The 144,179-nt window shown below is 39.1% G+C and overlaps 1 protein-coding gene and 1 pseudogene across 2 annotated transcripts; both read right to left on the bottom strand.

Moving 5' to 3' along the window:
* Nucleotides 1-465: 465 nt before the first annotated feature.
* DNAJC27 (DnaJ heat shock protein family (Hsp40) member C27) lies at nucleotides 466-88,811 on the bottom strand. 2 transcript variants are annotated; one of them, XM_049902759.1, is made up of 7 exons: nucleotides 88,568-88,738; nucleotides 53,717-53,799; nucleotides 40,662-40,731; nucleotides 14,227-14,391; nucleotides 13,480-13,602; nucleotides 7,691-7,851; nucleotides 467-4,334 (listed from the first exon to the last, which is right to left on the bottom strand). In XM_049902759.1, the coding sequence occupies exons 1-7, from the start codon at nucleotides 88,652-88,654 to the stop codon at nucleotides 4,202-4,204; spliced, it is 822 nt and encodes a 273-aa protein (XP_049758716.1). In that variant the 5' UTR covers nucleotides 88,655-88,738; the 3' UTR covers nucleotides 467-4,201. The 2 variants fall into 2 exon arrangements, with proteins under 2 accessions (XP_049758717.1, XP_049758716.1); XM_049902760.1 differs by lacking the exon at nucleotides 53,717-53,799 and having other exon boundaries at nucleotides 466-4,334; nucleotides 88,568-88,811.
* Nucleotides 66,684-70,894, bottom strand: LOC126086952 (RWD domain-containing protein 2B-like; annotated as a pseudogene).
* Nucleotides 88,812-144,179: the final 55,368 nt, after the last annotated feature.

The raw sequence follows: 144,179 nt of genomic DNA on the forward strand, positions 1-144,179 counted from the left end.
GGCAAATGGATTCTCCCCTACAGCCTCCACAGGGAGTGGGGCCCTGCTGACTTCTGGCCCCTAGAACCGTGAGAGAATAAATTTCTGTTGTTGTAAGCCACCAGGTTTGTGGTAATTTGTTATGGCAGTCACAAGAAACCAATGGAATGATTTAACAACAGTTTCACCTGAATTAAAAAGACAAAAATAATATTAGTATCTTTCTTTAAAAGAGATCAAAACAATTTCATCATAACTTAATAAAGTTAGAATAGTCTGATGGACTACTGAATAGCATTTCCTCCACTTCATAGATGGGAAATTAAAGCAAGATATCTACGGACACAATTGGTGAGGAGCTAGATTGGGTTCTAACCTAGTATGTTTTACATCAAAGATCAGTGTCTCAACATGTAAATACATCTCACAGACAGTGTTTGATATTTGGCGTTATTTTATAAAAATACACAACTTAAATACATATGACACTCTCTATACAAGACATAAACAGTTCGTAGATTTAACATTTTCAGTTATTTCAACAGAAAGCAAATATGTAAATTATAAGAGCAAAGGGTTTCGTTATAGACTCTTCATTCACAGTCAGGGGAAGACTGCCTGGAGAGCAATCGATGCAGGAGGCTTACAAAACCATCCAACTTTTCAACAAACGTCAGTTCACCAGTAGGCCTTTATTGCACAGCTCCATATTGCACTGCTTGTTAGACACAATCTAACTCTCCCACATCACAAGTTTATGTTTTTTCTCCTCTACAAAAGCTTAATGGAAAAACCAATGGACAAACAGCATTAACTGCGTTTCACAATTGTGCTAAATACCACTTATGAGAAGTACGAATCTCTCTTCACTTCGCAAAACTTGCAATGGAAGGTGCTTGGCTATATTTTGCAGCCAAATTCGTATTCACAAGTTTTGCAAAGACGTTGGCAGACTCAGAGTGAACTAAAATGTGTGCAGCAGAGAAGGAGATGACATTGCAGTGCCCACTGAGTTACTAGTAAGAAGAACACTGTCAGAGACAATGTGCACACGGCTAGGGCTCTTTCCTTTTTAACTTGAGACGGAAATACCTCCCTCCCTCTCTTGATTTAGTCATTGTTCTCTGAGCAACAGCGGCTTCATTACTGATTCAGAGTTTACAGGGGCTGCTTTCTTACTCTGGCTTTCTTTAGGAAGTTTACCTGCCTTATCTATGGCTCATTTAACTAACAGTGAATTAGGTGCTAGTTTATAGGTATAAAGAAACATTGACTAGTTAAGAATTAAATAAATGAGAACTCACTACAGTAAATTTCCTGAGGTAAATGTAAGCCTTAACAAATGATGCGGAGTTCATAGAATTGTATTTATCTTGGGTATCGGTACAATGACCCCAAGTCTGAACTTTCAAATGAACAGGTTAACAAAACCGAGGACTTATGTGAAGAAATAAAACAACAATGCTGAAGTAAAAGAAACACTGACAGTTAAATTGCAATGAGAATATTAATTCAAAAGCAGGCATAAAAGGGAGAACAGAGGAACAAAAGGAAGGTGTATTTTAAAGTGCTTAAGTAGGTTTGGACGATTAATTTGAAATGCCTCCAGGGATTTCTAACAAGTTTAACAAGGGTTACTTCTTGGTGATTCAGATGTGAAAGAAATGGCTTTTCTTGAATAATAGCTGTTCAAACTCTTTATTCTCTTTTGGAAAAACAATATTCCCTAAAAAAAAAAAAAAACTTGACCACTGAGATTATTCTGCTAATTGTTCCTCTTAGTGATATACTCTGAAACCCTAACTGGCTGAAGAATTTTAATAAGCTTGAACTACAGGGTACACGTCTGCATCAAGAATTTAAATTAATACACAGCAGTCTATAAAGTTTTACATGAAGTTAGTACCCAAAAAACTTTTCATTGCAAATCATGCTTTATTATTTCAATTATCTGCTCAAGGATTGTTGAAATCAGAAAAATTCTAGGGCCGTATAGCTTAGCTTTCTTATTGCCTTCCTTTTACATAAATGAAGTAGTTTATGGCCACCCTTACTGTGAATAATGAAGACATTGGAAGCTGAGCCCCAAGGCCTGAGAATAAAGATCTGGATTTTAACAAGTCACATCCTCATGATACAAGGATGTGAACGGATGCACTAAGGAGCTCTGCTATGACTGCTCATCTGCACACTGTTAACTCGGATGAGGAGACGAATCTAGTGTAGCAGTGGTGAGAACTGCACAGCTTTCTGCACAGGGCCACCTACTCAGTGAGCTGCCAGTCCCTCCTGGGCTGACACTCCATCTCCTCATTCATAAAACTTTTAAGTTCTGTTGCAAGAGTCAGAGCTATGTTTGACTGCTTTAGCCATAGTGAGAGCCTCGAGCAAAAGTCAGGTCCAGAAGGACTTTATTACAAGTAGTTTGGAGTTCTGCAGTCCCAGAAGCTAGCTCAAAGGCCAGAGGAAAATCCCACAATAAATCATGTATCAGATCCCAATTCATAAACAAAAGTATTTTCAGTATCACCAAGATGAAAACTCAGGCTTCACTCACAATGTTCTGGTTTACTGAAAACCAGTAACGGTGACGCAGCCTGAGTACGGCCACACAAAGTAAAGCTGCGCCGGAGAGGGGCAAAGTCCAGAAGACTGCATGGGCTTGGATTATGTGAAAGTGGCTTTCCTTCTTAGGTGGTAAGGAAGATGCTATTTGGTGACCAACATGGGATAGCTGTTTATAATTCACAGGACAGTAACGTTTCACACATATGTTAAAGCCCCAATTAATGTAACTACAAATATGAGTAATATGAGCGATGATGTAATAAGTAGTGAGACTGGTTCAATAAACGGTGTAAAAAAATTCAGTCCTAATACCTGATATTCACCCCTCTCTTATATATCAAAGAGGAAACTATTGCAAAAGAATGTTACTTCTCTAAGTGAAATTAGTTTTCATAATCTGTAGTTTAAAAATATTACTACCCAGAAAAACTATGGAGATTCCTCCCTGCCCATGCCTTCAGCTCTCCCTCCACCACCACCCAAAGGGTCTATACTTGTCTCTGGTTAACCAGGCCCAGGTCAAGGTTTGCAAGGGATGACCAAAGAGGCAGTGGCTGGAAGCCAGGGATTCAAGAAGAGAGAAAATGATGGCAGATCTGGGGTATAAAACCAACACACAAACACAAGCAAGAGGGGAAAGGAAGAAGAGGGGAAAAAAGAGAGAACCACCACTGATGAAGAAGCAAGGAGAGAAGCCCAGTTTGCTGAGGGGCAGCCCTGCCTTTCCCCCCTATCTTTGGCAACTGATGCAGAAATAAGAGAAAGTATAAGCCTTGTATGGTGACTTGCCCAGTGGCTCAAATAGGCCTCAGATGAGGCTGGCCTTTCCCTCTGAGGACGTGTGCATAATCCCTAGGTGTGCCTGCAGTACTTCTGTCTTGGGGTCTGAGTCCTGCTTCCTAGTGCAGAGTGCTCCCTACTGCTACCAGCAGCCACTTCCATGGGGAGAAGAATGGCTCATATCCAGGGCCATGACTAGCAGTAGCCAGCCTACCCAGAATCTGTAGCTGCCACTGCGTTTTCTCTCCTGGTGGTGGCCTGGCCTGTCTCTCCCCCTGGTGGTTGGAGAAGGGAACAGAGTAGATGTCATAACAGGGCGGTTCACTTCAGAGCTGAATAGCCTCATTTCACAAACTTCCAAAGGGCTGCCAAGGGTTCAATAACTATAGATCAGTGGTTAGAGCACCACCTAAGGAATTCACTGTAAAAGAAACAATTTGCTTGTAAGGTCACACCACAAATTTGCAGGAGGTTTGATACTGTCTGCTTCCATTTTTGTTGTCTTCTTTTCTGATAATTAAAAAAATAAATGGTGAAAGTTTTTCCCCTCCAGAAACCTCCTGAACTTTCTTGAGCAAAGTGCCTAATTACAGAGCTGACAAATGAATGAGGAAAAACATGTAGATTATCGAGAAGTATTAAATGAATAAGTACAGTGAAGCTTGGTTCTCTTCACTTCACACAAATGTAGATCATCTCTCTGTAAAATATCTAGGAAATGGTAACGGACATCTGAATTATTGATCTGCAAATGACAACACATGAGTAAAAACAGCGGTAAGAATTTTGTGAAGGCAAAATCCATGCTGGTTATTTCACCTCTGGGGATGGTCTGTTTACACTTGAGTCTCACACTTGTCTTTTTCTCTATTTCCTATTTGATGTTTTTCAGGAGGGCTGTCCGGGCATTCACAACGGCTTTGAAGGCATCTTCACTACCAGGTGCAACGCATTTGTCTGGGTGAAGAAGCACAGCCAGCTTCCGGTATGCTTTGTTGACTTCATCCCTAGGAAAAGGAGCAAAATTCTAAGTCAGGAACACCGTCAATCCCAACCCATTTTAGCTGCTTGGATACATGGAACATCTGTTTCAATAAGTATATCACAGATAATCAGTACCCTTTCTCAAAGGTGGGACCAAAGGACTAGGAATCAAACAAAAAACAAATAATAATGCTAAGGAAAAATTAAAAAAAAGACCAGGTAAACACAGACATGCTTGGCACCAGGGGCCATTTTCATCACTGTTTTGAAGTACTAGATTGGTCTCCTCATCCAAGCTACATTGTGCAAACTCTTTGCTGACTGAAACATGGGCAAACGGGGCAATCAGGGAAGGCCCTTGGAATAGGGTTCTGAAAGAAGACAGGACTCAGGATTAACACAGTGATGGGGAAATACAGGCCACCAGGCCACCTGGGGAAACAGAACTGACAGGAGCTGTTCACAGAGCACAGAGACGGCATGTAGCCCCATGAGGAAACGGGCAGCGAAGTAACAAGAAACAGTGTTGGCCAGGGAGCAGGGGTCAGTAAGTGAAGTGCCTTGAGGGCGAAACAACAACCACAAAAAATGGATTTGACAATAATAGTAGGAGTTTCATGACACAATGGCTGTTGGCAAAGCTGTTTCTTGAAGTTAGGAGACAGGAGGTTGCAATAACATTAAGGGATGAAGTACAAGAGTTTAGATGAGTTGTATATACAGGTGGAGAGCTATAACAGAAAGGGACTGAAATGAGTTCCAACATCATGAGATCTGAGGCCCAAGGAAGACAGAGAGCCCACTGGCCAGGAGAGGGACACCGAGACCAAAATAGGATCAGGGGAGAGAATGCTGCTGAGAGAGGAAGGAGCAGTAACGATGTTTCTCCAAGCTCAGCAGGCGCTGACTGGAAACCAGCAGATCTCCACAAGAGATCTTCAGCCTTCTACCTGAGCAGGAAACTCATCAGGAACGGGTCTGGAGACTGTACCCTTCCCTCTCCTAGCTCTCACTCATCCTTGTTGTCAGGTCTTCTTCCTGACCCAAACTGGAGAGGGTTCTAAGTACCCCAGGTCAGACTGAGCTCCGTCTCTACCAGCTCATTTTATTTCCCATTTTCCATTTGTAATTCAGGGTTCCAGTTATTCTATGAGCATGGGTATGGTACTTCCCAAATTCCTAACCTTTCTCCTTTTTTTTTTTGAATCAGAAGGATTTCTGATTTGATCTCTCCACATTAGAGAGATGGTCTTTGATACTTCGGATGTGACAAAGTCTTAAAAAGTGGCTACTTGGAGAGAGTTCATAGGGCCAGGTTAACAGATCTCCATGTTTAGGGCGTAAAAGTCCCTGTGCTTATCAATATACCAAAGAACTTGTTTCCAACCAGCTAGCAGCAGACTGTTTCCTTCTGTTAAAGAAAGCTAGGGCTTCTGCTTTCTGATTTTAGAATTGTCCTTCTGAATTTTCTTGCTTTAACCTTGCTTGCAGTTTTCTACATAGATAATTTTGATATTAGCTGACAAGTCACATTCTCCCTCTTTGAAGAAATTTGAATGCCAGAGTTCTTATTTTTCCAAAAGAGCCTTTGTCCTTAAGCCAGATACAGCTTCCTCTCTTCCCAGTGAGAAAGTCTTGGGCAGGGTCCCTCTAATAGCTCTGCTTCCTGAGTGAGCAAGCCCAGATGGGTTAGTCATCAGGCCTTGTCCACTGCACTAAAAGTGCCTTTCAAGAGTTCTAGGTAGCACGAGAGACCCTCATGGAAAAGTTCTTGGAGAAAGAAGACTGATGGAGGTATGTAATGAATATTATCAATTCTGTTAAAGATGAAGATTTTCTGAAAATTCAAGAACAGTAAACACAGCACTGAATGAACATTAAAATTCTCTATAACTTAAGAAAAAAAATGTTTTTACACTTTGCCCACATGAGCTCAATACTATAAAAAATTAGTTTGACAGACCCAGTGGACAAAGGGTAGAGAAGTACAAGCTTCTATCAGTTAAGAATATGGAACTTATGGAGGTTCTGTAAGTTTTGTTGGATTCCAATAAATCACAGGGAATAATAAGGAACTAAAAGTTTTCTTTCCTTAATGAGTACTGTTCTAAGTTAATTTTTAAGTACACAAAGTAATAGTTTCTTAATTTTAGAGTGAATATCCATTGGAGACGCAAGGGGGGAGTATAGGATGAGACTATGGAGGTCTAAAAAGATATTTAAAAGATGTTTAAAGCACCCCCAATAAAGCCTGGCAAGTCGAGGGTGACTAATTGCCTTCTTCTTCCCTTCCCTTCTTTCCTTTAGGACTTTAAGATATGCTATGAGACTAATATAGAAAAGAGATACTTAATATTTTGGTGCTTACAATGCAATTTAAGATGCTTTTTTGTTTTGTGAACATTGACATGAAAAAGTAGAAAGAGAGAAGTATGAGGAGGAAAGCAATAATGCAAAATAAAAAATGAGAACTCTTATACCTCATAATATACATGTTGTTCTTGTTGTGCACCCTTAAGTCGACTCCAACTCATAGCGACCCTATAGGACAGAGTAGGACTGCCCCACAGGGTTCTCAAGGAGTGGCTGGTGGACTCAAACTGTCGACTTTTGGTTAGCAGCCTGAGCTCTTAATCACTTCACCACCAGGGCTCTATATAATATGCATAATAACAGTATTACTGTATCTTTAAAAGCTATATAACTATACTGAATAATAATGTATTTTGTATAAGCAACAAAGAATAGTGGCTATATTTCTTTTCTTCCTGAATAATTATTTTGGGAGAAAAATAACTGGCTAAAATAATCTAACACAAATACATACAGAGACAGAGGAACTAACAGGATGTGTGAGAGAGACAGACAGAAAGAGAGAGGCAGGCAGACACGTAAGTGTTCAAATGTTTCAAGGTCAAGGGCCAATTCTATCACTAACGCTGCAGTCCCTGAAAGTGTGTTCAATCTCACTGAGTTCCAGTTTTCTCACCCACAAAATGAACTGTTTGGACAAGCTGATTGCTAGCACTCTTCCCTTCTCTAAAATTCCATGGTTTAAGGATTCTTTTTTTGGCCAGGCTTTTTTTTTTTTTTAAGATTACATTAGCTTCAAGGCTCTTGTTCAACACAAATAAAAGCAGAGCATAAGGTATTTATGCATATATACTACATAGTTCCCTTATTAGACAACTGTGCTCTCTATTTTATTTCTTTGGTATTCAATTAATTCAGTGAAGCAGAGTTATTAAGTAATCTTGATATATTTCCACACATCTTCATATTTCTAGCCAATTACAAGATCTATCGCATCTACAATTTTGACTACGGGTCTTTTTTCTATAATAGAGCTCAGCACTAAGTATCCTAGAGTATTGCTTACCTTGAGGCCCCAGGTTTGACTCCCAGCATGTCCCAACTATCTTTGCTACTTCGAATTCTGCGAATGGTGTCTGCTTGTTCTTTGGTGAAACTAGCGCTGCTATTTGTGATAGGACGTTTCCCGCCATTTTCACATAAATCAACTATGGATACATAAAAGGTCTGCAAAAAGAGAAAACATCCCATAGTAGAGCTAATTTTGTGAAAACAGGAATACAGGAATTCCTGTTAAGTATCAACTCAGAGACTTTTAATATATTCCAATAGCTCTTAAAAGTTATAAATAAGGCAAATATGTACTTTGGAAGATTTTTTTTTTCTTATTTTAAATACAGAAAAAGTATAAAGAATAAAATTTAAGTGGCTCATAATTGTACACTCAGATAATGTCACTTAAGGTTAAAAAGTAGTAGATGAACATTACTAGAAAAACTCAAATGGCCTCAAAAAGTTAAACACAGAATGACCATATGACCCAGTGAGTCTACTCTTAAACATATATTCAAAAGAATTGAAAACAAGTATTCAAACAAATACTTGTATATAAATGTTCATAGAAGCACTATTAACAATAGCCATAAGGTGGAAACAACCCAAATGTCCATCAACAATGGATGAATAAACAAAATACGGTATATTCACATAACTGCATAATATTCAGCCATAAAAAGGAATGAAGTACTCATACTATTCTACAATGTGGATGGACTTTGAAAACATTATGCTAAAGTGAAAGAGGCCAGACACAAAAGGTCACATATTGTATGATTCCACGTATTATATGAAATATCCAGAATAGGCAAATACATAGAGACAGAAAGAAACTGATGGTTGCCTTGAGCTGTGGGGACGGGGTAACAGGAGTGAGTGCTTAATGGGTATAGCAATTCCTTTTGGGTCCAGGAAAATGTTTTCAAACTAGATAGAGGTGGTGGTTGCACAGCACTGTGAATGTACTAAATGTCACTGAATTGTTCACTTTAAAATGGTTAATTCTGTGTTATGTGAATTTTACCTCAATAAAAATTCAAATGGTAAAGAAAAATGCAAAATGAAAACTGTCTCCCTACCCTTCAAGTTCCTTTCTTCAAGGCAATCTTTGTTAATATTTTTTGAGTATCTTTTCAGAAAAATTTTCTATCAGTATGCCAGTACATATACACATCCACACCCTTTAAACATTTACATAAGAAAGATCAATTAAACACATGCTTTTTTTTCACATAATAACGGACTCTTTCTATAGCTGCAGATACAGCCCTTCCTGGTTCCTTTTAATGACTGCTCTGTATTTTGCTGTGTGGCTGTATCACAATTCATTTAACCAATTTTCTATTCTTGGACTAGTCAGTTGTTTCCAATTTTTTGCTACTGCAAACAGTGCTTTAGTGAATATTTTTTTGTGTCTACAGCTCTGCACATTTGTAGGGATACTGCTTTAGGATAAATTCCTAAAAGCAGAACTGCTGAGTATTTCTGCATTTTAATTTTTAATTTAACAACTGTCCTCCAAAAAGGCTGCACCAGTCTATGCTCCCATCACAGCAGATGAGACAGCCTATTTCCCCATACTCTCGTCAACACTGGATATTATCATACATCTTAATTTTTACCAATTTGATATGTATCTTGAAGTTTTGATTTACATTTCTTTAATTACAAGTAAGACTGAGTATCTCTTCATCTGTTTATGGGCCTTTTCTCTTTTTGAATGTTGGCCTGTCATATTCTTTGTCCACTTTTATGATGGTTTGTAAGTGAAAACTATTTTTTGATTCTGTTCATGTCTTATGCTCTGTGCACTATTATTGCTGAATGACTCCACTCCAAATATTAATTTAATACACTAGTGCTGCTTTTAAATTTACATATCTCCTCTTCCCTTGATTTCCTTTTTAATCTCTTCCTCTTCTATTTTTTCAGATACTTCTATAGGTCCTATTATCTTCTAAAAAATTTATCTTTCTCTTAAACTTCTCTTATCTCCAATAATAGCTGATCAACTTGGCAACATAACAAGGAGTCCTTGTTATGAGAAGGCATGTCAAAGGAAAAGCCATTAGATACCAAAACAAAAGAAGTATTATCTTGGTTTCAGTCTATCTTAATATTATTCTTTTTGTTAACAATGTGAGTAAGACAAAACCAAGTTCCTTCCTGACATAAAATGTCTACTAGCTAAGCAAAGAAAATACTTATTAAATAGAACAAACAGGAAAGCACTACTTTTAAGTGTTTACTTACAGAATAGTTTGATTATACTCTTGTTAGCCTTTTTTTTTTTTTAACAGACTAGTTTATCCATTAGTTCTACCCAAGATTTATGTAAAAGGATAAAAGCCACCTAAAAAGGATCATGGTTCACAAATGTCTGTTAGTAGTATCAGTGTGAGAAATTCATCAGTAAGTTTTTCTTCTAGTTTATTAACTAACCTGAAATATAAAAGCTCTCAGATTTCTGAGGACACAAGTATTCATTCACAACCCACAAGGTTAGAGAATATTAGGTGTGGTGAGGTTTACAGAACACTAGAATGGAAGTCAAAAGTCTCCATTTAAATTTCATGTCTGAGTTACAGCCTCAATGGAGTAATGGGTACTGGACTAGACCTGCTGCCATAAACTATAGAACTGGAAGAAATATATGAGGCACTATGTTCAAGTGAAGCCCTGGTGGCACAGTGGTTAAGAGCTTGCCTGCTAACCAAAAGGTCGGCAGTTTGAATCCACCAGCCGCTCCTCGGAAATCCTACGGGGCAGTTCTGCTCTGTCCTATAGGGTCGCTATTAGTCGGAATTGACTCTATGGCAGTGGGTTTTTTGGTACGTTCAGGCAGTGGATGACAGCTTGTGCAAGACTTTGATCCTTGAGAGGTAAGCCCCACAATCACCTGGTTCTCTGCCTGGAGTTTTCTGACCATGCCACAGAGAGGTGGAGTCTGAGCAGACACAAAGTCCCATTGAGCTATAGAGGCAGAGGTCAGAGTTGGAGGCTGCTGAAGTGGCTAGAATCTTCAGAGCAGCACATTGGAGACAGCTTGGCAGAGCTGTGGCCCCCAAAATCCATGTGGGTCCTCCCCACTAGTTTGTACTGAGGGCTAGGCTATACATGCACAGGGTGAGATCACTTGAGACTTACCAGATAGCAGATGCAATGGGGTTGAGAAAAGAACCAATATACTAGAGGTTAAGTGGTGCTAGGTTAAGAGTTTTGCCTTGCCAGAGTGGAGGGATTGCCCTAACACCTTATTATTACTCTTAGCATCTAGCTGAGATACCAGAAAGGCTATACCTTAGGAATTGGGCTTATCCTTACGAAACCTAAAACTAAGCGCTGACAGGGTCTGCAAGAGAGACAGAATTCAGAGGCTGAGTCCTGCCAAATTATAAGAACTTAGGGAAAAAGATAGGCTTCCTTCAGATTCTTGCTATTAAAGTAGAAAACAAAGCCTACACAAGTTCAGTGTAATCTGCCAGTAATTTAACTGCCTGCTAAAGCAAGAATAAACAATCTTCAGAAGAAGATAACTGAACTTAAAATCTCTACAATGTATTATCTAAAATCCAGGTGTCCACTTGAAAATAACTACTCATACAAAGAAACAAGAAAATGTGATCCATAATCAAGAAAAACAGAAGTCAGTAGAAGCTGACCCTGAGATAGTTCAGATGTTGGATCTGGCAGACAAATACTTTACAACAACTATTAAAGATATATTCAAAGAATTAAAGAAAAAATATTATATCAATGAGTGAGAACTAGAAACTACACAAAAGAAACAAATGCAAATTCTAGAACTGAGAAGTACTGAAATGAAAACTTCACTTAGTAGGTTTAACAGCAGATTGAAAATGAACTTTTAATCAGATCAATAGAGACCATCCAATCTGAAAAATGGAGAGAATAAATGGAAGGAAATCAACAGAGCCTCAGGGACTGTGGAACAAAACCAAGTAGTCCAATATACATGTAGTTGGAGTCCTAGAAGGGGAAGAGTGTGAAAAAAGGTCAGAAAAAAATAATTGAAAAAATAGTGGTCAAAAATTTCCCAAATTTGATGAAAAACACCTGCTGCCAATCCAAGAAACTTAGCAAACAAGCAGGACAAATATAAAGAGAACCATGCCTAGGCACGTCATGGTCAAAATGCTGAAAACCAAAGATAAAGAAACTTTTGAAAGCAGCTAAAGAGAGAGATATCATATAGAGAGGCATGAGTAAGAAATAATGACAACATCTGATGAGATAATCAAGGCCAGAAGACCACGGAACAATATCTTCAAAGTGCTGAAAAATTTCACTTTCAACTGTTATTATTTATACCTGTTGGACAAGTCACTTTACTAGTCTTAGCCTCAGAGTCCTCATGTATGAAATAAAGATGATACCTGCCTTATTTTGTTGTTGGAGCCCTGGTGATACAGTGGTTAAGAGCTCGGCTGCTAACCCTAAAGGTCAGCAGTTCAATTCCACCAGCCACTCCTTGGAAACCTTATAGGGCTGTTCTACTCTGTCCTGTAGGGTTGCTATGAGTTGAAATTGACTTGACAGCAGTGGAATTTTTTTTTTTTTTTTTGGTTATATTGTTGTTATGAGCTTCAGATGGGATGAAGCATGTAAAATTCTCCAGAATTCTGAAACAGTACCCAAACCATTGTCAATTAGTGCACATATATTGGTACAAACTCAAAAAAATATGAAGTATGGAAAATTAACATCAACCTTATTTGGTCTTGAAATAGAAGTTACTGATGCCCAATTCAGCCTGTCAGCCAACAATGAAACCTGTCTTCTAGAAGAAGGGGTGACATCTTGTGAGAAGGAAATTCAGCATAAAAGATGGAATAAAATCCCACTCAATAATTAAGAACAACTCTTTATAGCATGGTTACATTATTTGAAATGCTAACAATTCCCAAAATATCAGATATATTCATAAGAAGAAAAATGCATTATTCATGCTACCACTTTCTTCCAAATATATCTGTAATTGAGAGTTGACTTTATAACTTGTTTTAAATAGCCTCCTTTCTTTAAAATTACTCAAGGTTAATACTTTTAAAAGGGGACCATCTAATCAGGTTGCAATGTGAGTATATCTTTTTCTTGTTTACTTGATTGTTGAGATCTTATTTTTTGTGTGTGACTGGCGGATTCTGCAATGATAATCTCCTATTCTCTAATTGCGCCTCTGTGGGCTACAATACAGGACTAACTAGGTGTGGCAAGAAAATTTTGTCAAAGTAATGCTTCCATTTGATTATGTATACAGACACCCTTAGCCAAAGGTGATTCTGAAGAACATCTTTGTCCCACAGTAGTGTATGATATTTGTTCTTAAACTTGATAACCATCAGAATTACCTGGAGAGCTTTTACAAACTATAGATTCCTGGGCTCCATCACAACTTTGAACCTCCTGTAGGTCTGGAGCCCAGAAATCTATTTTTGAAAAATCTCCCCAGGTAATTGTGGTGATTATCCAGGTTTGGAATCTATTGGTTTATAAAGAGACAGAAGACAGAACACACACACACAACTCATTCACTCAGCTTTCCAGTTTCGGAAAAGAAACAGTCTATTCTAAAGGGAAATGCCTATTACTTTTTTGCTTCTCATTATTCAATAACGATTGTGAGGATGGCGCAGGACCAGGCAGTGTTTCGTTCTGTTGTACATAGGGTCGCTGTGAGTTGGAAGTGACTCAACGACACCTAACAACAACAACATTGTTTAAACTAAAATTTGGTATGGTCAGCCTTGACCCTAAAATGACAAAATATTAGGTTACCTGGAACATCTCATTGATTCCTTCTCCAGTTTGTGCTGAAGTTTCAAAGTACAGGAACCCTTTGCTTTCAGCCCAAAGACGCCCTTCACTTTCATCTACACAGCGGTGCTTGGTACAATCAATCTGAAATAGAAAGTTGGGGGACAGAGAGAAGATTCCAACCTTGTTCCACCAGAATAAGCCCAGTGAGGTTTTCGTCTATCCTTTATTGATGCAAAAACTTGTTAATGAACCCCAACACTAGTGTGTAAAATTGCCAGGACCGAAAGGAACAAAAATACTGATACTGAACGTAGACTGATTTTCTGTGGCAAAAGGACTAGTGCCTGCTACTGTACTTCCTCTTTAATTTGTGGGAAAACAGCTCCTACTCATCTCTGTGAAAGTTGGCCTCATATCTGCCATACTAAGGGCCAAGGTCTGCTTTTCATACCTTTCCATAGTCCACATTTCACCTAACTAATGCCCTTTTTTCATCAGGTCAGAGAGTGATTATTAGAATCTACCTCTTCTGCTCAGTCATCAATATTCTTCCCTAAGTATGACACTAGGAAAAAAAATGGAGAAAAATCTAGGTTTGAGTTTTTTGTTGTTATTGTCTTAGGGAGACATGTTTTGAAAGACTGTTATTCCTTTTTTACAGAATAAGATATTATTCTTCCTTTTTATTAGTTCTCCAAAATGCAGAGCTGTATTCTTTCTGAAATGAATCTAGAAAGTTGATCATACCATTTCCAAACCCGTTACCTTGTTGGCACACACTACAAATACAATATTTTCCATGTTTCCATGAGGTCCAAGCTCTTGCTTCATTTCTGCCAGCCATGCATCAAGAGCGTCAAAGGAGTCTTTCTGCCCAACATCAAAAACCAGCATTGCGCCCTGTGTGTCCTTGTAAAACTCATTGCGAACCTTCATATAAAAGAACAGATACACAAAATATAGGTCTTGTGATTTTATAAAAATGCATCTCATAATCATTAACTTTACAAAGTGTGTTCTTTTGTGTATTCATAGTATTTGGTATTGTATCTCAATATCTAAACCCAAAAAAACCAAACCCGTTGCTGTCAAGTCAATTCTGACTCATAGCGACCCCATGGGACAGAATAGAACTGCGCCAAAGAGTTTCCAAGGAGCACCTGGAGGATTCGAACTGCCAACTTTTTGGTTAGCAGCCGTAGCACTTAACCACTATGCCACCAGGATTTCCATCTCAATATCTACTGATATTTAATTATCAAAGTAATATATAGACATGATTAAAAAAATCTATTGGCATAGAAGGACTTATGCAGTACAGAAGGACTTGTGGCAGAAAATAGCGGCCTCCTGCCCCACCCCCTTAATCTCCAGTTGTACTCCCCAGAGACAATTAATCTTTGTTTTTAGTAGACCTTAAAAGAACATAAATTATATAGAAAGTAAAGCTCTTTTTTAGGAAGAACTAGGAAGGTAAGTGAAAAATCAAAAAGAATTTAAGGGAAAAATGACACATATCAGCAAGGGCCACAGCCATATATATTACATCACAAAGTTGGCTTCCCCCAGAATGCTAAGCAGAGGTTCCCTAAGACTCTTGGGCCTGTATACCAACTTTGGAACTCTAAACTCAGAGCCTCACTATAGTGTAATGGGAAGGAGCACAGGCTCTGGAGTCAGACATATCTGAGTCCACACTTACTTACTAGTTGTGTGATCTTGGGCAAGCCACTTAACCTCTCTGCGTCTCAGTTTCCTCATCTGTAAAATGGGGATAATACTACTTACTTCACAGGGTTATTGTGAGGATTAAATGAGATAATGAAGGCAAAGCACCTAGCATGGTGCCTGGAAAGCAAAGTGTATCAGCACCTTCTCCCTTCTTTCCTTACATTCATTCTCTGATTGGCTTCTTCTGATGTTTATATTAGAAATGGCAACTCACCTCTAGGGCATATCTACAATTCCAGGAAGAGGCAGCATAAGTACAGGGCATATTAAAGTAGAAGAGCCAACAAGAGGTTGAGTAGGTGAGGAGCAGTATTAACAGACTGGAGGCTTTCAGGCCAAAAGGCCAGTAAGGACCTTGACAGAGGCCATGTATTATATACTGTTTTCATAAAATTCCAGTTTGTACCAAGACCCACACTGGATATGTAGTAAGAAATAAACACATATTACACACAGCAGACATGGAGTGTGTATGAGTTTCTGAGCATAGACAGACACCTGGGCCAAGGATAATAAGTGCCTATAAACTTTTAGGGAGCCCTGATGGCACAGTGGTTAAGAGCATAGCTGCTAACCAAAAGGTTGGCAGTTCAAATCCACCAGCTGCTACTTGGAAACCCTATGGGGCAGCTCTACTCTGTCCTATAGGGTCACTATGAGTCAGAATTGACTTGGCAGCAACAGTTGTTTTTTTTTTTTTTAATTAACTTTCAGAAACTATCCCCTAAAATTAAAACCAACAAAATCAGAAAGAATTTAAAATGATGAAGCCCAGCAGTCTTTTCCTCTCAGTACTCACACAGTAGTTAACAACGGGGACTCTCAATTCTTCCCTGAAACTCTTGTTGCCTTGGCTCCCTGGTCCTTAAATTACCTGTCTTTCATCAACTCTTCTCTTTACTACTCCCCATCAAAACCCCCAATCCTCTCCTAGGCCCTCTTCCTCTTTAATCCTTTCTCTCAACTTGGCAACATCAACCACTTGCACAGTTTTAACTGTGAGAACCTCCAAGGTGAACCCTTTCATCTGAGCTTTCAGACCTCCTTTTCCAATTAGCACTAGACTCTTTCACCTGGATGTCCTGTTGGAATCACAAACTCAGTATGTACAATAGAAAACCTATCAACTTCTTACTCCTTAAACTTTTCCTTCCTTTAACATCTATTGATGAAAATGGCATACCATTCTCCAAGTCATTTAGATTGAAAGCTTGGTGCTAACCGTTGTTGTTTTCCTCTCCCCTTGCTGTACAGGCTCAGAACAGTCCTATAGGGGCCACCTCTGCCATGTTTCTTGTACCTGTCACTTCCTTTCCATTTAAATTGCCAACATTATCTTTTGACAGCACCACTTCAAGAGTCTTCTAAGTAATCTCCCTAGCAACATCATAAGGTGAATATTTATCTTTTTAAAGCTCATCTTGTCATTTAATTTCCATTGCTCAAAAATTCTTGTGTTTCCAAGGTAAGTATGAGCCCAAGAGTCAGAATGGGCCACATTTATCAAAGACTACATCAGCCTGAGACCAGAAGAACTAGATGGTACCTGGCTACAACCAATGACCACCATGACAGGGAGCACAACAGAGAATCCCTGAAGGACCAGGAGAGCAGTGGGATGCAGACCCCAAATTCTAGTAAAAAGACCAGACTTAATGGTCTGACTGTGACTAGAGGGACCCCAGAGGTCATGGTCCCCAGACCTTCTCTTAGCCCAAGACAGGAAGTGTTCCCAAAGCCAACTCTTCAGACAGCGACTGGACTGGACTATAAGACAGAAAATGATACTGGTGAGGACTGGGCTTCTTGGATCAAGTAGACACATAAGACTTTGTGGGCAGCTCCTGTCTGGAGGGGAGATGTGAAGGCTGATGAGGACAGAAGCTGGCTGAATGGACGTGGAAACACAGGGTGGAGAGAAGGAATGTGCTGTCTCATTAGGGGGAGAGCAACTGAGAGTATATGGCAAGGTATACACAAGGTTTTGTATGATAGCCTGACTTGATTTGTAAACTTTCACTTAAAGTACAAAAAAATTCTTGTGTTTCTCCGCTGCCTTTAAAACTGCCTTTTAATGACATTAAAAGTTTCTGATCTGTCCTCCACAAACCTCCCCAGTCTTACCCTCCCTCTCATCCTGTTCTTTAAACCGGATAACCTCTCATTCCCCAAACCTACCTTGTGGGTTCCTAACTCCACCTAGAAATGGACACCATTTTATCTTCACTGCTGTATCTTTCAGCAAGTTTTCTCTACCCCATCTAACTCTCTGCCCTCTGTCAAACACAATCTCTCTCTCCTACAATACCACAGCATTTCATACTTCTAATGGTGCTCATATCATTTCCTGCCTAGTTTTATATTTAGCAGTATATCCAGTTGTCTTCCAACTAGACTATAAGCAATGTGAAGGCATGGCCCTTCTATCTTTGTGTCATTCACAGGGCCAAGGAGATGTAAGAATCTGAGACATATTTATTTAACTGAATGGCTGAATGTGCTACAGTAGTGAACAAACAGTTGTGAGGGACTGGACAAAGAGGACAGGAAAGAATTTCAAAATGCAAGTCATACTGACCAGTGGGAGATTTGCATGTAAAAGAAGACTTAACCAAATTCAGTGGACTTCTCTTTCAAGGGATTTATGTTGAAGTTTGGGCTCAGCAACTAGCTACCCATATAATCTCAACTAAGTTATTTTATCACACCAAGTGTTAATTTTCTCATCTGCAAAATGAAAAGGTCAAAGTAGATGTTTCAGTGGTCTGCTATAGTTCTATTATTCTAGTGTCCCCGAAAAAGCTTTCCAATGATAGTTCTGGCAGGCTTGTTGCATCCAAAGTTTAATGAAATAGAATGTTAAGGGAATTGGAATTCTTTAATTCTTCAAGAAGCAGAGATGGGAAACTGTTATGGATTGAATTGAGTCCCCCAAAGATGTGTGTCAACTTGGCTAGGTCATGATTCCCAGTATTGTGTGGGTGTCCTCCATTTTGTGAGCTGATGTAATTATCCTCCATTTTGTGATCTGTTGTAATTATCCTATGTGTTGTAACCTCTATGATGTTAATGAGGCAGAATTAGGGGCAGTTATGTTAATAAGGCAGGACTCTAGACAGGATTAGGTTGTATTTTGAGTTAATCTCTTTTGAGATATAAAAGACAGAAGCGAGTAGAGAGGGGTGGGACCTCATACCACCAAGAAAGAAGTACCAGGAGTGTGGCGCATCCTTTGGATTCAGGATTCCTATGCTGAGAAGCTCCTAGACCAGGGGAAGACTGATGATAAAAACCTTTCCCAAGAGCCAACAGAGAAAGAAAGGCTTCCCCTGGAGCTGGCTCCCTGAATTTGGACTTCAAGCCTCCTTGACTGTGAGAGAATAAATTTGTCTCTGTTAAAGCCATCCACTTGTGGTATCTCTGTTATAGTAGCACTAGATAACTAAGATGAAATTTGGTACCAGGAATAGTGGGGTGCTGCTCTAACAGATACCTACAATGTAGAAGCGGTTTTGAAACTATGAATGGATAGAGGCTGGAAACGTTTTAAAGTGCCTAATAGTAAAAGCTTAGATTGGCTTGAAGAGACTGTTGGTGGAATCATGGACACCAAAGACAATTCTGCTACGGGCTCAGAAGGAAGTGAGGAGAGTTGTAAAACCTGAGATGGTGCAGACAGTGAGAAGCAGCAGCAGAGAAATGGCAGCAGCAGAACAAGGAGACCAGTACAGAACACCATGGGAGCTGACCCATGCAGCAAGAGAGCTGACTGCCTTCAGGGAGGAGGCTTGCTGGTGGAGTACAGTGCCTCTGGGCACTTACGGGTGGGGCTAGGCTTGCCAACCCATGAAGCCAGAGAGTTGAGTGTCTTCCAGCCGAGGTTTACTGGTAGAGTAGGGTGCCTCAAGGTACTTATTGATGGAGCTAAAGATCTTTGAAACACTTGCCCGAGCAGGGCAGAGGGTTGGCCAGCCCAAGAGGTCAGGAGGGCCGAGAGGCCAAGCAACAACAAAGCAGAAGTGGAAGAGACAAGGAGCACAAGAAGCAGAGCTGTCTTAGTCTCAAAGGGTAGGGCCAAGACCTGTGGGGTCTCAAAGGGTGAAACTATTGCCTGTTGGGTCTCAAAGGGTGGGGCCATGGTCTCCTAGGCTTCAAAGAGTAAGATCTTCATCAACTCAGTTCTGGAGTGTGGGGCTGCCTTTTACGAATGCCAATGAGATGGGGCTGGATCTGCTGCCCAAAGCTGAGGGACAGGGCTGCCATGCCCAAGGGGCAGGACGGGGCCTGCCAGGGCAGAGTGAGAACAGTCACCATTCAGATGGAAGGAGAATGGAACCACCCAAACGCAAGAGGGCAGAGCTGTCATTCCAGTGGGCCTGAAAAGCACAGCTGAAGCTGAGGGCCAACCGGCCTCCACCCAGAATCAGGAGAGGATGGCTAACACCCAGTGTGGAGGGCAGGGCCACTGCCTAAATGGTCTCAGAGAACAGAGGATTATTTTCAAGCTTTGAGAGCTAATGTAATGTGTTCTGCTGACTTGCTTCGTGCCTGTTAAACATTCTTTCTGTTCAGTTTCTCCCATTTGTAATATCTACCTTGGGTTTGTTCCACCATTGTACTTTGGAAGCAGGTAACTTGTATTCTGGATTTCACAGATGAAGAGGAATGTTGTCCCAGGACAGAATTTGCAGTTGGAGTTAATACTTTTGTGATGACATGATGGGGTGAATGTGTTTTACATGCGGCAAGGACATGAATTTTTAGGGGCCAAAGAGTGGAATGTTATGGATTGAATTATGCCCTCCAAAAATGTGTTAACTTGGATAGGCCATGATTCCCAGTATTATGTGGTTGTTCTCCCTTTTGCAATCTGATGTATTTATTCTATGTGTTGTAAATCCTATCGGAAACCCTGGTGGCATAGTGGTTAAGAGCTACAGCTGCTAACCAAAAGGTCTGCAGTTTGAATCCACCAGGCGCTCCTTGGAAATTCTATGGGGCAGTTCTACTCTGTCCTATAGGGTTGCTACGAGTTGGAGTCGACTCTACGGCAATGGGTTCTTTTTTAATGATGTTAATGAGGCAGAATTAGAGGTAGTTATGTTAATGAGTCAGGACTCTATCTACAGGATTAGGTTGCATTTTGAGTCAATCTCTTTTTGAGATATAAAAGAGAGAATCAAGCAGAGAGGGGTGGGACTTCATACCACTGAGAAAAAAGCACCAGGAATGAAGTGTGTCTGTGGACCCCAGGTCCCTGCACTGAAAAGTTCCTAGACCAAGGGAAGATTGATGACAAGGACCTATGCCAGAACTGACAGAGAGAGAAAGCCTTCCCCTGGAGCTGGCATCCTGAATTTAGACTTCTAGCCTCCTCGACAGTGAGAGAACAAACGTCTGTTTGTTAAAGCCATCCACTGACAGTATTTCTCTTATAGCAACACTAGATAACTAAGACAGAATTCATCTAATTTGTGGTTAGAGCAAGTTGTTGGTTAAATATTACTCAGGCCTCAGAAGATTTCTAAAATCAAGCTTCTACGAGACCTTCTAACTCATACCAATAAACTTCACAATTCAGGCATACACATCAATGGAAGCAAGACTGGTGGTAAGATACAGGCCCCCTCGTTTCTCTTTGATACTTGTATTTTTATGAGCTGCTAAAAAAAAAAAAAAGGCGATTGTAATCTCAGGTTGCATTAATAAGATTAATAAGATTCTAGTGCCTAATGACAGAAAGTAACAGAAACATTCAGTGTTTTTCACTAGTTAGACTGTATATGGGATGCTGTATTCAGTTCTCAGCTCCGTATCAGCTACCTATTGATTATCCACAAAGGATGCTGACTAGGAAAGCAGATAGCCCTAGCTGTGGCAGGAATAAAAAATGTTTCACCTGGAGAAGAGTAGACTAAAAAATACTAGAAAGGCTCTCTTATAGAAGCACAGAATCAATTTATGTTGCTTAAAAACAAGGTTAGAATCAGTGGAGAAGGTCAAAGGAAGGCAAACTTCGTAAGGGAGAAGCTGCTAGAGGTTTTAACTCTATAAAGGATTATCTCATGAAGCAGTGAATATCTCAATCAGAGATATTCATTCACCAAACTCTTACAGTCTTCACCACTTAAAACAGTCCTGTGTATTTAATTTTCTTGGACTCCCACCAACCTGTATAACTCTTACTTATCTATCTCAGTTTAAACATTGCTTCCTCCAACAGAACGTCTCTCCCAGATAAGCTAGGTTTCGGTATTAAGTACTCTCAAGTATTTTGTCATGTGTTTAATGTGTGTCTTCTCTGATATATATATAAGTTACATGAGGACAAAGAACTGTGTATTTCCAGTGTCTAGCATAGAACCTGGCATATACCTATCCGGTGAATGAATGATGAATATCCATCAGGAATGCTGCAGAAAGAATTCTTACAATAGGCAGAGGTCTGGACCATATTAATTCTCAAGCATTTTCTAACTTTTCGTTTCCACGACTTTGGCGTAATCTAAGGTTTACACTAGCACTTAGCATCTATGTCAAACATGTGGTCAATTAGACCCTTCACGCTGTTTTCTCTGGCAATATATTTGTGAAATTGATTTAACACACTATAAGGCTTCATATTTAAAAGGAATTCCTTTTATCTATAATATTTGGGTATTTTCATAAAACAGAAGATTATGTAGCCATTAAAAGGTATGTTTCCTCTGTGAAGATGGCATGCATGTGCTTTTCTCTATTCCTCCTGTTAAGTTAACTAAAAATCATGGACATTATATATAAAACATACATAAGATGACTCTGAAAAGCGGAAAGAAGGAAGATGGACTAGGGACCTCAGGACCTGAGGAATGACAAAGTAGTGAGTTTCCTGGGTTTTGTTCTTGTCTCATATAGCCTAGACTTGGAATTGAAGAAGTCAGCAACTTAGAAATGCCAAGGGATGTAGACCAAAAAAAAAAAGAAAAAGAAAGCTTCAACAAAAGACTACTCTCTTTAGTCAAAGGACCAGGAAAGGCAGAAACTAGCAAGACAGAAAATTTTAGATATTAACTGTTCCACGCCAGCCAAATACCACTGAAAAAAACTGTCTCCCCACCACACCCACTTTGACAAAAGCTGATTGGAAATTTTAAAACAGAAAAATATAATAAGCAAAATAAATACAAAAAACAATAAAAAGTGGTTGAGCTCAACAGCAGAATGAGGAGATAGAAGAAAGAATCAGCAAACTAGAAGACAGAAGAATAAAAGTTATCTGATCTGAACAGAGAAAAAACAGACCAAAAAATAAAAAAATAAAGACTATCGCCTCAGGGGTCTCTGGGTCTACAACAAAAGATCTAACATTCGTATCACTGGAGTTTATCTTAGTTATCTAGTGCTGTAATAACAGAAATACCACAAGTGAATGGCTTTAACAAATAGAAGTTTGTTCTTTCACAGTCTAGGAGGCTAGAAGTCCAAAGTCAGGGTTCCACCTCTAGGGGAAGGCTTTCTCTCTCTGTCAGTTCCGGGGGTGGGTCCTTGTCATCAATCTTCCCTTGGTCTAGGATCTTCTAGCACAGGGAATTCAGGTCCGAAGGACGCACTCTGCTCCCGGCACTTCTTTCTTGGTGGTATAAGGCCCCTCTCCTCTCTGCCTGATTCTCTTTTTTATATTTCAAAAGAGACTGGCTTAAGACAAAATCTAATCTTGTAGATTGAGTGCTGCCTCATCAACATAACTGCTGCTAATCCCATTCCATTAATATCATAGAGATAGGATTTACAACACATAGTAAAATCACATCAGCTGACAAAATGGTAGACAATCACACAATACTGGGAATTATGGCTTAACCAAGTTGACAGGTATTTCGGGGGTACACAGTTCAATCCATGACACTTACCTATAAGAGAAAAAAATTTTTTTTAAATGGTGGTGGATTTATCATCAGAAACCATGGAGGTCAGAAGGAAGTGGCACAATATTTTTCGAGTGCTAAAGAAAAAGAATTATCAATCCAGAATCATATACCCAGCAAAAATATTCTTCAGGAAGAAAAGGGAAAGCAAGACAGTCTCAGCTGAAGGAAAACGAAAAGAATTATCTGCCAGCAGACCTGCTTCAAAAGAATGGGAATAACAGATGAGGAAGTTCTCTAAACAGAAAGGCAATGATAAAAGAAGTAACCTGGGAACCTTAGGAAGGAAGAACACAGTAAGCAAAAACATGGGTAAAGAAAATAGGCTTTCATTCTCCTCCTGAGTTTTCTAAATAATGTTTGACAGTTGAAACAAAAATTATAATACTGTCTGATATGGTTCTAAATAAATGTAGACAAAATATTGAAGACAATTATAAATATGGGAGGGTAAAGTGATATAAAAGGAGGTAAGGTTTCTATACTTCACTCAAACTCGTAAAATGATGACACCAAAAGGCTGTGATAAGTTATTGTATACATAATGTAATTCCTAGAAAACCAAACCAAACCTGTTGCCGTTGAGTCGATTCTGACTCATAGCGATCCTACAGGACAGAGTAGAGCAACCATTAAAAATGCTACACAAAGACATACTCTAAAAACACTATGGATAAATCAAAACAAAAATTAAACAATGTTTAAGTCAGGAACGCAAGAAAAAAAAAAAAAAACAGAGAAGCAAAAAACAGAACAAATGGAAAATAAAATGTCAGACTTAAGTCCTAACATATCAGTAATGACATTAAATGGAAGTGGTCTAAACATACTAACTAAAAGAAAGAAATTGACAGGGCAGATTAGAAAATGACTCAAATGTCTGCTGTCTACAAGAAACTTACATCAAATATAAAGATATGGCAGGTTGCGGTAAAAGGATGGAAAAAGATATATCATACAAACATTAATCAAAGGAAAGCAGAATATTAATACCAGATAAAGTAGACATCAGAGAAAAAGTACCAAAGACAGTGAGCAACATTATATAAGGATAAAATTATATAATGAAGACCTCTTTTTTTGTTAATTGCCATTAAGTAGATTCCGATTCATGGAGACTCCATGTGTGCACAGCAGAGCTGCTCCAGCGATTTTCAAGGCTGAAGACAAAGCAATCCTAAATATGCATGCCTGAACAACAGGTTGCAAAGTATGTAAAGCAATCACTGATAAAATTTAAAGGAGAAACAGACAAATCCACAATTATAGCTGGAAATTTCAACACTAGTATTAGTATCAGATTGTAAGGATGGCGCAGCACTGGGCAGTGTTTTGTTCTGTGGTACACGGGGTTGCTCTGAGTTGGAACTGACTCGATGGCACCTAACAACAACAAGGATTTCTGGTGGCACAGTGGTTAAGCACTTGGCTCTAACCAAAAGATCGGCAGTTTTGAACCCACCCGTCACTCTGTGGGAGAAAGATGTGGCAGTCTTCTCTCATAAAGATTTACAGCCTTGAAAACTGTTATATGGCAGTTCTACTCTGTCATATAGGGTTGCTAAGAGTTGGAATCAACTTCATGGCAATGGGTTTGGCTTATTATATCACTAGTATTACCCTGATACCAAAACCAGAAAAAAATTACCACCCCCCCCACAAAAAAATACAGATCAGTAGCCTTCATGAATACAGAAAAAATTCTTAACAAAATATCTGCAAACAGAATTCAAGAATACATAAAACAAAAATTATACACCATGGCTGTTATGGATTGAATTGTGTTCCCCCAAAATGTGTGTCAATTTGGCTAGGTCATGATTTCCAGTACTGTGTGGTTTGTCCATCATTTTGTGATCTGATGTGATTATCCTATATGTTGTAAATCCTAACTGCAAAAGACCTCTTTAAGGTGTTAAAAAGACGTCACTTTAAGGACTAAGGTGTGCCTGACCTAAGCCACGGTGTTTTCAATCGCCTCATATGTGTGCAAAAGCTACACAATGAATAGAAAACACTGAAAAAAATTACGGTGTTGGCAAAGAATACTGAATATACCATGGACTGCCTGAAGAACAAACAAATCTGTCTTGGAAGAAGTGCAGCCAGGACCAAGGATGGTGAGACTGCCTCAGGTACTTTGGACATGTTATCAGCAGGGATGAGTCCCTGGAGTAGGACATCACGCTTTGTAGAGTAGAAAGTTAGGGAAAAAGAGGAAGACCCTCAACGAGATGGACTGACACAGTGGCTGCAACAATGGGCTCAAGCATAACAACAATTTTGAGGATAGTGCAGGACCAGGCAGTGTTTTGTTCTGTTGTAGATAGGGGTGCTATGAGTCAGAACCAACTTGATGGCACCTAACAATAATAACAAGATGTTAAATAAAGCCCTGGTGGAGCAGTGGTTAACAGCTTGGCTGCTAACCAAAAGGTCAGCTGTTTGAATCCACCAGCTGCTCCGTGGAAATGCTATAGGGCAGTTCTACTCTGTCCTATAGGGTTGCTATGAGCCAGAATCGACTCAACAGCAACAGACTTGGTTTGGTTTTTACGTTAATGAGGTAAGATCAGAGGCAGTTATGTTAATGAGGCAGGACTCAATCTACAGGATTAAGTATTATCTTGAGCCAATCTCTTTTTTTTTTTTTTTTTTTCTTAATAGATTTTATTATGCTAACTGACTTAGATGTCCCCTGAAACCATGGTCCCGAAAACCCCAGCCCTGCTACACTGGCCATCGAAGCATTCAGGAAGTATTCAGGAAACTTATTTGCTTTTGGTTTAGCCAGTTGTGCTGACCTCGCCTGTATCGTGTGTTGTCTTTCCTGTCACTTAAAGCAATTCTTATCTACTATCTAACTTTTTTATCTAACTAGTGAGTACGCCTCTCTCACCCTCCCTCCCTCCCGCCTCTCGTAACCATCAAGAATATTTTCTTCTCAGTTTAAACTATTTCTTGAGTTCTTATAATACTGGTCTTATACAATATTTGTCCTTTTGCAACTGACTAATTTCACTCAGCATAATGCCTTCCAGGTTCATGTTATGAAAGGTTTCACAGATTCCTCACTGTTCTTTATCGATGCATAATATTCCATTGTGTGAATATACCATAATTTATTTATCCATTCATCTATTGATGGGCACCTTGGTTGCTTCCATCTTTTTGCTATTGTAAACAATGCTGCAATGAACATGGGTGTGCATATATCTGTTCATGTAAAGGCTCTTATTTCTCCAGGATATATTCCAAGGAGTGGGATTGCTGGATGGTATGGTAGCTCTATTTCTAGCTTTTTAAGGAAGCGCCAAATCAATTTCCAAAGTGATTGTACCATTTTGATTCCTACCAGCAGTGCATAAGTGTTCCAATCTTTCCACAGCCTCTCCATCATTTATTATTTTGTGTTTTTTGGATTAATGCCAGCCTTGTTGGAGTCACATGAAATCTCATTGTAGTTTTGATTTGAATTTCTCTAATGGCTAATGACCGTGAGCATTTCCTCATGTATCTGTTAGCTGCCTTAATGTCTTCTGTGGTGAAGTGTCCATTCATATCTTTTGCCCATTTTTTAATTGGGTTATTTGTCTTTTTGTAGTTGAGTTTTTGCAGTATCATGGAGATTTTAGAGATCAGGCGCTGATCGGAAATGTCATAGCTAAAAACTTTTTCCCAGTCTGTAGGTAATGTTTTTACCCTTTTGGTGAAGCCTTTGGATGAGCATAGGTGTTTGATTTTTAGGAGCTCCCAGTTATCTAGTTTTTCTTCTGCATTGTTAGTAATGTTTTGTACACTGTTTATGCCATGTATTAGGTATCCTAACACTGTCCCTATTTTTTCTTCCATGATCTTTATCATTTCAGATTTTATATTTAGATCTTTGATCCATTTTGAGCTCATTTTTTTTTTTTTTATAATAACTTTTATTAAGCTTCAAGTGAACGTTTACAAATCCAATCAGTCTGTCACATATAAGTTTACATACATCTCACTCCCTACTCCCACTTACTCTCCCCGTCTTGAGTCAGCCCTTTCAGTCTCTCCTTTCTTGACCATTTTGCCGGCTTCCCTCTCTCTCTATCCTCCCATCCCCCCTCCAGGCAAGAGTTGCCAACACAATCTCAAGTGTCCACCTGATATAATTAGCTCACTCTTCATCAGCATCTCTCTCCCACCCGCTGACCAGTCCCTTTCATTTCTGATGAGTTGTCTTCGGGGATGGTTCCTGTCCTGTGTCAACTGAAGGTCTGGGGAGCATGGCCGCCGGGATTCCTCCAGTCTCAGTCAGACCATTAAGTTTGGTCTTGTTATGAGAATTTGGGGTCTGCATCCCACTGATCTCCTGCTCCCTCAGGGGTCCTCTGCTGAGCTCCCTGTCAGGGCAGTCATCGATTGTGGCCGGGCACCAACTAGTTCTTCTGGTCTCAGGATGATGTAGGTCTCTGGTTCATGTGGCCCTTTCTGTCTCTTGGGCTCTTAGTTGTCATGTGGGCTTGGTGTTCTTCATTTTCCTTTGCTCCAGGTGGGTTGAGACCAATTGCTGCATCTTAGATGGCTGCTTGTTAGCATTTAAGACCCCAGACGCCACATTTCAAAGTGGGATGCAGAATGATTTCATAATAGAATTATTTTGCCAATTGACTTAGAAGTCCCCGCAAACCATGCTCCCCAGACCCCCGCGCTTGCTCCGCTGACCTTTGAAGCATTCATTTTATCCCGGAAACTTCTTTGCTTTTGGTCCAGTCCAATTGAGCTGACCTTCCATGTATTGAGTGTTGTCTTTCCCTTCACCTAAAGCAGTTCTTATCTACTGATTGATCAATAAAAAACCCTCTCCCACCCTCCCTCCCTCCCCCCCTCGTAACCACAAAAGTATGTGTTCTTCTCAGGTTTACTATTTCTCAAGATCTTATAATAGTGGTCTTATACAATATTTGTCCTTTTGCCTCTGACTAATTTCGCTCAGCATAATGCCTTCCAGGTTCCTCCATGTTATGAAATGTTTCAGAGATTCGTCACTGTTCTTTATCGATGCGTAGTATTCCATTGTGTGAATATACCACAATTTATTTACCCATTCATCCGTTGATGGACACCTTGGTTGCTTCCAACTTTTTGCTATTGTAAACAGAGCTGCAATAAACATGGGTGTGCATATATCTGTTTGTATGAAGGCTCTTGTATCTCTAGGGTATATTCCTAGGAGTGGGATTTCTGGGTTGTATGGTAGTTCTATTTCTAACTGTTTAAGATAACGCCAGATAGATTTCCAAAGTGGTTGTACCATTTTACATTCCCACCAGCAGTGTATGAGAGTTCCAATCTCTCCGCAGCCTCTCCAACATTTATTATTTTGTGTTTTTTGGATTAATGCCAGCCTTGCTGGTGTGAGATGGAATCTCATCGTAGTTTTAATTTGCATTTCTCTAATGGCTAATGATCGAGAGCATTTTCTCATGTATCTGTTGGCTGCCTGAATATCTTCTTTAGAGAAATGTGTGTTCATATCCTTTGCCCACTTCTTGATTGGGTTGTTTGTCTTTTTGTGGTTGAGTTTTGACAGAATCATGTAGATTTTAGAGATCAGGCGCTGGTCGGAGATGTCATAGCTGAAAATTCTTTCCCAATCTGTAGGTGGTCTTTTTACTCTTTTGGTGAAGTCTTTAGATGAGCATAGGTGTTTGATTTTTAGGAGCTCCCAGTTATCGGGTTTCTCTTCATCATTTTTGGTAATGTTTTGTATTCTGTTTATACCTTGTATTAGGGCTCCTAGGGTTGTCCCAATTTTTTCTTCCATGATCTTTATCGTTTTAGTCTTTATGTTTAGGTCTTTGATCCACTTGGAGTTAGTTTTTGTGCATGGTGTGAGGTATGGGTCCTGTTTCATTTTTTTGCAAATGGATATCCAGTTATGCCAGCACCATTTGTTAAAAAGGCTATCTTTTCCCCAGTTAATTGACACTGGTCCTTTGTCAAATATCAGCTGCTCATACGTGGATGGATCTATGTCTGGGTTCTCAATTCTGTTCCATTGGTCTATTTGTCTGTTGTTGTACCAATACCAGGCTGTTTTGACTACTGTGGCTGTATAATAGTTTCTGAAGTCAGGAAAGGTGAGGCCTCCCACTTTCTTCTTCTTTTTCAGTAGTGCTTTGCTCATCCGGGGCTTCTTTCCGTTCCATATGAAATTGGTGATTTGTTTCTCTATCCCCTTAAAATATGACATTGGAATTTGGATCGGAAGTGCGTTAAATGTATAGATGGCTTTTGGTAGAATAGACATTTTTACTATGTTAAGTCTTCCTATCCATGAGCAAGGTATGTTTTTCCACTTAAGTATGTCCTTTTGAATTTCTTGTAGTAGAGCTTTGTAGTTTTCTTTGTATAGGTCTTTTACATCCTTGGTAAGATTTATTCCTAAGTATCTTATCTTCTTGGGGGCTATTGTGAATGGTATTGATTTGGTTATTTCCTCTTCGGTGTTCTTTTTGTTGATGTAGAGGAATCCAAGTGATTTTTGTATGTTTATTTTATAACCTGAGACTCTGCCAAACTCTTCTATTAGTTTCAGTAGTTTTCTGGAGGATTCCTTAGGGTTTTCTGTGTATATAATCATGTCATCTGCAAATAGTGATAACTTTACTTCTTCCTTGCCAATCCGGATACCTTTTATTTCTTTGTCTAGCCTGATTGCCCTGGCTAAGACTTCCAACACGATGTTGAATAAGAGCGGTGATAAAGGGCATCCTTGTCTGGTTCCCGTTCTCAAGGGAAATGCTTTCAGGTTCTCTCCATTTAGAGTGACATTGGCTGTTGGCTTTGCATAGATGCCCTTTATTATGTTGAGGAATTTTCCTTCAATTCCTATTTTGGTAAGAGTTTTTATCATAAATGGGTGTTGGACTTTGTCAAATGCCTTTTCTGCATCAATTGATAAGATCATGTGGTTTTTGTCTTTTGTTTTATTTATGTGATGGATTACATTAATGGTTTTTCTGATATTAAACCAGCCTTGCATACCTGGTATAAATCCCACTTGATCAGGGTGAATTATTTTTTTGATGTGTTGTTGGATTCTATTGGCTAGAATTTTGTTGAGGATTTTTGCATCAATGTTCATGAGGGATATAGGTCTATAATTTTCTTTTTTTGTAATGTCTTTACCTGGTTTTGGTATCAGGGAGATGGTGGCTTCATAGAATGAGTTGGGTAGTATTCCGTCATTTTCTATGCTTTGGAATACCTTTAGTAGTAGTGGTGTTAACTCTTCTCTGAAAATTTGGTAGAACTCTGCAGTGAAGCCGTCCGGGCCGGGACTTTTTTTTGTTGGGAGTTTTTTGATTACCGTTTCAATCTCTTTTTTTGTTATGGGTCTATTTAGTTGTTCTACTTCTGAATGTGTTAGTTTAGGTAGGTAGTGTTTTTCCAGGAATTCATCCATTTCTTCTAGGTTTTCAAATTTGTTAGAGTACAATTTTTCATAATAATCTGAAATGATTCTTTTAATTTCATTTGGTTCTGTTGTGATGTGGTCCTTCTCATTTCTTATTCGGGTTATTTGTTTCCTTTCCTGTATTTCTTTAGTCAGTCTAGCCAATGGTTTATCAATTTTGTTAATTTTTTCAAAGAACCAGCTTTTGGCTTTGTTAATTCTTTCAATTGTTTTTCTGTTCTCTAATTCATTTAGTTCAGCTCTAATTTTTATTATTTGTTTTCTTCTGGTGCCTGATGGATTCTTTTGTTGCTCACTTTCTATTTGTTCAAGTTGTAGGGACAGTTCTCTGACTTTGGCTCTTTCTTCTTTTTGTATGTGTGCATTTATTGATATAAATTGGCCTCTGAGCACTGCTTTTGCTGTGTCCCAGAGGTTTTGATAGGAAGTATTTTCATTCTCGTTGCTTTCTATGAATTTCCTTATTCCCTCCTTGATGTCTTCTATAACCCAGTCTTTTTTCAGGAGGGTATTGTTCATTTTCCAAGTATTTGATTTCTTTTCCCTCGTTTTTCTGTTATTGATCTCTAGTTTTATTGCCTTGTGATCTGAGAAGATGCTTTGTAATATTTCGATGTTTTGGACTCTGCAAAGGTTTGTTTTATGACCTAATATGTGGTCTATTCTAGAGAATGTTCCATGTGCGCTGGAAAAAAAAGTATATTTTGCAGCAGTTGGGTGGAGAGTTCTGTATAAGTCAATGAGGTCAAGTTGGTTGATTGTTGTAATTAGATCTTCTGTGTCTCTGTTGAGCTTCTTACTGGATGTCCTGTCCTTCTCCGAAAGTGGTGTGTTGAAGTCTCCTACTATAATTGTGGAGGTATCTATCTCGCTTTTCAGTTCTGTTAAAATTTGATTTATGTATCTTGCAGCCCTGTCATTGGGTGCGTAAATATTTAATATGGTTATGTCTTCCTGATCAATTGTCCCTTTTATCATTATATAGTGTCCTTCTTTATCCTTTGTGGTGGATTTAAGTCTAAAGTCTATTTTGTCAGAAATTAATATTGCTACTCCTCTTCTTTTTTGCTTATTGTTTGCTTGATATACTTTTTTCCATCCTTTGAGTTTTAGTTTGTTTGAGTCTCTAAGTCTAAGGTGTGTCTCTTGTAGGCAGCATATAGATGGATCGTGTTTCTTTATCCAGTCTGTGACTCTCTGTCTCTTTATTGGTGCATTTAGTCCATTTACATTCAGGGTAATTATAGATAAATAAGTTTTTAGTGCTGTCATTTTGATGCCTTTTTATGTGTGTTGTTGACAATTTCATTTTTCCACATACTTTTTTGTGCTGAGGCGTTTTTCTTAGTAAATTGTGAGATCCTCATTTTCATAGTGTTTGACTTTATGTTAGTTGAGTCGTTACGTTTTTCTTGGTTTTTGTCTTGAGTTATAGAGTTGTTATACCTTTTTGTGGTTACCTCATTATATACCCCTATTTTTCTAAGTAAAAACCTAACTTGTATTGTTCTATATCGCCTTGTATCACTCTCCATATGGCAGTTCAATGCCTCCTGTATTTAGTCCCTCTTTTTGATTATTGTGATCTTTTACCTATTGACTTCCATGATTCCCTGTTATGTGTATTTTTTTTTTTTTTTTTAATTAACCTTAATTTGTTTGTTTTTGTGATTTCCCTGTTTGAGTTGATATCAGGACGTTCTGTTTTGTGACCTTGTGTTGTGCTGATATCTGATATTATTGGTTCTCTGACCAAACAATATCCTTTAGTATTTCTTGTAGCTTTGGTTTGGTTTTTGCAAATTCTCTAAACTTGTGTTTGTCTGTAAATATCTTAATTTCGCCTTCATATTTCAGAGAGAGTTTTGCTGGATATATGATCCTTGGCTGGCAGTTTTTCTCCTTCAGTGTTCTGTATATGTCGTCCCATTCCCTTCTTGCCTGCATGGTTTCTGCTGAGTAGTCAGAACATATTCTTATTGATTCTCCCTTGAAGGAAACCTTTCTTTTCTCCCTGGCTGCTTTTAAAATTTTCTGTTTATCTTTGGTTTTGGTGAGTTTGATGATAATATGTCTTGGTGTTTTTCTTTTTGGATCAATCTTAAATGGGGTTCGATGAGCATCTTGGATAGATATCCTTTCGTCTTTCATGATGTCAGGGAAGTTTTCTGTCAGAAGTTCTTCAACTATTTTCTCTGTGTTTTCTGTCCCCCCTCCCTGTTCTGGGACTCCAATCACCCGCAGGTTATCCTTCTTGATAGAGTCCCACATAATTCTTAGGGTTTCTTCATTTTTTTTAATTCTTTTATCTGATTTTTTTTCAGCTATGTTGGTGTTGATTCCCTGGTCCTCCAGATGTCCCAGTCTGCATTCTAATTGCTCGAGTCTGCTCCTCTGACTTCCTAGTGTGTTGTCTAATTCTGTTATTTTATTGTTAATCTTTTGGATTTCTACATGTTGTCTCTCTATGGATTCTTGCAACTTATTAATTTTTCCAGTATGTTCTTGAATAATCTTTTTGAGTTCTTCAACAGTTTTATCAGTGTGTTCCTTGGCTTTTTCTGCAGATATCCTAATTTCATTTGTGATATCATTAAGCATTCTGTAAATTAGTTTTTTATATTCTGTATCTGATAATTCCAAAATTGTATCTTCATTTGGGAAAGATTTTGATTCTTTTGTTTGGGGGGTTGGAGAAGCTGTCCCGGTCTGCTTCTTTAAGTGGTTTGATATGGATTGTTGTCTCCGAGCCATCACTGGGAAACTAGTTTTTCCAGAAAATCCGCTAAAAAAAAACTGCAGTCAGATCCCTATCAGAGTTCTCCCTTTGGCTCAGGCTATTCAGATGTTAATGAAGCCGCCTGGGAAGGGTGGGGGAGGGAACAGAGAGATAGGAGAGTAGCACCTCAGAATATAGCCAGAGTTGCTTGTCTTGCTTGGAATGACTGTTATATCTGAGATTCCCGCGGGCGCGTCGCCTATGTGTGCTGGCTGTGTGGAGATTGCCCCCAGGGGGTCTGGCCCGCTGGAGTCACGGTCAGATCCTCCGCTTCCAGCCCCACGCCCAGCGTCAAGGCTCCCCTACTGGGACGGTGCACTCTCAACTCCAAAATCAGTCGCTGCCTCCCGGGGACTTCTGGTCTCTCCAGCCGCGTGGCCGTGCCGCCCCCGTGAACTAGGTGGGCCCCCTCCCGGGGTTAGTTCAGATGGGTGGAGTAGCTCCCTGTGCTTGTGCCGCGACCGAGTGTCCTGGCTGGAACGCTGTTCTCCCCACTCCAATACCAGTCGCTGCCTCCCGGGGACTTCTCCTACCGGCTGCGTCCCACGCCGCCCGCGCGACCCGGCTGGTCCCCTTCCCGGGGTTAGTTCAGGGGGTGGAGCAACTCTCCGTGTTTATGGCGTACCTGCGTGCAGTCCAAATCCCTGCGGGACGGTTCCCCGGCTCGGATGCTGCTCTTTCTGCTCCAAGATCAGTCACTGCCTCCCGGGGACTTCTCCTACCGGCTGCGTCCCACGCCGCCCGTGGAACCGGCTGGTCCCCCTCCCGGGGTTAGTTCAGGGGGGTGGAGCAGGTCTCTGTGCTTGTGCCGTACCTGACTGGTACGCTGGCTCCAGGCTCTGGAAACAATCGCTGCTTCCCCGTATTAGTTCGTTCTCCGTCTCTAAATCTGTGTTTGTTGTTCAGGGTTCGTAGATTGTTATGTATGTGATCGATTCACTTGTTTTTCCGTGTCTTTGTTGTAAGAGGGATCCGAGGTAACGTCTGCCTAGTCCGCCATCTTGGCTCCGCCCAATCTCTTTTAAGATATAAAAGAAAGAACTGAACAGAGGAGAGGGACCTCATGCCATCAGGAGACTCGCCAGGAGTGGAGCATGTCCTTTGGACCTAGGGTTCCTGTGCTTAGAAGTTCCTAGATCAGGAGAAGGTTAATGACAAGGACCTTCCACCAGAACTAACAGAGAGTAAGCCTGTTCCCCAGGAGCTGGTGCCCTGAATTCAGACTTCTAGCCACCTAGACATTAAGAGAATAGATTTATGTTTGTTAAAGCCATCTACTTGTGGTATTTCTGTTATAGCAGTACCAGATAACTAAGACAATGACCAAGTGGAATTTATTCCAGGGATGCAAGGTTGGATCAATATTTGAAAAGTGATCAATGTAATCCACCATATTAAAACAGGCTAAAAAAAAAAAAAATCATACAACCACATCAAATGATACAGAAAAGGTATCTGACAAAATTCAACACCCATTCATGGTAAAGACTCTCAGAAACAGGAATAGAGGGGAACTTCCTCAACTTTATAAGGAGCATCTACAAAGAAACCTAGAGCGAACATTATACATAATGGTGAAAGACTGAATGCTTTCCCCTAAAATCAGGAATAAGACAAGGATGCACACTCTCACCACTCTTATTCGATATAGTACTAGACATTCCAACCAGTATAATAAAAAAAGGTATTAAAAGGTATATAGATCAGAAAGGAAGAAATAAAACTGTCTCAATTTGCTGATGACATAATTAACCAAAACTAAACCAGTTGCTGTCAAGTTGATTGTGACTCAAGGCAACCTCATGTATTTCTAGAACTGCACTCCATAGGATTTTCAATGGCTGTGAACTTTTAGAAGTAGACTGCCTAGCCTATCTTCTGAGGTGCCTACTAACCTTTTGATTAGTAGCTGAGTGCTTAACCATTTACACCACCCAGGAACTCCTGATGACATAATTAGCTACATAGAAAATCGCAAGGAATCTTCAAAAAAAATTCATACAACTAATACATGAGTTCAGAGGGCCATAGGAAATAATATGAACTTACAAAAATCAACTGGATTTCTGTATATTAACAATTAACACTGGGACACCAGAATTAAAAATTACAATAGATTCACAATTGCTCAAAAAAAAAAAAAAAAAGTGAAATTCTTAGGTGCAAATCTATCAAAATATGCACAGGACTTGTATGCTGAAAACTATACAACACAGATGAACGAAATCAAAGAACTAAATAAATGGAGAGGCACACCATGTTACTGAACTTAAGACTCAACATAGTGAAGATGTTTGGTCCTCTTAAAATTGACATACAGGTTTAGCACAATTCCTATCAAAATCCCAGCAAGATCCTTTGTAGATATAGACAAGATTATCCTAAAATTGGTATGGAAAGGCAAAGGAACTAAAATAGCTAAAACAATTTTGAAAAGGAAGAGTAAAGTGGGAGGAATCAGTTAGCCTGATTTGAGGACTTCTGTAACGAAAACTGTGATATTGGTGGAGAGGCAGATACACAGATAAATGGAACAGAACAGAAAGCCAGAAACAGACCCATACAATATGCCCAACCAATTTTTGACAAATGTTGAAAAGCAATTTGATGGAGGAAAGACTGCCTTTCAACACATGTTGCTGGAACAATTAAACATCCATAAACAAAATGCCCCGATGCATCTGTCAGTGTGTTGTACTGTGGGGGCCTGCAAGCTGCTGTGATGCTGAAAGCTATGCCACCGGTATTCAAATACCAGCGGGGTCACCCATAGCAGACAGGTTTCAGCTGAGCTTCCAGACTAACACAGACTAGGAAGAAGGATCTGGCAGTCTACTTCTGAAAAGCATTAGCCAGTGAAAAATCTTATGAATAGCAGCAGAACATTGATATAGTGCTGGAAGATGAGCCCCCAGGTTGGAAGGCACTCAAAAGACAACCGGGGAAGAGCTGCCTCCTCAAAGCAGAGTCCACCTTAATGACGTGGATGGAGTCAAGCTTTCAGGATTTTCATTTGTTGATGTGGCATGACTCAAAATGAGAAGAAACAGCTGCAAACATCCATTAATAATCAAAACCTGGAATGTACGAAGAATGAATCTAGGAAAACTGGAAGTCAAAAAAATGAAATGGAAAGCATAAACATTAATATCCCAGGCATTAGTGAGCTAAAATGGACTGGTATTGGCCATTTTGAATCAGACAATCATACAGTCTACTACACCAGGAATGACAACTTAAAAAGGAATGGTGTTGCATTCATCGTCAAAAAGAACATTTCAAGATCTATCCTGACGTAGAACACTGTCAGTGATAGGACAATATCCATAGGCCTACAAGGAAGACCAGTTAATATGACTATTATTCAAACTTACACACTAACCCCTAAGGCCAAAGTTAAAGAAACTGAAGATTTTTATGAACCTCTGCAGTCTGAAAGTGACTGAACATGTAATAGGGATGCATTGATAATTACTGGTGAGTGGAATTTGAAAGTTGGAAACAGAGAAGAAGGATGGGTAGTTGGAAAATATGGCCTTGGTGAAAGAAATGATGCTGGAGACCCCAAGATAGAATTTTGCAAGACCAACCACTTCTTCATTGCAAATACCTTCGTTCACCAACATAAACAGTGACTATACACGTGGACTTCACCAGATAGAATACCGAGGAATCAAATCAACTACATCTGTGGGAAGAGACAATGGAAAAGCTCAATATCATCAGCCAGAACAAGGCCAGGGGCTGATTGCAGAAAAGACCATCAATTGTTCATATGCAAGTTCAAGTTGAAACTGAAGAAAATTAGAACGAGTCCACGAGAGCCAAAGTACAACCTTGAGTATATCCCACCTGAATTTAGAGATCACCTCACAAGAATAGATTTGACATACTGTACACTGACTGAAGACCAGATGAGTTGTGGAATGACATCAAGAACATCATACATGAAGAAAGTAAGAGGTCATTAAAAAAAAGGGAAAGAAAGAAATGACCAAAATGGATGTCAGAAGATACTCTCAAACTGGCTCTTGAACATTGAGTAGCTAAAGCAAAAGGAAGAAATGAAGTCAGAGCTAAACAGAAGATTTCAGAGGACAGCTCAAGAAGACAAAGTAAAGTATTATAATGACATGTTCCAAGACCTGGAGACACAAAGCCAAAAGGGAAGAACATGCTTGGCATTTCTCAAGTTGAAAGAACAGAAGTAAAAATTCAAGCCTTGAATTGCAATAATGAAGGATTCTACGGGGAAACTATTAAATGACGCAGGAAGCATTAAAAGGAGATGGAAGGAATACACAGATCACTATACCAAAAACAAATTGGTCAATGTTAAACTATTTCAGGAGGTAGCATGTGATCAGGAACCAGTGGTACTGAAGGAAGAGGTTGAAGCTAAAATGAAGGCATTGACAAAAAACAAGGCTCCAGGGAATGACGGAATATCAATTGAGATGTTTCAGCAAACGGATGCAGCGCTGGAAGTGCTCACTTGTCCATGCCAAGAAACTTGGAAGACAGCTACCTGGCCAACCAAGTGGAAGAGTTCCATATTTATGCCTATTCCCAAGAAAGGCAACTGATCCAGTTGAATGCCGAAATTATTGAACAATACCATTACTATCACACACAAGTAAAATCTTGCAGTATATCACCAGGGAACTACCAGAAATTCAAGCTGGATTTAGAAGAGGACATGAAACAAGGGATATCATTGCTGATGTCAGATGGATTCTGTCTGAAAGCAGAGGATACCAGAAAGATATTTACCTGTGTTTTATTGACTATCCAAAGGCATTGGACTGTGTGGATCATAACGAATTATGGATAACATTGCAAAGAATGGGAATTCCAGAACACTTAATTATGCTTATGAGGAATCTGTACGCAGATGTAGAGGCAGTTGTTCAAAAAGAACACGGGGATACTGCATGGTTTAAAGTTAGGAAAGGTGTGTGTTAGGGTTGTATCCTTCCACCATACTCATTCAGTCTTTATGCTGAGCAAATAATCTAAGAAGCTGGACACCCTGAAGAAGAATGGGGCATCAAGATTGGGGAAAGACTCATTAACAACCTGCATCATGAAGATGACACCACCTTGGTTTCCGAAAGCGAAGAGGACTTGAAGCACTTACTGATAAAGATCAAAGACCACAGCCTTCAGTATGGATTACACCTCAACATAAAAAAAAATAATAAAACAAAAATCCTCACAACTAGACAAATAAGCAACATCATGATAAAGAAAAGATCGAGGTTGTCAAGGATTTCATTTTACTTGGATCCACAAACAACACTCATGGAAGCAGCAGTCAAGAAATCAAAAGATGCACTGTGTTGGGCAAATCTGCTGCAAAAGTGTTGAAAAGCAAAGATGTCAGCTTAAAGACTAAGGTGCACCTGACCCAAGCCATGGTGTTTTCAATTCCTCACATGCATGAATAAGGAAGACCAAAGAAGAATTTATACCTTTGAATTGTGGTGTTGGCAAAGAATGCTGAATATACCATGAACTGCCAAAAGAATGAACAAATCTGTCATGGAAGAAATACAACCAGAATGCTCTCTAGAAGCAAGGATGGTGAGACTACCTCTCACACACTTTGAGTATGTTATCAGGAGGGATCAGTCCCTGGAGAAGGACATCATGCTTGGTCAAGTGGAGGGTCAGTGAAAAAGGGGAAGACCCTCAACAAGATGGACTGACACAGTGGCTGCAACAACGGGCTCAAGCATAACAGCGATTGTGCAGATGGCACAGGACTGGGCAGTGTTTCATTCTGTTGTATGTAGGGTGGCTATGAGTTGGAACTGACTCGACAGCACCTAACAACAACAACAAGCAAAAATGAAACTCGACCTATGTTTCAGACCTTATACAAAAATTAACTCAAAATGGATCATGGACTAAATGTAAAATTTTATAAAAATTTAAAAAAAAACACAGGAGGAAATCTAACTCATAATAGCCAAAAACGGGAAACAACCCAGATGTTCTTCAATGGGTGAATGGTTAAACAAACTGTGATACTTCAATGTCATAAAATATCACTCAAAAATAAAAAGGAAAAAACTACTGATACATGCAACAAGCTGAATGAATCTCCAGAGAATTATGCTGAGTGAAAAAAAGCTAGTCCTCAAAGGTTACATACTATATGGCTCTGCTTACATAACATTGAAATGACAATATTTTACAATGAAGGACAGATTAGTGGTTGCCAAGGGTTAAGGAGACAGTGGAGGTGGAAGAGAAGTGGGTGTAGCTAAAAAAGTGCAACATAAGGGATGATCCTTGTGGTACTAGATAGATGCTGTATCTTGACTGCATCAATGTGAATATCCTGGTTGTGACACTAGGATGCTACCATTGGCAGAAACTGAATAAAGGGTACAAGGGATCTCTCTATTATTTCTGAATACTGCCTGTGAATCTACAATTATCTCAAAATAAAAAAGTTATATTTATGAAAAAAACTTTAATGATATAAAGTTCACAAAATATGCTGACTTAAAAAACGCAGAATACACAGCTGCATATTCAGTATGATCTTATTTTATGTAATAACTCTGCATTCACGGAGAAAAGACTAATGGAAATATACTCAAATGTTGCCAACACTGAAATTATAAGATGATGGGTGATTTTTGTTTTTTTCTCTGCTTTTCCATACATCCTGGGTTTTCACTAAGCTTGTAATCGGAAAGTGAAAAAGAACCCTAAAGATGATCCTCCATTAAAAAAAGAAGTACATCTACCAAAGTCCAAGTTACATAGTTAAATAGCAAAATGGCCAAATTAGAAAGAGTGAAGAGTCTCCTTCCTAAGGAGGGAAAATAGAAGAAAATGGCCGTGAGATTAATTTTGGGACTACTTAGGTTTGATAGGCAAGTGAAAGAAAACCAAGTGGGGTTGCTTTAGTTTCTTTTCAGGAGAGAACTCACAAAACTGAGGAGTGAACAGGAAAGATCACCCTAGTGAAAGCAGTCATATTACTAAGCTCTTAAGTCCAAGTATGAACATAATTATCTGGCACATTTTGGGGTGAGGTATGAAGTAAAAAGCAACAGTCCTTTGAAAGTTAAAATGTCAAGGGTTCAATATGTTAGCAATAAAATTTCTTGCCCTATTAAAGGGAATATCATAAAATACCAACATGTATCCGCTAAGTTAAGGTTCACAAGGCAAACCACAAACACCACCAAATTTACCTAGTTTTACACATGATATGAATATTGATCGTTTCAGCTAATTCAGGATCTTTTCCCAAACCTATTGGCAAAACTGGATATAGGTTTTCCCAAAAAGGTTTTCTTACCTCATAGAAGAAGGGATGTCCAGCCATATCAAAGATGTTGACTTTGACTTCTCTGTCTCTGACTTGAACCCTGAAATAAATGTTCGAATGGAAACAATCCCAAAGAAGGTCATAGTTTCGGCATTCACATTAATAGCACTTATGTCATCTGTGAATTTCAAACAGTATGTGTGTGAAATTTAAAAGAGGCTTTCTTTCTTAGTGCCTATTCTTGGTTCCAGATACCCTTAATAAGAGTCAGAAGCTTGGCAGGTGATCCTGTTCCCTTATTTTAAGAACACTGAAACCACTGGGAGTAAGCTCCTTCGTTTACTTTCCCCTCGAAATATTTCAATCCACATCCCTTAAATGATAAATGGTATTAAGAAAAATCGATCTGGGACAAGTAGGAGCAAGGTGAGAAAAAAAAAAAGTTTTATTTCACTGAGTAAAAGACATTTGAGTTACAATCGGTTATGCTTGGATACCATGCAGTAGAATAACAAAAATGTATATTATTAAGGATGTCTGCTTAATTTTCTTGTGATCTCCATTTGAGCAAAAGCAATAAAGTTAATTTCCTCACAGAAATTTGAAAATAAAGAAAAAGAAAAATGACAACCACCCATAGCAGAATTAATTACTGTTAACACCACAGCATATTTGTTTCCAATCCTTTTTTTTAAGAAAAATTGCTATTCAAAGTGAATGAATGAACATTATAAATAATTCAAGCAATAAAGAAAAAGGCAAAGATGAAAGTTTAAGTTATCTCGAACCCTATCACCCAGAAATAACCTTCATTAATATAAGATGAACATCGCTGCAGACTCTTCCTAGTCACAGAAAAGACTGATAAAAATATTTTAATGAAAATGGGATTATACTATTTTAAAATAAAAAGTATAAACCTTACTTTTTCTGGACTTCAGCAAAAAAAAAAAAAAAACAAAAAAAAAACCAGCACTGAAGGGAATTGGAAGGAATGGCTGAACTTTAAATACAAATGCTTCCTTACCACAAGAAATACTATTTCCTAAAAGATTCTTCTAAGGTTAAGAATAGATATTAACAATAGATTAACAGATTGGAGTCATTATGTTTTTAGGCTACATGTTTCAGTTTTAGCATTGACATGGCTCTCTGCTATGAAATATAGGGACATCAGTGTTTGTTCTCATTGTCCCTGTACTACCTCCTAGTTGGTTTATTATTATTCCCTTGTCCAAGTGTATAACATTTACTATCAGCTCTGAAACCATAATTCTTAGAGTTGTTTTATATTACTGTATTTTTATGCAAATAATGTGCGCCTTCTATGTTTTTCTACCAACCTCGGTCTCCCCCTTCCCCCTGTAATGTATTTTCATAAGTGCCACTATGACAATTTTTTTAACATGTTGCTGTAAAAAAAAAAAAAATGCATAGCACACGCCTCAGAGGTGGAGGCGGAGGGGGGAGGGTGCTGCTGGCAAACAAATGAGAAAGGTGCACTTTATTTACGTAAAAATATGGGACCTGTATAAACCCCACTGCCGTCGAGTCGATTCCGACTCATAGCTACCCTATAGGACAGAGTATAAATGCTCCGTAAAGTTTCCAAGGAGCGCCTGGTGGATCTGAACTGCCGACCTTTTGTATAGTTAAATCAATTCAATACAAACCACTAATCATATTATCATGATTTCTTCATTCTTGAATTCTTTACCATATTTCATCAATTTCAAAATGTACAGTTGTTTACATTTTAACATCTATAAAATGAGGACCCCATCTTATAATCAATGGCTTGTCAGAATTTAATGGTAACATTTTTGTTTGTTTCCTTTCTTTATGGCACATAAAATAATGTGCATTTGACAACTGACTGTGTCTTAGATTTAACAAAAACAGTATACCATATTATCTCTTAATTGGCTGGATCTAATTGTCAAGTAAGGTTTTCAGGAAGGGTGTTCGAACCTTTGAATTCTTTCATGTTTCAGAAGTCTGCCTAAATGCTTTTTTTTTTTAAAGCCAAGAAGAAAGATTTTATTCAGCATATGTTTCAAGAGCCAAAAGTGGGAAATGTAGAAGCATGGTGCCAGAGCCACATACGCCCAAGTCCATGGAATGTTAGAGAATAGGCCAAAGTGGGAAGCAGACAAGCACGCTGCCAGAGCTATGCCTGCCTGGGTCTGAGCAAAGTTACAGAATCATCAGTACATACTGACATTACAAATGGGTAAAAACATTAAATGCTTCACTTTTTCACAGATTGGCTAAACACTGCTGAATCACCATGAGTCTACATTTTGAATTGTCTTTATAATCACTGGTACAAGTTTCAGTAAGGACAGTCAGGAGGGTCTTCACTGGTCCAACAAATCTTAAAAAAAAAAAATCTTACTATTCACTAAATGCTAATAGAAAAAGATAAGACTGGAAAATATGTGGGGTTTTGTGCTCTAAGTATTTGTTTATGTGAAAGTTTCCCTACAGAAAGTTTTCCAAGATTATCCTGTTGCTGTTGTTAGGTGCTGTTGAGTTGATTCTGACTCATAGCAACCCTATAGAACAGACAAAACACTGTGCCATCCTCACAGTCATTGCTATGTTTGGGCCCACTGTGGCAGCCACTGTGTCAATCCATCTGGTTAAAGGTCTTCCTCTTTTTTGCTGACCCTCTACTTTTCCAACCATGATGTCTTTCTCCAGGGACTAGTCCCTCCTGATAACATGTCCAAAGTAAGTGCTTCTAAGGAGCATTCTGGTTGTACTTCTTCCAAGACAGATTTTTTCGTTCTCCTGGTATATTCAATATTCTTCATGGTATATTCAGTATTCTTCACCAATGCCATAATTCAAAGGCGTCAATTCTTCTTCTGTCTTCCTTATTCATTGTTTGACTTTCACATGCATATAAGGCGATTGAAAACACTACGGCTTGGGTCAGGCATACCTTAGTCCTTGAAGCGACATCCTTACTTTTGAACATTTTAAAGAGACCTCTTGCAGCAGATATGCCCAGTGCAATGCATTGTTTGATTTCTTGACTGCTGCTTCCATGGATGTTGATTGTGAGTCCAAGCAAAATGAAATCCTTGACAACCTCGATTTTTTCTGTTTATCATGGTTGCTTATTGGTCCAGTTGTGAGGATTTTTGTTTTTTTTGTGTGTTGAGGTTTAATCCATATTGATCTTCATCAATAAGTGCTTCAAGTCCTCGTCACTTTCAGCAAGCAAGGTTGTGTCATCTGCATATCGCAGGTTGTTAATGAGTTTTCCTCCAATCCTGATCCCCTGTTCTTCATCATATAGCTGAGCTTCTTGGATTATTTGCTCAGCATACACACTGAATAAGTATAATGAAAGGATACAACCCTGATGCACACCTTTCCTGACTTTAAACTACACAGTATCCGCTTGTTCTGTTTTAACAACTGCCTCTCGGTCTTTTCTCCGTCTAAGTACTGTTTCCTCATGACCACAACTAAGTATTCTGGAATTCCCATTCTTCACAATGTTATCCATAATTTGTTATGAGCCACACAGTCGAATGCCTTTGCATAGTCAAAAAAAACCCAGGTAAATATCTTTCTGGTATTAGCTGCTTCCGGCCACAATCCATCTGACATCAGCAGTGATATCCCTTGTTCCACGTCCTCTCGAATCCACTTGAATTTCTGGCAGTTCCCTGTCGATGTACTATCGTATCCACTTTTGAATGATCATTGACGAAATTTTACTTGTGTGTGATATTAATGATATTGTTCAATAATTTCCACATTCTGTTGGATTTCCTTTCTTTGGAATGGGTACAAATATGATCTCTTCCAGTCAGTTGGCCAGGTATCTGTCTGCAAATGTCCATTCATAATCGGAATGTAGAATGTACGAAGTATGACTCTAGGAAAATTGGAAATCATCAAAAATGAAATGGAAGACATAAACATCAATATCCTAGGCATCAGTGAGTTGAAATGGACTGGTATTGGCCCTTCTGGATCAGGCAATCATATGGTCTACCATGCCGGGAATGACAAATTGAAGAGTCAAAAAGAACATTTCAAGATCTATCCTGAAGTACAATGCTGTCAGTGATAGGACAATATCCATACACCTAGAGGGAAGACCAGTTAATATTACTATTATTGAAATTTACACACCAACCACTAATGTAAAAATGGAGAAACTGAAGATTTTTACCAACTTCTGCAGCCTGAAATTGATCAAACATGTGATCAAGATGTGTTGATAATTACTGGTGATTGGAATGCGAAAGCTGGAAACAAAGAAGGATTGGTAGTTGGAAAATATGGCCTTGGTGATAGAAATGATGCTGCAGTGTGTGACAGAATTTTTCAAAACCAACCACTTCTTCATTGCAAATACCTTTGTTCAACAACATAAACGGCAACTATACACGTGCCCTCACCAGACGGAATACATGGGAATCAAATCGACCACATCTGTGGACAGAGACGATGGAGAAGCTCAATATTATCAGTCAGAACAAGGCCAGGGGCCGACTGTGGAACAGACCATCAATTGCTCATATGCAAGTTCAAGCTGAAGTTGAAGAAAATTAGAAGAAGTCTACAAGAGCCAAAATACAACCTTGAGCATAGCCCACCTGAGTTTGGTATATTCCACCTAAATTTAGAAACCATCTCAAGAACAGATTTGACACATTGAACACTAATGACCAAAGACCACACAAATTGTGGAGTGACATCAAGGACATCATACATGAAGAAAGCAAGAGGTCATTAAAAAGACAAGATTGTCCCAGGTATTGTTTTTATATCTCAGGGCCCAAGTGATGTGTCCTTGGGAGTCTTTTTGAGTGCAGTTCCAGCTGGGTCACATCCTTTACACTCAAGGGCAGGGAATAATGACTCCAATTTTAACTCCTAAGTCACTCCCACCTTTTGATCAGAGATTGAAGATAAAACATTGGGGATCAAAAACCTGGACTTAGTTGGACTCCTAGATGGTGGCTTATAGCAGGCTTTTTAAACTCATGTCAGTTTTCTACTGGATAGCATCTGGTTCTTCACTAGGATCTGAAATAAGAGTGAGATTCTCATCAACTGCACTGCAGAAATGAGCAGAATCAATGCACATCAATATTTTAGTCCAAGCCTTTCTCTTGTCTTTTTGGTGTGTAAAAGCTTTTTTATATGTGAATGGTATCTCAGCTGGATATAATATTTTTGAGTCACATTTCTTTTCCTTTAGAATGTTAACAGTTATTGCTCCACGACGGTTTTTCCTTCCTTAGATTACTGAAAAATCCTTTCTTTACACGTGAAGCCCAGTAGCTTAACTAGAATATTAACTGTGTGTTGAGAATTCTGTTTCAAAATTTTCTGGGGCATGGTTTACTTTTTCCATATGCAGATTTGGCTCTTCCCTCTGTTTAATGTAATTTTTCTTGTTTCATATCTTTGAAAGCATCCATTACATCTGTTGACTTCTTTACTTCAGTGATGCTGTTTATCCTTATGTTAGACTACCCTTGTCTCTTCCATTTCTATTAGTTTCCCTCTAATTGCTTTAATTTCTGACTTTTTCATCTGTATTCATTTAAATTATTTCAAGTTTTACTTCATTATAGTAATTCAGCTTTCAGTGTTCTGGATTCTTTGCTCATGTTTTCTGAATTTATTTTCCTGTAATGATGGTGTATTGAGCCTGTTTGTTTCCTTAGGTTTGCAATCTCTTCATTTCATTTTGTTGTTTCATCAGCTTATTTTTGGGGTCTTATTTTACTGAATTCATGTTCTTAAGCTGTTTTGTAACTTAAACCAATTCAGAAGAATTTCTATTCCTCAAGATAGGTTTTCTTTCGGGTTAGGTACTTGCACAGCACATTCCTTTTTTTCTTCTTTCACAGCATTGTATTAGCTTTATTGAAACGTTCTTTCTTTTCATCTCTCTCGTGTTTTTGCTACAGGATAGTCTATTTGCTCTAATAATGTGTGGGTAAATTCTTGACTCTCTTTTCATGTTATCTGAGACCAGTTTATCTTCTTTAAGCCAGTTCAAGTAGTGGGTATTCAATATTCTATGTACTTTTCTGGAGCAGTGAAAACTGGAGGAAAAGGGTATGTGAGTGTGTGCACATGTTTGTGTGTATGTATATAAAAAGAGAGCTCAGCAGAGACAATATGCAGCCTTTTTTAGAATATGTGGGCTCAGGTTGTCTCTTCTGATATTTTGTTTTATGTCCTATACCAGAGTTTCCTCCATTAACTTAGCAAGGTGTAACCCTATTTCCTTGGTCTTCAGATAATTTCCTCAATTCAATATTTACCCCTAAAGCATTTATTTCTTTCAGTAAGAGTCAGCCCTGTACTTGAGTTTCCTCTACATACATTTTATCCCAGCAGCCATTTCCATTATTCTTCTAACAGAAGAAGGAAAAGACAAAGATACCCATGTAGTTTGCATCCTCCAAGCTTGAGATTATTATTGAGATTTCTCAGGGGTTTTTCAACATATCTGAATGACTTTCTGAGATGTAGGTGGGAAGGTAGAGTATGGCTGCATGGCAGGAGATGCATGATGCTGTGCTTTTCTGCTTTACTCCAGAATCTTTTGCCTTATTTTCCTTGGTCATCAGATTTTCAAGTTGATGGCATCAAGTTATGTTCCTTTCCTTATTTCCTTGGTGTAGGTACATTTAAATTTTTTTTTTCTCTAACTATTCTTTTCTCATTTTGTATATTGACCAGTGACAACACCACTCTTAAAATCCCCAAGATCAAAAATCTTTCTGGCATCTCTGATTGTTCCTCATCCTCCAAATCCAATATATTACCAAGATCTATTGTTGAACTCTGCTTTTGGCAATATAGCAGGCTAGATATTTTTTAAAAGCCCTCCGTTACAAAATGCAACAAATACTCTTTCAAATAAATAAGCAAATCTTTCAAGAAAGTAAGAAAATTCCTTAGGGACTATAATCAAAGAGGATGCAGAAAATCAGTGTGATAAGCATGAAACTTTTAATGGAGCTTCCCTGAGGGCATTTGTCAATACTAGACACTAGAATTGGGGGTTTTAACAGTCCCAAGAGTTCAAATGACAAGGCCATGGGCCAATATGAAATGAGAATTTGTAACTAAGACTCTTGCATTAACACTGTGATCCTCAAGGGAGTATATCTTAAGACTAAATGAAAGAGTGGGCTAGGAAAAACTCTACCCACTTGCTAAGGAGGCCTCTTATCTCTCTTGGCCTCAGTTCTAGGTGGTTTGGGTCCTCTTCTGAGAACGCCTAATCACAACAGTGCTCTAACATGGATTTGAGGTTTGAATTTAGTCTACCTTAGTGGTTTGGAAAGCTCAAAAACTGAGAAACTTCTTTAAAGTAGTCCTGGGTTAGTAAAATCCTGGGATGCTGGCAGGAACAAATGCAAACCCTGCCCAGAAGACTGCAGCCTCAACCCAGGCCCCAGAGTTACCTAAACAGACACTTTCAATTTAATATGACCATGGCACCGTGGATTTTTTCCCTTCTGAAATGTCTCTTGACCTCCCTCCTTCATTTCCAACACTGTCCCTACCCTAACTTCTTGCTCTCAGTGTGAACACTCTGAGTTAGGACAGAGTATAGGTACCATCAAGAAGGACAATAGAAATAAAGCAGAAAACCACATTCTACTTATAGCAAATTTAGTTGCATAAAATCTGGAAGAGCATCTGTAGCTGTGACTGCTATATCTTACAAAGAGAAAGTGAGAAAAGTAAAACAAAACAAAATAATAACACAGTTTGAGAGCACCTGGAGAAGATCTGGTATAGTAATTTATGCAAGAAAAATTTACCTTAAAAAGACAGCAACTTAGAAGGGATGGAACTTAAGTCTAAAAAGTCAGGAAGTAACACAAATATATACTGAAACTCAAAAGAGGTCAGCTTAATTTAGAAGCCAGAGAGAGGAAATTACTTTCGGACAAATGGTAATTTGTTTTTCTAAGTAGTGGTCTAAAGACCAACTGCATCACAATTACTGGATTATTAAAAATGCAGATTTCTGTGTCCCACCCCAGTTCCAGTGAATCAGAATATTAGGGGAGTGGGCTCTAGGAATCTGCATTTTTATAAACTCTGAAACCAATTCTTAAGCACACTGAAATTTGAGCTTCACTGTTTTAAAAACAGGAAGGGGATGGAACAGACATCTATTGTTTTGACTACCCTAAACAGTATAACTCTTTCTTCTCCCAGTTGTGGTTCAAATGAGTTTTGCCATCTTATTGATTACACTCTGCAGGCCACAGCTAATCGAGCTGCAGGAAAGTACCTATCACACCTGGGCCAATCAAAACCTTCCCTGAGATTTTTTTTAAAGAAGTTAAGTTAAAAAATATGAACCTGAGAGCTGTTGGCAGCTGTGTAGAGGAAGTCCACTTAAGAAACTGAAGTCAAAAAGGAGAGAGATGAAGTGAAAATGCCCTGGCTATATTCTGCCCCTGGTTGCAGCCATCTCTAAGGCCCAGGTGCATCCCTGAAGTTGGATTAGACGAAGACCCTTTTATTTGTGTGCATTGTTTCAAGTTGAATTTCTGTCAGTTCTGTTTTCCTGAGCCCTGGTGGCACAGTGGCTAAGTGATACAGCTGCTACCAAAAAGTCGGCAGTTCGAATCTACCAGCTGCTCCTTGGAAACTCTATGAGGCAGATCTACTCTGCCCTATAGGTTGCTATGAGTCGGAATCAACTCAATGGCAATGGGTTTCGTTTTTTTGGTTTCGACTCACTATGAGACAACCATCTTTTAAAAATAATTTCAGCCAGAAACAGAAAAGTTGGTTGAATAAACCATAGGTCTGTGGCATAATTTGGCAATTCTCATTTCTTGGATAAATAAACTAGCAACTTATATGGATTCAAAACAAAACTGCCTTAAATAGGATGTTCTGCAATATTATTGATGAAATCTTGTGCCCCGAAGTAGGAAAAGGAAAAGGGAGAAACTAGAAGGAGAGAAATGTGGATTGTAGATGAAGAGTTTCATACATTCCATAGCCAAAAGGTACATTTTCATTCTTTAAAGAAAACTTGCAGAAATATACTCAGCTGCTATCAGCTGAAAAACGGTGATACAAAAGCATTACACAGAGCTCTGACTTGGAAGCCAGGAATTTTATATACCATGGGATTCAAGTAGGTTGAAAGAACTATTTTAAGTACAATCATGAAGGATACACTTGACCTTGACTCTGCCCTTCACATACTCGGCATTCTCTGCTGTAGATACCTTATATATCTATCATCTTGAATCTTGCTCTCATACTTTAATCTTGCAAATTTCCTGTTTAGGTGTATAGATCTTACCTAATAACAAATATTTGTTGACTGCCTAATACATATAAACACTGTACAAAGCACCTGAAGATAATTTATATTAACAGCACCATCTTCAAGGAGCTTATAAGCAGGGGACATTAAACAACTACAAATAATAACAACACAAGACAATGTATGGTAAATATCATAAATAGCACTAAGAAGTATAAGATTTCTGTAATTTGCAACCAGAAAGAGTCCTGATGGATATGGAGGTATTTACGAGGTCTTATTTTTTTATGGTGCAGTGTTTTAACCTGTGGAGAAACTGACAGGTGGTGAGCCAATGGCCAAGGGCACTGCAGGTGGACAGAATGAATAATGGCACCATGATAGGGATGCATGACAGGAGTAGTTCAGGGTGGATGGAAACTAAAACGTGTAAAGAAATGTAACACGAGAGAAAGGGGAAGGTTAGGTTGGGGCCAGAATGGTGAGGGCCTGAAATTCCAGGCTTAGGGTGTGTGCTGCCTCAACTCTACTTCTTAGCAGTGTTATTTCCTTCTAATTTAAACCCTATCTTCCCAAGCTGAACTTACTATTGATTCACCTCCAAATAAATCCCCATTAATACCCAATTAGAAAATTAGAACAAGTCCACAAGAGCCAAAGTACGACCTTGAGTATAACCCACCTGAATTTAGAGACGATCTTAAGAATAGACTTACCCCAAATTCTCATAAAAAGACCATACTTAATGGTATGACTGCGACTAGAGGAATCCTGGAGGCAATGCTCCCCAGACCTTCTGATGGCACAGGACAGGAACCATCCCCGAAGACAACTCATCAGACATGAAAAGGACTGGTCAGCAGGGGGGAGAGAGATGCTGATGAAGAGTGAGCTAATTAAATCAGGTGGACACTGGAGAGTGTGTTGGCAACTCTTGACTGGAGGGGGGATGGGAAGATAGAGAGAGAGGGAAGACGGCAAAATTGGCACGAAACGAGAGACTGAAAGGGCTGACTCAATAGGGGGAGAGCAAGTGGGAGAAGGGAGTAAGATGTATGTAAACTTACATGTGACAGACTGATTGGAATTGTAAATGTTCACTTGAAGCTTAATAAAAATTAATTAAAAAAAAAAAAGAATAGATTTGACGTGTTGAACTCTAATGACCAGACGAGTTGTGGAATGATATCATACATGAAGAAAACAAGGGGTCATTAAAAAGACAAGAAAAGAAGAAAAGACCAAAAATGGATGTCAGAAGAGACTCTGAAACTTGCTTTTGAATGTCAAGTAGCTAAAGCAAAAGGAAAAAATGATGAAGTAAAAGAGCTGAACAGAAGATTTCAAAGGGCAGCTCAAGAAGACAAAGTATTATGATGATATGTGCAAAGATCTGGAGAGAGAAAACGAAAAATGAAGAACAAGCTCAGCATTTCTCAAGCTGAAAGAACCAAAGAAAAAACTAAAGCCTCAAGTTGCAATACTGAAGGATTCTACAGGTAAAATATTAAACAATGCAGGAAGCATCAAAAGAAGATGGAAGGAATACACAGAGTCACTATACCAAAAAGAATTGGTTGACAATAAACTACTCAAGGAGGTAACATATGATCAGGAACCCATGGTACCGAAGGAAGAAGTCCAAGCTGCACTTGAAGGTATTGGCGAAAAACAAAGCTCCAGGAGTTGACGGAATACCAATTGAGATGTTTCAACAAACTGATGCAGCACTGGAAATGCTCACTTGTCTACGCCAAGAAATTTGGAAAAGAGCTGCCTGGTCAACCGACTGAAAAGATCCATATTTATGCCTATTTCCAAGAAAGGTGATTCGAACAAATGTGGAAATTATTGAATAAAATCATTAATATCACATACAAGCAAAATTTTGCTGAAGATCATTCAAAAGTGGCTGCAGCAGTATATCAACAGGGAACTGCCAAAAATTCAAGCCAGATTTAGAAGAGGACATGGAGCCAGGGATATCATTGCTAATGTCAGAAGGATCTTGGCTGAAAGCAGAAAATATCAGAAAGATGTTTACCTGTGCTTTATTAACTATGCTAAGGCATTCAACTGTGTGGATCATAACAAATTATTGAGAACACTGCAGAGAACATGAATTCCACAACATTTAATTGTGCTCATGAGGAATCTATACATGGATCAAGAGGCAGTCGTTTGAACAGAACAAAGGGATGCTGCATGGTTTAAAGCTAGGAAAGGTGTGTGTGGGCTGTATCCTTTCACCATACCTATTCAATCTGTATGCTGAACAAATAATCTGAGATACTGGACTATATGAAAAAGAACAGAGCATCAGGATTGTATGAAGACTCATTAACAACCTGCGTTATGCAGACAACAGAACCTTGCTTGCTGAAAGTGAAGAGGACTTGAAGCACTTACTGATGAAGATCAAAGACCACCACCTTCAGTATGGATTACACCTCAACATAAAGAAAACAAAAATCCTCACAACTGGATCAATAAGCAACATCATGATAAACAGAGAAAAAGCTGAGGTTGTTGAGGATTTCACTTTGCTTGGATCCACAATCAACACCTATGGAAGCAGCAGTAAGGGAATCAAAAGACGCATTGGGCAAATTGGCCGCAAGAGATTTCTTTAAAGTGTTGAAAGCCAAAGATGTCACCTTGAGGACTAAGGTGTGCCTGACCCCAAGCCACGCGTTTTCAATAGCCTCACGTGTATGTGAAAAGTGGACAATGAATAAGGAAGACTGAAGAACTGACGCCTTTGAATTGTAGTGTTGGTGAAGAATATTGAATATACCATGGACTGCCAAAAGAACGAAGAAATCTGTCTTGGAAGAAGTACATCCAGAATGCTCCTTAGAAGCAAGGATGGTGAGACTTCGTCTTACATACTTTGGACATGGTATCAGGAAGGATCAGTCCCTGGAGAAGGACATCATGCTTGGAAAAGTAGAGGGTCAGCGAGAAACAGGAGACCCTCAAGGAGATGGACTGACCCAGTAGCTGCAACAATGGGCTCGAGCATAACAACAATTGTGAGGATGATGCAGCACTGGGCAGTGTTTCGTTCTGTTGTGCACAGGGTCGCTATGAGTCAGAACTGACTGGATAGCACCTAACAACAACAACAATACCCAATTTCAAGGCACCTTGGTAGTGCAGTGGCTAAGTGCAATTCGAACCCGCCAGGCTCTCCACAGGAGAATGATGTGACAGTCTGCTTCTGTAAATATTTACAGCCTTGGAAACCTATGGGCAGTTCTACACTGTCCTTTAAGGTCGTTATGAGTCAGAAGTGAATCTACAGCAATGGATTTGGTTTTGGTTTAATACCCAATCTCACTCTTTCCAGGTCATTTTGGCTAGATTTCAATAGGCAATAAAGGTCATATATCAAAATAAAGCAATTTCCCATATAATATTTAGACTTTTTAGACAGGACATTTTGAAATACTCTAAAAACACACCTGCTAATAAAACCTGCTTATATAGAAACGTGTTTCCTGAAAAGCTGCAACTGCCAGTGTGGCTTTGTGTTGACTTGCTCATTGCTGTAGCTCCTACACCTAACGCAAGGCCTGGCTGTGCTCAATTCCCTGGCTGGATAAACAAATGCCATGATTACTACATATTTGTAAAGGTCTCTTATTTCTACCTTTCCCAATTTATTTTTAAAGTCTCCATTTCAAGATTGCCTGTATAAGTACATAGATGAAAATATAGATCACTTGAAAAGGGTTCTTAATTTCTATGATTTACAAACCGAGATAAATAATATACTCACTTTGTGACTCCATAGTCAATTCCAATTGTTGCCAGGTATTTAGATACAAATCTTTTCTCACAGTATCGCTTTATAATACAGCTCTAAAAAAGGTAAAAATACATGCATTTAGTAAATACATACTGGCCCACACATAAAACAAACTCATTTCTTCATTATGGCTTCCCTCATTCACTACTATGAAAAAGGAAGCATTTTCAAACAAATGCTAAAAGACTTCAGAAAAAAATCCTTCCCTTAATGAAGGGCAACAGGCAATACAGGGGAAGTCAGCACAATTGGACTAAATCAAAAGCTAAGAAGTTTCCTGAACACAACCAAGCACTGCGAGGGACAGAGTAACAACGGCGGGGGTATGGGGACCATGGTTTGGGGGGACAGCTAGGTCAATCGGCAAAACAAAGTTTAGTAAGAAAATGCTCTGCATCCTACTTTGGTGAGTGGCATCTGGGGTCTTAAAAACTAGCAAGAGGCCATCTAAGATCCATCCATTGGTCCCAACCCACCTGGAGTAAAGGAGAATGAACACCAAAGACAAAAGGAAAATATCAGCCCAAGAGACAAAATGGGCCACATAAACCAGAGACTCCATCAGACTGACACCAGAAGAACTAGATGGTACCTGACTACCACCAATGACGGCCCTGACAGGGAGCACAACAGAAAGTCCATGATGGAGCAGGAGAAAAGTGGGATACAGAACTCAAATTCTAGCAAAAAGACCAGACTTAATGTTCTGACTGACACTAGAGGAACCCCAGAACACATGGCCCCAGGACTCTCTGTTAATCCAGAACTAAAACCATTCCCGAAGCCAAGTCTTCAGACAAAGATTAGAATGGACTACTAAACACAAAATAATACTTGTGAAGAGTATGCTTCTTAGCTCAAGTAGACACATGAGACACATCTGACAGTTCCTGTACAGAGGCAAGATGAGAAGGCAGAAAGGGACAGGAGCTGGTTTAACAGACACGGGAAATCTGGAGTGGAAAGAGGGAGTGTGCTGTCACACTATAAGGATAGCAACTAGGGTCACAGAATAATATATGTACAAATTTTTGTATGAGAAATAACTTGAGCTGTAAACTTTCACCTAAAGCACACATAAGCACACATACACAAAAAAAATTTAGATAGTTAAAAAAAAAAAAAATCCTTCCCTTAATAACAAACATGGGTATGTTTTCAGTTTAGTTCTCAATCCTTGTACTCCTTTCTGTGTGTGTGTGAAGACCTCTTCCAGCCTTATGCTTTCAACAGTATCACCAAAACATATGTGTCTAGCCTGGACCTCCCTCCCAAGATGATTCCCATCTCCAAGTATCTACTAGATTAGTTTCTACTTAGACGTCCCATTATATCTAAAAATGAGTATCTTATACGTGAAAACAGCTCATTCTGCTGTCATCCTAGTTTAGTTAATAATGCCATTTCTTTCCCAATCACAGAGGATCAAAATATTGAAGTCACGTTTGATTCCAGGCCTTTCTAAATCATCTTTTAAATATTTCTTCAATCCTTCCCTTCATTCCAATTCCCATCAGTAGCACTTTTGTTGAGGTCCTCATCATGTACTCTTAGACAACTACAGGAAATTCTTTTTTTGAACATTTTATTGTGGTTTGGGTGAAATAAATTAGTGTCCATTCAACAATTTAAACACGTTTTGTTTCATGACATTACTTGCAATCCCTTCAATGTGACAACACTTTACCCATAACCTCCCTGAGTTCCCTGTTTCCAATTGCCCATCTTCCTTTCCCCTTCCTGCCTTCTGAACTTTGTTTTTGGGAAAATGCTTCCCTTTTGGTCTCATATGAGTCACTGTTCCAAGCACATTCCTCACAGGTGTTACTGTTCACTTTACAGGCCTGTCTATTGTTTGGCTGAAAGGTGATCTCCGGGAGTGGGTTCAGTTCCAGGTTCGAGGAGTGCCTAATGGCCATAGTCTCAGTGGTTCTACCAGTCTATCAGACCAGTATGTGTGGTCTTTACTATGAATTTAGAATTTTTTTCTGTATTTTTTCTCCTACTCTGTCCAGGACCTTCTACTGTGATCCCAAAGAGAGCGGCCAGTAGTGGTGGATGGGCACCATCTAGTACTCCTGGTCTCAGGCCAGTGGAGGCCGTGGTTTGTGTGGTCCATTAGTCCTTTGGACTAATTATTTTCTTGAGACTTTGATTTTCCTCATTCTTCTTTGCTCTGGATGAGAAAAGACCAATAATTGTATCAAGGTGGACCCTCACAAGCTTTTAAGACCCCAGTTGCTACTCACCAAAGAATACAGGACATTGTCTTTATGGGCTATGTCATGCCAATTGACCTAGATGTCCCCCGAGACTATACTCCTAAGCCCTCAAGCCCAGTGACTCAGTCCCTCGAGGTATTTGGTTATGGCTAAGAAGTTTTCATAACTGTGCCCCCGTTTTCTCTACTGTATAGATATATTTACAGCACATACAAATACGTATGCAGAAAGATCCTCGGCCAAACCTATGTATGCTCGTGGGTGTACTTCCTCATGCCATCCCACACCTTTTCAGCTTACCTATCTACCTATGTATGTACTTGCAAATTATTGTTACTACTGTTATTGCAGGATTGTGTATGTAAGAGTATTTACCATTGGTGCCCTTTCACTCTTGTGTACCTGTCAGTGTCTTCCTTTGCCTTGGTCATGTTGTGCTGACTTCCCCCGTATGATGTATTGTCTTTCCCTTCACTCACTATATAGTGATTTTCTCTCCCTCCCCCTCATCTCTGTAACCATCAAAGAATGTTTCTTTCTGTGCGTTTTGATTTTTTACAGTAGTGGTCTCATACAGTATTTGTCCTTTTATGATTGACTTATTTCACTCAGCATAACTCACCTATGTTGTGAGATGTTTCCCAGATTCATCGTTATCCTTGAATGTTGCATAGTATTCCCTTGTGTGTATGTACCACACTTTATCCATTCATCCACTGATGTGCACTTAGGTTATTTCTATTTGCTATTGTAAATAATGCTGAAACAAGCATGGGTGTGCATATATCTGTTCACATCACGGCTCTTATTTCTCTAGGATATATATATCTATAACTAGTATTGGAATTGCTGAATCATATGGTATTTCTAACTTCTTAAGGAAGCACCATGCTGTTTTCCACAGTGGTTATACCATTTTACATTCCTACCGGCAGTGTATTAGAGTTCCAATCTTCCCACACCCTCACCAGCATTTGTTTTCTGCTTTTTGTTTGTTTTTAATCACTGCCATTATTGCTGGGGTGAGGTGATATCATCACTGCTGTTTTGATTTGCATCTCTCTAATGCCTAATGATCACAAGCATTTCTTCATGTTATTTGCTGGCCGCCTGAATGACTTCCTTGGTGAAGTGTCTACTCATGTCCTTTTTTTTTTTTTTTTTAATTAACTTTTATTGAGCTTCAAGTGAACGTTTCCAAATCAAGTCATACTGTCACATACAAGTTTATATACACCTTACTCCATACTCCCATTTGCTCTCCCCCTAATGAGTCAGCCCTTCCAGTCTCTCCTTTTGTGACAATTTTGCCAGCTTCCAACTCTCTCTATCCTCCCATCCCCCCTCCAGACAGGAGATGCCAACACAGTCTCAAGTGTCCACCTGATATCATTAGCTCACTCTTCATCAGCATCTCTCTCCTACTCACTGTCCAGTCCCTTTCATGTCTGATGAGTTGTCTTCGGGAATGGTTCCTGTCCTGGGCCAAGAGAAGGTTTGGGGACCATGACCGCCAGGATTCCTCTAGTCTCAGTCAGACCATTAAGTATGGTCTTTTTGTGAGAATTTGGGGTCTGCATCCCACTGATCTCCTGCTCCCTCAGGGGTTCTCTCTTGTGCTCCCTGTCAGGGCAGTCATCGATTGTGGCCGGGCACCAGCTAGTTCTTCTGGTCTCAGGATGATGTAGGTCTCTGGTTCATGTGGCCCTTTCTGTCTCTTGGGCTCTTAGTTATCGTGTGATCTTGGTGTTCTTCATTCTCCTTTGATCCAGGTGGGTTGAGACCAATTGATGCGTCTTAGATGGCCGCTTGTTAGCATTTAAGACCCCAGACGCAACATTTCAAAGTGGGATGCAGAATGTTTTCATGATAGAATTATTTTGCCAATTGACTTAGAAGTCCCCGCAAACCATGGTCCCCAAACCCCCGCCCTTGCTCTGCTGACCTTTGAAGCATTCAGTTTATTCCAGAAACTTCTTTGCTTTTGGTCCAGTCCAGTTGAGCTGACCTTCCATGTATTGAGTATTGTCCTTCCCTTCACCTAAAGCAGTTCTTATCTACTAATTAATCAGTAAAAAACCCTCTCCCACCCTCCCTCCCTCCCCCCCTCGTAACCACAAAAGTATGTGTTCTTCTCAGTTTATACTATTTCTCAAGATCTTATAACAGTGGTCTTATACAATATTTGTCCTTTTGCCTCTGACTAATTTCACTCAGCATAATGCCTTCCAGGTTCCTCCATGTTATGAAATGTTTCACAGATTCCTCACTGTTCTTTATCGATGCATAATATTCCATTGTGTGAATATACCACAATTTATTTAAACATTCATCTGTTGATGGACACCTTGGTTGCTTCCAGCTTTTTGCTATTGTAAACAGAGCTGCAATAAACATGGGTGTGTATATATCTATTTGTGTGAAGGCTCTTGTATCTCTAGGGTATATTCTGAGGAGTGGGATTTCTGGGTTTTATGGTAGTTCTATTTCTAACTGTTTAAGATAATGCCAGATAGATTTCCAAAGTGGTTATACCATTTTACATTCCCACCAGCAGTGTATAAGAGTTCCAATCTCTCTGCAGCCTCTCCAACATTTATTATTTTGTGTTTTTTGGATTAATGCCAGCCTTGTTGGAGTGAGATGGAATCTCATCGTAGTTTTAATTTGCATTTCTCTAATGGGTAATGATCGAGAGCATTTTCTCATGTATCTGTTAGCTGCCTGAATATCTTCTTTAGTGAAGTGTGTGTTCATATCCTTTGCCCACTTCTTGATTGGGTTGTTTGTCTTTTTGTGGTTGAGTTTTGACAGAATCATATAGATTTTAGAGATCAGGCACTGGTTGGAGATGTCATAGCTGAAAATTCTTTCCCAGTCTGTAGGTGGTCTTTTTACTCTTTTGGTGAAGTCTTTAGATGAGCATAGGTGTTTGATTTTTAGGAGCTCCCAGTTATCTGGTTTCTCTTTGTCATTTTTGGTAATGTTTTGTATTCTGTTTATGCCTTGTATTAGGGCTCCTAAGGTTGTCCCTATTTTTTCTTCCATGATCTTTATCGTTTTAGTCTTTATGTTTAGGTCTTTGATCCACTTGGAGTTAGTTTTTGCGCATGGTGTGAGGTATGGGTCCTGTTTCATTTTTTTGCAAACAGATATCCAGTTATGCCAGCACCATTTATTAAAAAGACTATCTTTTCCCCAATTAACTGACATTGGGCCTTTGTCAAATATCACCTGCTCGTATGTGGATGGATTTATATCTGGGTTCTCAATTCTGTTCCACTGGTCTATGTATCTGTTGTTGTACCAGTACCAGGCTGTTTTGACTACTCTGGCTGTATAACAGGTTCTGAAATCAGGTAGAGTGAGGCCTCCCACTTTCTTCTTCTTTTTCAGTAATCCTTTGCTTATCCGAGGCTTCTTTCCCTTCAATATGAAGTTGGTGATTTGTTTCTCTATCACATTAAAAAATGACATTGGAATTTGGATCGGAAGTGCATTGTATGTATAGATGGCTTTTGGTAGAATAGACATTTTTACTATGTTAAGTCTTCCTATCCATGAGCAAGGTATGTTTTTCCACTTAAGTATGTCCTTTTGAATTTCTTGTAGTAGAGCTTTGTAGTTTTCTTTGTATAGGTCTTTTACATCCTTGGTAAGATTTATTCCTAAGTATTTTATCTTCTTGGGGGCTACTGTGAATGGTATTCATTTGGTTATTTCCTCTTCGATGTTCTTTTTGTTGATGTAGAGGAATCCAAGTGATTTTTGTATGTTTATGTTATAACTTGAGACTCTGCCAAAATCTTCTATTAGTTTCAGTAGTTTTCCGGAGGATTCCTTAGGGTTTTCTGTGTATAAGATCATGTCATCTGCCAATAGAGATAATTTTACTTCCTCTTTGCCAATCCGGATGCCCTTTATTTCTTTGTCTAGCCTAATTGCTCTGGCTAGGACTTCTAGCACAATGTTGAATAAGAGCGGTGATAAAAGGCATCCTTGTCTGGTTCCCGTTCTCAAGGGAAATGCTTTCAGGTTCTCTCCATTTAGAGTGATATTGGCTGTTGGCTTTGCATAGGTGCCCTTTATTATGTTGAGGAATTTTCCTTCAATTCCTATTTTGGTGAGAGTTTTTATCATCAATGGGTGTTGGACTTTGTCAAATGCCTTTTCTGCATCAATTGATAAGATCATGTGGTTTTTGTCTTTTGTTTTATTTATGTGGTGGATTACATTAATGGTTTTTCTAATATTAAACCAGCCTTGCATACCTGGTATAAATCCCACTTGGTCGTGGTGGATTATTTTTTTGATATGTTGTTGAATTCTATTGGCTAGAATTTTGTTGAGGATTTTTGCATCTATGTTCATGAGGGATACAGGCCTGTAGTTTTCTTTTTTTGTGATGTCTTTACCTGGTTTTAGTATCAGGGAGATGGTGGCTTCATAGAATGAGTTAGGTAGTAGTCTGTCATTTTCCGGGCTTTGAAATACCTTTAGTAGTAGTGGTGTTAACTCTTCTCTGAAAGTTTGGTAGAACTCTGCAGTAAAGCCATCCGGGCCAGGGCTTTTTTTTGTTGGGAGTTTTGCGATCACCGTTTCAATCTCTTTTTTTGTTATGAGTCTATTTAGTTGTTCTACTTCTGATTGTGTTAGTTTAGGTAGGTAGTGTTTTTCCAGGAATTCATCCTTTTCTTATAGGTTTGCAAATTTGTTAGAGTACAATTTTTCGTAATAATCTGATATGATTCTTTTAATTTCAGTTGGGTCTGTTGTGATGTGGCCCTTCTCGTTTCTTATTCGGGTTATTTGTTTCCTTTCCTGTATTTCTTTAGTCAGTCTAGCCAATGCTTTATCAATTTTGTTAATTTTTTCGAAGAACCAGCTTTTGGCTTTGTTAATTCTTTCAATTGTTTTTCTGTTCTCTAATTCATTTAGTTCACCTCTAATTTTTATTATTTGTTTTCTTCTGGTGCCTGATGGATTCTTTTGTTGTTCACTTTCTATTTGTTCAAGTTGTAGGGACAATTCTCTGCTTTTGGCTCTTTCTTCTTTTTGTATGTGTGCATTTATCGATATAAATTGGCCTCTGAGCACTGCTTTTGCCGTGTCCCAGAGGTTTTGATAGGAACTATTTTCATTCTTTTTGCATTCTATGAATTTCCTTATTCCCTCCTTAATGTCTTCTATAACCCAGTCTTTTTTCAGGAGGGTATCGGTCAATTTCCAAGTATTTGATTTCTTTTTCTGAATTTTTCTGTTATTGATTTCCACTTTTATGGCCTTGTGGTCTGAGAAGATGCTTTGTAATATTTTGATGTTTTGGATTCTGCAAAGGTTTGTTTTATGACCTAATATGTGGTCTATTCTAGAGAATGTTCCATGTGTGCTAGAAAAAAAAGTATACTATGCAGCAGTTGGGTGGAGAGTTCTGTATAAGTTAATGAGGTCAAGTTGGTCGACTGTTGTAATTAGGTCTTCCGTTTCTCTATTGAGCTTCTTACTGGATGTCCTGTCCTTCTCCGAAAGTGGTGTGTTGAAGTCTCCTACTATAATTGTGGAGGTGTCTATCTCACTTTTCAATTCTGTTAAAATTTGATTTATGTGTCTTGCAGCCCTGTTATTGGGTGCATAAATATTTAATATGGTTATGTCTTCCTGATCAATTGTCCCTTTTATCATTATATAGTGTCCTTCTTTATCCTTTGTGGTGGATTTAAGTCTAAAGTCTATTTTGTCAGAAATTAATATTGCTACTCCTCTTCTTTTTTGCTTGTTGTTTGCTTGATATATTTTTTTTCCATCCTTTGCGTTTTAGTTTGTTTGTGTCTCTAAGTCTAAGGTGTGTCTCTTGTAGGCAGCATATAGATGGATCGTGTTTCTTTATCCAGTCTGTGACTCTCTGTCTCTTTATTGGTGCATTTAGTCCATTTACATTCAGCGTAATTATAGATAAATAAGTGTTTAGTGTTGTCATTTTGATGCCTTTTTATGTGTGTTGTTGACAATTTCATGTTTCCACTGACTTTTTTGTGCTGAGACATTTTGCTTTGTAAATTGTGAGATCCTCATTTTCATAGTATTTGACTTTGTTTGTTGAGTCGTTACGTTTTTCTTGGTTTTTATTTTGAGTTATGGAGTTGTTATTCCTCTTTGTGGTTACCTTAATATTTACCCCTATTTTTCTAAGTAAAAACCTAACTTGTATTGTCCTATATCGCCTTGTATCCCTCTCCATATGGCAGTTCTATGCCACCTGTATTTAGTCCCTCTTTTTGATTATTGTGATCTTTTACATATTGACTTCAATGCTTCACTGTTTTGAGCATTTTTTTTTAATTAATCTTAATTTGTTTTTGTGATTTCCCTATTTGAGTTGATATCAGAATGTTCTGTTTTGTGACCTCGTGTTGTGCTGGTATCTGATATTATTGGTTTTCTGACCAAAAAATATCCTTTAGTATTTCTTGTAGCTTTGGTTTGGTTTTTGCAAATTCTCTAAACTTGTGTTTATCTATAAATATCTTAATTTTGCCTTCATATTTCAGAGAGAGTTTTGCTGGATATATGATCCTTGGTTGGCAGTTTTTCTCCTTCAGTGCTCTGTATATGTCATCCCATTCCCTTCTTGCCTGCATGGTTTCTGCTGAGTAGTCTGAACTTATTCTTATTGATTCTCCCTTGAAGGTGACCTTTCTTTTCTCCCTGGCTGTTTTTAAAATTTTCTGTTTATCTTTGGTTTTGGCAAGTTTGATGATAATATGTCTTGGCGTTTTTCTTTTTGGATCAATCTTAAATGGGGTTCGATGAGCATCTTGGATAGATATCCTATCGTCTTTCATGATGTCAGGGAAGTTTTCTGTCAGGGGATCTTCAACTATTTTCTCTGTGTTTTCTGTCCTCCCTCCCTGTTCTGGGACTCCAATCACACGCAAGTTATCCTTCTTGATAGAGTCCCACATGATTCTTAGGGTTTCTTCATTTTTTTAAATTCTTTTATCTGTTTTTTTTTTCAGCTATGTTGGTGTTAATTTCCTGGTCCTCCAGATTTCCAAGTCTGCATTCTAATTGCTCGAGTCTGCTCCTCTGACTCCCTATTGCGTTGTCTAATTCTATAATTTTATTGTTAATCTTTTGGATTTCTACATGCTGTCTCTCTATGGATTCTTGCAACTTATTAATTTTTCCACTATGTTCTTGAATTATCTTTTTGAGTTCTTCAACTGTTTTATCAGTGTGTTCCTTGGCTTTTTCTGCAGTTTGCCTTATTTCGTTTCTGATGTCTTGAAGCATTCTGTAAATTAGTTTTTTTTATAGTATCTGATAATTCCAGGATTGTATCTTCATTTGGGAAAGATTTTGATTCTTTTGTCTGGGGGGTTGTAGAAGCTGTCATGGTCTGCTTCTTTGTGTGGTTTGATATCGACTGCTGTCTCCAAGCCATCACTAAGATATTGTAGTGATTTATTCTATATTTGCTCACTGAGTCTTATCTTGTTTTATTTTCTTTCAATATAAGTGGATGGGCTACTAGATTGTGCTGTCTTGTTTGTTGTAGCCCTTTACTTACTTATGACCTATTATCAGCTGGTTTGGGCTGTTGCCAGATATATATGTGTGAGTCTATTCACTATTCTTGAGTAGAATCTGATTTTGGGTCATCACCTGTGTGCTGCCCCCTAACACCTATCCACCTCGAGAAGTAGTGGTGATAGTTGCGTGTACCAGATTCCATTAGCAGCTGGGGTTCACAGTCCAGGGGGGCCAGGATGCTGACAGGCTTCCCCCAAGTGTCAGTAAGGTAGATGTGTCTCTATTCCTAAAGCACCATGGTGGGAGGGCTCTGCAGCCGTACCTTAGGCCCCCAGTGCAAGTACCTCTACAGATTGGTAGGTGTCACCCTGCTTAGACCCCTAAGGCAAGAGGCTAGGTGGTCTGGGGGGAGCTTCAGCCCTCAGTTCCCTCTTGTGGGTCAGTTAGGGCTCTGCTGAATAAGCAGAGGTATCAGACCTGGGATACTTGTTTTTCCAGTAAATCCGCTAAAAAAAATGCAGTCAGATCCCTATCAGAAATGCCTTTGCATTATAACAGCCACCTTGTTCCCTGTAGGGATGAAAGCCCAAGATATGGATCATATATGCTTGGCTGGAGCTGGTTCTGTGTTTTTAGTCCAATTAGGGAAGGATTTTTGGTCCCTGGGTTTTTTGTGGTTGCTTCTCTCAGGCTGGAAGAATGGGTTAGGAAAAGATCCCAAAAAAAGGGAAAAGCAAAGCCGCGGAGCTGGAGCCGTTCTCCCTCTGGCTCAGGAAATTCCAATGTTAATGAAGCCGCCTGGGAAGGGGAGGGGAGGGGAGGGTTCAGAAAAACAGGAGAGAGTAGCACCCGGGTATATAGCCAAAGATGCTTATCTTGCTTGCGATGACTACTTTATCTGAGATTCCCGAGGGGCGTGTCGCCTATGTGTGCTGGCTGTGTAGAGATTGCCCCCAAGGGTCTGGCCCGCAGAAGCCGCAGTCAGTTCCTCTGCTGCCAGTCCAAAGCCCAGCGTCAAGGTTCCCCGGCTGGGACGCTGCACTCCCGGCTGCAAAATCAGTCGCTGCCTCCCGGGGGCTTCTCCTCCCGCCACCTGCGCGGACTGGCTGGGCCCCCTCCCGGGGTCAGTTCAGGGGGTAGGGCTGCGCCCCATGTTTGCGCTGTGACAGGATGCCGTGCTCAGCTCCCCGGTGCCCAGTCCAAAGCCCGGCGCCATGGTTCCCCAGCTGGGACGCTGCACTCCCGGCTCCAAAACCAGTCGCTGCCTCCCAGGGACTTCTCCCACCAGCCGCGTCGCCGCACCGCCGGCGCAGACCAGCTGGGCCCCTTCCCGGGCTCAGTTCAGGAGGGTAGGGCTGCGCCCTGTGTTTGTGCCATCACAAGATGTTGTGTTCAGCTCCCCTGCGCCCAGTCCTAAGCCCGGCGCCAAGGTTACCTGACTGGGACACTGGCTCCAGGCTCCGAAAACAGTCGCTGCTTCCCTGTAGTTGTTTGTTCTCCGTCTCTGTCACTCAGGTCAACTCTTTAAATCTGTGTTTGTTGTTCAGGGTTCATAGATCGTCATGTATGTGATCGATTCACTTGTTTTTCCGAGTCTTTGTTGCAAGAGGGATCTGAGGTAGCGTCTACCTAGTCAGCCATCTTGGCCCCCCCCTTTGCTCATTTTTAATTGGATTGTCTTTTTGTTGTTGAGGTATTGTTTCAAGTTTTCTGTAAATATCAGAGATTAGTCTCTTGTTAGGTATGTCATTGCCAAGAATTTTTTCTCAGTCTGTAGATTTATATTTTTAGTCTTTTGCAGAAGTCTTTTTATAAGCACAAGTGGCTAATTTCTAGGAGGTCCCAGTTGTCTAGTTTATCTTCCCTTGTTTGGACATTTTTAGTTATGTTTAATAGTCCATTTGTGCCATAAATTAGGGCCCTAAGGTTTGTCTTTATTTTTTATTCTATAATCTTTATAGTTTCAGGTTTTATATTCAGGTCTTTGATCCGTCTTGAGTTAGTTTTTGTATATGGAGTGAGGTATGGATCCTGTTACATTTTTCTGCAAATAGACATCCAGTTCTGCCAATACCATTTGTTAATGAGACTATCTCTTCCCCATTTAATGGATTCAGCTCTTTGTCAAAGGTTAGCTGTCTATAGGTGGGTGGATTTACTTCTGGGTTCTCAATTCTGTTCCATTGATCTGTGTGTCTGTTGTACCAGTACCAGGCTGTTTTGATTACTGTGGCTGTACAGTAGATTCTGAGATCAGGAAGTGTGAGATCTCCTATTTTGTTCTTCTTCAGTAGTACTTTGCTTCCTTTCCATATAAAGCTGGTGATTAGTTTTTCCATCTCATTAAAGAATGTTGATGGAATCTGGATTGGGATTGCATTACATCTATAGATCACTTTGGGTAGTGCTGACATTTTCACAATATTAAGTCTTCCTATCCATGAGCATGGTATGTTTTTCCATTTACGTCGGTCTCTTTTGGTTTCTTGCTGTTGTGTTTTGTAGTTTTCTTTGTATAAGTCTTTTACATCCCTGGTTAGGTTTATTTCCAAGTATTTTATCTTTTGGGGGGCTATTGTAAACGGTATTGTTTTTCTGACTTCCCGCTCAGAGTTCTTTGTTAGTGTAGAGAAATCTGATTGGTTTTTTTAAAACAAAACTTGCTTTATTTCATAAGACACGTGGAGATAGGCAAGGGCTGGTGCTGGATCAGCAGCTTGACAATGTGGGGACTGGCATCTCTGTGACTCTCTTGGCCCTTCCTTCCCTAGTGGTAGAAAGAACTACTGTAGCTCCAGCCATCACTTTGGTGTCTGTGGCAAAAAGAGCAGAAGAGGTGGCCTAGCTGCATTTGTCACTTTAACCAGGAAAGCAAAGGTTTTCCCAGGAGTCCCCTAGCTAAAGCTGTGTGCTGAGGATACGCCAAACTGTAGCAGAGACTGAGGAGTAACCTTTAGCTTTTCCAGGCTCTTTAGTGGAGACAAGAGAGAAGGGGATTGAAAATAGAGGACAAGTTAGACTACCAACATTATCTTCCTCAGGTATAATTAACTTCTCTTTTACAATGGGTACTTTATATGTCAAGAAATTTCTATCAATACTTTTTAGATTATAATTTGAAACTCAGTTCTGCTTTCCATCATGATTATTATGCTTTCTCATTATTATACATTTTACACATTTTTAACAGATGCATTTCACGTGTCTTCTTTCCCTATTTTTGTTTTTCTTCTCTTCTCCCTAACTTTCTAGGATGGGACTAAAATGACTTAATCTTTCAAGAAAGAGTGAGAAAAATAAAAAAAGCCTATAGTGACAAAATACTTTCAACTACTCTGCTCAGCCATTGTCCTTCCACACCAAAGAGCACCTGGAAAACATCCCCACATATTTTGGCATCGAAAAACTGATATGGCTGACCAAATTCCATGTGGTGTCCTCTGGCTCCGTTAGCATTAAATACTTTTTCTGCAAAAATTGAAGATATTCTTTGTCTTTCCAGTTCATTATTTGTACCATCAAAAGGAATGTCTTCTTGATGGCAAATTAAAATTCTCTTCCAGTTTAATTTTCTGAGTCTGAAAAGAAATGTTCCAAGCAAATTTTACTGGCTTGTATCAAGATCTTAGAAATGTAGAAACCGCTGAATCTCAAACTATTGAATGGACTTCTCAGAAGCTCAATTAGGGCATCAGTACAGCAATGGGAAGACTAGCACAAATTCTAACACTCCTATAAAGCTTCTTGTTTCACAGTGTATTTGGCTTACAGCATCTCTAAGATGAAGGAAGAATCAAATCATGCAAACTGATAAGAATATGGACAGCATCTTGTTCAGGGGCTCAATTCATCAACATCTCCTAGGTGCACTATGTCAGGTGAAGGGGATAATGTTGACTATATGTGATTTCTACCTTATCCAGTGACTTGAGATTGGACCCCCATGAAGATACAACCTCATGGGCATATTTATTTCCACATCTCTACTATCTTGTTTAGTATTAAAATTAATGACACAGTATATAATATATATACAAGCAAACCGTGACCAGAATTCTTCACAGACACTTTGTGGGCCTCTGACACAAACAATACCAGGCTTCCCTGGCATGCTAAACCCAGACAGGGAAAGCTCCTTTACCCATTCTAGAATACCGTTTCTTTTGCATTTGTTGTAGATGTGATACCTATAGATCCAGAGTCGTATTAGAAGAGACCAAGTGGTAGCGCTGTACTTCCTATGGTGGCAGAAGATGTGGTGTCTCTGCTGACATAGCTCTGTGGCATTCAGTATACAGACATCTCCGTAACAGTTCTTTTCCAAGTATGCATTCAGATCTGTGTTCAGCTGAGACTGCTGGGATCTACTTAATAATATTGATCTGACAGTAATTTCAGGCCGAACTGCAGGGTATTTGAAAAGAATACAGGTCAGTGAAAACATCACCATTGCTTCCTCAGACACATCAAGGTTGATACTGACAGTAAATTTTTGAGGATCGTCCCTCTATGGTCTTCTTTTCAATATTATCTTTCAATTCGGCTAAAGCTAGCTGATCAGGAACTATGAACTTGTTACTGGGGAACATAACGGCCAGCAGTTCTAACTCGGGGGGCTGGGCTTCTGCCTGCTCAATTTCAGTTATTTTTGGATACCTATAAGTTCCTTCTCAAAGAGAATTTACTCTGAAATCAAACACCATTATTTAGTTCAGTGGTATCTTCATGGTATCCTTTCTTATCATCAGCAAATGTTTCTTGAGCAGCTACTATATAGAGAGCTTCATATTTCATGCCTTCCTGAAATGTTCTATTTTGTTCGAGGATCAGAAATGGCTATCTCAGCCCATGGCAACATCAGTGCTGTACCTGCAGGTTTTCTGGCTGCACAAATGCTTCTTCTCGGGAGGTAGCCTCAGAATTCCAGGGCATGGTGACCCAAAGCCTATAAACTGCTTCTGTGGGTGGTCTCACAGCAGTGACAGCACACTTTCCCTGACTGATTTTGTACGTTGATCTTGTACCCTGTACTTTGCTGAATCTTTCTATTAGTTCCAGTAGCTTTCCTATAGAATCTCTGGGGTTTTCTATGTATAGGATCATATCATCTGCAAATTGGAATAGTTTTACTTCTTACTTACCAATTTGGATGCCTTCTGTTTTCCTTTGCCTTATTGTTCTGGCTAGGGCTTCTAGTACAATGTTGAATAGGAGTAGTGATAAAGGACATCCTTGTCTGGTTCCAGTTCTCAAGGGGAATGCTTTCAGTCTCTCTCCGTTGAGAATAATGTTGGTTGGTTTTGTATATATGCCCTTAATAATGTTGAGGAATTTCTCTTCCATTCCTATTTTGCTGAGTTTTTATCAGGAATGGGTGTTAGATGCTGTCATGGATTGAACTGTGTCCCCCCAAAATGTCTGTCAACTTGGCTAGGTAATGATTCCCAGTACTGTGCAACTGTCCACCATTTTGTCATCTGATGTGATTTTTCTGTGTGTTATAAATCCTACCTCTATATGTTAATGAGGTAGGATTACTGGCAGTTATGTTAATGAGGCAGGATTCACTCTACAAGATTAGGTGGTGTTTTAAGCCAATCTCTTCAAGATATAGAGAAGTGAGCAGAAAGACATGGGCGCCTCATACCACCAAGAAACAAAAGCCAGGAGAACAGCACATCCTTTGGACCCAGGGTCCCTGTGCTGAGAAGCTCCTAGTGCAGAGGAAGATTGATAAGGACCTTCCCCCAGAGCTGACAGAGACAGAGCCTTCCCCTGGAGCTGGCATGCTGAATTCAGATTTGTAGCCTCCTCGACAGTGAGAGAATAAATTTCTCTTTCTTAAAGCCACCCACTTGTGGTATTTCTGTTACAGTAGCACTACATGACTAAGATGCCTTTTCTGCATCGATTGATGTGATCATGTTGTTCTTTTCCTTTGTTTACTTATGTGGTGTATTACGTTGCTTGATTTTCTTATGTTGAACCATCCTTGCATACCTGGTATGAATCCCTTTTGGTCATGGTGCATTATAATTTTTTTTTTTTTAATATGTTGTTGGATTCTATTGGCTAGGATTTTTTTTTTTTTTTTTGAGAATTTTTACATCTATATTCATGAGGGATATTGGTTTATAATTTTCTTTTTTAGTGGTGTCTTTGCCTGGCTTTGGTATCAGGGTTATGCTTGCTTCATAGAATGAATTTGGGAGCATTCCATCCTTTTCTGTATTCCAGAATATTTTGAGTAGAATTGGTATCAGCTTTTGTCTGTTCGGTAGAATTCTCCAGTGAAGCCATCTGAGCCAGAGCTCTTTTTTTTGTTGGTAGTTTTATTTTATTCTTTTTAATGACCTCTTTGATTTCTTCTTTTGTAATGGGTCTGTTTAAATTTTCTATCTCAGTGTGTGTTAGTTTAGGTAGGCGGTGTGTTTCTAGAAATTTGTCCATTTCTTCTAGGTTTTCAAATTTGTTGTAGTACAGCTCTACATAGTATTCTGTTGTGATCCTTTTTATTTCAGTTGGTTCTGTTGTAATGTCAACCATCTCATTTCTTATTTGTGTTATGTATATCTTCTTTTCTTTGGCCACTAGTTTGTTGATCTGGCCAGTGGTTTGTTGATTTTATTAATCCTCTCAAAGAACCAACTTCCAGTCTTGCTGATTCTATTGTTTTCCTGTTTCATTTATTTCTGCTCTAATCTTTATTATTTCCCTTCTTCTAGTGACTGTGGGTGTTTTTTTGGCAGCTCTTTTTCTATTTATTAGAGTTGTAGGGTTAAGGTGTTGATTTTGGCCTCTTTTTTTTGATATGTGTGCTTAATGCTATAAATTGACCTCTGAGCACTGCTTTTGCTGTGTCCCACAGGTTTTGGTATTTCTGTTTTCACTCTCATTTGATTGTGGGAATTTTTTTTTAATTTTTAAAAATTTATTCACCTAGTGGTTTTTAAGCAGGATGTTATTCAGTTTCCATGTACTTGATTTTTTTCCCTTGTTTTTGATTTCTAATTTTATAGCATTGTGATCCAAGGAGATGCTTTGTATTATTTTGATGATTTAGAATTTATTGAGGTTTGCTTTGTGACCTAACAGATGGTCTATTCTAGAGAATAATCCATGTGTGCTAGAAAAGTGTGTACTGTGCAGTTGTTGGATGGAGTGTTATGTATATATTTATGAGATCAAGGTGGCTGATTGTGTTGTTTAGATCTTCTTTATCTCTGTTGAGTATCTTTCCAGTTGTTCTGTCCTTCACTGAAAGTGATCTGCTAAAGTCTCATATTATTATTGTGGAGTTTTCTATTTCTTTTAAATTCTGTTAAAGTTTATTTTATGTATTTCAGAGCTCTTTCATTGGGTGCATAGGTACTTATTACGTACCCATAACCATAACCGTTCTCTTGTTGGATTGATCTATTACTCATTATATAATGCCTGTCTTTGTCTCCTATGCTGCCTTTTCCCTTAAAGTCTATTTTATCAGAGATTAATACTGTCACTCCTGCTATTTTTTGGTTGCCATTTGCTTGGTACATTTTTTTCCATTCTTTGATTTTTAGCTTACTTTTATGTTTATGTCTAAAGTGTGTCTCTTTTGGCAGCATACTGATAGGTGACGTTTTCTTATCAGTTCTACCACACTCTGTCTCTTGACTGGTGCATTTAATGCATTTACATTCAGTGTAACTATCATTAGATATGAATTTATGGCTGTCATTTTGTTGTGCTCTTGATGGTTTCCTTGTTCTGTATACTGTTCTGTACTGAGTTCTTTCTGTTTATGGATGTTCTTTTCATTTCCTTTGTTACGTGTTGGTTTTGTGTTTACTAAGACTTTATGATTTTTTTCTTTTGATGAGGTTTATTAGTTTTCATTGTGGCTTCCCTGAAACTTACTTTTATCTTCCTAAGTTTAAAAAGTCTGTTATATCTTGATATCACCTTGACCTTCTCTCCATATAGAAGTTCTGTAACTACACCATTTATTCCTCCTTTCTTATAGCTTTATTTTATTTTTGAAAATTCTTTATCTGGGTTGGTATTCAGGTGATGTTGTCATGTGTCTTAATCTTAGCTTGTTGTATGACATTGTTGGTTCTCTGCTTGAAGGACTCCCTTTATATTTCTTATAAGGTTGGTCTGGTTTTCACAAATTCATTAATTTCTGTTTACCTGGAAATGTCCTAATTTAACCACTGCATTTGAGAGACAATTTTGCTAGATATATAATTCTTGGTTGGCAATTTTTTTCTTTCATGGTTTTATGCGAATGTCTTAGGCTGGGTTCTCTAGAGAAGCAAAACCCGTAAAGCATACAAATATCTATATGAAGAGATTTATATCAAGAAAATGGCTCACATGGTTGCAGAGGCTGAAATGCCCCAAATCTGTAGGTTAGGCTGAAGGCTTCTTCTGATTCACGGGCTTGTGAACCCAAGGCTGGCAGGTCAGATAGCACGGCTGATGAATCCCAAGATCAGCCAGCAAGACTACAGGTAAGCTGCTAGATCAAGTCCCAAGAACAAGTCAGATGAACAGGAGCCAGATGCAGGATGCAGAGCAAGCAAAAGCCCACAAGCCTTGCCAGAGTCCACTTATATTCAATGTAGGCCACACCCCCAAGGAAACTCCCTTTCAACTGACTGGCTACTTACAGCAGATCCTACAATGGAGGTGATCACATGATATCAAATCTCATCATGGAAGTTATCACATCATCATATGACTGCCACGCTACATTATAACTGTCAAACCACTGTGAACCATGGCCCAGCCACATTGACACATGACCTTAATAATCACAACATGTCATCCCATTTCCTTGCCTGCACGACTTTTGCTGAGAAATCAGTTTAGTTCTATTGGTTCCCCTTTGTAGGTAATATTTCATTTTACCCGAGCTGCTCTCAGGATTCTTTGCCTTTGGTTTTGGAAAGTTTTATTAGGATACGTTTTGGGGATTTTCTTTTGGGGTCTATCTTATATAGGGTTTGACAGGCTTCTTGGATAGATAACTTCTCATCTTTCACATCAGGGAAGTTTTCTGGAACAAATCTGTGCTTTTCATTGCCTCCCGTTCTGGAATTCCAATCATGTGTAAATTAATTCTCTTGATAGTGTCCACATAACTCTTAGGCTGTCTTTATTTTTCTTCATTCTTCTTTCTGATTGTTCCTCTAACAGATTGGTATCAAGGGATTTGTACTCTGTTTTGCTGATTCCTTCTTCCATTGATTAAATTCTGCTCCTTCCAATGTGTTATCTATTTCTGGAATTTTAGTGTTAATCTTCTGGATTTTTAGTTGAAGTTTTTGTATGGTTTCTAAGTCGTCTACTTATCTTGTTCTTATATTGTTTTCCTGAATTATTCTAGAGTTTTGTCTGTTTTCCATGGTTTTCTCTGTATTCACCTTGATCTCTTTGAGGATACTGTATATAAGTCTTCCAAATTCCTTATTAGGTAATTCAATTACCATTTCTTCCTCAGGAAGGTTTTCTGGCTCTTTATTTTGGTCACTAGCTTTAGCCATTTTGCCCTGTTTCTTTATATGATCGGATGTCATCTGTTGCCTTTGAGGCATTAAGTGTTATTGTATTTATTTATTGATTTCATGTCTGTCTGCTTCATCCTGATTTCTTTTGTTTGTTATATCCAGGCTGGCAGAGTTTGTGTGGCTTGCTGGTCTCAGGTCTGGCAGCACTGAAGTGCTTGCCACTGCCTCCAGGTGAGCGGGGCAATAGCTGGTAGCATGAGTGCGGGTCTCTGCTGTTCATGCTGGGTAGCTGTGGGTAGTCTGGGCAGGCACTGGCTGCTGTCTGTCATCTGTCCAGTGGTGCAGGAGCAGGCAGTTGCACTCGTTGAGTGGGGAGGGCTGCTGGTGTGGTACGTATGATGGGAGGGTGGAGATGTAGTTACTGTCAATCGCTGGGTGGAGGGAAGAAGGCAAAGTGGACAGAGGGAAGGCTGGGGGCAGGTGGGTGAGCATGTGGGAATGTGGTCACTGCCAGTCACTGAGTGGGTGGAGGGGGGTATTTGGTGACAGGCAGGCAAGCACAATTGCTGCCACTCAGCTAGTTGAGAGTAGCTGGAGCTGTGCCAGAATGGCCTGCTACTGCCTGGCGGGGTCTGCAGGTGGAGGGGCACGGCAGACTGCTGACACAATGCTGGAGCGGCCTACCTGCTGCTGGGCCAGGTTGGTGAGTGAGGGGGTAGGGTGACTAACCAGTGTTGTACCAGAGTGGCCCACCACTGCTCAGCGGGGTTGTTGGGTGGTAGCAGATGGCGGTAGGGGTTTGGGTAGCAGCCAGGACTGTGTGAGGGAAAAAGGGGAGGGCTCGTACCTTGGTCCCCGATGGTTGAGGCTACAGGGATGGAGGGGGTTTATTTTGCAAATCACCAGAACAGTGGAGGGGGGGGGAGCGTGCTCCTCTAGTCACCAGGCAAGGGTACCCAGGCTCTTCCCATTGGCTGAAGCCAGAAATCAGGACCTTATTTCACTCTGGGTATGTTTACACAGTTACTCTGTGTCCTGCTGCGAATTCCGTGAAGCTGCCTTCTGTGCTTCTTACCTGGGATTACTGCTGTCTTTGTCTCAAGATGGCTGTGCTGTGCCGGGTCGGCTGAGAGGGTCCCCCTGCTCTGTCTCTTCTCATTCACAGTTTTCAGTCAGTTTCTTCTTCCACTTGGTGTCTAATCTAGTTTTTTATGCTTTCATTTGATGCTCAGAGTTCCAGGATAGTCATCTGTATTTGCTTCAATTGGTTTCTTGGGTCTTTGCTGTAGAGGAGCAGTGTGATGTGTATGGCTAAGCCACCATGTTAGTCAGAAGTCTACAGGAAATTCTTTATTGGTCTGTCTCCTTTTCCCCCAAATTTCAACTGATATTGCACACTACTAACAATATTTAACTTCCCTAACTCGGAAATATTCAGGGGCTTCTCATTGCCAAGAATACAAAATCCAAATTCCTCTGTTCTTTATTCAAGGTCCTCCATAATTTGGCCCTAATTTATCTTCTCTGTCTCAACCCTTCTGAATAAACTTTCCACTTCTGCAAAGCTCCCAGGACCCAACTTCCTGATTTTTGTTATTACTTTTCCCTCTACTTGGAATGGGTTTTCTCACTTCTTTCTAAACCTTTGTTATTGCTGTTAGATGCCATCCAAGCTGGTTCCAACTCACAGCGACCCTGTGTACAACAATACAAAAGAGTGCCCAGTCCTGCGCCAAATCTTCCTTATCCTTTAAAACCCAGTTCAGACTCTGAGAACCCATGTTATAAGTGATCTTGCCTGCACCTGAACTCCTCTAACACTTTTATGTACGTACTATTATGTATAAAATATGACAGTACACAATAGAGTATATAGCACGTACAGTTTATATATATGATATATATACTATTTGTTTTCTTTCAACCATACACTGTTCGTATTGTTAGTTATCTCTTAATGTGTATATTTACTTTATCTCCTCAGCTAGACAATAAACTACTTGAGGCAAGTATTAGTATTTTAGTTCCTTGTATCTTTCACAGTCACGAGCTTAGTGCCTTGCACAGAGTAGGGGCTTGATAATCACTGAATGAACACAGATAAGAAGTAATTAGATTAAGAGGCACTTGGATTGCTTCTGATAACAAAAACTAAAATTTTAAATGGTTTGTATTTTATAAAGACCAGACTTACTGGTCTGACAGAAACTTGGAGAAACCCTTCAGCCAGAGATTAGACAGCCCATAAAAGAAAACAAGACTAAATGGGCACATCAAGTCAGGGGCAAGGACGAGAAGGCAAGAGTGGAAAGGAAAAAAAAATGATTTTTTTTTATATTAATAACTGTACTTAGTACTCAGGAAACTTATAATTTATTTATAGTAATGGAGTCTATTCTGCTCAAATTCCCTCCTAATGAGCTGCAGTCTAAACTAAATAGACAGGATAGTTAATTTTAAAAGTACTTAATATATTGAAGAATAATAAAGTAGGAGGACTTGCACTGCCTGACCTCAGAACCTACTATACAGCTATGGTAGTCAAAACAGCCTGGTACTGGTACAATGACAGACACATTGACCAATGGAACAGAATTAAGAACACAGACGTAAATCCATCCACCTATGGTCACCTGATATTTGACAAAAGCACTAAGTCCATCAAATGGGGAAAAGACAGTCTTTTTAACAAATGGTGCTTGCAAAACTGTATGTCCATCTGTAAAAAAATGAAACAGGACCCATACCTCACACTACAAAGAAAAAGTAATTGACAACACATCGAAGACGTAAAAAAGACCTAGAAGAAAAAATAGGGTCAATACTAGATGCCCTAATACACAGCATTAACAGGATACAAACCACAACTAGACATACACAAACACCAGTAGACAAGCTAGGTAAATGGGATCTTCTAAAAATTAAACACTATGTTCATCAAAAGACTTCACCAAAAGAGTTAAAAGAGAACCTACAGATTGGGAAAAAATTTTTGGCTATGACAAATTCAACAAAGGCCTAATCTCTAAAATCTATGGGAAAATCCAACATGTCTACAAAAAATGACAAATGATCCAATTAAAAAATGGGCAAAGGATATGAACAGGCACTTGACCAAGAAGACATTCAAGATGCTAATACATACATGAGGAAATGCTCGCCATCACTAGCCATTAGAGAAATGCAAATCAAAACCACCATGAGATACCATCTCACCCCAACACTACTGGCACAAATCAAAAAACCAGAAAATAACAAATGTTGGAGAGGCTGAAGGGGGATTGGAACTCTTATGCACTACTGGTGGGAATGCAAAATGGTACAACCAATTTGGAAAATGATATAGAGCTTCCTTAAAAAACCTAAAACAGAAATGCCATATGATCCAGCAATCCTACTCCTAGGAATATATCCTAGAGAAATAAGAGCCATCACATGAATAAACATATGCGTACCCATGTTCATTGCAGCATTATTTACGATAGCAAAAGGATGGAAACAACCTAGGTGCCCATCAACATCTGAATGGATAAACTATGGTACATACACACAATGGAGCAGTACACAACAATAAAGAATAATGATGAATCTGCAAAGCATCTCACAACGTGGATGAATTTGGAGGGCATTATGCTGAGTGAAATAAAGACAAATATTGTATGACACCACTACTATAAAAACTCATGAAAAGGTTTACACAAAAAAAGAAATAATCTTCGATGGTTACAAGGGAAGTGAGGATTGGGAGGGAAAAACACTAAATAGACAATAGATAAATGATAACACGGGCAAAGGGTAAGACAGTACACAATATTGGGGAAGCCAGCACAACTTGTCCAACACAAGGTCATGGAAGCTCCACAGACACATTCAAACTTTCTCAGGGACCAAATTACTGGGCTGAGGGCTGTGGGGACCAGGGTCTCAGGGAACATCTAGTTCAGTTTCATTAACGTAGTTTATAAAGAAAATGTTTTACATTCTACTTTGGTGAGTAGCATCTGGGGTCTTAAAAGCTTGTGAGCAGTCATCTAAGATACTCTAATGGTCTCACCCTGTCTGGAGCAAGGGAGAAAGAAGAAAACACAAGGGAAAGATTAGTGCAAAGGACTAATGGACCACATTTACCACAACCTCTATCAGACTGAGTCCAGCACAACTAGATGGTGCCCAGCTACCACCACCAACCACTCTGACAGGGATCACAATAGAGGGTCCTGGTCAGAGATGGAGAAAAATGCAGAGCAAAATTCTCACCAAAAAAAAAAAAAGGACAAGACTTACTGGTCTAACAGAGACTGGAGAAACCCTGAGAGTATGGCCCCTGGACACCCTTACAGTTCAATAAAGAAGTCACTCCTGAGGTTCATCCTTTAGCCAAATTTTTTTAAAAAGTACTTAAAAAGTTCACTGAGAACTGAAGGGAGAATTTCTTGGAAATGAGTACTACTAAGAAGTTCTACTTCCGAAAGCACTCTATAGCTTGAAAGCACTTAAATGTCTTTTTTCACAGTATCCTTGAAAAATAACCTTTTTCTAAATTATTCATGAGACTAAGGGACCTGGAAATCCTTTAATTTCAGCATGTTAACTAAATCAAGTTCTTATAGAGATACACATTTAAATAATAGCATTAATAATCATTTTTTGTAACACAAACAGACATGTTTCTATTCCTTAGGATTTTACAAGCTAAGTTAGATAATACAGAGATAACATTAAATGAATAAAAAACTAACGTAATATTAGCTGTGAGGCCAACTGGTTTACTTAAATAGGTCTCCCAAATATAAGATGTTGATAATGAATACTGACAGAATTCAAATGTTAGAAATAAGCATACAGTATTAATCAACAAAATAAAAATATGAAGTAAGAAGGCAAGCTAATAATACACAGATGGTGACCTGAGCTGTTGGACTGAAAAAATACAATCTTCTTCCGAACCTATACAAAAAAGTGTGTATATTCACTCATTCAACAAATGGTTTATAACCTGTGCTGAACATTGTGTTAGGAGCTGGGATCGGTTCTTGCCCTCAAGGAGCTTTCCATTCATTGAAAGAGGAAAGCACTAAATAATTATAGAAATAACTCTTAACAGTTGTGTCAAGTGTTATAAAAATTACAGAATGCTATGAGATAATGTAGGAGCCTTGGTGGTGCAGTGATTAAGCACTCAGCTGCTAAATGAAAGGTTGGCAGCTGGAGCCCACCAGCTGCTTCCATGGGAGAAAGATGTGGCAGTCATGTTTCTTTTTCCATACCATGTTAACGCTGAGAGAATACATCAGAAATAATAATAATCAGAACTGACTGCTGTTTTATTCAATCAACTAGACATGTTTTTAAAACTACGTAAGTTTTACCTGAATAGAAAATCAAAACTTGGGCAGAAGCTGGAGTTCTTACAAAGAAGTGTCTTACCTAAAGGATTCCGAGATAAATTTCTAAGGCTGACGTATGAAGTTCCCAATGTAGGGCCACACTTGATAGGAACTGTATATATTTTCTATCTCTATCTAACTGTGTTGGAGAGTTTGAAGAGATTTCAGCAGGAAAAAAAAAAATCTAGTCATGATTTCAAAAGAGGGTGTGCAGAGGGCATACATGCTCCTTGTAATAAAAATCTAAACAGTACAGAAATGTATAAAGAGCAATATAAAAAATACGCTTAAAACCCATACCCCAAGATTATCATCAATAACATGTTGTTGTTATTAGGTGCCATCTAGTTGGTTTCAACTCATAGAGACCCTATGTACAACGGAATGAAACACGGCCCATTCCTGTGCCATCCACACAATTGTTACTATGTTTGAGCCCATTTTTGTAGCCACTGTGTCAATCCATCTTGTTTAGGGTCTTCCTCTTTTTTGCTGATCCTCCACTTTACTAAGCATGATGTCCTTCGGGGATTGATAACATGTCCAAAGTATGTGAGATAAAGTCTCGCCATCCTCGCTTCTAAGGGGCATTCTGACTATGCTTCTTCCAAGACAGATTTGTTCTTTCTTCTGGGAGTCCGTGTACATTCAACATCCTTCATCAAATCATAATTCTTTGGTATTTCTTATTCACTGTCCAGCTTGCACGTGCATATGAAAAAAAAATAGTGCATATGAGGCAACTGAAAATACCATGACTTGAGTCAGGCACACCTTAGTCCTTAAAGTGACATCTTTGTTTTTTTAACACTTGGAGAGGTCTCTTAGAGCAGATTTTCCAATGTAATAAGTCGTTTGATTTCCTGACTGCTGCTTCCATGGGTGTTGATTGTAGACCCAAGTAAAACGAAATTCTTGACAACTTCAATATTTTCTCCATTTATCATGATGTTGCTTATTGGCCCAGTAGTGAGGATTTTAGTTTTGTTTATGTTGAGGTGTAATCCATACTGAAGACCATAGTCTTTGATCTTCATCAGTGCTTCAAGTCCTCTTTGCTTTCAACAAGCAAGGTTGTGACATTTGCATATTGCAGGCTGTGAATGAGTCTTCCTCCAATCCTCTTGCCATGTTTTTCTTCATTTAGTCCAGTTTTCTTGAATTATCTGCTGAGCATACAGACTGAATAAGTATGGTGAAAAGATGCAGCCCTGATGCACACCCTTCCTGAATTTAAACTGCACAGTACTTCCTTGTTCTGTTCAGACATTTGCCTCTAGGTCTATGTACAGGCTCTGTATGAGCACAATTAAGTGTTCTGGAATTCCCATTCTTTGCAGTGTTATCCATACAGTTGAAACCTTTTGCATAGTTAATAAAACACAGGTAAACATCTTACCGGTATTCTCTGCTTTCAGCCACGATGCAGCTGACATCAGTGACGATATCCCTCATCCTATGACCTCTTCTAAATCTGGCTTGAACTTCTTGAACTACAGTTGTCTGCAGATGTACAGCTGCAATCGCTTTTGAACAATATTCAGCAAAATTTTACTTGTGTGTAATATTAATGATAATGTTCAGTAATTTCTACATTCTGTTGGATCACCTTTCTTTTTTTTGTTTGCTTGGTTTTTTTTTTTTAATTGAAATTTAGATGAAGGTTTACAGAAAAACTAGTTTCTCATCAAACAGTCCACACATTGTTGTATGAAAGGATTACCTTTCTTTGGAATGAGCACAGATATGCATCTCTTCCAATCGGTTGGCCATGAAGCTATCTTCCAAATTTCATGACACGGATGAGTGAGCACCTCCACTTCACCGTTTGTTGAAACATGTCAGTTGGTATTCCGTCAATTTCTGGAGCCTCGTTTTTCACCAATGCCTTCAGTGCAGTTTGGACTTCTTCCTTTAATACCATTGGTTCTTGATCATAAGCTGCCTGTTGAAATGGCTGAATGTCAACCAATTCTTTTTGGTTCAGTGACTGTGTATTCTTTCTATCTTCTTTTGATGCTTCATGTGTTATTCAATATTTTGCCCACAGAATCCTTCAATATTGCAATTTGAGGCTTGAATTATTTCTTCAGTTATTTCAGCTTGAGAAATGCTGAGTGAGTTCTTTCCTTTTGGTTTCCTAACTCCAGGTCTATGCACATTTCATTATAATATTTTACTTTGTTTTTTCGAGCCACCCTTTGAAATCTTCTATTTAGCTCTTTGACTTCATCATTTCTTCTCTTCACTTTAGCTACTCTACATTCAAGGTCAAGTTTCGGAGTCTCTTCTGACATCCATTTTTGTCTTTTCTTTCTTTCCTGTCTTAATGACCTTTTTGCTTTCTTCGTGTACAATATACTTAATGTCATCCCACAACTTGTCTGGTCTTCGGTCATTAGTGTTCAATGCATCAAATCTATTCTTGAGATGGTCTCTAAATTCAGGTAGGATATACTCAAAGTCGTATTTTGGCTCTCGTGGACTTGCTGTAATTTTCTTCAGCTTCAACTTGAGCTTGCACATGAGCAGTTCACGGTCTATTCTACAGTCAGTCCCTGGCCTTGTTCTAACTGATGATTTTGAGCTTCTCCACTGTCTCTTTTCACAGATGTCGTCGATTTGATTCCCATGTATTCCATTTGGTGAGGTCCATGCGTATAGTCACCATTTATGTTGCTGAAAAAAGGTATTTGCAATGAAGCAGATGTTGGTCTTGCACAATTCCATCATGCGATCTCCAGCATCTTTTCTATCATCAAAGCCATATTTTCCAACTACCAATTCTTCTTCTTTGTTTCTTTCTCATTCCCATCACCAGTAATTACCAATGTATCTTGACTGCATGTTTAATCAGTTTCAGACTGCAGAAGTTGGTAAAAAATCTTCAGTTTCCTCATCTTTTGCATTAGTGGTTGGTGCATAAATCTGAGTAACAGTCGTATTAACTGGTCTTCCTTATAAGCGTGTGGATAATACCCTATCACTGACAATGCTATACTTCCAAGACAGATCTTGAAATGTTCTTTTTGACGATGCATATGATGCCATTTTTAGTCATTCCTGGTATAGCAGACCATATGACTGTCTGATTCAAATGGCTAACACCAGTCCATTTCAGTTCACTAATGCCTAGGATATCAACCTTTACGCAATCCAATTCATTTTTGATGACTTCTATATTTTCCTGGATTCATACTTTGTACGTTCCATGTTCCGATTATTACTGTTTCTTCTCATTTTGAGTCATGCCACCTCAGTAAATGAAGGTCCTGAAAGCTTTACTCCATCCATGTCATTAAGGTCAAATCTACTTTCTGGAGGCAGCTCTTTCCCAATCGTGCTTTGATTGACTTCCAACCTGAGGGACTCATCTTCTGGCACTATATCAAACAATGTTCCGCCACTATTTATAAGGTTTCCACCGGCCAATTTTTTCAAAAGTAGATCGCCTGGTCCTTCTTCTCAGTCTGTCTTAGTCTGGAAGCTCCGCTGAAACCTGTTCACCATGGGTGACCCTGGTGGTATTTGAAATACATAGTTTCCAGCATCACAGCAACACACAAGCCACCACAGTATGGGAAACTGACAGATGCGTAGGGTGTAACACAGTAGCTAAATTAAATTTAAAAAAAATGGCTTTTTTTGAAGGGCAACTATATCACAGTACCCGTTGCCATCTAGTCAATTCCAACTCATAGCGACCCTACAGGACAGAGTAGAACTGCCCCACTGAGTTTCCAAGGAACAGCTGGTAGATTCAAACTGTCTACCTTTTGGTTAGCAGCCAAGCTCTTGACCACTGTGTCCACCAAACCAAAACCAAATCTACTGCCGTCAAGTTGATTCCAACTCACAAAGACCTTATAGAGTAGAACTGCCCCATAGGGTTTCCAAGGAGCAGCTGGGAGATTCGAACTGCCGATCTTTTGATTAGACGCGGAGCTCTTAACTGTGCCACCAGTAGCTATCATCAATTGCTCTTCCAAAAGGCCTTTTTTTTTGCCAGCTGTATCCTTTTCCCCAAATTCCTATAATCAACAGGTACTCTCGCCTGTTTTAAATACTGCCAATCTGATTAGTTAGAACTAATTTCATTGTTACTTTAATTTGCATTTCACTGACTACAAATAAAGTTGAGCATCTTTGTACATGTACTTTGTACATGTTTACATGTTCTCTACCCATTTTTCAGTTTGGCTGTGTCTTTTATCAATTTTTCTGTTTTTTTTTTTTAACATGGTAGATATTAACTTTTTGTCTGTCACATGAGTTAAATACTTGCCACATTCTGTTGTCTGTTTTTAAATTTATTTTTTTATAGATTTTTTGCCATGCAATTGGTACAATTATTATTATTATTTATATGTTCTCAACTATGCTTTTCTTTTATGGTATTTGGATTTACTTTCTTGGTTGAAATGATTTCCTTAATGCTGTATATATGTTGCTTATTTTCTTCTGACATTTTTGTTTTATTTTTAATATCTAAATCATACTTTCATCTCTAACTTATTTTTGTATGTAGGGGAGACAAGAGACCCAACTCAATTTTCTCCCAAATAGACAAACAATAATGCCAGTAGCATTTTACTAAATAAATCATTCTTTTCCCACTGACTTAAAACATCACCTTTCTCCCTTTTTAAGTTTCCTTATATAATAGGACCTACTTCTGGGCTCTATGTTCTGTTCTTCTGATCTGTTTATTCTTATGCAAATATAATTGTCTTGATTGGTTTCAGACAATATTTTATTATCTGTTAAGGCAAATTTCCTCCTCTTTTTACTGCCCTCCCTCATTCTTTTTCATATTTGATTAGCTCTTCTCAGATAGTTAACCTTTCATGTGAATTTTAGGGTAATTTTACCCACTTGAAAAAGAAGACTCATAAACCTGTTAAGATTTTAATTCCAACTGCATTAAACTTGTGAGTTAATTTTGCGGGAACTGGCATTATAATATTGTGTTCCTATCTGTTCAGATCTTGTTTTATACCCTAAGTGAAATTTTAGTTCTTTTCAGGTAGACACTATACCTTTCTTGTTATATATATTGCTAATATTTTATAGTTTTTGGTTAGTATTACAAATGGGATATCTTTTTCCATTTCCATTTTTAGCTTTAATTGCTAGTATGGATTTAACACTGATTTTTATATATTTATCTTATAACCAGTCGCCTTACAAAATTCCCTATTAAAGCAGGTTAAGGAATGTTTTGGATAGTTAGGTATAAAATTACATAAAAAGATAATTTATCTGTTTAAAAGTTTATACTGTTTATTTCATTTTCTTATTGCATCTCCAGAAGCTCTAAAAGAATGTTGAATAAATAATGGCAATAGTAAATATCCTTTTTGTACCTAATTTTAATGGAAATGGCTTTAGCACTTTATCATTTGTTAAGATGTTTGATGTTGGTTAATAACAAATATTCCTTATTTTGTTTAAAAAGCTTCATTTTATCCTGATTTTTCTTTAAGTGTTTATTTGGACTGACTACTGGATTATATCAAATGTTGTTTTTTTCCTACATATATGTAATATTTTATCGGCAGTCTTAGCCAAAAATGCCTAACAATTAGTAAGAAAAAAGTCAAACTGTCTTTAATTGTAGGTAATATAGTTGTCTATGTAGAAGGTCCCAAGAATTTTTTTCAATTGTGTTTTAGGTGAAAGTTTACAGCTCTAATTAGTTTCTCATTCAAAAATTTATACACAAATTGTTTTGTGACATTGGTTGCAATCCCTGCAATGTGTCAGAATGCTCCGCCTTTCCCTTTACACCCTGGGTTCCTTGTGCCCATTCGTCCAGGTTTCCTGATCCTTTCTGCCTTCTTGTCTTTTCTCATGGGCAGGTGTTGCCCATTTGGTTTCCTACACTTGACTGAATTAAAAGCACGTTTCTCATATGTGTATTGTTTGCTTTGTAGGCCTGTCTGATCTTTGGCTGAAAGGGGTGGACTTCAGTAGCTTCAGCTCTGAGTTAGTAGGGTGTCTGGGGCCGTAGTCTCGGGGGACCCTCCAGTCTCTGTCAGACCGGTTAAGTCTGGGCTTTTTTCATGAATTTGAATTTTGTTCTACATTTTTCTTCCACTCTGTCCAGGATCCTCTATTGTTACTGTCAGAGCAGTTGGTGACGGTAGCTGGGTGCCATCTAATTCTTCTGGTCTCAGGCTGGTGGAAGCTGTGGTTCATGTGGTCACTTAGTCCTTTGGACTGATATTTTCCTTGTGTATTTGGTTTTCTTCATTCTTCTTTGTGCCAAACACAACAGGACCAAGAGGTGTATTTTAGATGGTTGCTCACAAACCTTTAAGACGCTGGACACTACTCAAATGTTTTTTAAGTACTGAAAGTTATCATATAGCTTTTCTCTATTAATTTGTTTGTTGATGTAACAAATTATGTTGATCAACTTCCTGATACTGACCCACTCTGGCATTCCTGGGATGAATTCTACTTGTTAATTTGTTACTGTTCGTAGTTGCCATCAAGTTGATTTCCACTCCTGGTGACACCATAGGTTGTGACTTCTTGGAAGCAGACCACCAACCAGGCCTGTTTCCCAAGGGGCCCTGCATGGGTTCAAACTGCCAACCTTTTGGCTAGTAGTATAGTGCTTAACCATTTGTACCACTCAGGAACTCCTACATGTTTTTGATACGTAGCCGAATTCTATTTCTTAATATTTTATTTAGGCATTTTACATCTTCTAAGTATATGTGAAATTGGTATATATTTTTCTAGTATTACATCAAGTTTTACTAGATTATTATGACTTCATATATGAATTTGGGTGCCTTTTTTTTTCTTTGGCTTGTAATAACTAATATTATGTGCTATCTAAGGGCAATAGTTAAGCACTCCACTGCTAAACGAAAGGTTGGTGGTTTGAATCCATTCAGTCACTCCGCTACAGAAAGACCTGGTGATCGGCTCCCATAAAGATTACAGCAGTTCTACTCTGTCACATGGGGTCGCTGTGAGTCAGAAATCGACTCATGACAAAAACAACAACAAAAGTCAATAAAGCTCATCCACGAAACCATCTGGTCTTGACATGTTTTTGGATGGTAAATCTTTAATTAGTTTTCTAATTTCTCCTGAGATGACTGGTTCGTTGAGTTTTCTACTTTTTTTTTTTTTTTGAGTCAAAATTGACTCAAAAAAAAAATACAAAATTGGCAATTTGTATTTTGTTAGGAAATTCTCCACTTCCTCTGGATTTTCAAAAGTGTCCCCATAGAATTATATGTAATATTTTTCTAATCTCTTCCAGTATGTGTTTATGTCTCCTTTTCAGTACTAACTGTAATTTTTTTTTGCTTTCTCTGTTTTTCTTTAAAAAATTTTAGGCACCTTTTTCATTCATCTTTCCAAAGGATTCTTTTTTTTTTTTTTTGTCTTTTTTTCCTCATTTCTTAAGGTGTTAAGTTCCCTTGTTTTGTTTTAAATTGAGATATAATTCATATACCATAAAATTCATCCTTTTAAAGTATACAATTCAGTGGTTTTTAGTATATTCACAAATTTGTGCAATTATTACTTTAGCTTTTGTCTTTCTTCTTTAGAAATGAATAAAATAATACATTTTCCTTTGACTACATTTTTAGTTTTGTCTTGAAGGTTTTGGTACAGTCTCGGAAACCCTGGGGGCATAATGGTTAAGAGCTACGGCTGCTAGTCAGGAGTTTGAATCTACCAGGTGCTCCTTGGAAACCATTTAGGGCAGTTCTACTCTGTCCTATGGGGTCGCTATGAGTTGGAACTGACTTGTCGGCAACAGGTTTTGTTTTTTTTTTTTTTTTACTTCTCCTTTTCATTGCTTTCTAGCTACTTTGTCATTTGTTTTGATTTCCTCTTTGATCCAAGGGTTACCTGTGTATCTTCTTATATTGTCCAAATTCTTTAAAATGATCATGTGCTACTTTCATAACATGGGCAAAATAATCATTTAAAAAGTTACATTTCAATTTTTATCCACCTAGAATTCATTTTCAAGAAAGGAATGCAATAGGAATCTACACCTTTCCCCCACATTCCAATAGTAGGTAGTTGTTCCAACAGTACTTATTAAATGGTCCCTGCTTTCCCATGATTTTACCACATTTGTTATAAACTGAATTTCCTTATGTGTTTGAGTTTATTTCTGGGCTCTATTCTATTCCACTTATGTCTCTATATTTCTTTTCCAGTACCAACAAGAAAAGCTTGGTAGCTTTAAAATATGTTTCAATACCTGGCAGAGTTAGTCTCCTTTCGTTTCTCTTCTTTTTTAAAATACTTTTCTCGATTATTCTCATGTTTATTTTTCCATAAGGACTTTAATAACTTTTACTATGTTCTGAAAAAAAATTCTATTGGTACTTTAACTGTGACTGAGTTACATTTACAGATTATTTTAAAGAACTGACATCTCTACAATACTGAGTGATGTTATCTAGGGAAAAAGTATATATTTCCATTTACTTAACTAATTTTATGTCCTTTTGTCAAGTTTGAGATTTTTCTGCATAGAGGTCTTACCTATTTCTTAAGTTTAAACATAACCACTTTATTTTTGTTGTTGTAAATTAAAATTGTTTATTCGATTATATATTCCAATTGATTATAATTTGGATACAGTAAAGCTATTAATTTTTATGCTATTAATTTTTGCCTTATTGAATTTTCTTATTGTTTCTAATAGTTTTTCAGTTGATCTTGGGGTTTCAGATAAACAAACGTGTCATCAGCAAATGATAACAGTTTTGCCCTCTCCTTTCTGATGTTTTATATTTTATTTCTTTCTCTTGTCTAATTGCATTGGCTAACACATCTAGAACAATGTTAACTAAGTATGGTGATACTGGGGATTTTGGCTGCTTCTAATGCTGTGCCATTAAGCATAGTAAAATTGCAAAAGTGATACATACTCACTTAGCTAGTCTAGTACATAACATTGTAAAGGCTTTTTCTTTTCTTGTTAATGCTTGGTACAGAAATGACTATAAATGTTTGTTGACTTTCAGTGGCAGACAAACATATAAGTAGTATATAGAATAATCTTAAATGGAAAGGAAAGATACTAATAAACATTTATTGAGCATCTCCTATGTTCAGGGCACTGGCCTCAACACTTTGATTTTGACAGTATACAACGCAATGGTGGAAAAACACTGCAGTGGAAGTGTGAACAGCCAAGTTCTAATCCTGTCTCTGTCACTGATTTGTTGAACTTGGGAGGCTCTTAACAGTTTCCACTTACCCAGAAGGAGAGATAACTTGGGTGAAAGGGAGGCATTCTTAGAATTCATTTGGGGAAAGGCTTCGGGTCATGTCTTGCCCGCCCCCCATACTGTTATTAGTTGCCCTTGAGTCAACTCCCTATGTACAGACCAGAGCTGCTCCATATGGTCTTCAAGGCTGTGACCTTCTGGAAGCAGAGAGCCAGGCGTGTCTTCAGAGGTGCCTCTGGGTGGGTTCAAATTACCAAACTTTCAACTAGTAGTTCTGCCCTTAACTATGTGAGCCACTCAGGCTCCACCCCGCTATACTAAGGGAAAGTTAATAGCCAGTACCCACTAGACGGAGCTGAAAGACGGTGAACTAAGACTTCTTTGAAACAATGGATGTAATGACACTACCAGAAATAACAACAACAACAACAAAAATCAGGCTTTGACATCCATTGCGCCTCCTGTGTGAAATACGTCAGCATCAGTTATACTCTCTTATGATGGAGACATAGATCCTGGGCTCCCGATGATTACAAATACCAAATCCTCACACACACCCTAGTAAATTCCTTTCAGCGCCTAGCACTTCTGTAGTAACTTCTTATTCCCCACCTCTAAGTCCTGGACTGGTCACCTGAAACATAGACACGGTAACTAAGCAGACGATCTGACATTAGGACCTAGGCCTCCTTACTCTCTTTTGGGACATTCTGGGGTTGGAGTCCACACCAGGCACCTTCTTAAGGAAGGAGACATCGGTGGAAGAGGCGGGAACCGAAAGGTCAAAAAGGTTGGGACAGTTTTCCTCCCGGAGCCGCATCCCCTAGGAGTAGCCCTGGGCCTGCTCAGGGGCGGGGAGGAGGCTGGGCCCCGGGCTCTTGAGTGGCGGTCCTTCCAGCCAATCGGCACGTCGCCCGGCCGCGCTGAGATCCCGCCCCTACCAGCGCGGTGTACTCACTTTTCCCACTTCAGCGTTGCCCATGGAGATGACTTTGATTCGGAGGGACTTGCCAGGCTCCTTTCGCTTCGGCATGTTGGCCTCCATTGGCCTCGCTCTCTAGGGGCCACCTGCCTCTGTCTCTCCTTGTTCACCAAGCCACCCCGTCCCTCAAGCCTCTTCATCCAATAGCAAAACCTCTGCTATCGTCACCGCCTCAGCTATGCGGCTTGCCATCCCAGCCGCCGCCTGGCAGGAGGCGCGGGCGGCGGGGAGCGCAGTCTCGCGATGCTAGAAACGGGGCGGCTTGACGTCATTGCTCTCGCCCTGGAGACAAGGTTGTTGTTACTCTTTCGGTGTGGACGTGCGGGCTGTCGCCTCCCAGTCCTTTGACAGGAAGGCGGTCTTCAGGATTGGGTGGGCTTACTCTTGAACCCACAGAGAACGCAGGCCGTTGTTCGCGGTCGCCAGGACAGTAGGAATTTGTTGTATTCGGCGCTGGACGGTAGAAGTTGGTTGGTTGTTCAGGGCAGATCCTCAAACTGGGAGTTTCTGGCATTATGGATTAGTTCAAGGCCCACCCACCCCCAAGTTTCAAAGTAGATGACGGCCGATTTGGGGGTGTTTTCTCAGGATTCTAGGCTCTCACGCCCCTGTCTACTGACTTCCCCTCCTTCCAATATTACATTTCCCTCGCTCGGGCTCCTTGAGAGGCAGGGTCCTAGAACTGGAAGAGGGGCATTAGGCAGGACCTGAAACGACTGAGCCCCATTCCCGTCTTTAAAAATGAGTTGTGCACTTGGAGCCAGGATAAGGGTTTTGGTTTAGTCTTTGGTCTTTTATTATAATGGTCGTGAAATTAGTTGACTCGTGTGTAGGAGGAAAGGTCAGGTTAGATGTTTCTTGGGTTCCCTCCAAGCTGTATCAAGGTGTATAATTGTAGCTCCTTCATTTTCCTCCTTTCCCTGCTACTTACATCCAAACTTAACGCCATGTCCTGTTCTCAACTTCCTTTTAGTTGGCAATATGACATTAAAATAATAATGAATTCTAAGCTAACCATTTCTAAAATTCTCTTTCCAAGAGATGAGAAAAGCAGCTGCTTAAATAAAAATCAGCCTGACAGGAACAGTCATTTTGGAGTCCATATCTTCAGTTACAGATGATAAATAGAACTTGACAAATGATTATTTAATGTCCTGAAAAGGAGTGGCTGCCAATTGCCCGGTAAATTACAAAACAAAGGTAGCATCACTTTTGTTGTGTATACTGCAGGGAGACAATAAAGACTCAAAACATCTTAATAGTTATTGTAAGTGAGATATCCAAGCATTTAAATTTAATTTTTTTCTTTTAAAACATGAAATGGTTATTCTAAGTTTTCTTAACAAATAATATAACTTTATTTGATGAAACCTCTAAAATTCTTTACAAATATGAAATACAAGTCTTGGTTAGACTTAAAGATTAAAATAATTGGACTTATAGTTCAATTCTTGGATTTATAGTTTGATTTAATAAATGAATAAACATCTATTTCTTCACCTGGTAGAGATTGATTAGGTGTATCATTGAGAATTAAAGCAATAAAACATGCGGGAGATTAAAATTTATTACACTTTTTTCATATTGATATTTTTGAGGATTGGATGTATGTAACCACCATTTTCCACTGCTTGTGTGTTAAACTAGTTTGGAATTGAAAAAGCTAGAAAGTTAGCTTTCTTTTCTGGTCTTTGAATATAAAAAGAAGAAAGAGAAGAATGAGTTAGCTGTATATAGTCTGCAGCTGGAAGGTCTGTCATGGAGGTCAGGAGCGTGTGCTTTGGAGTCAGTCCTGTTGTACTTTATGATGGCAAGACGTAGGCATGTGGTGCGGTGAGGTTTTCAAGACATAATACACATGAAGTACCTGGTAACCCTCCAATAGACAGTAGTGAAATGCTTTAATTTCCTCATGTTTTTAATTTTTTTTATTAACTTTTATTGAGCTTCAAGTGAACGTTTACAAATCAAGTCAGTCTGTCACATATAAGTTTATATACATCTTACTCCTTACTCCCACTTGCTCTCCCCCTAATGAGTCAACCCTTCCAGTCTCTCCTTTCGTGACAATTTTGCCAGCTTCCAACTCTCTCCATCCTCCCATCCCCCCTCCAGACAGGAGATGCCAACACAGTCTCAAGTGGCCACCTGATATAATTAGCTCACTCTTCTTCAGCATCTCTCTCCCACCCGCTGACCAGGCCCTTTCATGTCTGATGAGTTGTCTTCGGGAATGGTTCCTGTCCTGGGCCAACAGAAGGTTTGGGGACCATGCCCGCCGGGATTCCTCTAGTCACAGTCAGACCATTAAGTATGGTCTTTTTATGAGAATTTGGGGTCTGCATCCCACTGATCTCCTGCTCCCTCAGGGGTTCTCTCTTGTGCTCCCTGTCAGGGCAGTCATCGATTGTGGCCGGGCACCAACTAGTTCTTCTGGTCTCAGGATAATGTAGGTCTCTGGTTCATGTGGCCCTTTCTGTCTCTTGGGCTCTTAGTTGTCGTGTGACCTTGGTGTTCTTCATTCTCCTTTGCTCCAGGTGGGTTGAGACCAATTGATGCATCTTAGATGGCCGCTTGTTAGCATTTAAGACCCCAGACGCCACATTTCAAAGTGGGATGCAGAATGTTTTCATAATAGAATTATTTTGCCAATTGACTTAGAAGTCCCCTTAGAGCATGGTTCCCAAACCCCCGCCCTTGCTCCGCTGACCTTTGAAGCATTCAGTTTATTCTGGAAACTTCTTTGCTTTTGGTCCAGTCCAATTGGGCTGACCTTCCATGTATTGAGAGTTGTCCTTCCCTTCACCTAAAGCAGTTCTTATCTACTAATTAGTAAAAAACCCTCTCCCTCCCTCCCTCCCTCCCCGCCTCGTAACCACAAAAGTATGTGTTCTTCTCAGTTTATACTGTTTCTCAAGATCTTATAATAGTGGTCTTATACAATATTTGTCCTTTTGCCTCTGACTAATTTCGCTCAGCATAATGCCTTCCAGGTTCCTCCATGTTATGAAATGTTTCACAGATTCGTCACTTTTTTATTGATGCGTAGTATTCCATTGTGTGAATATACCACAATTTATTTACCCATTCATCCGTTGATGGACACCTTGGTTGCTTCCATCTTTTTGCTATTGTAAACAGTGCTGCAATAAACATGGGTGTGCACATACCTGTTTGTGTGAAGGCTCTTGTTTCTCTAGGGTATATTCCGAGGAGTGGGATTCCTGGGTTGTATGGTAGTTCTATTTCTAACTGTTTAAGATAACGCCAGATAGATTTCCAAAGTGGTTGTACCATTTTACATTCCCACCAGCAGTGTATAAGAGTTCCAGTCTCTCCGCAGCCTCTCCAGCATTTATTATTTTGTGCTTTTTGTATTAATGCCAGCCTTGTTGGAGTGAGATGGAATCTCATCGTAGTTTTAATTTCCATTTCTCTAATGGCTAATGATCAAGGACATTTTCTCATATGTCCGTTAGCTGCCTGAATATCTTCTTTAGTGAAGTGTGTGTTCATTTCCTTTGCCCACTTCTTGATTGGGTTGTTTGTCTTTTTGTGGTTGAGTTTTGACAGAATCATGTAGATTTTAGAGATCAGGCGCTGATCGGAGATGTCATAGCTGAAAATTCTTTCCCAGTCTGTAGGTGGTCTTTTTACTCTTTTAGTGAAGTCTTTAGATGAGCATAGGTGTTTGATTTTTAGGAGCTCCCAGTTATCTGGTTTCTCTTCGTCATTTTTGGTAATGTTTTGTATTCTGTTTATGCCTTGTATTAGGGCTCCTAGGGTTGTCCTTATTTTTTCTTCCATGATCTTTATCGTTTTAGTCTTTATGTTTAGGTCTTTGATCCACTTGGAGTTAGTTTTTGTGCTTGGTGTGAGGTATGGGTCCTGTTTCATTTTTTTGCAAATGGATATCCAATTATGCCAGCACCATTTGTTAAAAAGACTATCTTTTCCCCAATTAACTGACACTGGGCCTTTGTCAAATATCAGGTGCTCATATGTGGTTGGATTTATATCTGGGTTCTCAATTCTGTTCCACTGGTCTATGTGCCTGTTGTTGTACCAGTACCAGGCTGTTTTGACTACTGTGGCTGTATACTAGGTTCTGAAATCAGGTAGAGTGAGGCCTCCCACTTTCTTCTTCTTTTTCAGTAATCCTTTGCTTATCCGAGGTTTCTTTCCCTTCAATATGAAGTTGGTGATTTGTTTCTGTATCACATTAAAAAATGACATTGGAATTTGGATCGAAAGTGCATTGTATGTATAGATGGCTTTTGGTAGAATAGACATTTTTACTATGTTAAGTCTTCCTATCCATGAGCAAGGTATGTTTTTCCACTTAAGTATGTCCTTTTGAATTTCTTGTAGTAGAGCTTTGTAGTTTTCTTTGTATAGGTCTTTTACATCCTTGGTAAGATTTATTCCTAAGTATTTTATCTTCTTGGGGGCTACTGTGAATGGTATTGATTTGGTTATTTTCTCTTCGGTGTTCTTTTTGTGGATGTAGAGGAATCCAAGTGATTTTTGTATGTTTATCTCATAACCTGAGACTCTTCCAAACTCTTCTATTAGTTTCAGGAGTTTTCTGGAGGATTCCTTAGGGTTTTCTGTGTATAAGATCATGTCATCTGAAAATAGAGATAATTTTACTTCCTCTTTGCCAATCCGGATGCCCTTTATTTCTTTGTCTAGCCTAATTGCCCTGGCTAGGACTTCTAGCACGATGTTGAATAAAAGCGGTGATAAAGGGCATCCTTGTCTGGTTCCCGTTCTCAAGGGAAATGCTTTCAGGTTCTCTCCATTTAGGATGATGTTGGCTGTTGGCTTTGCATAGATGCCCTTTATTATGTTGAGGAATTTTCCTTCAATTCCTATTTTGGTGAGAGTTTTTATCATAAATGGGTGTTGGACTTTGTCAAATGCCTTTTCTGCATCAATTGATAAGATCATGTGGTTTTTGTCTTTTGTTTTATTTATGTGGTGGATTACATTAATGGTTTTTCTGATATTAAACCAGCCTTGCATACCTGGTATAAATCCCACTTGATCAGGGTGAATTATTTTTTTGATATGTTGTTGGATTCTATTGGCTAGAATTTTGTTGAGGATTTTTGCATCTATGTTCATGAGGGATATAGGTCTGTAATTTTCTTTTTTTGTAATGTCTTTACCTGGTTTTGGTATCAGGGAGATGGTGGCTTCATAGAATGAGTTGGGTAGTATTCCGTCATTTTCTATGCTTTGAAATACCTTTAGTAGTAGTGGTGTTAACTCTTCTCTGAAAGTTTGGTAGAACTCTGCAGTGAAGCCGTCCGGGCCAGGGCTTTTTTTTGTTGGGAGTTTTTTGATTACCTTTCAATCTCTTTTTTTGTTATGGGTCTATTTAGTTGTTCTACTTCTGAATGTGTTAGTTTAGGTAGGTAGTGTTTTTCCAGGAATTCATCCATTTCTTCTAGGTTTGCAAATTTGTTAGAGTACAATTTTTCGTAATAATCTGATATGATTCTTTTAATTTCAGTTGTGTCTGTTGTGATGTGGCCCTTCTCGTTTCTTATTCGGGTTATTTGTTTCCTTTCCTGTATTTCTTTAGTCAGTCTAGCCAATGGTTTATCAATTTTGTTAATTTTTTCGAAGAACCAGCTTTTGGCTTTGTTAATTCTTTCAATTGTTTTTCTGTTCTCTAATTCGTGTAGTTCAGTTCTAATTTTTATTATTTGTTTTCTTCTGGTGCCTGATGGATTCTTTTGTTGCTCACTTTCTGTTTGTTCAAGTTGTAGGGACAGTTCTCTGACTTTGGCTCTTTCTTCTTTTTGTACGTGTGCATTTATCGATATAAATTGGCCTCTGAGCACTGCTTTTGCTGTGTCCCAGAGGTTTTGATAGGAACTATTTTCATTCTCGTTGCATTCTATGAATTTCCTTATTCCCTCCTTGATGTCTTCTATAAGCCAGTCTTTTTTCAGGAGGGTATTGTTCAGTTTCCAAGTATTTGATTTCTTTTCCCTAGTTTTTCTGTTATTGATTTCCACTTTTATGGCCTTGTGGTCTGAGAAGATGCTTTGTAATATTTCGATGTTTTGGATTCTGCAAAGGTTTGTTTTATGACCTAATATGTGGTCTATTCCAGAGAATGTTCCATGTGCGCTAGAAAAAAAGTATACTTTGCAGCATTTGGTTGGAGAGTTCTGTATAAGTCAATGAGGTCAAGTTGGTTGATTGTTGTAATTAGGTCTTCCGTGTCTCTGTTGAGCTTCTTACTGGATGTCCTGTCCTTCTCCGAAAGTGGTGTGTTGAAGTTTCCTACTATAATTGTGGAGGTGTCTATCTCACTTTTCAATTCTGTTAAAATTTGATTTATGTGTCTTGCAGCCCTGTTATTGGGTGCATAAATATTTAATATGGTTATGTCTTCCTGATCAATTGTCCCTTTTATCATTATATAGTGTCCTTCTTTATCCTTTGTGGTGGATTTAAGTCTAAAGTCTATTTTGTCAGAAATTAATATTGCTACTCCTCTTCTTTTTTGCTTGTTGTTTGCTTGATATATTTTTTTTCCATCCTTTGCGTTTTAGTTTGTTTGTGTCTCTAAGTCTAAGGTGTGTCTCTTGTAGGCAGCATATAGATGGATCGTGTTTCTTTATCCAGTCTGTGACTCTCTGTCTCTTTATTGGTGCATTTAGTCCATTTACATTCAGCGTAATTATAGATAAATAAGTGTTTAGTGTTGTCATTTTGATGCCTTTTTATGTGTGTTGTTGACAATTTCATTTTTCCACATACTTTTTTGTGCTGAGACATTTTTCTTAGTAAATTGTGAGATCCTCATTTTCGTAGTGTTTGACTTTATGTTTGTTGAGTTGTTACGTTTTTCTTGGCTTTTATCTTGAGTTATGGAGTTGTTATACCTCTTTGTGGTTACCTTAATATTTACCCCTATTTTTCTAAGTAAAAACCTAACTTGTAATGTTCTATATCACCTTGTATCACTCTCCATATGGCAGGTCTATGCCACCTGTATTTAGTCCCTCTTTTTGATTATTGTGATCTTTTACATTTTGACTTCAGTGATTCCCTGTTATGAGCATTTTTTAAAATTAATCTTAATTTGTTTTTGTGATTTCCCTATTTGAGTTGATATCAGGATGCTCTGTTCTGTGACCTTATGTTGTGCTGGTATCTGATATTATTGGTTTTCTGACCAAACAATATCCTTTAGTATTTCTTGTAGCTTTGGTTTGGTTTTTGCAAATTCTCTAAACTTGTGTTTATCTGTAAATATCTTAATTTCGCCTTCATATTTCAGAGAGAGTTTTGCTGGATATATGATCCTTGGCTGGCAGTTTTCCTCCTTCAGTGCTCTGTATATGTCGTCCCATTCCCTTCTTGCCTGCATGGTTTCTGCTGAGTAGTCTGAACTTATTCTTATTGATTCTCCCTGAAGGTGACCTTTCTTTTCTCCCTGGCTGCTTTTAAAATTTTTCTCTTTATCTTTGGTTTTGGCAAGTTTGATGATAGTATGTCTTGGTGTTTTTCTTTTTGGATCAATCTTAAATGGGGTTCGATGAGCATCTTGGATAGATACCCTTTCATCTTTCATGATGCCAGGGAAGTTTTCTGTCAGGAAATCTTCAACTATTTTCTCTGTGTTTTCTGTCCTGCCTCTCTGTTCTGGGACTCCAATCACTCGCAAGTTATCCTTCTTGATAGGGTCCCACATGATTCTTAGGGTTTCTTCATTGTTTTAAATTCTTTTATCTGTATTTTTTTTCAGCTATGTTGGTGTTAATTCCCTGGTCCTCCAGATTTCCCAGTCTGCATTCTAATTGCTCGAGTCTGCTCCTCTGACTTCCTATTGCGTTATCTAATTCTGTAATTTTATTGTTAATCTTTTGGATTTCTACATGCTGTCTCTCTATGGATTCTTGCAAGTTATTAATTTTTCCACTATGTTCTTTAATTATCTTTTTGAGTCTTCAACTGTTTTATCAGTGTGTTCCTTGGCTTTTTCTGCAGTTTGCCTTATTTCGTTTCTGATGTCTTGAAGCATTCTGTAAATTAGTTTTTTATATTCTGTATCTGATAATTCCAGGATTGTATCTTCATTTGGGAAAGATTTTGATTCTTTTGTTTGGGGGGGTTGTAGAAGCTGTCATGGTCTGCTTCTTTATGTGGTTTGATATCGACTGCTGTCTCCGAGCCATCACTGGGAAACTTGTTTTTCCAGAAATTCCGCTAAAAAAAAAAATGCAGTCAGATCCCTATCAGAACTGCCTTTGGATTATAACCGCCACCTTGTTCCCTGTAAGGATGAAAGTCCGAGATTTGGATCGTATATGCTTGGCTGTAGCTGGTTCTGTGTTTTTAGTCCAATTAGGGATGGATTTTTGGTCCCTGGGTTTTTTGTGGTTCCTTCTCTCAGGCCGGAAGAGTGGGTTAGGAAAAGACCAAAAGAAAAAAAAAAGGGGGGGGGGGAAGCAAAGCCGCCGCGGAGCCGGAGCCGTTCTCCCTCTGGCTCAGGAAATTCCAATGTTCATGAAGCCAACTGGGGAGGGTGGGGGAGGGATCATAGATATAGGAGACTAGCACCTCGGAATATAGCCAGAGTTGCTTGTCTTGCTTGGAATGACTATTATATCTGAGATCCCTGAGGGGCGTGTCACCTATGTGTGTTGGCTGTGTGGAGATTGCCCCCGGGGGTCTGGCCCGCTGAATCCATGGTCAAATCCTCTGCTGCCAGTCCAAAGCCTAGCGTGAAGGTTCCCCTGCTGGGATGCTGTACTCCTGGCTCCAAAATCAGTCGCTGCCTCCCAGGGATTTCTCGTCCCGCCAGCCACATCGCCGCACTGCCCCCGCGGATCAGCTGGGCCCCCTCCCGGGGTTAGTTCAGGGGAGTAGGGCTGCGCCCCGTGCTTGGGCTGTGACAGCACACAGTCAAATGCCCGGCGCCAGGGTTCCCCGGCTGGGACGCAGCACTCCCGGCTCCAAATCCAGTCACTGCCTCCCGGGGAGTTCTCCCACCAGCCGCGTCGCCACGCAGCCCCCACGGACCGGCTGGGCCCCCTCCCAGGTTCAGTTCAGGGGGGTAGGGCTGCACCCCTTGTTTGCGCCATCACAAGATTTATGAGTTCAGCTCCCCTGGGCCCAGATGCCCGGCGCCAAGGTTACCTGACTGGGACGCTGGCTCCAGGTTCCGAAAACAGTCGCTGCTTCCCCGTATTTGTTCGTTTTCCATCTCTAAATCTGTGTTTGTTCTTCAGGCTTCGTAGATTGTTATGTATGTGATCGATTCACTTGTTTTTCCGAGTCTTTGTTGCAAGAGGGATCCGGGGTAGTGTCTACCTAGTCTGCCATCTTGACCCCGCCTCATGTTTTTAATTTTTATATATTAAGAAAGAGTCTAAATATTTTATTGTTTGATTTAATTAAAAAAATTATTATTGTACTTTAGATGAAGGTTTACAGAAGGAAGATTTGAAAGAAGTGATGGAATTAGCCAGAAATCTATGGCAGAAGCATCTCTGGGTGGGTTTGAACCACCAACCTTTTGATTAGGAGCTGAGCATTCAATTGTTTGCACCACCCAGGGATTCTGCTAACAAGTCCAGACCTCTACAATGTGCCTAGTCAAGAGGCAAAGGTGGTGGCCTCTTGGTTAAACTCAAGAGTCCCATTTCATTTTAGGAGAAGGTAGGTTTGCTAGGAACAGATGAAAATTAACAAACTACAACTGAATATGGCCCTTCCGTATGTGGGTGGCAGGTGAAGATGGTGCAATTTCATGATACACGGGTACTGGAAGGAAAGGCCCATCAGCTCTTTCATCATTGGGAATCCCCATACAAGCTGGTTTCATGTACTTCCTAGTGACGTTGGTTACCAACCCCATGACATGTCAACGTTCTCCCTTCTCGACCTTGGGTTTCCTGTTACCAGCTTTCCTGTCCCTTCCCACCTTCCAGTTACTGCCCCTGTTCTGGTGTACCCCTTAGTCTCATTTTGCTTTATGGGCCTGTCCAATATCTGCTGAAGGGTGAACCTCAGGAGTGACTTCATTGCTGAGCTAAAAGGGAGTCCATGGCCTGAACTCTCAGGTTTTCTCCAGCAAGTCTGGTCTTTATTTTCGTGAGTTAGAATTTCGTTCTACATTTTTCTCCAGCTCTGTCCAGGACTCTCTACTGTGATCCCTATCAGAGCAGTTGGTGGTAGTAGCTGGACACCATCTAGTTATACTGGACTCAGTGTGGTAGAGGCTGTGGTAGTTGTGGTCCATTAGTCCTTTGGACTAATCTTTCCCTCGCATCTTTAGTTTTCTTCATTCTCCCTTGCTCCCAACGGGGTGAAACCAGTGGAGTATCTTAGATGGCTGCTCACAAACTTTTAAGACCCCGGACACTACTCACCAAAGTAGAATGTAAAACATTTTCTTTATAAACTATGTTATACCAGTTGAGCTAGATGTTCCAAGACCATGGTCCCCACAGCCCTCAGCCCAGTAATTTGGTCCCTCAGAAAGTTTGGATGTGGCTATGGAGCTTCCATGACCTTGCCTTGTATAAGTTGTGTTGACTTTCCCAGTATTGTGTGCTGTACTGCCCCTCACCGAAGTTACCACTTACCTATTTTAGGGTTTACCCATCCCCACCCCTCCCCCTCCTTTGTAACCATCAAAGATTGTTTCTTTTTTTGTGTAGACCTTGTCACGAGTTTTTATAATAGTGGTATCATACAGTATTTGTCCTTTCCTGATTGATTTATTTCACTAAGCATAATGCCATCCAGATTTATCCATGTGTGAGATGCTTTGCAAATTCATCATTGTTGTTTATTGTTGAGTAATACTCCATTGTGTGTATGTACCATAGTTCGTTTATCCATTCATCTGTTGATGGGCATCTAGGTTGTTTACATCTGTTTGCTATTGTGAACAATGCTGCAGTGAGCATAGATGTGCTTGCCTATTCATGTGACGGCTTCTATTTCTCTAGGATATATTCCTAGCTGTAGGATTGCCGAAGTGTATGGTATTTCTAACTTTCTAAGGAAACACCATATCATTTTTCAAAATGGTTGTGCCATTTTGCATTCCCACCAGCAGTGCATTAGAGTTCTAGTCTCCCTGCAGCCTCTGCAACATTTGTTATTTTCTGTTTTTTTTCATTTGTGCCAGTAATACTGGATTGAGATGGTATCTCATTGTGGTTTTGATTTACATTTCTCTATTTTTTTAATGGCTAGTGATCATGAGCATTTCCTCACGTGTCTGTTAGCCATTTGAATGTCTTTTTTGGTGAAGTGTCTATTCATTTCCTTTGCCCATTTTCTAATTGGATTGTTTGTCTTTTTGCTGTAGAGGTGTTGGGTTTTCCTGTAGATTTTAGAGATGAGACCTTTGCCAAATTTGTCATAGCCAAAATTTTTTCCCAGTCTGTAGGTTCTCTTTTTACCCTTTTGGTGAAGACTTTTTGAGGAGCATAAGTGTTTAATTTTTTAGATGATCCCAGTTATCTAGCTTATCTTCTAGAGTTTGTATCTTGTTACTTATGGTTTGTATCCTATTAATGCCGTATATTAGGGCCTCTAGTGTTGAATCCGCCAGGCGCTCCTTGAAAACTCTATCAAGCGGTTCTACTGTGTCCTATAGGGTCGCTATGAGTCAGAAACGACTCAACGGCAGTGGGTTTAGCGTTGATCCTGTTTTTTCTTCTATGATCTTTACAGTTTTTGGTTTTCTATTTACATCTTTGATCCATTTTGAATTAGTTTTTGTGAATGGTGTGAGGTATGGGTCCTGTTTCATTTTTTTTTAGATGGACATCCCGTGTTGCCAGCATCATTTGTTAAAGAGATTGACTTTTCTCTATTTAATGGACTTCGGGCCCTTGTTGAAGTTCAGGTGGCCATAGGTGGATGAATTTACATCTGGGTTCTCAATTCTGTTCCACCCCTTAATGTATCTGTTGTTATACCAGTACCAAGCTGTTTTGACTACTGTAGCTGTATAGTAGGTTCTGAGGTCAGGTAGTGCAAGTCCTCCTACTTTATTCTTTTCGATAGTGCTTTACTTATCCAGAGCCCCCTCCCTTTCCATATAAAGTTAATGATTAATTTTTCCAACTCTTTAAAGAATGTTGTTGGCATTTGGATTGAGATTGCATTGTATTCGTAAATTACATCGGGTAGAATTGTATTTTTCACAGTGTTGAGTCTACCTCTCCATGAACATGACATGTTTTTCCATTTAAGTAGCTCTGTTCTGGTTTCTTGCAGTAGTGTTTATAGTTTTCTATGTATAGGTCTTTTACATCCCCGATTAGATTTATTCCTAAGTATTTTATTTTTTTAGGGGCTATTATAAATGATATTGTTTTCCCAATTTCCTTTTTGTCATTCTGTTTATTAGTATATAGGAATCTAATGGATTTTTGTATGTTTATCTTGTATCGTGCTTCCCTGCCAAATCTTTCTATTAGTGCCAGTAGTTTTCTCATGGAGTCTTTTGGGTTATCTATGTGTAGTGTCATATCATCCACAAATAGGGCAGATTACTTCTTCCTTACCGGTTTGGATGCCCTTTATTTCTCTTTCTTGCCTTATTGCTCTAGCTAGGACTTCCAGCACAATGTTAAATAGAAGTGGTGTAAAGGGCATCCTCATCTTGTTTCCATTTTCTCCATTAAGAATGATGTTGGCTGTTAATTTTGTATATTATTATGTTGAGGGATTTCCCTTCTATGACTATTTTATTGAGAGTTTTTATCAGGAATGAATGTTGGTCTTTGTTGAATGCCTTTTCTGCATCGATTGACATGGTTATGTGATTCTTTTATTTATGTGGTGGGTTACATTGATTGATTTTCTAATGTTGAATCAGCCTTGCATACCTGGTATGAATCCTACTTGGTCATGGTATACTATTTTTTTTTTTTTTTATAATGATGCTGAATTCTGTTGGTTAGAATTTTGTTGAGAATTTTTGCATCTATATTCATGAGAGATATTGGTCTGTAATTTTCCTTTTTTGTGTCTTTGCCTGGTTTTGGTATCAGGGTTATGCTGGCTTCATAGAATGAATTTTGAAGTATCCCTTCCTTTTCTGTGTTCTGAAATAGTTTGAGTAGTACCTGTGTAAGCTCTTCTCTGAAAGCTTGCTAGAATTCTCCAGTGAAGCCATCTGGGCCAGAGAGTTTTTTTTTTTTTGTTGTTGGGAGTTTTTTTAATTACCTTCTCAGTCTCTTCTCTTGTTATGTTCAGATTTTCAGCTTCATTTTGTTTGGGTAGATAGTGTATTTCTAGAAATATGTCCATTTCTTGTAGGTTATCGAATTTGTTGGAGTACAGCTTTTCGTAATACTGTTAGGAACCTTTTTATTTAAGTTCAGTCTGTTGTAATGTCCCCCATTTCATTTCTTATTTGGGTTATTTGCATCCTCTCTTGTTTTTCTTTTGTCAGTTTGGCCAACAGTTTGTCAATTTTGTTGATCCTTTCAAAGAACCAACTTTTGGTTTTGTTGATTCTTTCTATTGTTTTTCTATTCTCTATTTCATTTATTTCTGCTCTGATCTTTATTATTTCCTTTCTTCTGGTGGCTGTGGCTTATTTTGCTGTTTGCTTTCCATTTATGAGTTGGGTAGCTAATGCTTTGATTTTGTCTCTTTTTTTTTTATCTGTTGCTATAAATTGACCTCTGAGCACTGTCTTTGCTGTGTCCCAAAGGTTTTGGTATAATGTGTTTTCATTCTTGTTTGATTCTAGGAATTTTTGGATTCCATCTTTGATTTCTTCTATTACCCAGTGGTTTTAAACAAGGTGTTATTCAGTTTCCATGTAATTGATTTTTTTTTCTTTGCTCTTCCTGTGGTTAATTTCTCCTTTGATGGCGTTGTAGTCAGAGCAGATAGCTCAATGTTTTAGATTTTGTTGAGGATTGCTTTGTGGCCTAAGATGTGGTCTATTCTGGAAAATGTTCCATGTGCTTTGGAAAAGAATGTGTACTTTGCAGCTGTTGGGTGGAGTGTTCTGTATATGTCTATGAGGTCAGGTTGGCTGATTGTGCCCATTAGCTCTTCCATATCTTTGCTGAGTTTCTTTCTAGATGCTCTGTCCTTTACCAAGTGTGGTGTGTTGAAGTCTCCTATTATTGTGAAACTGTCAATTTCTCTTTTCAGTGCTACTAGAGTTTGTTTTATGTATTTTGGAGCCCTTTCATTGGATGTCTAGATATTTATTATGGTTATGTCTTCATGATGGATAGTCCCTTTAATCATTATATACTGCCCTTCTTTGTCTTCTGTGGTAGATTTTGTTTTAAAATCTATTTTGTTGTGCTCTTTTTTGGTAGCTATTTGCTTGATATATTTTTTTCTGTCTTTTGACTTTTAACAAATTTATGTCTTTGTTTCCAAGGTGTGTCTCTTGTAGACAGCATATGGATGGATCCTTTTTTTTTTTTTTAATCCACTCTGTCACAGTTTCTTTTTGGGTGCATTTAGGCCATTTGCATTCAGTGTAATTATTGATAGCTGTGAGTTTATTGCTATCAATTTGTAGTGCTTTTTTTTTGTGCTGCTGATGTTTTCTTTGTTCCTCTTTTACTGTCCTGTGCTGAATTCCTTTTGTTTGTGGAATTTTTTTTTTCATTTCTTTTGTTTTTGTAGATTTTGTGTTTACTGAGACTATGTTTTTCTTCTTCATTTTGATTAGTAGTTTTGTTAACTTTCTTTATGGTTACCTTGACATTCACCCTTATCTTCCTAAGTTTGAACCAGTCTTTTATTACTTGGTATCACCTTGCCTTCCTCTCCATTAGAAAGTTCTATACCTACACCATTTATTCCCTCTTTTATTATTCTGACATTGTTGGCATTTGCAGATTAACCTCTCTTGTTCCCTTTTGTAAATCCTTTGGTTTTGAATAGTCCTTGAGAGTTCATTTCCTAGGCTGGTACCTGGCTGGTGCAGTCTTGCATTCTAGAGTCAGGCTGTTGTTTGACGTTGCTTGTTCTTAAACTGAAGGACTCCCTTTAATAATTCTTGTAATTTTGGTTTGTTGTTTACATCGTCCCTTAGTTTTTGTTTATCTGGAAATGTCCTAATTTCACCATCATATTTGAATGAGAGTTTTGCAGGATACATTTTTCTTGGTTGGCAATTTTTTTCTTTGAAGGTTTTATATGTCATCCCATTGCCTTCTTGCCTGCATGGTTTCTGCCGAGTAATCAGGGCTTAGTCTTATTGTTTCTACTCTGTATGTGACTTTTCGTTTTTCTTGAGCTGTTCTCAGGATTCCGTGTTTGTCTTTAGTTTTAGTGAATGTGATTGTGATATGCCTTGGTGATTTTCTGGAAACCTTGGTGGCATAGTGGTTAAGTGCTGCTGACCAAAAGGTCAGCAGTTTGAATCCACCAGGTGCTCCTTGGAAACTCTGTAGGGGCAATTCTACTCTGTCCTATAGGCTCGCAATGAGTTGGAATTGAATTAATGGCAACACATTTGGTTTTGGTGGTGATTTTCTTTTGAGGTTTATCCTATATGAGGCTTGTTGAGCTTCTTGGGTGGTCAGCTTTTCATCTTTCATGATATTAAGGAAGTTCTCTGTCAGCAATTCTTCAATAATCCTCTCTGTGTTTTCTGTTTTCTCTCCCTGTTCTGGAACATCCATCTCTTGCAAATTTTTGCTTTTGATTGTATCCCACACCATTCTCAGAGTTCCTTCATTTTTCTCTGTTCTTTTTTCTGATTTTTCTTCAAACAGGTATCCAGGTATTTGTCTTCATTTTCGCTTATCCTGTCTTCCATTTTTTTTTTTTTTTTTGTCTTCCATTGTTTCAAACCTGCTCCTCAGACCTTCTGTGACACTGTCCATTTCTGAAATCTTTGTGTTTATCTTTTGGATTTCTAATTGCTGTTTTTATATGATTTCTAGTTGTGAATTTATTTTGACATTTATTTCCTGAATTCTCCCATTGTTTTGTCTGTATTTTCCATGATTTTGTCTATTTTTTTCCTCATTTTTGTCTGCTTTTTCCTTCAACTGTTAGATAGCTCTGAATATTAGAGATTTGAATTCCCTACCAGGTAGTTCCAGTGCCTTTTCTTCTACTGGAAAGTCATCTGGTGTTTTATTTTGGATGCCTATAGGAATCATCTTATAAAAAAAAAAAAAAAATTGAATCATCCTGTCCTGTTTTTTTTTTTTTTTTAAATATGTTTTGATAATGTCAGCTGTCTTCGGAACAGTCAGTAGTTATTTTCTTTGTTTATTGATTATAGATTTCTTTGTTTCGTCCTGCTTTTTTTGTTTTATTTGGTTATGTCTAAGCAGGCAGACTGTGCGTTCTTTGTTGTTTGCTCGTCTGTGGGCATGATACTTATCACCATGTTGTCCAGATGGGCAGGGCCGGTCGCTCAGCTTTGGTGCAGCAGAGCAGGTCCAGCAGGTGCTCTGTTTCCTGCTGGGAGCTCCATGAAGCTGCTTTCCTGTACTCCCCGTCTGCTGATCTCTGACAGGAGTCCAAGATGGTGAATCGTGCTGCGTTAGCTGATAGGGGACCTCCACTTCATATCTCTCCTCACTCTCCGTTCTCTGTCACTTTCTTATTCCATTTGGTGCTTGGCTGAGTTCTTTGTCTCTTCATTTGACACTTAGGGTTCCAGGATTGATGTTTGTCTCTGTTTTACTTAGTTTTTTGAGTCTTTGCTTTGGAGGGATGGTGTGATGTGTCTGCCTATAGCACCATGTTGGCTCCACCCTCAAAGTCTAAGTATTTTAAATGTGTATTTTTAAAGATAAGTTACGAAATAATTTGTGTATACTTAATAAAGGTATAAAGAATGATTTAATAAAGGTATAAAGTTCTGGGTTTTTATAAAGAATAATGTAATGAATACCTGTGTATCCACAACCCAGCTTAAGAAATAAAGCATCACCGATACTGTATTCTTCCCTGATACATCCCTCTCCCTCTCCATAAAAACGTTTTTGCTCTCTATAAAACTGTCTGAATTGGTGTTTTTAATTTCCTGACATTATTTTACTACATATGTAGATTTAAAAAAAAAACTGTTGCCATTGAGTTGATTCTGACTCAGCAAACCTACAGGACAGAGTAGAGCTGCCCCATAGGGTTTCCAAGGAGAGGCTGGTGGATTTGAACTGTCAACCTATTGATTAGTAGCCGAGTGCTTTAACTACTGTGCCGCCAGGGCTTCACTACTTATGTATATGTACCTAAAAGTACAGTATCGTACCTTTTTTAAACTCTTCATCTTAAAATGATTTCACACAGAAAAGTCCCAAGAATAGTACAAAAAACTCTTGTATCTCCTTTATTCAGGTTCATGACTTGTTAACATTTTGCCTCATGTACTATATCAATTGGGCTTGCTCACTTGCTTTCTATTTATGTATACATACACCATACATATTTTTTCCAAACCATTTGAGAATCTGAAGACATTGTGTTTCCCTTTTTGTGTTTGTTTGTTTTTTATCTGGTAAACAAATCTTTTTAATTTTAGCAATATTAGCCCTGTCAGAGCAAGGCCTCCAAAAATTGGTTTAAAACAAGATCCATTCCTAAGTCTGCCTTCATGTCTTCCAGTCATATGAAGGCATCATGTTTCCTCATCCATAAATACTTCAATGTCTATTAAGAACAAGGACTTTGTCTTACATAACAACAGTATATTTATAAAAATTAGGAAAAATAACATTGGTACAACACTATCATCTAATCCTGTGGTTAGTTCTTAAACTGTGCACTGAGGTGCCCCACAGCCCCCCAGGAAATTCATATGGGGGATATCAGTGGGATATTTTAAATTTTTTTAATTTTCGAGGCAAACAAGGAAATCTAAAGGGCAGTATGCAAAACTACTTTTTTGAGGTTTACAGTTGTTTACAGTTTCAACAGTAGATGGTGCCGTACTGCTTTCAAAATGTTATATCATTAGGAAGCTGGGTTTTCCGTGGCTGTGATAAAAATCAGTGTAGAACAGGAAATAAGGGTGGCAATGTCCAATCTGATTCCAAGGTTTGAGAAGCTGTGCCGCGCCCAAGACGTACATACATCCCATTAATAAGTAATTTTGATTAAGAATGAAATAAAAAACCTTTTTTTTTTCTAATGTATATATATATTTTTTTCAAAATGGCTACTAAATTGTTAGGACACATATACTTAATAAGTTTGGCCAAGGTACGCCATGAAAAAAAATTAATGAGACATTAAGGGCATCTTGAATCAAAGTTTGGGAAACTGTCATCTAATCCACAGTTCATATTCAAATTTCATCACTTATTCCAATAATATCCTTTATAATTGTGTTCCCCGCCCTCCTCCAGTCTGGGATCTAATTAAGGATCATTTAGTTGTCATCTATGTTGTTACTGTTAGGTGCCCTTGTGTCGGTTCCAACTCATAGTGACCTCGTGTGTAACAGAGTGAAATGCTGTCCGGTCCTGTGCCATCCTCACAGTTGTTGCTATGTTTGAGCTCATTGTTGCAGCCCCAATCTCAATCCATCTCATTGATGGTCTTCCTCTTTTTTTGATGACCCTCTGCTTTACCAAGCATGATGTCCTTCTCCAGGTACTGGTCCCTCCTAATAAAATGTCCAAAGTATGTAAGACGATGTCTCACCACTCTTGCTTCTAAGGAGCATTCTGGCTGTACTTCTTCCAAGACAGATTTGTTCATGCTTCTGGCAGTCCGTGGTATATTCAATGTACTTTGCCAACACAATAATTCAAATGCGTGAATTCTTTTTCAGTGTTCTTTATTCGTTGTCCAGCTTTTGCATGCGTTAAAAATACCATAGTCATCAAAGTGACATCTTTGCTTTTTGACACTTTAAAGATGTTTTTTGCAGCAGATTTTCCCAATGCAATATGCCCTTTGATTTCTTGACTCCTGCTTCCATGGATGTTGATTGTGGATCCAAGAAGAATAAAATCCTAGACAGCTTCAGTTTTTTTCCCCATTCATCATGATGTTTATTGGTTGTTTATATAGTTATAAGGATTTTCATTTTCTTTTATGTTGAGGCATAATCCATACAGAAGGCTGTAGTCTTTGGTTTCCGTCAGTAAGTGCTTCAGGTCACCTTCTCTTTTGGCAAGCAAGTTGTGTCATCTACATACTGCAGATTGTTTGTGAGTCTTCCTCTAATCCTGATGCTGCCTTCTTCATATTGTCCAGCTTCTCTGATTATTTGCTCAGCATACAGATTGAATAAGAATGGTGAAAGGATACAACCCTGACACACACCTTTTTTGGTTTTAAACTACACGATATCCCATTGTTCTGTTCACAACTGCCTTTGCGCTGTGTTCAGGTTCCTCATCAGCATAATTCAGTGCTCTGGAATTCCTATTCTTCACCATGTTATCCATATTAGCCTTGTTTGCCTTTCAAAATGACCATTACTTATACAATTCTCTTCAGTTTGGGTTTGTCTGGGGTATTTTTGTATGGTTAGGTTCAGTTATGAGTGGCTGGAACACCACAGACGTGATTATGTCCTTTTCAGGGTATTATATCAGGAGGTTCACGATGTCAGTTTGTCCCATTTATTGGTGATAACTTTGATTAGTTGGTGAAGGTGGTGGTCACTAGGTTAATCCAATATGACTTTTTTTTTTGTAATATGTAATTTATAAGTGAATACTTGGAGATTATATCAATATCCTGTCCCTCACTGAACTTTAACTCACAAATTTTTAGAATCCACTGATGATTCTTGGCTGAATAGATTATTAGTATGATGGATGTGAAGCAGTGACTTTCTAATTTCATCATTCCTCATACATTTATTAGTTAATATTCTGCCAGAGAGAGGGCTTTCCTTTCTCATTCATTCCTTCATTCATTTATATTAATATGGACTTGGAAACCCTGGTGGCGTAGTGGTTAAGGGCTATGGCTGCTAACCAAAATGTCGGCAGTTCGAATCCACTAAGCGCTCCTTAAAAACTCCATGGGGCAGTTCTACTCTGTCCTATAGGGTTGCTATGAGTTGGAATCAACTTGACAGCAATGGGTTAACGGTATTTTTATGGCTTAGTATGGACTCATATATACTTATTTTACAGACCAATATTCTGTAACAATTATTTATTTTGATGCTCAAGCTGGCTCCTATGTCCTTTTAACATGTCTTCACCATTTTTTTGAGCACTTCTTCACTTTTTGGCACAACAATGAGCCCAGGTTCTCTGCATCCTTTAGTGGAGGATGGTTAGAAACCAAGATCTGGGTGCTAGGTATGCTTATGGATATTGAAGTGTCTTTACTTCTAGGCACTTTCAGCTAAGCCAAAACATACATATACATACATGCACCAAATCCATACATTAAACAGTAGTTTATATTGATATCCTCAATCCATTCATTTCAGCATAATAAGATACATTCTAGTTTTTCCCTTTCCATACTTGTAACTACCATTTTCAAAGTGAGAACTGTGGCTCCCATTATCCTCAATACACAGTGAAACATGTGAGAGCCAGAACGCAATGTGACTGGTTTTTTTATCCTGGGTCTCACGAGTTTTCTGCATTTGACAGGGTGCAGTCCTACCACTTTTATACTGCTCATTTTAGTGGAAAATATTTTAGTTTTCCTTCTCTGACAGGTTTCCACCTTACAGAGGTTCTGGCTTTTGCAGGTTTTACAGTATATACTAATTTGCTCAATCCTATAATACACAGAAAGTAGTTTAGAATTACTAACTGTACCTGTAAATATGACCCTATTTGGAAACGTTTTTTTTTTCTTTTATCATGTTAATGAGGTCACACCAGTATAAGGTGGATCTTAAACCTCATCAATTCTGAGCTATAAAAAGACCAGAAGAGATGCAGACATGCACAGGAGGGAAAGGCAGTCATCATGTGAGGATCATGTACAAGCAAAGGAATGTCAGCAGTCACCAGTAACTAGGAGAGAGGTTCACAGAAGGAACTGACCTGGCCAAGACCCTGACTTAGACTTTCAGCTTCAAAACTGAGAAAATTAATTTCTGTTCTTTAAACCCACTCACTTTTGGTATTTCTGTTACAGCAGCACTAGGTAACTAAGACACTAACACATGCCATTAAAAAAAAAAAAAAAAACCTTTGAAGTAGAATTCACTATTTGTGCCTCTTTTTGTCTTAAACAGGATATGTAGTATAAGTAGTATGTTCAAAAATTTGTTGGGTTAGTCCTTCTTTCTCTCTCTTCAGTGTGGTTATGGTTTTTATTTGACACACAGTCTACATTATTTTAGTTTTCTCTCCCTCATTATTGTTGACTTTAAGGGAGTCCTGGCGGCACACTGGTTAAACTGCTCAGCTGCTAACTGAAAGATCTGTGGTTTGAACCCACCTAGCAGCTCTGCAGGAGAAAGACATGGCAGTCTGCTTCCGTAAAGATCATAGCCTTGGAAACGCTATGGGGCAGTTATACTGTGTCCTATAGGGTCACTATAAGTCACTATTTTTTTGTTGTTGTTGTTGACTTTATTAATTTTGGGAGGGATATGTAAGACATTAGCATAGTTCCAAAATGATACAAATTGGTATACATGTAAAAGGGTCACTTCCATTCCACCTTCTGTCCCTCAGTTTCCTCACCCTTTCCACCCACCTCCTGTGGGTAATCAGTCACAATAGATGCAGGTTTATTTCTTCTTGTGTTTCTTTTGTAAGCAAAAAAAATTAGCAGTTACATGTATATTTGCTGATTTCTCCTTTCTTACCCAAAAAGTAGCATAAATATATATCCTTTTGAACTTTGCTTTCTTTGCTTAATAATATACATTGGAAAGCACCCCATATTAGTTCACAGAGATGGTCCACGTTTTTTATGGCTATGTAATATTCCATTGTGTGGATATACCATGGTTTTTTCAAACAATGTATTTATAGGCATTTATGTGTTTTTATATTGTTGTGGGTGTATCTTTAGGGTAAATTTCTAGAGAAGTATCACTGCTGGGTTAAAGGGTAAATGCATTCACATTATCCATTTAATGACTATCAATCTGTGGTGATCGTGCGGCAAAGCCTAAAATATTTACTGTCTGGCTCTTTATAGAAAAAAATTTTGCCGACCTCTGCTTTACATAGTCAATCAAATTCTGAAGAAATTAAAATCTCTTGATATTAGTAATTTGTGTCTCTTTTTTTCCTCATGAGCCTGGTAGAACCTTGATTTTACTGAGATCCCCCCCCCCCGCCCGAGAATCATCTTTCATTGATCTGTATTTTTGTATTGTTGTTGTTACCTGTTTCACTTGATTTCTTCCCTTTATCATTCCTTTCTCTTTGTTTACTTCAGGTTTAATTTGCTCTTTTCCCACATAGTTTCTCTCCTCCCATCTTTTCAATAATGATTAAGCATAAATTATTAAGGGATAAAGGGGAAGGGAGGTGACACTGTGTGACCTATAAGATGTTTTTTTCAGGGGAGGCCACAAGGCTCCTTCCTTCTCTCCCACGTACATGCATGTACTCAGTACAATCTCATGCCTGTAGGGCTCTGTAGAAAGGACATGTGCCAGAACCCACAGGGTTTTATTTGTTTATTGTTATTGTAGTAATATGTATACGTATAACAGAAAATTTGCATTTTAACCATTTTTAAGTGTACAATTTCGTGACATTAATTGATTCAAAATATTATGCAACCATCATCACTATCCATTTCCAAATATTTTCAGCACTGTTAACAGAGACTCAGTACCCCTTAAGCAGTAACTCCCCATTTCCCCTTTTGAAGAACCTCTGGTAACGACTCATGAGCATTTGTCTTTCCGCATTTGCCCATTCTAAATATTTCGTGTAAGTGGGACCATACAATATCTGTTCTTTTGTGTCTGACCTATTTCACGCAGCATAATGTTTTCAAGGTTCGTCCATGCTGTAGCATGTATCAGAACTTCATTTCTCTTAATGGCTGAGTAATATTCCATTGTTTGGGTATATCACATTTTGTTTATCTAGTCATCAGTCGATGGACATGGGTTGTTTCCACTTTTTGGCTATTGTAAATGATGCTACATTGAACACCCATGTACAAACATCTGTTTGAATCCCTGCTTTCAATTCTTTTGGGTATATACCTAGGAATATCTGGGTCCCCCTAGTTTCTTAAGGTAGAAGATGAGATTACTGGTTTAAGACCTTTTTTTTTCTGATATAAGAAATTAATTCTATCAACTTCCCTGCAAGTACTGTTATAGAAATTGCAATAAAATTTAATAATATTGATAAATTGTTTATTCATTTTCTTTCAATTCAAATATATTCTGATTTTCCTTGATTTATGGGTTATTCAGAAGTGTGATGTTTAATATTCAAATAGATGGGAATTTTTTTATATCTTTTTTGTTATTGGCTTCTAGTTTAATTCCACTGTACTCAGAGAAAATATTTGCTTGATTTCAGTGCTTTCAAAGTTGGTGATATTTATTGTATGGTCCATTATATGGTCTATCTAGGTCAGTGTTCCATTTGTACTTGAAAACGTGTCTTCTACTGAAGCTCTGTGAAGTGTTTTCTAAATGTCAGTTAATTTTGATAATAGTGTTATAGTTTTTCTTATTTTCTTTTTCTTGTATGCGTATATATTTGTAATATATTGACTATTTTCTTCTTTTCCTTCCTTCTTCCCATTATTAAATTTTATAAAAGTTGGTGGAGATTAACTTTATGATGTAGTCTTCAGGTAACATATTCAGTGGGACTGTGATGAAAGTTAATGAGTAATTAATTTAGCTAACAAAAGATAGTGATTGCTGGTACTGTGCATCTCCTCATTTAGGGAAAGGATAAGAACTTCACTTGAATGTAGGACAGTTGTCTCTTTTTTCATGGGAACAGACTTGTTTCATTGTTGTATGAACATTCAAATGTATGTAGAAGGGTGCATATGGAAGGTGAGTAGCCAAAGCAGTGATCTCTGTCAATTTATTGCCTCTCAATTCCAAACCCACCCTTACTTGCCCTGCTTTGTGATACCAGAGCTTGACCCTATAAGCATTTGTCCTTTGCCAGCTGGCACACTGTTAGGCTTTTTTAATAGAGGGCACTGGAGGACATTGCGTAGTAGAGGAGAGAAAGGGGTTCCTTTTCCTGATTCTGGTTATATGCCTTTCCCTTTCTATGGCATAGTCGCTGGTTGGCATGCCAGGAATTCAGGGGTACTTGCTCTTCAGTAAGTGACTCCATTAAACCTCTGGCAAGCTTCTCTAGCTTTTTATAGGAAGTTTCTTATGGGATGCCTTCAGCCTACCCCAGTGATTCAACACACCCTAGTGAGTGGATTCCTGTATGTAAGCTCTAGCTCATGGCACTCCAGTGAGCTTTTCTGGCTCCCTAGTAGGCCACAGCTATACTTTCTCTAACGAGTTCTGAATCTTAGCCTTGGGGATCCCTCCTCTGAGTTTGTTCCTTTCCTGGGTAATCTTTATCAGCTCTAGAATAAGTAGTGCCTCCCCTCATTTGTTATTCTTGTGTTCCTTAGAGTCCTCTTTTACCCTTTCTAGTAGTTATCCACATTTAATATTTAATAATTCTTTATATTAAATTTTATCTGTTCAAATGACGGGTATAGTTTTGTTTCCTGACCCAACCCTAAAGGACACACTCACCTTTTCCACTAGAACCTTTAACATAGTGTTATGGATTGAATTGTGTCCCCCTAAAACCTGTGTCAACTTGGTTAGGCTGTAATTCCCAGTATTGTATTTGGTTGTCCTCCATTTTGTGATCTGATGTAATTATTTATGTATTGTAAATCCTAACCTTTACGACATTAATGAGGAAGGATTAGAGACAGCAATATTAATGAGGCAGGGCACAATCTACAGGATTAGGTTGTGTCTTGAGTCAGTATATTTTGAGATATAAAAGAGAGAAGTGAGCGGAGAGGAGGAGGGACCTCATACCACCAAGCAAGAAGAGCCGAGAGTAGAATGTGTCCTTTGGACCCAGGGTCCCTGTGCTGAGAAGCTCCTAGACATGGGGAAGATTGATGACAAGCACCTTCCCCCAGAACTGACAGAGAGAGAAGAGAAAGTCTTCTCCTGGAAATGACCCCTGAATTCAGATGTCTAGCCTCCTAAACTGTGAGACTCTCATGCATCTGTCAGTTTGTCATACTGTGGGGGCTCGCATGTTGCTGTAATGCTGAAAGCTATGCCACTGCTATTCAAATACCAGCAGGGTCACCCATGGAGGACAGGTTTCAGCTGAGCTTCCAGACTAAGACAGTCTAGGAAGAAGGACCTGATGGTCTACTTCTCAAAAGAATTAGCCAGTGAAAACCTTATGAATAGCAGCAGAACATTGATATAGTGCTGGAAGATGAGCCCCCCAGGTTGGAAGGCACTCAAAAAACGACTGGGGAAGAGCTGCCTCCTCAAAGTAGAGTCAACCTTAATCACGTAGATGGAGTCAAGCTTTTGGGATCTTTATTTGCTGATGTGGCATAACTCAAAATGAGAAGAAACAGCTGTAAACATCCATTAATAATCAGAACGTGGAAATGTATGAAGTATGAATCTAGGAAAATTGAAAGCTGTCAAAAATGAAATGGGACGCATAAATATTGATATTCTAGGCATTAGTGAGCTGAAAGGGACTGGTATTGTCTGTTTTGAATCAGACAATCATATGGTCTACTATGCCAGGAATGACAAAATTGAGGAGTAATGGCATTGTGTACATCGTCAAAAAGAACATTTCAAGATCCATCCTGAAGTACAACGCTGTCAATGATAGGATACTATCCATAGGCCTTCAAGGAAGACTGGTTAATACGATTATTATTCAAATTTATGCACCAATGAGGCCAAAGTTGAAGAAATTGAAGATTTTTACCAACTTCTGCAGTCTGAAATTGATTGAATATGCAGTCAGGATGCATTGATAATTACTGGTGATTGGAATGCAAAAGTTGGAAACAGAGAAGAAGGATTGGCAGTTGGAAAATATGGCCTTGGTGATAGAAATGATGCTAGAGGCCACATGACAGAATTTTGCAAGACCAATGACTTCTTCATTTACCTTTTTTCAACAACACAAAGAACGGCCAAACGCATGGACCTCACCAGATGGAATACACAGGAATCAAATTGACTACATCTGTGGCAAGAGATGATGGAAAAGCTCAATATCATCAGTCAGAGCAAGGCCAAGGGCTGACTGCAGAACAGACTATCAATTGTTCATATGCAAGTTCAAGTTGAAGCTGAAGGAAATTAGAACAAGCCCATGAGAGCCAAGTACGACCTTGAAAATATCCCACCTGAATTTAGAGAGCATCTCAAGAATAGATTTGATGCATTAAGCACTAATGACTGAAAACCAGTCTGGTTGTGAAGTGACATCAAGGGCATCATACATGAAGAAAGGAAAAGGTCATTAAAAAGACAAAGAAAGAAAAGGCCAAAATGGATGTCAGAAGAGATTCTGAAAATTGCTCTTGAACATTGAGTATCTAAAGCAAAAGGAAGAAATGAAGTCAAAGAGCTGAATGGAAGATTTCAAAGGGCGGCCCAAGGAGACAAAGTATTATAATGACATGTGCAAAGGCCTGGAGATACAAAACCAAAAGGGAAGAACACATTCAGCATTTCTCAAGCTGAAAGAACTGAAGAAAAACTTCAAGCCTCAAATTGCAATACTGAAGGATTATATGGGGAAAATATTAAATGATACCAGAAGCATCAAAAAAAGATGGAAGGAATGCACCGAGTCACTATACCAAAAATAACTGGCCATCATTCAACCATTTCAGGAGGTAGCACATGATCAAGAACTAGCATTGGTGAAAAACAAGGCTCCAGGAATTGACAGAATACCAGTTGAGATGTTTCGACAAAGAGATGCAGCACTGGAAGTGCTCACTGTCTATGTCAAGAAATTTAGAAGGCAGCTACATGGCTAACAGACTGGAAGAGATTCATATTTATGCCTATCCCCAAGAAAGGTGATCCAATCAGATACAGAAATTATCAAACAATATCATTAATATCACGTACAAGTAAAATTTTGCTGAACATCATTCAAAAGCAGCTGCAGCAGTATATTGACAGGGAACTGCTGGAAATTCAAGCGGGATTCATAAGAGCACATGGAACGAGGGATATCACTGCTGATGTCAGATGGAGTTAGAACTGACTCAACAGCACCTAAAAACAACAATGACAAGCTGTGAGAAAAAAATTACTGTTTGTTAAAGTCATCCACTTATGGTACTTTCTGTTATAGCAGCACTAGATAACTGAGACACATGGTAGTCATAGTTTTTTAAATCTCTGATAATTTCAATATCTGGGTCTTCTCTGGGTCTGGTTTTATTGACCATTTTATCTCTTGATAAAGGATCATTAGTTTTGAGTGTCTTGTAATTTTTTTTAAATGCCCAATATTGTGTGTGTACAAAACACTGTATGTAGAAACTGAAGTAAATAATATTTACACCCAGTAATGGGCTTGCTCTTTTTATGTCAGGCCATTAGTGTGCCTAGGTTAAGTCAATCTAGTCAGTAATTAAGCTGTGCTAGGGATTTTGTCGTTGTTGCTATAGATATCTTCTTTGCATCTCAGGCTTCAAATTCCTCCTGTAGTGTACTGCTGCTACCTTGTACATGGCCTAGTATATGGACTGAAATGCTAAAGGGTTTTTCTCAATAGTTCCACTCCAACTTTCAGCAGGTCTTGCATGCCCATGCCATAGAGGAGACCTCTTCTCTTTCCCCACTCATTGCTTTTCCTTGTTAACTCAGTGCAAAGTTCATATTGGAGGCAGGGAAGATTTCTCAGCTCTCTTCCTCCAGCCTCAGCCTTAGGAAGTCCTGTGAACCTGAGCTTTAGGGTGGAGTTTCCTCAGCATTTCTGACTCCCCTCCTATGGCTGACAACCTATATCCCTATATAGTGCAGGGTTCAGAGTACTAACATGTTTTCTGTGCCTCTTCCCCTGAATGGCAGCCAAACATTGTCTTCTATTGGTAGGGGTTCTTGGGCACAAATGAGTTTCCTGCTCCTGCCTCGGTGGCAGATGGTTTTGTCTAGAGTCAGTGCAGGAAAGGGGAGGATTCGGATTTTCTACTCTTGCCCAGTGAAGGGGCGCACCAGCCCTGGGGCAGGGACCAGAAAGTAGGAGGGAACAGGAAAGCTGGTGATAGGGAACCCAGGGTTGAGAAGGGAGGGTGTTGACATGTCGTGGGGTTGTTAACCAATGTCATACAACAATGTGTGTACTAACTGTTTGATGAGAAACTAGTTTGTTCTGTAAACTTTCATCTAAAGTTCAATTAAAAAAAATAACTGAGTTTTGCAGATTATCTAGCTTTTTGTTGTTGTTGTTAGGAAGCAAGTGATATTCTCCATGCAGCTTTCTAATTACTAAGCAGAAGAAAAACTACCTTATTAATTATGCTTTTATATTTATTATATTCTTCCTTGTGATTTTTGTTTGCTTTGTTGTCCCCCCACCACTAGTTTTTTGTTGTTGAGAATTTAATTCATTATATTAGTTTTTAATTTGTGTTGATATAGGTATTCCATAAATTCTGATATGTAATGTTTTCATTATCATTATTGTCATGGATTGAATTGTGTCCCCCCAAAATATCTGTCAACTTGGCTGGGTCATGATTCCCAGTATTGTTTGATTGTCTGCCATTTTATCATCTGATGTGATTTCCTTATGTGTTGTAAATCCTATCATTATGATGTAATAAGATGGGTTAGTGGCAGCTATATTGATGAGATCTACAAGATTGGATAGTGTCTTAAGCCAGTCTCTTTTGAGATATAAAAGAGAGAACTGAGCAGAGAGACATGGGGACCTCATACCTCCAAGAAGGCAGTGCCAGGAGCAGAGCACACCCTTTGGACCTGAGGTTCCTGCGCTGAGATGCTCCAGACCAAGGGAAGACTGATGACAAGAACCTTCCTCCAGAGTCCACAGAGAGAAGAAGCCTTCCTCTGGAGCCAGCTCCCTGAATTCGGACTTCTAGCCTACTGAATTGTGAGAGAATAAACTTCTCTTTGTTAAAGCCATCCACTTGTGGTATTTCTGTTATAGCAGCACTAGATGACTAAAACAATTATCTTTTAGAAATTCTGTAAACTGCACCCAGGAATTGCTAAGGAAGGTTTTAAAATTTTTAAGTGGAAGACCTTTTTTGTTTTTGTATTTTGTTATTACTTTCTGGTTTTATTGCATTGTGATCAGAGATTGTTTTTGGTATAAAAAAATATTATTTCTATTTTATGAAACTTAAAGTTGCTTACTTTATGACCTAATTTATAATCAGTTTTTCATGAATACCTGAGAAAAGGATTTATTCTTTATTATCAGGTTGTAAAATTAGATATCTTTTCATAAAATCTACTTTATTGGTTATATTTTTATCAAGTATGTTCTTTAAGGTATTTTATATCCTTATTTGCTTGTTTTCATGACCTGTCCTGTACTGAGAACGTCTGCTATTATTAATGCATTTGTATTTATTTATCCTGGCATCTCTTTTAGTTTCTGCTTGCTGTGATTTTTAGTGCATAGAGATTCTTAACTATTATATATGTACATTCTGAATTGTGGCTTTTAGCATTTAAAAAATATACGTAGTCATTCTTACATACTTTTTGCTTGAATTCTACTTTCTATAATCGTCAAGATCAAAACTCCTGCTTTCATCTTGTTTCCATTTGCCATGTATTCCTTGCCCTTCCCTTTATTTTTAACTTTTTTGAATCACTTTATGTTACGGATTGAATTGTGTCCCCCAGAAATATCCCTGCGGTTATAATTCCATTTGGGAATGTGTTTTCTTTGTTTTGCTAATATGACAGTATTAGTGTAGGGTATGTATTTTTTTGTTTGTTTGTTCGTTTCCGTAATTACTTATTTCTAAAAAGCTGCATATGTACATATATTTTATAAACTAACATTCTTTTTTATATCGTATGTAAGTTTTTTAAAATAATATTTTATTGTGTTTTCGGTGAACGTTTGCACAGAAAATTAGATTCCCATCTGACAAATTTCTACACAAATTTCTTAATGACATTAGTTACATTTTCCACAATGTGTCAACATTCTCTTTAATTACATTCTGGTTGTTCTGTTTCCAGTACTCCAGTTTCCCTGCCCTCCTTATCTGCTCATCTTTACTTTAGAGTAATTGTTGACCTTTTGGTCTGACACGAATTTTTTTTTTTTTTAATTTAGATGAAGGTTTACAGAACAAACTAGTTTCTCATTAAACAGTTAGTACACATTGTTTTATGACATTGGTTAACAACCCCATGACATGTCAACAGTCTCCCTTCTTGACCTTGGGTTCCCTATTACCAGCTTTCCTGTCCCCTCCTGTCTTCTCGTCCTTGCCCCTGGGCTGGTGTGGCCCTTTAGTCTTGTTTCGTTTAATGAGCGTGTCTAATCTTTGGCTGAAGGGTGGACCTTGGGAGTGACTTCATTCCTGAGCTAAAAGGGTGTCTGGTGGCCATACTCTCAGGGTTTCTCCAGTCTCTGTCAGACCAGTAAGTCTGGTCTTTTTTTATGAGTTAGAATTTTGTTCTACATTTTTCTCCAGATCTTTTGGGGGCCCTCTTTTGAGATCCATGTCAGAGCTGTTAGTGGTTGTAGCCAGGCACCATCTACCTGTACTGGATTCAGTCTGGTGGAGGCCGTGGTAAATGTGGTCCATTAGTCCTTTAGACTAATCTTTCCCTTGTATGTTTAGTTTTCATTATTCCTTGCTCCCGAAGGGATGAGACCAATGGAGTATCTTAGATGGCCGCTCCGAAACTTTTAAGACCCCAGATGCTACTCACCAAAGTAGAATATAGACTATGTTATGCCAGTTGAGCTAGATGTTCCCCAAGACCATGGTCTGCACAGCCGTCAGCCCAGCAATTTGGTCCCTCAGGGAGTTTGGATGTGTCTATGGAGCTTCCATGACCTTACCTTGTACAAGTTGTGCTGGCTTCCCCGGTATTGTGTACTGTCTTACACTTCACCAGAGTTACCACTTATCAATTGTCTATTTAGTGTTTTTCCATTCCCACCCCGCCCTCCCTCCTAACCATCAAATATTGTTTCTTTTTGTGTGTAAATATTTTCATGACTTTTTACAGTCGTGATGTTATACAATATTTGTCCTTTTGTGATTGACTTATTTCACTCAGCATAATGCCCTCCAGATTCATCCATGTTTATGAGATGTTCCACAGATTCATGTTGTTCTTTATCGTTGGGTAATATTCCATTGTGTATATGTACCGTAGTTTATTTATCCATTCATCTGTTGATGTGTATGTAGATTGTTTCCATCTTTTTGCTATTGTGAACAATGCTGCAATGAACATGGGTGTGCATAAGTCTATTCCTGTGATGACTCTTATTTCTCTAGGAGATAGTCCTAGGACTGGGATTGCTGGATCATATGGTATTTCTATTTCTAGCTTTTTAAGGAAGCACCATATTGTTTTCCAAAATGGTTGTATCATTTTGCATTCCCACCAGCAGTGCAAAGAGTTCCTGATCTCCCCACAGCCTCTCCAACATTTGTTATTTCCTGTTGTTTTGATTCGTGCTAGTAATGCTGGGATGAACTGGTATGTCATTGTGGTTTTGATTTGCATTTCTCTAATGGCTAGTGATCTCGTGCATTTCCTCATGTTTGTTGGCTGCTTTAATGTCTTTGGTGAAGTGTCCATTCATTTCCATTACCCATTTTTTTAATTAGATTATTTGTCTTTTTGTTGTAGAGGTGTTGGATTTTCTTGTAGATTTTAGACAATAGACCTTTGTCTGATTTGTAACAACTCAATTTTTTTTCCCAGTCAGTAGGTTCTCTTTTTACCTTTTTGGTGATATCTTTTGATGAGCATAAATGTTTAATTTTTAGAAGATCCCAGTTATCTAGCTTATCTTCTGGAGTTTGTGTGTTGTTGGTTATGGTTTATCTCCTGTTAATGCCATGTATTAGGGCCTGTAGCATTGATCTCATTTTTTCTGCTGTGATCTTTATAGTTTTTGGCTTTATATTTAGGTATTTGATCCATTTTGAATTAGTTTTTGTGTATGGTGTGAGGTATGGGCCCTGTTTCATTTTTTTTTTTTTTGGATGGACATCCAGTTTTGCCAGCACCATTTGTTAAAAAGACTGTCTTTTCCTCATTTGGTGGGTTTTGGGCTCTTGTCGAAGGTCAGGTGACCGTAGGTGGATGGATTTACGTCTGGGTTCTCAATTCTGTTCCACTGGTCAACGTATCTGTCCTTGTACCAGTACCAGGCTGTTCTGACTACTGTGGATGTATATTAGGTTCTGAGATCAGGTAGTGTGAGTCCTCCTACTTTCTTCTTCTTCTTCAATAATGCTTTACTTATCCAGAGCCCCTTCCCTTTCCACATAAAGTTAATGATTAATTTTTCCATCTCTTTAAACAATGTTGATGGTGTTTGGATTGGAATTGCATTGTATTTGTAAATTGCGTAGGGTAGAATTGTTGTTTTCATAATGTTGAGTCTACCTATTCATGAGCGTTGTATGTTTTTCCACTTATGTAGATTTCTTTTGGTTCCTGGCAGTAATGTTTTGTAGTTTCCTTTGTATAGGTCTTTTACATCCCTGGTTAGATTTATTCCTAAGTATTTTTTGGGGGGGGGGGTGGCTATTATAAATGGTATTGTTTTCCTGATTTCCTTTTTGTCATTCTCTTTATTGGTGTATAAGAATCCAACTGATTTTTGTACATTTATCTCGCTGAAACTTTCTATTCATGCCAGTAGTTTTCTTGTGAAGTCTTTTGGGTTAACTACATATAGTATCATATCATCCACAAATAGGGACTGTTTACTTCTTCCTTACCAATTTAGATGCCCTTTATTTCTTTTTCTTGCCTTATCGCTCTAGTTAGGACTTCCAGCACAATGTTAAATAGAAGTGGTGATAAAGGGCATCCTTGTCTTGTTCCTGTTCTCAAGGAGAATGTTTTCAGCCTCTCTCCATTAAGGATGATGTTGGATATTGGTTTTGCATAGATGCCCTTTATTTTGTTGAGAAATTTCCCTTCTATATCTATTTTATTGAGAGTTTTATCAGGAATGGGTGTGGGAGTTTGTCAAATGCATTTTCTGCATCGATTGAGATGATCATGTGATTCTTTTCTTTCCTTATATTTCTGTGGTGGGTTATGTTGATTGATTTAATAATGTTGAACCGTCCTTGCATACCTGGTATGAATCCCACTTGGTCATGGTGTATTATTTTTTTAATATGATGCTGAACTGTATTGGTTAGAATTTTGTTGATAATTTTTGCATCTATATTCATAAGAGATATTGGTCTGTAATTTTTTTTGTGGTGTCTGGTTTTGGTATCAGGGTTATGATGGCTTCATAAAAAGAATTCAGAAGTATCACTTCCTTTTCTATGTTCTGAAATAGTAAGCTCTTCTCTGAAAGTTTGGTAGAATTCTCCAGTGAAGCCATCTGGACCAGTGCTTTTTGTTGTTGTTGTTGGGAGGTTTTTTTTTTTTTTTTTTTACCTTCTCAATCTCTTTTCTTGTTATGGGTCTATTCAGATTTTCAACATCATTTTGTGTTAGTTTGGGTAGGTAGTCTGTTTCTAAAAATTTGTCCATTTTCTCTTGGTTTTCAAATTTGTTGGAGTAGAGTTTTTCATAATACTCTGTTATGATTGTTTTTATTTCAGAACAGTCTGTTGTAATGTCCCCCTTGTCATTTCTTATTTGGGCAATTTGTGTCCTCTCCTTTTTTTTTTTTTTTTTGGTCTATTTGGGCAGTGGTTTGTCTTTTGTTGATCCTTTCCAAGAACCAACTTTTGGTTTTGTTGATTCTTTCTATTGTTATTCTTGTCTCTATTTCATTTATTTCTGCACTGATTATTATTTCTTCTGGTGGCTGTGGAATTTTTTTGCTGTTCTCTGTTTGTTTGAGTTGTGTAGCCAATGCTTTGGTTTTGTCCCTTTCTTCTTTTTTGATGTGTGCATCTATTGCTATAAATTGACCTCTGAGCACTGCCTTTGCTGTGTCCCAAAGGTTTTGGTATGATGTGTTTTCATTCTCATTTGATTCTAGGAATTTTTTGATTCTCTCTCTGATTTCTTCTATTACCCAGTGGTTTTTAAGCAGGGTGTTATTCAGTTTCCATGTAATTGATTTTTTTTTTCCTTGCTCTTTGTGTTGTTAATTTCTACCTTGATGGCATTGTGGTTAGAGAAGGTACCTTGTATTATCTCAATGCTTTGGATTTTGTTGAGGGCTGCTGTGTTGCCTAAGATGTGGTCTATTCTTGAGAACATTCCATGTGCGTTGGAAAAGAATGTGTACTTGCAGCTGTTGGGTGGAGTGCTCTACATATGTCTATGAGGTCAAGTTGGCTGATTGTGCCCTTTAGCTCTTCTGTGTCTTTGTTGAGTTTCTTTCTAGATGTTCTGTCCTTTACCGAGTGCGGTGTGTTGAAGTCTCCTATTACTGTGGAACTGTCAGTTTCTCTTTTCAGTTTTATGTATTTTGGAGTCCTGTCATTGGGTGTGTAGACATTTATTATGGTTATGTCTTCATGATGGATCGTCCCTTTAACTATTATATAGTGCCCTTCTTTGTCTTTTATGGTGGATTTTGTTTTAAAGTCTATTTTATCTGAGATTAGTATTGCCTCTCCTGCTCTTTTTTGGTAGCTGTTTGTTTGATATATTTTTCTCCATCCTTTGATTTTTAATAAATATATGTCTTTGTTTCTAAGGTGTGTCTTTTATAGACAGCATATTGATGGATCCTGTGTTTTTAATCTGTAGTGTCACTCTCTGTCTCTTTATGGGTGCATTTAGGCCACTTGCATTCAGTGTATTATTGATAGGTGGGAGTTTATTGATGTCATTTTGTAGTGCTTTTTTTTTTTTGTGGTGCTGACGTTTTCTTTGTTCCTCTTACTCTCTTGTGCTGAGTTCCTTTTGTTTGTGGATACTTTTTTTTCATTTTGTTTTGTTTTTGTGGATTTTTTTACTGAGAACTTATGTTTTTCTTCTTTATTTTGATGAATAGGTTTGTTAACTTTCTTTGTAGTTACCTTCAAATTTATTCGTACCTTCCTAGGTTTGAACCACTCTATTATTGGTAATGCCTTGCCTTCCTCTCTATTAGAATGTTCTGTACCTACACCATTTATTCCCTCTCTATTGTTCTGATCTTGTTGTCATTTACAGATTAACCTCTCTGCTTCTCTGTTGTAATTCTTCTGGTTTTGGATAGTCCTTGAGAGTTCATTTCCTAGGTTGGTATCTGGCTGGTATGATCTTACACCCTAGATTTAGGCTGTGGTTTGATGTTGTTTGTTCTCAAACTAAAGGACTCCCTTTAATAATTCCTGTAAGTTTCGTTTGGTTTTTACATATTCTCTTAATTTCTGTTTATCTGGAAATGTCTTAATTTCACCATCATATTTGAACAAGAGTTTTGCAGGGTGTATTATTCTTGGTTGGCAATTTTTATCTTTTAAGGTTTTATATATGTCATCTTGTTGCCTTCTTGCCTGCATGGTTTCTCTGAATGATTAGAGCTTGGTCTTATTGTTTCCCCTCTGTATGTGACTTTTCGTTTTTCTCGAGCTGCTCTCAGAATTCTTTTTTTGTCTTTGGTTTTAGCGAGCATGATTATGATATGCCTTGGTAATTTTCTTTTGGGGTCTATCCTATATGGGGTTTGTTGAGCTTCTTGGGTGTCCAGCTTTTCATCTTTCATGATATTAGGGAAGTTTTTTATTGGGAATTCTTCAATGATCCTCTCTGTGTTTTCCGTTTTCTCCCCCTGTTCTGGAACTCTGATTGCTAGTGTATTTTTTTCTTTTGATTATATCCCACATAATTCTCAGGGTTTCTTCATTTTTCTTTGTTCTTTTTTTCTGATTTTTCCTCAAAGTGGTGTCCAAGTGTTTGTCTTCAATTTCACTGATCCTGTCTTCCGTTGTTTCAAAAGTGCTCCTTAGCCCTTCTATGACACTGTCCATTTCTGAAATCTTGTTGTTTATCTTTTGGATTTCTAATTGTTTTTGTATGATTTCTAGCTTTGAATTGATTTTGACATTTTGTTCCTGAATTCTTCCATTTTTTGTCTGTATTTTCCATGAATTTGTGCCTTTTCCATGAATTTTTCTATTTTTTTTTCTCATTTTTGTCTGCTTTTAGCTTCAACTCTTGGATAGCTCTGAATATTAAAGATTTGAATTCCCTATGAGGTAGTTCTGGTTCCTTTTCTTCTACTGGAAAGTCATCTGGTGTTTTATTTTGGATGCCTACTGGAGCCATCCTGTCCTTTTTTTTTTTTTTTAATATATGTTTTGATATTGTCTGCTGTCTTCAGGGTATTCAGTAGTTATTTTCTTCATTTATTGATTGTAGATATGTTCTTTTGGTCTTGCTTTTTTGTTTTGTTTGGTTGTGTCTGAATAGGTGGGCTGTGCATTCTTTTTTGTTTGCTTGTATGTGAGCATGATACTTTTCACCTCCTTGTCCAGGGGGCAGGGTGTCACTCAACTATGGTGCAGCGGGGCAGGCCCAGCTGAAGGGGAGGGACTGGGATGGGTTGTTTGTGGAATGTATTAAGGCTGACAGAGTGGGCTAGGAAGCAGTGCAGGTCAGTTCCGGTAGGCTGTGCTTGTGCCACTCAGAGGTGTGAAGTCCAGAGCACAGTGCAGATAGGCAGAAAGAAGGGGGGAGGCTGTGATGTGTGAAGCTTGGATGGACATGGGAAAGAAGAGAGAGAGAGAAAGTGGAGCCAAAAACAAACAAAAAAGAAAAAAACAAGTGTACTAAGGGAGCTTGTCATTTGAGTGGAGAGACAAGAAACTGAGAAATGGAGAAAAACAAAAAGGGAAATAGGAAAAGAAAAAGAAAAAAATTAGATATATAAAAATTAGAATAAAAAGAAAAGCCCTCAGGGATCCCACCAGTGTGTCTGTGTGACTGGGGAAGTGGCTCCCAGGCCTTACAGTACAGCCTGGCTAGAAATGGCTCCCAAGTCATGAAAAGAAAAAGAAAACAATACAAAAAAAAAAAAAAAAGGGAAATGCCCCTAGAGATCTCACCAGCACGGCTGCACAGACCAGGTAGTGGTCCCAAGCTGGGCAGTACAGCCCAGCTGGAAAGAAAAAAAAGAAGGGGCTCCCAAGTCATGAAAAGAAGAAGAAAACAAACAAACAAAACAAAACAAAAGGCCTTGGGGATCCCACAAGCATGGCAGCGCAGTCCAGGGAAGCAGTTCCCCAGCTGAGCAGTGTTTCACAGCCTTTTAAGAAGAAGCAAAGCTGGCACACGGAGCCAGGTATTTGAGAGAAAGGTGGGGGAGGTAGTGAAAGGCAGGGAGGAAAACAAAAGAAGTGGAAAAATCAACACCAGCAACAAACAAATGGCACTGATGGCACTGGCCAGGTGGGCAGGGAGAATTCGAGTGACATGGTGTCTCCCAGCCAAGTGACTGTGGTAGGCAGGAAGTGGTGAAGGCCTGGAGAGGGGGAAGAAGGGTGTGGATGGGAAAGCATATATTGCTAGTTACTGGGTGTTCTGTCTCCTACTAGGAGTTCTGTGAAGCTGCTTTCCCATACTCCTTGTCCGCTGATCCTGATGGGAAGGGAATCGAACCAGCACGGACCCTGCTCTTCCCAGCCAGCCGAGTGACCACAGCCAGCTAGGAAATAGCAGAGGCCAAGAAGTAGGGGGAAGAAGGGGGAGGTGGGGAAGCTGGTTATATCACTGGTTACTGGGTGCTCTGTCTCCTGCTGGGAGCTCCATGAAGCTGCTTTCCTGTACTCCCTGTCTATCGATCTCTGCCAGGAGTCCAAGATGGCGAATCTGTGCTGCGTTAGCTGATAGGGAACCTCTGCACATATCCCTCCTCTTCTTGTTCTCTGTTTTCTGTTAGTTTCTGATTCCATTTGGTGCTTGGCTGAGTTCTTTATCTCTTCATTTGACGCTTACAGTTCCAGGACTGATGTTTGTCTCTGCTTTGCTTAGTTTTCTGGGCCTTTGCTGTGGAGGGATGGCATGGTGCTTCTGTCTATAGTGCCATGTTGGCTCTGCCTCTAGATATTTTTTTTTGCAAATTAGTTTCTCATTTAAAAAGTTATACACAAATTGTTTTGTGACATTGGTTGCAATCCCCACATTGTGTCAGCACTGTCCCCTTTCCCTTTACACCACAAGTTCCCCATGTCCATTTGTCGAGGTCTCCTGTTCCTTCCTGCCTTCTCATTTTTGCTTTTGGGCAGGTGTTGCCCAGTTGGTTTTGTATACTTGATTGAAATAAGATGCATGTTCCTTATGTGTATTATTCTTTGTTTTATAGGCCTGTCTAATCTTTGGCTAAAAGGTGGACTTTGGGAGTGGCTTCAGTTCTGAGTTAGCAAGATGTCCAGGGGCCATAGCCTTGGGGGTTCCTCCAGTCTCTGTCAGACCAGTAAGTCTGGTCTTTTTTTGTGAATTTGAATTTTGTTCTACATTTTTCTACTGTTCTGTCCAGGACCCTCTATTGTGATCCTTGTCAGAGCCATCAGTGGTGGAAGCCAGGCACCATCTATTTCTTCTTGTCTCAGGCTGGTAGAGTCTGTGGTTCATGTGGTCCATTAGTCCTTTGGACTAATATCTTCCTTGTGTCCTTGGTTTTTTTCATTCTCCTTTGTTCCAAACATGATGTGACCAAGAGATGTATTTTAGACAGCCACTGGGAAGATTTTAAGACCCCACATGCTACTCACCAAAGTAGGGTGTAGAACATTTTCTTTATGAACTATGTTATGCCAATTGACCTAGATGTCCCCTGAGACGGTGGTCCTCAGTCCTCAGCCCAATTAAGTCATCCCTCAAGGGGTTTGGAAGTATCCAGGAAGCTTCTATGGCTTTGCTTTGGTCAAGTTATGGTGATTTCCCCTACATAGTGTGTTGTCTTTCCCGTCACCAAAGTTAACATTTGTCTACTATCTGGTTAGTGATTTCCCTCTCTAGCCCTTCCCTCCTTGTAACCATCAAATATTTTTTTTCTTCGTGTAAAGCTGTTCTTGAGTTTTTATAACAGTGGTCTCATACAATACTTGTCCTTCTGTGATGGACTTATTTCACTCAGCATGATGCCCTCCAGATTCATCCATGTTGTGAGATGCTTCACAGATTCATCATTTGTTCTTTATCATTGTGTAGCACTCCATTGTGTGTATGTATACCATAGTTTGTTTATCCATTCATCTGTTGATGGACAATTAGGTTGTTTCTATATTTTTTGCTATTGTGCATAATGCTGCAACGAACATGGGTTTGCATATATCTATTCATGTGATGGCTCTTATTTCTCTAGGATATATTCCCTTTGAGGTATAAAAGAGATTAAACAAGCAAGCAAGCAAGTAGAGATACCAAGTCCCATGAAGATCACCCAGGAGCAGTAGCTCAAAAGAGACAAGGACTTTCCTCCAGAGCTGACAGTGAGAAAAAGCCTTGCCCTAGAGCTGGCACCCTGAATTTGGACTTCTAGCCTCCTAAACTGTGAGAAAATAAATTTCTGTTTGTTAAAGCCACCGATTTGTGGTATTTCTGTTATAGCAGCACTAGATAACTAAGAGAGAATTTGGTACCAGAGGGTGGCATGCTGCTGTAACAAATACCTAAAATTGGAAGTGGTTTTGGAATTGGGTAGTGGGTGGAGGAGGCTTGAAGGATTTTAAGGTGTTTTAATAGTAAAAGCCTAGATTGTCTTGAAGAGACTGTTTGTAGAATTATGGACGTTAAAGACAATTCTGGTGAAGGCTTGGAAGGAAGTGAGGAGAGCCATAGAGAAAATCTCTATCCTCTTAAAGAATACATATGGCACCATCATTAGAATGTTGTCAGACATGTGGACATTAAATGTGCTTCTGATGAGACTTCAAAAGAAAATGATGAACAAGTGATTGGACAATGGAGGAAGGGTGATGCTTTTCGTGTAGTAGCAAAGAACTCGTCTGAATTATGTTCAAATGTTTGGTGGAAGGTAGAACTTGTAAGTGATGAACTTGGATATTTGGCTGAGATTTCTAAGCAAGATCTTAAAGGGGCTGTGCGGTTTCTCCTTGCCGCTTATAGTAAAATGTGAGAGGAAAGAGATGGTCTTAAATATTAACTGGGCAAAATGAAAGCAAAACTTAAAGATTTGGAAAATTCTGTTATACAAAGTAAGGACATGTGCTCTAAAACTCTTACCAAGGACTTGATGACTCAATCTTTTGTTAAAGAGATTAAGCCTGTCACTGATGAATTTAACCAACTACCACAGCAGAAATCCTGTCAGTTTAGACTGAAGAGGACAGAGATAGGATGAAAGGAAGGAAAGGTGTTTGCCTCTTGGAATTCTACAAGCAGGAAACAGGCCAAAGGAGCTACATCTGTTGTCTTCCAAGAAAAGAAAAGAGCTGTCCTTGGGGATGTTTAGAGGTCAGCAAAACTGTTCGAAGGAGTGGGGCTGTCTTGGTTTCAAAGGGTGGAGCCATGGTCTCCTAGATTTCAAAGGGTAGAGCCACAGCCTCCCAGGTTTCAAAGAGTCAGATCTTCACCAACTTGGTTCTGGAGTGTGGGGCTACCATTTAGGTTTGCCTAGAGGATGGGGCTGCTGCCCAACGCTGAGGGAGTAGGGCTGCCATGTCCAAGGGGCAGAAGAATGGGGCTTGTTGGGGCCAATGGGGTGGGGTCACCATTCAGATGGACTAGGAGAATAGGACTGCCCAAAGCCAAGGGAGAAGAGTTGCTGTCCCAATGGGCCTGGAAGGCAGGGGTGGAGCCCAGGGCTGAGGGGCCTCCGACCAGAATCCAGAGAGCATGGCTAACACCCAGAGTCTGGAGGGTGGGGCCATTGCCCAGATGGTCTCAGAGAACAAAGGATTATTTTCAAACCTTGAGAGTTAATGTAGTTTGTTCTGATGGGTTTTAGGCTTGCTTGGTTACCCTGTTATCCCTTCTTTCCATCCAATTCTCCTCATTTGTAAAGGAAATGTCTACTTTCTGCCTGTTCTACCATTTTACATTGGAAACAGATAGCTTGTATTCTAGATTTCACAGTGTAAAAATGGCTCAGTGCTGTCAGACCTCATCAAACTTCACAAGGGGGAGGAGAGAGAGTCAAGATCAGCATCAGCCCAAGATCAGCATCTGTCTAAGGAGAGATAATCAAGATCACCTCATGACTCCTATGAGGTGGAGGTCAGACATACCTCTTCTCTCCAAACTTTTTACCAATTCTGACACCAGCCATCCCTCCCATGGCAGTCTCTACTTCTCTGCTGGATTTGATAGTTCATTGCAATGGCCACACAAAACTCACAGGCGATACTCACAGCTATGGGGTTTATTAGGGAAGTAGTAGGTCACAATTCAGAATCAGGAACAACTCAGGATTCAGTTCTTCGTTCAGAACAACTTGTCAAACATGCCTGCAGTCAGGCTCTCTCTTGGCTCTCTGTCCACTAACCCCTTGGCCTGGACTCTGTCCTGTTCTGGCAAGTGTTTCAAAACTCTTTAGCTCTGCAAATACGTGCCTGGAAGTACCCCACTCTGCCACAAAGGCTCCTGCCAAAGGCACTCAAGCTGCCTTGCTCCATGGGTCAGCACACCCACTGTAGCTGCCTCATTCTGTGGGCTGGGAAGCCCACTGTGCCATCTAGCACTGGTATCCTGGTTCTGCTGCCACTATTTCTCTGCCACAGTACTCTGACTTGCTTGCTGCTGTGTCGTTTCTCACTGTCTTCAGTGTTACAGCTCTCCCTATCTCCTGGGTCAGGAGGTTCTCAGCACAGGGAACCTGGGTCCAAAGGATGTGCTCCACTCCTGGCTCTTTTCTTCTTGATGGTAGTGAGGTCCCCTTCTCTACTCTGGGGTCAGCTTCCTTTAATCCTAGTGGAATGACAAAACTGATCGACCCCCTTGTTAGCATTCCATATATCTTATTTGCATGGTCCCACCCCCACAAATGTTCCGTGCACTTTATTTGCATTATTTGCTGGCTGTCCTTTGGTGAGCCACAACCATCTTATTTGCATAGTCTCACCTAATCATTTTATGGGAGTCACAAGAACGTGAATGGCTAGAAGGACCGTATTAAATAATTCACTGCACTGCATACAGAGTCACAGATGAAAAGAAATTTTGCCCCAGGATGGAATATGCCTAAAGTCTCACCGATTTTGGACTTGAAATTTATTTAAGACTTGGGATGATGTGATGGGATGAATTGTTTTGCATATGTGAAGGACATGAATTTTGGGGGCTCAAAGAGTAGAATGTTATGAATTGAATTAAGTCCCTCCAAAATATGTGTTGTAAATCCTAACCCCTATCCCTGTGGTTATAATCCCGTTTGGGAAAGGGTTTTCTTTGTTATATTAATGTGACAGTATTAGTGTAGGGTGTGTCTTAAGTCAACCTCTTTTGAAATATAAAAGATTAAACAAACAAGTGAGCAAGCAGAGATGGGGGAAGAGATGCCAAGCCACATGAGGGATCGTTTAGGAGCAGAAGCTCAAAAGAGACAAGCACCTTCCTCCAGAGCCAATAGAGACAGAAAGCCTTCCCCTAGAGCTGGCACCCTGAATTCAGACTTCTAGCCTTCTAAACTGTGAGAAAATAAATTTCTGTTTGTTAAAGCCACTCATTTGTAGTATTTCTGTTATAGCAGCACTATATAATAAGACATTTTGTTTTAGTCATGCCTTTTGTATACAGAGTAGAATTGGATCTTGTTTTACAAGCCCACTTTAAAAATGTTTTTTTTTAATAGATGATTTAGACTCATTCACCCATTCACATTTATTGGTATGGCTGATATGTTTGATCTCAACCTTTTCATATTATTTAATGTTACTATTGTTACTATTGTGATGCTGGTGAAGACTATTAACTATACCATGGACTGCCAAAGGATGAACAAATCTGTCTTTGAAGAAGTACAACCAGAATGCCCTTTAGACGCAAACATGGTGAGACTACGTCTCACATACTTTGGACGTATTATCAGGAGGGATCAGTCCCTGGAGAAGAACATCATGCTTGGTAAAGTAGAGGGTCAACGAAAAAGAGGAAGGCCCTCGATGAGATAGACGAACACAGGGGCTATAACAATGGGTTCAAGCATAGCAACAATTGTGAAGATGGCACAGGACTGGGCAGCATTTCATTCTGTTGTGCATGGGGTCGCTATGAGTTGCAACTGACTTGATGGCACCTAACAACGACAAAAGATAAGCCTGCTAAATGTAGCCCCTAAACATAATCAGAATACCATCATCACACTGTACTAGGCAGAATTCTAAGATGGCCCCCAAGTTTCCTGAACCCTGGTATATACACAGCTTCTCCACTTTTAACCAAACATGTATCTAGTGCTGCTATGAAGGGATTTTTTTTTTAATTTTTATTGTACTTTAAGTGAAAGTTTATATATCAAGTCAGCCTGTCACATACAAGCTTATATACACCTTACTACATACTCCCATTTACTCTCCCCCAATGAGTCAGCCCTTCCAGTCTCTCCTTTCATGACCGTTTTGCCAGTTTCTAACCCTCTCTACCCTCCCATCTCCCCTCCAGATAGGAGATGCCAACACAGTCTCAAGTGTCCACCTGATACACGTAGCACACTTGTGAAAGGATTTTTTAGATGTAATTAAGATCCCAAATAAGTTGACTGTAAGATAGGGAGATTATCCTAGGTGGGCCTGACCTGATATCACTGATTTAAAGAGATAAAGGGATTCCATGCAAGCGAGGTTCTCCATTGCTGGCTTTGAAGATGGAGGGGTCCTATAACAAGGACCTAAAATAGCTTCTAGTTCTTGAGTGACCCCTGGTCTACAGCTAGCAAGAAAATGCGGAACCTCAAGGAACTGAACACAATTGCAAGGAACTTAATTTAACCAACAACCTTAATGAGTATGGAAGAGGACCCTAATTCCTGATGAGAACCCAGCCATCTAACACCTTGATTGTAGCCCTGTGAGACTTCTAACCTAAAGAACCAAGCTACTCCATGCCTGGACTTCTGACCTACAGAACTGTGAGATAATAAATGTCTGCTAGTGTGTGATTGTCCTTGAGTGGTACAAATAATTAAGTGCTCGATTACTAGCCAAAAGGTTGGTGGTTCTAAACCCATGCTCAGAAGACAGGCCTGGCGATCTACCTCTGAAAGGTCACAGCCTTGAAAATCCTACGGGGCACAGTTCTACCCTGCAACACGTGGGGTCTCCATGAGTCAGAATCGAGTTGAGGGCAACTAACGACAACAAGAATTTTGTGGTAATTTATTATCCAGCAATAGAAAACTAATACACATACTCAAAAGTTAACAGTACTTCCTGTAAGTAAACAAATTTTTGTGGGAAAGTTTTTAACTACAGATTCAATTTCTTGAGAAGTTCTACTTCCAGTATGGTAGTATAAGCCCCCCTCTCTCTCACTGATAACAACTATAAACTGGAAAAAAATACAAAACAACTATCTGAGCATTCTAAGAGTAACAAAAATCAGGCAGAAAATGAAGAAGACTCAAAACTTGGAGAAGCAACTGGCATGGGGATGAGTTTCTCCTGAGCCACAAGGATCTTAGAACATAGTGCCTCTGCTCAGCCCTTTCTGTCTTACATATTACTACACCAGATTTTAGTTCTGAGTACGCATTGTACCATATCAAAGAACGCGTATATTATGCTACTATATAGACATCTATGTTACATCCTACTATGCATCCTAAAGACTGTATTACATTGTATTTTTCAAAAACTCTGCAGCAATATCTCCCAGCCTATATGATATTCTTATAAAGTGACTAACGCTCTTCCCCTGGAGAAGTGGGGGTCTGTATTTCCTCTCCCTTGAATTCAGATGACCTTGTGACTATGGTGTAAGTGACATTATGTGACCTCCAAAATTTTAGCTCATAAAAGACAATGCATATTTGGAACTCAGCCACCAAATTGTGAAGACATCCCAGTAGCTCATGGAGAGGTTCACTTAGGGAAGAACAGAGGCCCTCCACCCACAGCCATAGCTGAGCTCCCATATGACAGCCAGCACCAACTTGCCATCCATGGGTTGTCTTAAAAGTACTAAAGCAATGAAACAAGGATGTCAACAAGAAGGGGAATGTAGCAATGGAAAACTATGGCAGGTGATGCTCAGTAATAGAGGCAGGTAGAAAATTGGCATTGACCCATCAAGGAATTTGAGCTCAGGGCAAGGGTACCAGGTAGATTACTAGAACAGCTCAAATGCTATCTTCCTTCTCTTCTTGGATGTCAAGTTCATTTGCACCTCAGGTCCTTTGTACATAGTTTTCCTCTGCCTAAAATGTTCTTTCCCAGATTTTCAAGTGCTTCAGCCATATTCATCTGGTTTTCCATAGAGGAGAGATTCTGGCACTCCTCCAACAAGGGGAATATGTAGGAAGAAACACCAATGTTTCCTCCTATATATCCATTTGAAGTTAATGGCACCCAACTGCCTAATGAAAGTTTTAAGAAAGGAAGGGAAGGGAATGAAAGGTAATAAATTAGACCCGTTGTTGTCGAGTTAATTCCAACTCATAGCAATTCTATAGGACAGAGTAGAACTGCTCACTAGGGTTTCCAAGGGCAGCTGATGGATTCAAACTGCCAACCTTTTGGTTAGCAGCCAAGCTCTTAACCACTGAGCCAGCAGGGCTCCATGAAAGGTAATAAAAATAAAAAGCCTGTTGCTGTCGAGTCAACTCCAACTCGTAGTGACCCTATAGGACAGAGTAGAACTGCCCCACAGAGTTTCCAAGGAGCACCTGCCGAATTCAAACTGCTAATCTTTGGGTTAGCAGCCATAGTTCTTAACCACTACACCACCAGGGTTTCCATGAAAGGTAACAGAGGTAAGGAAAGACGGGAATCTCCAGTGTTATGCCACAGAGTTCTGTTTTTTTACTGTATTCTCATTAATAATTTGGGTAAAGATATACTAGAGATGTTGACAAAAGTTGTAAATAACCATAAAAAATTGGGAAATATGCTGATTATGATGGATGATTGAAAGATTTAAAATGATCAGTCTTCTGCTACTTAGCCATGCATGTTAACTGCACCCTAGAAACCCTCCTTGTAACCCCTTTCATTTACCAACCTCAAAGATAACCAGAATCCTGACTCCAACACCGTTGATTAATTTTATCTGGTTTTGAACTCTATATAATTGAATCTATACAGCAAGTACTCTTGTGTCTATCTTCTTTAATTCAGCATTATGTTAATGAAGTTCATATCAGTGGTACAGTATTCTACTGTAAGACTCTACCCCAATTTATTTATTTATTCTGCCACTGCTGGGTATTTGAATTGTTTCCAGTTTTTGACTATTACTAGTACTGCTGCTATAAATATTATTGTGTAAGATGTATATATCTGATAAAGGATTCATATTTACAATATATAAAGAATTCTTGTTTTATATCTTTTTTTTTACTGTGATTTAGGTGAAAATTTACATAGCAAATTAGTTAAACAGTTAATACACAAGTTGTTTTGTAACATTGGTTGCCAACCCCACGATGTGTCAACACTCTCCCCTTCTTCACCCCAGGTTCCCTTTTTCCCATTCATCCAGTTTTCCTGTCCCTTCCTGCCTTCTCATCCTTGCTTTTGGGCTGGTGTGCCTATTAGTCTCGTATACATGATTGAACTATGAAGCACATCCCTCATGTGTGTTATTGTTGGTCCTATACACCTGTCTAATCTTTGCTGAAGGGTAAACCTCAGGAATGACTTCAGAACTGAGTTAAAGGGGTGTCCAGGGGCCATACTCTCGGGGTTTCTCCAGTCTCTGTCAGACTAGCAAGCCTGGTCCTTTTTTTTTTTTTTGCATGTGCGAATTTGAATTTTATTCTACATTTTTCTACCACTCTGTCTGGGACTCTCTATTGTGATCCCTGCCAGAGCAGTTGGTGGCAATAACCGGGCACCAGCTAGTTGTTCTGGGCTGAGTCTTGTAGAGGCTGTGGCAGTTGTGGTCCATTAGTTTTTGGTCTAATCTTTCCCTCGTGTCTTTGGTTTTCTTCATTCTCCTTTGCTCCAGCCAAGATGGGACCAGTTGATGCATCTTAGGTGGCTGCTACTCACCACAGTCGAAGGTAGAGCATTTTCTTTATAGGCTATGTCCCCCGAGACCATGATCTCTTGTTTTATATCTTGGTCTGGGTGGTGATTACATAGGTGTGTTCACTTTCAAAAAATTCATTGAGCCCTACACTTAGGATTTGTGCATTTTTCTGAAGTGTAGAATGTTACACTTCAATACAAAACAGTTTATAAAAACAATTTCTACCTAATTTTCACAAGGGCCTAAGAGCTAAAACGGCAGACTTGACCTGATTATTTTCTTGCCTCAGGGTTTCTCATGCTGTTCCTATGAAAGATCTTGGTGTCCATGGAAACCAGACAGAGAATGTGTGGTGGGGAAACAAGGGAGAAGGAGTGGAAAGCAGCCTGAGGCAGCAGCACACGTGAGAAAAGAACAGGCACTCTGCAGGAGTCTTCCTCCTTCCGGACTTTCAGCTCCCACTCAGGCTACCGCCAGCTCTCTGCTAACGCAACTATCTGCCTCTTTGTCATAATTTACTGGGAATCCACCCCATAAGTTGTTCTAGTGCATGCTTTCTATTACTTATTACTGGTTTGCATTTTACTCAACCCAGCAGGAAAGTTGACCTGGCAGAGACTTGACATACAAAAGGCCTTCTCTGGACCTGGTACATTAATACCTCATTAACTTTCTTTTTCTTTTCTCACCCATCGAGGTGACTCTGACTCATGGTGATCCCATGCCTGTCAGAGTAGATCTGTGCTCCATAGGGTTTTCAGTGGCTGGTTTTTGGAAGTAGATCACCAGGCCTTTCTTCCTATCTTCCCTATCTAGAGGTCACATATTTGGTAACCTCAGCTCTGAAGAGGAACCTTACTAAGGCAGTAAGTCCGAAAAGTCCTCTGAGTAGTGATAGTAAATGTTACAGAGATTGTGCATTAAAGCACAAGCACTTTATTCCCCAGAGAGTTCTTCAGATTCTTGCTCAGAGCTTCTTAATTCTTATTTTAAACACAGGTATATCACTTGGCTATCGATTTTTCTATGCCTACAAAAAAAAAAAACAGATTAGAAGTGGTTGGGTAAGTTTTTCCCCAGAGGGTACACATGTGTCTGGCTCTGTTAAGCTTGAGAATTATTCTGGATAGATCTGGGCACGAATGTATGTATAGAAGGGTATGCGTGGGAGTCTATGTGTACACCAGCGTGTTGGTTGTCAGGAACGTATGTGAGAGAGCATGTGTAGATTTGCATCTTGTGTAGCCGTTGGTTTTGTGTATGGGTGAAGGTCTGTGAGGATATTTGTGACTGTGTTTGTCATACCTGGTGTTTATATGCATATGTGTGATCAGATGTGAAATATAAAAGTGGGAATTTGCACTATGTGACACTGTAGGATGTATAAGAGTACATACAGTTTGTATCTCTGTTTACAAATTTGTATCTCTGAACTAAGCTGAAATTTTGTATATGGATTTATATAGGGATAGCCCTAGACAAAATTTTCAAATCATAATTGAACCCTATGGAATTGTCACTCTTATGGGTTAAAAATGGTTAAAGTGGGCGGGGCCAAGATGGCCGACTAGGTGGACGCTACCACGGATCCCTCTTGCAACAAAGAGTCGGAAAAACAAGTGAATCGATCACATACATAACAATCTACGAACTCTGAACAACAAACACAGACTTAGAGACGGAGAACGAACAAATACGGGCAGACAGCGATCGTTTTCAGAACCAGGAGCCAGCGTAACGGGCAGGTGACCTTTGGAGCCTGATCTGGGGCAGAGCCCAGGGGGACAGATGGCACAGACAAGGGGCCCAGCCCTACCCCCGAACTCATCCTGGGAGAGAGCCTAGCCGGTTGGTGCGGGCGGCGTAGCAGCGCAGCCGGCGGGAGAAGCACCCGGGAGGCAGTGACTGATCTTGGAGCGGGGAGAGCAGCGTCCCAGCCGGGGAGCCTCCCGCTGGGAGTTTGGCGGGAAGCGGGCGTGGCGCGAGCGTGGGGATCAGCTATATTTCCCTAAAGTGACCCCGGGGGCGGGCCCAGCCCTTCGTGCGGGCGACGCCCACCCAGTTCGCGCGAGCGGTGCGGTGCACCGGAGGGAGAAGTACCCGGGAGGAAGTGACTGGTCTTGGAGCGGGGAGAGCAGCGTCCCAGCCGGGGAGCCGTCCTGCTGGGATTTTGGAGATCGCGGGCGGGGCGTGAGCGCGTTCCCCTGATTAGACCCCGGGGGTGGGCCCAGCTGTTCGTGAGGGCGACGCCCACCCAGTTCGTGCATGCAGTGCAGCGCACCGGACGGAGAAGTCCCTGAGAGGAAGTGACTGGTCTCGGAGAGGGGAGAGCAGCATCCCAGCTGGGGAGCCGTCCCGCCGGGATTTTGGCGGACGCCGGCGGAGCGTGAACGCGGGGATCAGCTCTATATTCTGAGGTGCTACACTCCTAGCTCTCTGATCCCTCCCCCACCCTCACCAGGCGGCTCCATTAACATCCGAATACCCTGAGCCAGAGGGAGAATTCAGATAGGGATCTGACTGCATTTTTTTTTAGCTGATTACCTGGAAAAACTAGTTTCCCAGTGATGGCTCGGAGACAGCAGTCCATATCAAACCACATAAAGAAACAGACCATGACAGCTTCTCCAACCCCCCAAACAAAAGAATCAAAATCTTTCCCAAATGAAGATACAATCCTGGAATTATCAGATACAGAATATAAAAAACTAATTTACAGAATGCTTAAAGACATCACAAATGAAATTAGACTAACTGCAGAAAAAGCCAAGGAACACACTGATAAAACTGTTGAAGAACTCAAAAAGATTATTCAAGAACATAGTGGAAAAATTAATAAGTTGCAAGAATCCATAGAGAGACAGCATGTAGAAATCCAAAAGATTAACAATAAAATTACAGAATTAGACAACACAATAGGAAGTCAGAGGAGCAGACTCGAGCAATTAGAATGTAGACTGGGACTTCTGGAGGACCAGGGAATCAACACCAACATAGCTGAAAAAAAAATCAGATAAAAGAATTTAAAAAAATGAAGAAACCCTAAGAATCATGTGGGACTCTATCAAGAAGGATAACTTGCGAGTGATTGGAGTCCCAGAACAGGGAGGGGGGACAGAAAACACAGAGAAAATAGTTGAAGAACTCCTGACACAAAACTTCCCTGACATCATGAAAGACGAAAGGATATCTATCCAAGATGCTCATCGAACCCCATTTAAGATTGATCCAAAAAGAAAAACACCAAGACATATTATCATCAAACTTGCCAAAACCAAAGACAAACAGAAAATTTTAAAAGCAACCAGGGAGAAAAGAAAGGTTTCCTTCAAGGGAGAATCAATAAGAATAAGTTCAGACTACTCAGCAGAAACCATGCAGGCAAGAAGGGAATGGGACGACGTATACAGAGCACTGAAGGAGAAAAACTGCCAACCAAGGATCATATATCCAGCAAAACTCTCTCTGAAATATGAAGGCGAAATTAAGATATTTACAGACAAACACAAGTTTAGAGAATTTGCAAAAACCAAACCAAAGCTACAAGAAATACTAAAGGATATTGTTAGGTCAGAGAACCAATAATATCAGATATCAGCACAATACAAGGTCACAAAACAGAACGTCCTGATATCAACGCAACTCAAACAGGGAAAGCACAAAAACAAACAAATTAAGATTAATTCTAAAAAATAAATAAATAAATAAACAAAATAATACACATAACAGGGAATCATGGAAATCAATGGATAAATGATCACAATAATCAAAAAGAGGGACTAAATATAGGAGGCATTGAACTGCCAGATGGAGAGTGATACAAGGCGATATAGAAGGATACAAGTTAGGTTTTTACTTAGAAAAATAGGGGTAAATAATAAGGTAACCACAAAAAGGAATATCAATTCCATAACTCAAGAAAAAAGCCAAGAAAAACATAATGACTCAACTAACATAAAGTTAAACATTATGAAAATGAGGATCTCACAATCTACTAAGAAAAACGTCTCAGCACAAAAAAGTATGTGGAAAAATGAAATGGCCAACAACTCACATGAAAAGGCATCAAAATGACAGCACTAAAAACTTATTTATCTATAATTACACTGAATGTAAATGGACTAAATGCACCAATAAAGAGACAGAGAGTCACGGACTGGATAAAGAAACACGATCCATCTATATATGCTGCCTACAAGAGACACACCTTAGACTTAGAGACACAAACAAACTAAAACGCAAAGGATGGAAAAAAATATATCAAGCAAATAATAAGCAAAAAAGAAGAGGAGTAGCAATATTAATTTCTGAAAAAATAGACTTTAGACTTAAATCCACCACAAAGGATAAAGAAGGACACTATATAATGATAAAAGGGACAATTGAGCAGGAAGACATAACCATATTAAATATTTACGCACCTAATGACAGGGCTGCAAGATACATAAATCAAATTTAAACAGAATTGAAAAGTGAGATAGACACCTCCACATTTATAGTAGGAGACTTCAACACACCACTTTTGGAGAAGGACAGGACATCCAGTAAGAAGCTTAATAGAGACACGGAAGATCTAATTACAACAATCAACCAACTTGACCTCATTGACTTATACAGAACTCTCCACCCAACTGCTGCAAAATATACTTTTTTTTCTAGTGCACATGGAACATTCTCTAGAATAGACCACATATTAGGTCATAAAACAAATCTTTGCAGAATCCAAAACATCGAAATATTACAAAGCATCTTCTCAGACCACAAGGAAATGAAGCTAGAAATCAATAACAGAAAAACTAGGGAAAAGAAATCAAATACTTGGAAAACGAACAATACCCTCCTGAAAAAAGACTGGGTTATAGAAGACATCAAGGAGGGAATAAGGAAATTCTTAGAAAGCAACGAGAATGAAAATACTTCCTATCAAAACCTCTGGGACACAGCAAAAGCAGTGCTCAGAGGCCAATTTATATCGATAAATGCACACATACAAAAAGAAGAAAGAGCCAAAATCAGAGAACTGTCTTGACAACTTGAACAAATAGAAAGTGAGCAACAAAAGAACCCATCAGGCACCAGAAGAAAACAAATAATAAAAATTAGAGCTGAACTAAATGAATTAGAGAACAGAAAAACAATTGAAAGAATTAACAAAGCCAAAAGCTGGTTCTTTGAAAAAATTAACAAAATTGATAAACCATTGGCTAGACTGACTAAAGAAAAACAGGAAAGGAAACTAATAACCCGAATAAGAAACGAGAAGGACCACATCACAACAGAACCAAATGAAATTAAAAGAATCATTTCTGATTACTACGAAAAATTGTACTCTAACAAATTTGAAAACCTAGAAGAAATGGATAAATTCTTGGAAAAATACTACCTACCTAAACTAACACATTCAGAAGTAGAACAACTAAATAGACTCATAACAAAAAAAGAGATTGAAACGGTAATCAAAAAACTTCCAACAAAAAAATCCTGGCCCAGACGGCTTCACTGCAGAGTTCTACCAAACCTTCAGAGAAGACTTAACACCACTGCTACTGAAGGTATTCAAAGCATAGAAAAAGACGGAATACTACCCAACTCATTCTATGACGCTACCATCTCCCTGATACCAAAACCAGGTAAAGACATTACAAAAAAAGAAAATTACAGACCTATATCCCTCATGAACATAGATGCAAAAATCCTCAACAAAATTCTAGCCAATAGAATCCAACAACACATCAAAAAAAATAATTCACCCTGATCAAGTGGGATTTATACCAGGTATGCAAGGCTGGTTTAATATCAGAAAAACCATTAATGTAATCCATCACATAAATAAAAGATAAAAACCACATGATCTTATCAATTGATGCAGAAAAGGCATTTGACAAAGTTCAACACCCATTTATGATAAAAACTCTTACCAAAATAGGAATTGAAGAAAAATTCCTCAACATAATAAAGCGCATCTATTCAAAGCCAACAGCCAATATCACTCTAAATGGAGAGAACCTGAAAGCATTTCCCTTGAGAACGGGAACCAGACAAGGATGCCCCTTATCACCGCTCTTATTCAACATCGTACTTGAAGTCCTAGCCAGGGCAATTAGGCTACACAAAGAAATAAAAGGTATCCGGATTGGCAAGGAGGAAGTAAAGCTATCACTATTTGCAGATTACATGATCGTGTACATGGAAAACCCTAAGGAATCCTCCAGAAAACTACTGAAACTAATAGAAGAGTTTGGAAGAGTCTCAGGTTATAAAATAAACATACAAAAATCACTTGGATTCCTCTACATCAACAAAAAGAACACCGAAGAGGAAATAACCAAATCAATACCATTCACAGTAGCCCCCAAGAAGATAAAATACTGAGGAATAAATCTTACCAAGGATGTAAAAGACCTATACAAAGAAAACTATAAAACTCTGCTACAAGAAATTCAAAAGGACATACTTAAGTGGAAAAACATACCCTGCTCATGGATAGGAAGACTTAACATAGTAAAAATGTCTATTCTACCAAAAGCCATCTATACATATAACGCACTTCCAATCCAAATACCAATGTCATATTTTAAGGGGATAGAGAAACAAATCACTAATTTCATACGGAAGGGAAAGAACCCCCGGATAAGTAAAGCATTACTGAAAAAGAAGAAGAAAGTGGGAGACCTTACTCTACCTGATTTCAGAACCTATTGTACAGCTACAGTAGTCAAAACAGCCTGGTACTGGTACAACAACAGGCACATAGACCAATGGAACAGAATTGAGAACCCAGATATAAATCCATCCATGTATGAGCAGCTGATATTTGACAAAGGACCAGTGTCAGTCAATTGGGGAAATGATAGCCTTTTTAACAAATGGTGCTGGCATAACTGGATATCCATTTGCAAAAGAATGAAACAGGACCCATACCTCACACCATGCACAAAAACTAACTCCAAGTGGATCAAAGACCTAAACATAAAGACTAAAACGATAAAGATCATGGAAGAAAAAATAGGGACAACCTTAGGAGCCCTAATACAGGGCATAAACAGAATACAAAACATTACCAAAAATGACAAAGAGAAACCAGATAACTGGGAGCTCCTAAAAATCAAACACCTATGCTCATCTAAAGACTTCACCAAAAGAGTAAAAAGACCACCTACAGACTGGGAAAGAATATTCAGCTATGACATCTCAGACCAGCGCCTGATCTCTAAAATCTACATGATTCTGTCAAAACTCAACCACAAAAAGACAAACAACCCAATCAAGAAGTGGGCAAAGGATATGAACACACATTTCACTAAAGAAGATATTCAGGCAGCCAACAGACACATGAGAAAATGCTCCCGATCATTAGCCATTAGAGAAATGCAAATTAAAACTACGATGAGATTCCATCTCACACCAACTAGACTGGCATTCATCCAAAAAACACAAAATAATAAATGTTGGAGAGGCTGCGGAGAGATTGGAACTCTCATACACTGCTGGTGGGATTGTAAAATGGTACAACCGCTTTGGAAATCCATCTGGCGTTATCTTAAACAGTTAGAAATAGAACTACCATACAACCCAGAAATCCCACTCCTCGGAATATACCCTAGAGATACAAGAGCCTTCACACAAACAGGTATATGCACACCCATGTTTATTGCAGCTCTGTTTACAATAGCAAAAAGTTGGAAGCAACCAAGGTGTCCGTCAACGGATGAATGGGTAAATAAATTGTGGTATATTCACACAATGGAATACTACGCATCGATAAAGAACAGTGACGAATCTCTGAAACATTTCATAACATGGAGGAATCTGGAAGGCATTATGCTGAGCGAAATGAGTCAGAGGCAAAAGGACAAATATTGTATAAGACCTCTATTATAAGATCTTGAGAAATAGAAAAAAACGGAGAAGAACACATACTTTTGTGGTTACAAAGGGGGGAGGGAGGGAGGGAGGGAGGGAGAGGGTTCTTTATTGATCAATCAGTAGATAAGAACTGCTTTGGGTGAAGGGAAAGACAACACTCAATACAAGGAAGGTCAGCCTAATTGGACTGGACTAAAAGCAAAGAGGTTTCCAGGATAAAATGAAAGCTTCAAAGGTCAGCGGAGCAGGGGCTGGGGTCTGGGGAACATGGTTTGAGGGGACTTCTAAGTCAATTGGCAAAACAATTCTATTATGAAAACATTCTGCATCCCACTTTGAAATGTGGTGTCTGGGGTCCTAAATGCCAACAAGCGGCCATCTAAGATACATCAATTGGTCTCAACTCACCTGGAGCAAAGGCAAAGGAAGAACACCAAGGTCACACGACAACTAAGAACGCAAGAGACAGAAAGGGCCACATGAACCAGAGACCTACATTATCCTGAGACCAGAAGAACTAGTTGGTGCCCGGCCACAATCGATGTCTGCCCTGTCAGGGAGCAC

The sequence above is a fragment of the Elephas maximus genome, chromosome 12 (genome assembly GCF_024166365.1).
Source record: "Elephas maximus indicus isolate mEleMax1 chromosome 12, mEleMax1 primary haplotype, whole genome shotgun sequence".
Lineage (NCBI taxonomy): Eukaryota > Metazoa > Chordata > Mammalia > Proboscidea > Elephantidae > Elephas > Elephas maximus.

Bases quoted from the DNA above. Each gene is read 5' to 3' on its own strand.
- DNAJC27 (XM_049902759.1), bottom strand. From the start codon at position 88,654: ATGGAGGCCAACATGCCGAAGCGAAAGGAGCCTGGCAAGTCCCTCCGA. The intron at 40,732-53,716 runs GTGAGTATATTA...CATTTATTTCAG, and splicing joins ATTGACTATGGAGTCACAAA to GGTTCAAGTCAGAGACAGAG. The intron at 13,603-14,226 runs GTAACGGGTTTG...TTTCTATTTCAG, and splicing joins TTGTAGTGTGTGCCAACAAG to ATTGATTGTACCAAGCACCG.